This window comes from Saccostrea cucullata, unplaced genomic scaffold, assembly GCF_032062105.1.
Source record: "Saccostrea cucullata isolate Sc308-1 unplaced genomic scaffold, CSIRO_AGI_Scuc_v1 ctg317, whole genome shotgun sequence".
In the NCBI taxonomy this organism is placed as follows: Eukaryota; Metazoa; Mollusca; class Bivalvia; order Ostreida; family Ostreidae; genus Saccostrea; species Saccostrea cuccullata.
This window is the reverse complement of record NW_026933753.1, coordinates 21,320-133,847: the sequence shown is the minus strand read 5'-3', so window position 1 is coordinate 133,847 and position 112,528 is coordinate 21,320. Positions and strand designations below refer to the sequence as shown.

Sequence of the window (112,528 nt, the reverse complement as noted above, 5' to 3'; positions counted from 1 at the left end):
ACGGTACACCAAAATTTTGGCGTAACATGAAGTAACATGGCAGCTCATCTTGTTCATCCCTGGATAATGATATTTCAAGCATATTTTTTTTTTTGCTTTTTGACTTTTAAGTAATACTAGTATTAAATACATGAAATTTATTTTTGAAGAAAAGAATATCGAGACACTGTTGTTTTAATTTGAAAAATTTAACAAGACCTTGGGTCATGTTAATATATTTTTCCAATTGTCTTTTCTTAGAACAAAAACTTTCAGCATGAAAGAAGGGGTCATGTACTGTACGAACCATTTTAGGAACTCTTTTCCAGGAAAGGAAATGATGAAGGATTCGGACGTCAACAACACAAAAAGCGCTGGCAAGGCGACCAACCAAACGGTGAAAACAAACTGTTCAAGAGGCCACTGCTTGAACTTGAAATATTCAATATTTAATCTTTTCAATACTGGACTCTTTTCTGCTTTTCCCTAGTTAATATTCTTAGGTATGCGATGCGGTCAAAAGGCCTCTTCATATATATTGGTGTGTACCATGCTTAGAAAAATTGGATTGAATTTTTTTTTTAGCTTGCCTTAATTGAAGTTGAATGGGGGCAGTTTCAAAATATGGATAATTTTTTGTGGTTTTACACACAATTATATGCTTAAACTACATAAAAACAATGGAATTGATAGAATAAAAAAAACTAAATGGTGAAATATTTTGCTTTTCACATATTTTATCCAATATAATATTCCTTATTTAAAAATGAAAGGTCTTGGTAGCTTTTCATTAGAGAAGTGGACAGAAGAGAAGTGGATGTAGGCGAATTACCCAACGTCCATTGATGACCTGGCATACTATAAAATCTAAACAGTGATTCCTTAATTCGATATTCAAATATGTACCCTAAATACAACAGGACATGAGTAGGGTACACACTATACGGCATGATCGTCTTCATTAACGTATAAAATCATCTCGTGGGAGTTAATACAGATAGATCGTGGTTAGTGAGTTTCCTTCGATCGATCTCCAATTACGACTCGGAAATAATGCAGCCTGACTGATTTGGGTCGCATTCTTTATTTTTTTCTCCTTCAGAAATCAAAACAACAAAAGATTAAGGTTCACAAATTCTCTACTCGCTCATGAAAATTTTCATTGAACGTTTATTTGATTTTCCAAATGAGACTTGACTTTACATGTATACATACAAAATGCTAGCAATTTCAGCATACCTTGCTGGGCGTCGGTAATCAGCCTTTAAACTCATAGGAGTTTTATCTAGTAGTGATATTTTATCCCAGTAAGAGTAACCTTTCTTACTGGGGTTTCAGTAGACCTTAATCTGTAACTTAAAGTTAGATCCATTTTGTTTCCTAGACTTTCAATTCTCTGCAGATATTTATACTGGCTCTTTGTATATAATGTCCCCCGCCGTGAGTGGGAGATATTAATTTCGGTCTACCTGTCCGTCCGTCTGTCCAACTGTATTTTTGTCTGTCAGTTTCGTTTCCATGCGATATTTCGAGAAACTTTTGAGCTTTTGCAATGAAATTTTACAAAACTCCCTATGATTGATTTTAAGGTCAAAGTTCAAGGCCCGCGTGATATCTCGAGAAGCCCGTTAGGTTTGTAGAGAAATTTTACACCATATGTCCCTATGACCCAAGGGAGACCCCTATTTGAGGTCAAGGTTGAAAATTCATACATTCTGTCTGTGTGTAAATCTTTCATTTCCAGGCGATATCTCTAGAAGCTTTTGCAATTTTTGCAATTAAATCTTAAATCAAACTCCCCATGACACCTCATGTTTTATTCCGAGGTCGACATGGGTTTTCATAGATGTCTTTTGAATTAAAAAAAACTAACAAAATCTTTTTGGATCGACATGCTCACTTAAGACTTGTGTCTCCGTAAACGAACTTACATGTAGTAAGATGTTTTTATGCCCCCGTAAACGAAGTTTCGGGGGTATATAGTTTTTGTCGTGTCCGTCCGTCCGTCCGTCTGTCTCTCTGTCTGTCTGTTTCTCCGCAAAAACTTTAACCTTGCTCATAAATTTTGATTTAGAGGAACTATGACTCATATTTTACATGTGTATTCCTTGTGACAAGACCTTTCATTGGGTACCAACAATTTTGACCTTTTGACCTTGACCTTTGAGTTTGACCCCCTTTTACACAAAAATTCCAAACTTTTACTTTGGCCATATCTTTTGAACAGTAGATACCAGGACTTTTAAACTTCACACATGTATTTTTTGTGGCAAGACCTTTCATTGAGTACCAACAACTTTGACCTTTTGACATAGACTTTGGAGATTTCAAATCTATACTTATGAAAAAAACTTTAACCTTGACCATAACTTTTGGAAGTTAAGGGCTAGGGCTTTCATACTTCACCTGTGTAATCCTTGTGAGAAGACGCTTTATTGGATATAAGAACTTTGACCCTTAGACCTTGACCTTGGAGTTTGACCTACTTTTAAAATACAACCTTGACCATGATTTTTTAAGGGGTAGGACTAGGGCTGTAATACTTCATATATTTAATCCTTGTGACAAGGCCTTTCATTTGATATCAAAAACATTGACCCTTTGACCTTGACCTTGGAGTTTGAGCCATTTTTACACAAAAAATCCAAACTTTTACTTTGACCCTAATTTTTAAACTGTAGATACTAAGAATTTCATATTTCAAATATCAATTCCTTGTGGCAAGACCTTTCATTGGATGTCAACACTTTTGATCCTTTGAACCTTGACCTTGGAATTTGACCTACTTTTAACAAACTTTAACCTTGACTATAACTTTTGAAAGGTAAGGGTCAGGGCTTTCATACTTCCCATATGCAATCTTTAAGACAAGGCCTTTCTTTAGAAATTAACAACGTTGACCCTTTGACCTTGACCCCGGTGTTTGTCCTACCTTTAAAAACGTAAACCTTGGTCATAACCTTTGAACAGGTGGTGCTAGGGTTTTATATTTCACATTTGTTTTTCTTGTGAAAAGGCCGTACTTAAGGTACCAATATATTTGATCTGCACCTGAGAAAGCTTAACCTTCGCTATGTTGCCATACGGGGGCATCAGTGTTTTACAAACACATCTTGTTTTTTTCAGTGGCTGTGATCCTTATTTCCTTTTTATGCATTACATTTCCAAAATATTTTTAAAAAACTAAAATGCACATTACAATCTATAACAGTCAATGGAAAACCTATGGCTACATTCTGTTCACGAGTTTAAGCATCAGAAAGTAAGACTGACATGATTACACACGTATTCATTTTAGCCATTTTCCCTATCTTTTATGATAAGTGCATCATTGCACTATATATAGTAACAATCGGGACTTTTGAAAGCGTGATCAACACTCGTAAAATAGAGAGTGATATATGTGTGAGTATTGTTAGAAAGGGAAATGACGTCATTAAGTCAGAGACATACAGTGTAGGTTTTCCCTCCAACAAATTAGACCCTCACACGCAACTACCAAGAATACATGGTTTCATTATATCCCCGCTTGAAAAAGCGGGAGGGTATATAGTAATCGGTATGTCCGTCCGTCCGTCTGTCTGTTATGCTTTGGGGTACCCATCTCTTATCCGCAACTCCTCATACCACTGAATGAAATTTGATGAAACTTTCACAGAAGCTTTATTACATATTGCCATCGTGACCTCCTATTTCACTTTTTGATCTGACACATATTTTGGATTTCCCACAACAAAACATGGACACTCCCGTTATATTCATATGGGAGACGGGGGTATCATTTAGTAAGGTCATTGCTCACAATACCTCTAGTTTATTTAGAAAAGCCAAACAAGTATCTAAAGCTTATACACAAGTTATAAATTAAGTCCCTTCATTTAAGCAAAACCTGGTGACATGCCTCCTCCAACGGGTTTGTGAAAAAATGCCTCACTTGGCACAACTTCCATTTACCCCAAGCGATTTTTACGTCGACTTATTGTCGTGTACAGACAAATGATTAGAGCACGGAACGTCTAATTTAGTTGTTTTTTTTTTCACAAGATCCACGGAGTAATGCGCAGCGAGGATCGATTGTCGACAAATTTCTCCCATACAACATTTATTTCATGTCACGAACATGGGGCCATCACAGATTTTCCAGTGGTTCAACAAGTGCCGCGACTCTGGTTTGACAAACCGTTTTCAAGAAGGAAATAAATTCCGTTAATATCCGCACAGGATTAATTCACAGCCCCATCAAAGGACAAGTAGCCGATTCTATATATCGGTTGGTAATCGGTCAAAGCCCGTTTTTTACTGAACCTTAAGGAACAAGGTTCTGTCTTTTTATCTCTAACTAATCATTCCAATAATAAGAGATAAAATGACAATTTTTATTTTTGTGCTGGCAATCACAGAAAACGGCGCAAAAACTTATCCTCGTGCGATAATGTTGCAAAACGTGACATTTAATGTCAGTACAGAGGTGTTTGTTGCGTGAGCACTTTTTCCCCTCAGACCAATGTGCGTATTATTATGTGAAGTGCATTATTGTTTTTGTTAAGGCGAACATTAATCGGACAATTCACGTGACCTAGAGAAGAAAATGCACGGACCAATAGGGACAAAAAGGTGGTGGGTGGGATGAGGGGGGGTATGAAGGGTGATCCCACCCGCTAAGTCAGATTTGTTTTCATGATTGAGTGTACTTTGGTGGGTGTTGTTAAAATAAACAAAAATTTAGATTTTTCCCCATACTTGTTGACGGGATGGGAAAATTCTGAAACAAAAAGGATAAAAAAAATATCGTGTACTGGAATGTAAAAAAAAAACGTCTTGAGTAGGGCCTTTTTATGGTGGCTTATTTATGCCATCCACATAATTTTTTGTCAACATAACATATCATGTCATGTCAAGTCAAGATAACTATCTCGTCAAATGAAAAATTAAAAAATTCACCACATTTTGTTGCATTTGTTAAATTATCTCTTTTATTTTGACCATCGGGATAATATATTGACTAAAAAAAAAAAACCTGAAAGTTTTGAGTACACTGTGATATGTTATGTTGACAAAAAATTATGTGGATGGCATAAATATGCCACCATACCATTTTTAGCCAGTCTGTCGGGAGAGTGTTATTAATCTACCAGAGAAAGAGATTGTTTCCTTGTATAACATTCTTAATTCCCTTGATCGATCTTTCAGTTTCGGGGAAATATTTTTAATGGGTTAATGTTTATTTGATATTTAAATTTCTTATACTGCAGTGGTTACCTCTATTACAAAGTAATGAAAAAATGCATTTAATCTGACGGTACACCCAGGGTTGTCTTTTTTTAATTTTCACTATATTTCTCTTGGGGGGGGTTATAATGTTCAAATCTACAAAAAAGAAGTATTGGTTCTTAGTTTGAAGTTTCATTCAGAATTTCATTCATTCTCAGGAGTATTCAGTTTAAGTTTTCTTTTAGAGAATGACCTTGTACGGTATTTTTTTAATATTGTACAAGGTCATTCTCTGAACGTAAGAAAAGATCCAGTTGAACATATGAACATAAAAGATCCAGTCTGCTCTCACAGAACGATATATGAACGTGATTGACTGGGAAATTTTATGTTTTCGAGAAATTATACAATGTAGGCTCTTACAATTTTTAAAATTAAAGTTGGAGGCGGGGGAGGGGAGGGGGTATCGGTCCACACTTAAGACGCCTGTGGTGTTAATTAATGATGTCTGAGGGATTTTTAAGTTATTATTAACAAATTAAAAAATCATGAATTGACTCAAATAAACCAAAGAAAAGTATATAAATATTAGTGTAAATATATGTAAAGTAGAACTAAAAGTCATACCATATATATGATGGTAATGATCTAAAATCGTACATCTTCACACATTTATATCACAGGCACTTAATTCGGAAATAAACTTTTAACCCTTAGTATAATAATAACATTATACTTTGGATTAAAAACACTAAACTTTGTGTTAACTTTTTTTTCTGAAACAAGTGCCTGTGATTGATATACTGAAAAAAAATAGTGTGGCTTATGTGCAGTGCAAATAGTTTTAATTAATTGGTTAATTAATACAGTTAGATAACAACCTGCAGCTCAATACAGGTGTAAAATGTGGAGCATTAACCTAAATGTAAAAGTTGTCAAAAGTGTGCATGATGCATGATTGTACTGGTTGTATAGACAAGTCGGTCATAAGATCTAGAAAGTGTCAATTTTATACATGTCTTACATAGACTACAAATTAAAGGGGTCTTTTAGTACACACCTGTATTTTTTTTTTATTTAGGTGGAGTAAGTGGTTGGTAAGGGTGTTCTGAGGTTTTTTTTTTTCAAAGCATGAAATCTACGATAAATTGGCCAGTACATCTACCTATATTCTTATACACTGTAAACTCCCCCTCCCATGTTGTGGTCTTCATAATCACCTGCATGAACACCACCTGCATTTTTTTGCTACGAGTTTCTAACTTTAAACCTATTATGTTTTTTTTTCTTTTTTTGTTTATATTTTGTATAATTATTCTTCTTTTTCTATCCATTTGTTAAATTATACTTTTTCTATTCATTTGTTTTACTCTCTCTCTCTTCCTCTCTCTCTCTCTGAATTCATTCTAAATATGTACCAATTAATAATCTAAGCTTCATACATTTTTTTCAGTGTTTACATGTACTTGTAATTGTACCTTGACCTATGGAGAGAACGATCATAGGCATTTATGCCTGCTGTTCAATCCATTTCTTAATGAATAAAATATATTTTAAAATAAACTAACTTTAAACCATAGAAATGTATGGAATATCGATCTATTGCATTCTTAAACAAATCTTATATGCGGAAGTTCATACGTGGCGAGATATTGATTAAAAAAATTCTAATAATTCTATTTATAGTTACAAAGTGGGCAGCATTTCTTTCATTTTTTTCATTTAAAGTTTGTAATCGAAGGATATGTACACATACATTTAAAAAAAAAAAAATCGAAACGTATTTAGCGTATATGGAAAATGGCTGAATTAATTATTATTAAGAGAGAACCTGATCAAAAACTCATAAAGGTAGACTCACTTAGCTCAAAATAGGCAAGCATTTAGAAAAATGCAAAGAAACCATTAAAAATTCAAAAGACTGTAATTCATACACACATGCAGCTCAGTATCTGCAAAGAATTTAGAGAAAAAAGTGCGGAAAACCAATACAAGTGGGACAGACAGACAGACGGAGTGATTACTGGATATACACGTACTGGGGTAAATTAAATTATTTTGCGCCTTAGTCTGACTATTTGTTCATTTTGCATTAGGAGTAAAAATATGCCACCCCCCCCCCCCTCTTTAAGTAAATTTTGTTCGTCGTAAATAATATTTACGCGCTCCTTAAGAAAAATAAAGAAAACCTCTTCAATAGGCCTAGTTAGTCTATTTCTCTCAAAAATAAATAAATAAATTTTAAAAATTGGTTACTATTTTTATATATAAATGCATGTCAGTATCAGTACGTGAAAAAAATAATACGATGCTACTGTTTTGTAGATACATGTATGTATAGAAAAAAAATGTGTGAAAAAAGGTTATTTGTCCAGGTAGAATAATTACTTCATTCCTACAGTCATTATCATGGTTGAGATATAGAAAAAGGGTGATAATGCTAATGTGGAAAAAATACGAAACATACGAAACGTTTCATATAGCATTATTTTTCTCAATTATTTATTCTATTTCATCAAAGCATTCTTTTTCCTTAATTTCTTTTTTCCTTTTTTCAATACATAATTGGAAATAACAACATGTAAATTGAAATAATTAAATAAAATTCTTTTTTTGAAAATAGAATTTTGCCGAAATATCATAGAATACTAAAAAGAAAACGTATCGACTATATGTGCTCGTGCCCCCGAATGAAAAAAGTCTGATGACTTTTTTCTCAATGAATTTAAGGAATTTTTAGTACATGTAGTTGATAATGCCATCATACTGTATGCCCCCCCCCCCCTAAAAAAAACTAAATTGCTTCCTACGGGCTTGAACTAGTAGATGCATGCGGACATTTACCATCTTTTTTTTTGGCAAATTATTCTTTTGGAGATCTATATATACCACTGTTTTATTTCATAGAATCACGCGGTTAAAAAAAATAATAATAGAACTTTGACGATCCCATGTGAATTTATACAGGGAAAAATTCAAATTACACAAACTAGTCTACAGTTTTGGTATCGATTTTATTCTAAATCGGCAAAACTGTAAATGCCCATTGATTTCTACGCTTATGAATTGAGTTCCAGCCGATAAATTAAGATTTTACATTGATAAAAAAAAAGAATGTTGTGCAGACTGGCAGGAAAAAAAGATTCCTAACTCTTGACTGTGACGTAAGAGCGGGTACCTGTTTTGGGGAAAACGTGACGTATCGCCTTGTGTACACATAACGACCACGCAGAGTGATAAGTCAATCGATTGAGATTCCACTTTACGACAATTTCGATTTGTGACGTCATGGATGCTGGGATGAATATTCAATACCGAGTCTGCCATTTTGGATCCATAATAGGAAAAAGCGAGTTGACCATATTGTAAAATTCTTCACCCTTTTCACGACCTTTTCGGGTTCCTGGACTGATCATAACCATGAGAGAGTGATGAGGACCGAACTGTGGGGAATTTGGGGGATCGTCTTGGGCCTAATTTTGCCCGGGAACAGCTTTAGTTACGGCTATCCCCAAGATTCAGTGTATCCATTAGGAACTGTTGGTATGTATGTCATATTAAGCAGTGATTTATTTTATCTGATATATAAACCATAAAGCCGAGTGATGCGCCAGTAAGGTGTATTTTTTATTTGAGATAAGGGTGTTCTTGATCGCGCACCTGTTGAGTGAAGATAATCGGGGAAAATGTCAAAAGACCCTGCAGTATGTTGTACCAATATTGACATGATGAAGCCATATTTAAGTAAAATTCTTCTGTTTGTAAAAGAAATATGTGCACAATACAGAGGAAAGAATAGGGAAATGTTTGAAATTACATTAAAAATGTTCAAATACAGCAAGAATTTCTGAAATAATTTCATTTATGCCAGTATATAATCATTATACTGTTGTACATATATGAAATACAATTATATGCCATTATTATGGTATTCACTTAAACTTAATTGTTCAAAAACCATAGCTAATTGTTGTTGCATGACTATGATTAGATTCTATTGAATAAAATTTAAGGAAATAAAATTCTGAGAAATGATTATTGATATTAATGTAATGAATGGATATTATAGTGCCTCATTTGCTTCTCAGAGTCTAAATTCTCTTCTATACCCCTAATATATTGACCCATTTTTACACACACACACACAAAAAAAAAAAATAAATTCAAACTTAATTTAATATAGTTTGGCTTTTGAATTGAAAATTATTTTCAATTGAAATGGAAAAGCATTAGAGTGTAACAGGAAAGGAGAAAATGCATGGCTGGACCGGTCGATGGGACCCCTGTATCTCTAGTCAGGTGCTCTACCAACTGAGCTATCCAGGCCGATATCCACGGCCCAAACCATTACATTTCTCCCTCCTTAAATGGTCTTCGCCCTCGAAGACACAACCCAAGTTCTTATTAGCCCCTGGCAGGACTTTCACCTGCAATTCCAGGGGTGGTCAACGGCACCAAATCTGTAACAGGAAAGGAGAAAATGCATGGCTGGACCGGGAATCGAACCCGAGACCCCTGTATCACTAGTCAGGTGCTCTACCAACTGAGCTATCCAGGCCGATATCCACAGCCCTAACCATTACAAGAGTCACAATTGTCAGTCATTAAAAGGTGTGTGAATGAAAGCCTGCAATTTTTTGTTTCAACTTTTTGGGGGAAAATGGATAAATTTTGATGAAAAATACAAAAAAAGCATATAACTGTACAAAGAAAGAAGATTTGATGAAAGAGAATTCTGAAAGATTGGAGAGAACTGAGAAAAGCACCCCTCTCCATACACTTATTCATAAGGACAAAACACTACTTAGATCAAATTCATAATAATTTTTACAACCTGGTTCTGCAAAGGTGACATGTATACCACGGCCATTTTAAATCTCAAAAATCTAGCTGTCCAATAACCCACTTTTAATAAATGGCCTTTAGCTATTTTATATGATGATTGCTTCCATTGGAGACAAATCAATGAAAAATTAATTGATGAAACACCATTTGGTCCCACACAGACTGGTTAGTTCTATCATCTATAGATGTATCTCTCTGGTTGTTGGAGACAGTAATTCAGATGGAATCTGTGTTCTACCAAGGTCCATTGATCTTTGTACAGTTTGAAGTTATAATTTCAATCCTTGTTTTTTTCTCTTGATCATATATGGACAGTTTAAATATTTTGCCCTGGTCCATTGGATGAGCCCCCCCCTCCCTAAAACCGAGGTCCTGTGTAACCTTGAAGTTGGAACAAAATAACTACTGAACTCTTCAGTAGCTCTTTGGTCTGAAAAAAGGGGGATTAACCACCAGAAAACTACATTGCCATCGATAAAAATAAATACATGTATATTTATTGCCCACAAAAGAATGCACTATTTCTTGATTTGAATGATTTCATTTCAGTGTACAGTTAAACTTGAATATCTCAGGTATCTTGAACAATATCTTGAAGAAGTTGAATATCAAGGATTTTTCCCAAGCGAATTGGCAGTCTAGCCATTGATTCTTTTTGCTTGAATTGTTAACCTGGTTATTTTGAATCATCAGTTACCTCAAAAAGTTTGTAATCTAAATGGTCCCTTCAAGTTCACATCCTGACAATGCCAGGCCTAGGGTAGCTTTAATTTGATTGGTGCTTCTCAGTGAGGGAAGGAAGCCCTAAAATATTTAATGAAATATGCCAGGGGTCCACCGGCAACATGTTGACTCAGGACCCCTGGCATTGTGACGAAGTTCAATGTGGAGAAGAGTCCTTCAGATATCGATCAGACAGTATAAACTTAGGTACCTTGTGAAAGAAAGTGGTGGCACGAAAAAAATCCCTCACTGCTCCAAGTCCCTAAAGTGCCAAGACCAGGGTAGAAGGTATAAATTTTCAGCCCTCCACATACTAATGGCACATGTACATTGGCTTCTTGATTTGAGAGAAAAATTCTCAAAGGGAGTTTTATATAAACATGATAAACAAACTAACAGATTTCAAGAAAGTTGTAGTGTGGGAAATGTATTGATGAGGTTTTTCTCTTCTTGCAATACTATTCCATTTGATAATCAATAACTTTGCTGTTCAAAATCTTTATAATTCAGGCATGAAATAGGGTTTAATTGAACACACTGGGAATTTGGAACACTATGAATCAAAGATCTGAGCTTCTAGGAAAACTTTTTGCCATCATTGCCTTAAATGTACAGAGTTATTGAGATCAAAAGCACTTCTGGAATTTTGGAACACTATGAATCAAAGATCTGAGCTTCTAGGAAAACTTGTTGCCATCATTGCCTTAAATGTACAGAGTTATTGAGATCAAAAGCACTTCTGGAATTTTGGAACACTGTGAATCAAAGATCTGAGCTTCTAGGCCTTAAATGTACAGAGTTATTGAGGTCAAAAGCACTTCTGGAATTTTGGAACACTGTGAATCAAAGATCTGAGCTTCTAGGAAAACTTTTTGCCATCATTGCCTTAAATGTCAGGGCTCTCGATTCTCTAAATCTGGGGCTGATATTCGGTCCCGTTCCCAATGCAAAAAAGGTACCTTTTTTCCCAAAAGAAAGGTGTAAATTTCCCAATTTCCATAGCAAAATATTAATTAAAAAATAAAAGTCCATGAAACTTAATCGCAAAAAAAAAAAAAAAACAACAAACAAAACACATTTGCAAATGAAAGTGAAACCGTACCACTATTTTATTAGTTCGCACCAAATGCATTCGTAAACTGGTTCGGGGAACCAGGTTATTGTTAGCTCACCTGAGCCGAAGGCTCAAGTGAGCTTTTCTGATCACATTTTGTCCGGCGTCCGTCTGTCCGTCTGTCTGTCCGTCTGTCCGTCTAGCTGTCTGTCAGTCTGTCTGTCTGTAAACTTTTCACATTTTCGACTTCTTCTCAAGAACCGCTGGGCCAATTTCAACCAAACTTGCCACAAAGTATCCTTGGGTGAAGGGGATTCAAGTTTGTTCAAATGAAGGGCCACGCCCTCATTCAAGGGGAGATGTTGGGAATTAATGAAAATTTGGTTGCATGTTTTAAAAATCTTCTTCTCAAGAACCACTGTGCCAGGAAAGATGAAACTTATGGGGTAACATCCTCAGGTAGTGTAGATTTAAGTTTGTTCAAATCATGACCCCCGGGGGTAGGGCGGGGCCAAAATGGCCGACCAAAGTTTTACATAGAAATATATAGGAAAATTCTTTAAAAATCTTCTTCTCAAGAACCACTGTGCCAGGAAAGATGAAACTTATGGGGTAACATCCTCAGGTAGTGTAGATTGAAGTTTGTTCAAATCATGACCCCCAGGGGTAGGGCGGGGCCAAAATGGCCGACCAAAGTTTTACATAGAAATATATAGGAAAATTCTTTAAAAATCTTCTCCTCAAGAACCACTGTGCCAGGAAAGATGAAACTTATGGGGTAACATCCTCAGGTAGTGTAGATTGAAGTTTGTTCAAATCATGACCCCCAGGGGTAGGGCGGGGCCAAAATGGCCGATCAAAGTTTTACATAGAAATATATAGGAAAATTCTTTAAAAATCTTCTTCTCAAGAATGACAGAGCCATAATTCATCAAATTTATATGGAAGCATCCTCAGGTAGTGAAGATTCAAGTTTGTTCAAATCATGACCCCCGGGGGTAGGGCGGGGCCAAAATGGCCGACCAAAGTTTTACATAGAAATATATAGGAAAATTCTTTAAAAATTTTCTTCTCAAGAATGACAGAGCCATAATTCATCAAATTTATATGGAAGCATCCTTAGGTAGTGAAGATTCAAGTTTGTTCAAATCATGACCCCCGGGGGTAGGGCGGGGCCAAAATGGCCGACCAAAGTTTTACATAGAAATATATAGGAAAATTCTTTAAAAATTTTCTTCTCAAGAATGACAGAGCCATAATTCATCAAATTTATATGGAAGCATCCTCAGGTAGTGAAGATTCAAGTTTGTTCAAATCATGACCCCCGGGGGTAGGGCGGGGCCAAAATGGCCGACCAAAGTTTTACATAGAAATATATAGGAAAATTCTTTAAAAATTTTCTTCTCAAGAATGACAGAGCCATAATTCATCAAATTTATATGGAAGCATCCTTAGGTAGTGAAGATTCAAGTTTGTTCAAATCATGACCCCCGGGGGTAGGGCGGGGCCAAAATGGCCGACCAAAGTTTTACATAGAAATATATAGGAAAATTCTTTAAAAATCTTCTTCTCAAGAATGACAGAGCCATAATTCATCAAATTTATATGGAAGCATCCTCAGGTAGTGAAGATTCAAGTTTGTTCAAATCATGACCCCCGGGGGTAGGGCGGGGCCAAAATGGCCGACCAAAGTTTTACATAGAAATATATAGGAAAATTCTTTAAAAATCTTCTTCTCAAGAATGACAAAGCCATGATTCATCAAATTTATATGGAAGTATCCTCAGGTAGTGAAGATTCAAGTTTGTTCAAATCATGACCCCCGGGGGTAGGGCGGGGCCAAAATGGCCGACCAAAGTTTTACATAGAAATTAATGGGAAAATTCTTTAAAAGTCTTCTCAAGAATGACAAAGCCATTATTCATCATATTTATATGGAAGCATCTTCAGGTAGTGTAGATTCAAATTTGTTCAAATCATGACCCCAGGGGGTAGGGCAGGGCCAAAATGGCCGACCAAAGTTTTACATAGAAATATATGGGAAAATTCTTTGAAGAATAGCAAATCCATGATTGATCATGGAATTACTTTTGAATTTTAACTTTTCAGTAATAAACCAATTTCTACTTTTTCTAAGCTACAGTACTCAGGTGAGCGATGTGGCCCATGGGCCTCTTGTTTTTACAAAAATGTGTACTAACTTTGAGTGCAGAGTATCTTGTCATATAGTTTCGACAAAAAACATCATTTTGGTTTCAAAAAGAGACATTTCATTTAAACATTAGTAAGCTGCACCTAGAAACAATCTCACGCTTCGGCAAGTTCAGTCTCGCGCTGTATTGGTAAGCAAAGTTGTCCATGTGATCGAGGAAATTCGGGACTATGTGACTGGCGACTGCATGTCACCTAGAAGACATAACCGTAATCATCAACAATCAAAGATAGTAATGACAAAGCTAATGTACTTTCATAAATACTATAGCCTACGTATCCATGTTTGTTCTGTTTAACTGTTTATTCAAAACCAGAGTTAAATTGATGACAAAATGCTAGAAAAGCGAAATTTGAGGATTTTTAAAAATGAATTTTGGTTAATATCCAACTTTTTCCAAAATGACGATAATTTTCCCAATTTGAACGGCCCCGGCCCCAGTCCCAAAAAGTGGTGTGAGAGCCCTGAATGTACAGAGTTATTGAATTTTCAGGGAATTTTCAGGGGTCCGTTTTTTATGCAATGCTCACAGATTGGTGTTTGTAGATTGTTTTGGGATCCATAGAGACACTGTTTGTTCATGATCTTCACCTTTTACATATACAGGTGTATGCTTTCTGAGCCCTGTATTGTCCTATTTTGCTGAATGTGGGGTGACTGGTCGTCAGGGGATGCTCACTCCTCCATGGCATCTGATCCCACCTCTGATGTTTTGGAGGTCCGTATTTGCTCTGCTCCTAATTTGTATTGTTTTATGGACTTTTGATCTTGAATACTGTTTGTTATCTCCATATGTTTCATTCCATTTTCGTAAACTATCTTTGTACCCAAGTCACCTGACAAGTCTTCCTATTCTTTGAGAATACATCAGTAACATAGTTTTCTTATTCTTTGAGAATACATCAGTAACGTACAGTTTTCGCACATGTTGGAATTAAAAGAATGCAAATGAACACTACGCCAAACAAAAAGTCTGTTTTTCAAGAGAAGATATCTGAAGGAGGATTGATACTGTAAACCTGTCACTAACAGAGGACCTTAAGTATGTTCAGCGGCTGTTGTCACAGGCATGAGAAGAAAACATGACTGTCAGTCCAATAAAATGGTCATAATAAAGGTTTAGAAGGCAGTCTCATTGATGCAGTCTCCACAGTGAAAAATAATGAATTTTTTTCTTTTTATTTTGATAAAATGAAAGGAATGTTTTCAAAACATTCCAATACAACACAGTTCTCTGTTCACTTAATATTTGTACAGAAGTTACAAACAATTTGTAGCTTTAAATTCTCCTTGTATTCTTGAGCTGAAATTATATGTGATATCTCTCCATATGTTTGAGGAACTATATTTCACTATCAAAAATGTTCCTTGATATAACTACCTGTCATTTGGCAGCAGCCAAGCCCAGGGAGCCTACCTAAGTAAACCCCAATGAAACATATGGAGATAACAAATTGTATTCAAGCTCAAAAGTCCATAAAACAATACAAAATAGGAGCAGAGCAAACATGGACCTCTAAAACATCAGAGGTGGAATCAGGTGCCATGGAGGAGTGAGCATCAAGAATGTTCCTTGATTTAAATATTAACAACTGTCATTTGGCAGCAGCCAAGCCCAGGGAGCCTAAAAACCCAAGAGTAGGTCAAAGCCAAGAAAATCAAGGCTCCCGAGAAGACAAATGACAGACAAGATGGAGTCTTAAGGTTACAGGCAGACAGTGTACTTCAGTAAAAAGCCCTGGTCCAAACAATTCTAGTAAACATTTACCAAGAAACAACCAGGTACTTCCAGTAAGCAAAAATCTGGCCCACACACTTTGAAACTTGAGACAGGAAAACCTTCCAAACAATAGTTATTGGATTAAAATTGAAATGTGGAGGTCTAGAACAGGAAACCAGGAAACAGGTCTTTACACAAGTAGCAGGAATCCAGAAATGATCTTTAAAACAGGAAACAACGAGCAATCCATTATTGAGCATGAAATAAGAAACTGGTCAGAACACCTGAAGCAAGCTTCAACCAAGAAATCATGCAGTCCAATACAATTCCAGTATGCTTCAACCAAGAAACCAGTCCATTGACCAACACAATTCCAGTATGCTTCAACCAAGAAACCAGTCTATTGACCTGCAACACAATTCCAGTATGCTTCAACCAAGAAACCAGTCTATTGACCAACACAATTCCAGTATGCTTCAACCAAGAAACCAGTCTATTGACCAACACAATTCCAGTATGCTTCAACCATGAAACCAGTCCATTGACCAACACAATTCCAGTATGCTTCAACCAAGAAACCAGTCTATTGACCTGCAACACAATTCCAGTATGCTTCAACCAAGAAACCAGTCTATTGACCAACACAATTCCAGTATGCTTCAACCAAGAAACCAGTCTATTGACCAACACAATTCCAGTATGCTTCAACCAAGAAACTAGTCTATTGACCAATACGATTCTAGTATGCTTCAACCAAGAAACCAGTCCAGCACAATTCCAGTATGCCTAAATCAAGAAACCAGTTCGAAACAGTGATGCCACGCTCCTACTAGCACTAGCTAGTGGGTTAACCCTTTAGCTCACTCGGTAGAGTGTTGGATTTTAAATCTGAGGGTTGTAGGTTCAGTCCACAGTGTGTATATACCCCTAACTAATTGGTCATAGTAGGAAACCAGTCAGAACATTCTGAGTATTGAACCTGAGCTAAGAAACTGGTTCAAACACTTCTAGAAACCAGTTCGAACTCTGGATTCTGTTGGATTTTAAACCTGAGGGTTGTAGGTTCAATCCACAGTGTGTATACCCCTAGCTAATTGGTCATAGTAGGAAACCAGTCAGAAAATTCTGAGTATTGAGCATGAGCTAAGAAACTGGTTCAAACACTTCCAGTGAGCTTGAACCCAGAAACCAGTTCGAACTCTTGCTGTAAGCATGAACTAGTAACCAGTCCAACCTGACCTGAATTCAGCATAAATTGAGAAAAGTTCAAAGCAGTTCAGACACTATTAGCAATCTAGATGATATACCAAATTATTAAGAGGTTCTTAAGAAAAATATTTAAAGGCAAATTATAGTTGGTTTCGTGGAATATGCCCAAATATTGTTTTCTGTGAAAATGCATTCCTTAAGGAAGCAATTAAGTTTAGTTCGGGAATAACCAAAACAAAACATTTTCTGTTTTGGGGGGGGCACAACCAAAAGTCTAAAGCATGTAAAGTTAGAATGGAAACATTTGATGGGATAGATCTTTTGATAAATGCTTGATCCTTTCATCTATTCTTTTATAGCTACTGAAGTAAATGGTTGACAACTGTGCTCCTAAATACTAAAATAAAATTCTCCATAGCTAGGCTAAATCTATGACTTTTCTCAGAACGTTGAAAGCTATTGATCTTCAGAGAGAATGATTGAAGAGCGTAAGAGTATTCACACTTTTAATTGATGCTAATGAATGCCCAATGTGTCGCGATGCTTTGAATCTCAATAAAAACAATTCCCTGGCTAGCTATCAATGAATCATAAGCTCATTTCTCTCCGAAACATAAGAGGAGCAAGAAAAGTAGACTATAACAAAGAAAAATCAATCGCCTGGAACATCATAACTCCATATTTAATGCATCATTCTATATCTAAACATGACGGTGATTTATGCTTTGCTATAAGGATTTACATGCAGCATAGCTGCGGGCTGAGATAGTTTATCAAGTATAAAATTTTTAATGGTACTTAGATCATAACGGTACTTTGATCTCGCAAAACTTTCCCTTATAACCAAGGTAGACATCAATTTACTTGATAAAAAAAGTTAAAGCTCTCTTTATCTTTCATTTTGCATTTTGGATTATGTATTGATAATGTCAGTCTATCCTTAAAATGTGACCATGAATTTCGTAGTTCATCATTAAAATTATTTGAGTGGGTGGTCAACTAATAGGTCTGGAGATTTTCCGTCTATGGAAGTTAAGTTGGAATGGATTGGGAATCTATTCAGGAATTCATTCTTAAACAAACACAACTTTCAAGATCTTCTAAAAGAAAAGTTAGTGGCTTTGAAATGTTACACTTTGACGTTCAGGTAAATTGCTATCAGAATACCTTTGTACTTCTAATCATAGTTGGAGTGGATACAAGGTGTGTCAAAATCAGGATTTTTTGGTTATAAGTTGTCATGGTAATATGTTGTATTTTTTTATACTGGAGGAGTTGTGGATAAGAGATGGGTACCCTTCAATATTATAGATAGAATGGTCATGTCCATGATTTGCTTTGGGAAATCCAAAATAAGTGTTAGAACAAAAAGTAAAATAGGACATGCACATTGGCACTATATATAACAAAGATTCCATGAAAGTCTCATTAAAGAACTATATTCAGTATATTGCATACCTTTGCCCCCACAAAAGTCAAATTTTGAAAAATCCTTAAAATGTGTTGAATTGTATAATTTGTGTAAAAAATATAAATTAACAAAACATATTATAGTTTCAAAGTAGGTTATTGACAATTTTTGTTTTTATACATCACAAACTAGTCGGAATTTGCATTATTTTTTAGGAAAAGGACAAAATGGACCAAATTCCAGCAATTTTAGCTATAGAATTTATAGAGCGCAGATCTGCTCAGGAACAATATTTGCATATTTAATTGATATTATCATTCTACACAATATATCAAAATATTGAGCCTGAGCAGACCTGTGCTCGGTGATTTTTACATAAAATATCGACGCAATATTTGCATTTTTCTATAGAAATCATGGAAATTTTAAATTTACGTCATTTTCCTGACGTCATTTCAAACATATGACCTCATTGCTAATGAAAATATTCAGTGCTTTGAAGTCAGCATGTTTCCCCCTGTTTTAGAACATAATTAAATATTACTCCATCAAAGTTTGATTTTGGGGGCAAATATTGGTTATTACCGAATAAAGTTCTTTCATTCAGTGGAATATGAGGAGTTGCGAATAAAAGATGGGTACCCCAAAGCGTAACAGACGGGTGTACAGACGGATGGATGTACAGAAGGACAGACAGACATCTTGATCACTATATACCCTTCAACTTTTCAGGGGGGGGGGTGTATTATAAAATGAACAGTAAGAGTGAGAATTATAATTATAAAAAGTGTGAATCATTTTATGTTGTAAGTACTAGCTGTTTGTTTGGGTATTGTCCATGTTTTTATAATTGTTACTACGATCTAAGCATAAGCGATGTGTTGCTGTATAATGGCGGATTCCTCAGATTGCCTGTCAACAGGATGGGAACGTGAATTATGAAAAATGGCTCCATTTCCTGACTTGTCAGAGACACATTATGTTGACCTCAATCATGCCATCATGTATCAGACATAATTGTAACAAAACATGCCTTCCACTCGTTTTAGTCCTTAGAGTGTCTAAAGAAACCAATCGGCTGAAGTTGTCTATTACATTGCTTAAAGACTCGGGGGGGTTTTCTCAGAAGTAAAATTTCCAGGAACACGATTCACAGACACATTAATTTGCATGCAGATCAGAATATCCCGTACGGTTCACACACTGACGTATTTAATTGGTCTAGGAGGGAAGGTTCTACTACTAGATGTGACTGCTTGACAGTCACAGAGATTGGAGCCCTGATTTTTTAGACTTGAATCTTATTGATGGTTCCATTGGGAATGAGAATAGAAGAATGTAAATGGCACTTGTTGTTTAACTGGCATGTAGGATATAGATTGTTTAAGACTTTTCCCCATGATTTCCTGCTTCAAGACTTTGTAATTAGTATTGAGAAATGTTTTGTTTGCATTGTTGTAAAATGTTTTTCAGGTCGACTTTGTGAAATCCTTGGATATAAATGGTTTGACTCTGTGGGGGCAGAATAAAGTAACTAATAATGCCCTGAGGTCGTGGGACTTTTCTTTTATATATCCTTTTGCATTAATTTTCTTGTAAACAAAATGTGCTCAATTTTCAAAAATTCGCCCCTCCACTTTATTTGTTACATGTAGTGTAGTTTGGTTGAAAAAGGAAGTTGGTTATATATACCTACAACCCCATCCATCTTAACCTATCTATCACCACCACCACAAAATAGGATTTTCTTTTGTTTCTTTCTTTTTGTTTTTTGCTTATGTCAATATTTACTCAGGTAAGTTATAGTTTTTCTGGCTGGACCTTCATTTCAAACACAATACTTTATAGCTATATATAGGTGTCTTTTAAGATTGGATGGCCTGGGTTCCCACATAATCCTCTCTTTCAGAACATGGTCAGTGACATTATTACAGGATTTGTACACAGGATATTGTACAACTATTGGTTATTTAGTATGTCTCTGTACTCCAGAATGATCAAGAGGGAACTAGTAGTAGATAGGAGACAAGGACATACAAGGTCAACATTAATTCCCACACTAATTCTGTGTCCATAACCAGATTAAAGAGTCAAGGAACTTGGTGGTTTCTCCATCTCTGTTGTTGCAGATGTCTTTTGTGAAGGGGTTATTGTACCCTTGTTTGTCTCGCAAGCTGTATGGCTTAATTTGCTGTGATAACTCCTTCAGTAACACGTTTCTGACATGTTATTACAGCATATAGTACATGTGCAGTTCCAAAAAATGGCCAACCATATTCAAGTCCATCAAGCCAAGACATCATTTTTCTCACATCATTGCCTGATTCATTCTTTGTGACAATTAATGTGTATAGCTAGCCTATGGTAACTGAATGACTAAGAGGATTGGCAGCCAGGCAATGTATTCAAACATTTGGGGCACCTAAAAATTAGCTTACAGAAACCAAATTATATTGAAAGAGAAATTTTGATGTCAGTCTACCAGTGTGTTGTTCAAATTGAAAATTAGCAACAGTAGATATTATCACCTGGCAGAAAACACTGATTCGGCAATCTATACAGTCTGTATTGCAAAGTGACCCCTTCTCAGGAGACTGACTGCATCAGCAGCATTTAATTCTTCAATTAATTTAAGTTAGTGAGTTCAATTAATGAATGAATGCCTTATGAAAGAAATAGTCAGTTAGAGGGCAGTTTTTTTTCCTCCAGTTTCCTGCTGAAATGGTTTGGGATGTGGATATTGGCCTGTTTAACTCAGTCGGTAGAGCACCTGACTTAGTGATGCAGGGGTCCTGGGTTTGATTCCTGGTCAATTAAGCCATACATTTTATCCTTTCTTATTACAGTTCTATCCTGATTATGTTCTCCTTGCTCATTTTCTCTTTCTAATGGTCTTCCTATGAGGGAAATCTGACTCTACAAAATACTGAAGCAATAATAGTACACAGTGATAGTACATTAGTAGACTATATAAGACAAAAGTATGCTGATTTTTGCCTGATTTATCATCACCAATGAAAACCATTCCCTTTTTTGTTTTAGTTTTTTTGTGTTTGTGCAAGGATCAACTGTCTTGTAAATTTAGCATTGCCAAAGGTGCCAAAATTAATAATAAAATGACTTATTTATGTAGCTTAATTTTTCTATGCACTCAATTTGTTTTCCTTCCATTCAAGCAAAAACATTGTAGCCGCTTGACCATAATGACAGTGGCAGTGTGAGAGGGGTATCAATTTATGTCATAATAACAATTAAGCCTTGTCTCCTGAAAGCTTGTAAATCAATCAAATGTTGAAATTGATCAACAGTAGTCCGAGTCACATCAGCGTTTGGAATGGATGGGTTTTCTGGCTGGGATTTCCAATTGTTCGTCATATTTTGTGCTATTATTGGGTCTCTGCAGAGAGATTGATTATGGTACCGAGATGTGGCAGTGAAGTTGTGTTATAGGCTCCTAAAGGGAATAGATCAGGAAACCACTTATCTCCTCGGAAACTGCCACAGATTTTGATTCAATCATTTTGGCCTTTGAATGTATAGTATGGAACTATGGCTTTCAAGACTGAATATATAATCACAGAAATAAATCAAAGGACACAAACATAACCCACAGCCCAGAAAAATACAGCCAGATAATAAAAAATCAATGAATTAATTTGTCTATGATTTATAATTAGCTTAAGAAAATAATTTAACTGACACCATTTGCAAATTAAATTTGTGAAATTGCAATATCAATGTATGTTTTGGTTATGTTTTCCTACTGACCTACATGTGATATACTCTTTTTTATCATGATAAGCAAACACAAGAATAATTTAAATTAATTTCATACCAAAAAATTTGATATACAGAATATATTTCCATGTGCACCTCCTATTTTAGGAACATATTTTGGGGACAGGAAAACATGTTTTTCACCAGTTATAACCATATGGGAGGGGGGGGGCTGTAGCTCATTGTGATTAAAATTATCTAGCCGAATCGTATATCAAAAGTCTGCCAAAATTTTCAGATTTTCAAATGAAAAATGAAACTTGTTTATTATCCAATTTTATTAAAATGGAAAATGATTCATTTAGCATAAAAAATTTCTTCTCAAGAACCACTGGGCCAGTAAAGCTGAAACTTATGTGGAAGCATCCTGGGGTACTTAAAGTAAAATCATGACCCCCGAAGGGCATCAATCAAAAGATTATATATGAAAAATCTTAAAATTTTTTTCAAAATGGGCCATTTTTTGAAGCATCCTGTAAAATTTGATATTAAATATTTTTACAAAGTATATAGGAAAAATCTTTGAAAATCTTCTTCTCAAGAACCACTGGGCCAGAAAAGCTGAAACTTATGTGGAAGCATCCTGGTATAGTGTAGATTCTAATTGTTCAAATAATGACCCCCGGGGGAGCGGTTAAAGTTTTATATAGAAATATATAGGGAAAATCTTTTAAAATCTTCTTCTCAGATGTGGATTTGTGAATTTGCATATGTATTCTAAATTGTTTTTATGTTTTATATAGAAATATATAGTCTTTGAAAATCTTCTTCTCAGGAACCACTGGGCCAAAAAAGATGAAAAATTTGTGCCTATGGAAGGATCATGGGGTTGTGTATTTTAAAAATGTCTAAATTATGATCAGTGGGGTTGGGTGGGGATGCATTATGTATAACAAGGGGGAAATCTGGTAAAGAACAGAATGGTGGAGGCATTATGGATGTGGAGGCAATATATAAAGCAGTATGTATGAGGCATTTAGTTTGTATTATATCATAAGATTAATGAGGAAGTGGTATTTGAAAGCATTCAATCGTTAAGAGGAAATAAATTAAAATACAATAAAATACAATTTTAATTAATAAACATGCCTGATGTATTTATGCCCCTGGTGAAGTAATTTTCATTCCTGAAGGGGTAAAATGAATTAAGTCTATAATGAATCATGAAATGTTCTTTGGAACTTCACTTTATATGCATGTTTTATTGTATTGCCTATGGTTGAAGAAATAGGTATCAAATATTTATGAAATATGAAGATAAACTGTAATCAAACTCAAAAGTCCATTCAAACAATATTAATCAGGAACACTGACTAAAGTAGGATCAGGTGCCATGGAGGAGTGAGCATGCCCTATTTACAGATGTCATTTGTTGCTTTCTAGCAAGCTTGATATGGGATGCCAGCTTTGATTGACTTCAAGTTTATTATGCTTCATTCAAATCCACAAATAGAAATTTTGAGAATTCTATGACAAACTGTACATGCAGTCACATGCATGTAACATTATTCTTGTGGTACCCGTGGTCAAGTGGGTTGCTCATATAATGCCGAGAGTAATATTACAAATTATTATAGGACTTTATATGTTTTTAAATGATGATTTTTTAAAGCAATATGACCTGCAACCTTGATGTCGGAATTTTTTGTTGCAAAATTGTAAATAACTATTTCAATTAACGAAAAAAATATCGTTTAATAAACTTCTGTTGTTTATATTTGCATTGAAAGAACTATTAATAAGCTTTGATTGAATCAAAATTACATTATTGTCGTCATGTGCAAAATTGATTTCCTATATAAATTAAACTGTATATTGGATTGTTTATAGGCCTTTCAACTGCCGCTAGGGTTCGCTGTTATGATATTTTAGAAACTTGTTTAGAGCAGGTCCGAGGTATCTAACTGTATACACACAAGTCAGTTTTTAGCATTTTCCATGTGTTTCTTTGCTTTCAGTAGAATGCAGTGGTTTTAAAATTTAACACCAATGTTAAACTTATTTACTGTATAGTTGCGGACATTGTTTAACTACATATCATTAAAATTTTTAATTAAAATAAAAAGTGAAATCTACCCTCCTTCTTAGTTCTAACATGATTAAATTTTTATACTCGGTTGTTCCCCTTCATGCTTAGTAACACAAATAAGATGATCAATTGTTGTAGTTACTTGTAAATGTATACGAGGGTTGATCCAAAAGTTCGTGGAATTTCTTAATATTTCATTCATTTATAAGTGAAATTGGTTGAAAATTACAAATGAGAATAAAGACACTTATTGAATATTTTAGATTAAAAAATATTTTAAATATTTTTGATAGTAACTCTATGGCAGTTGCCATAGAAATGGATGTTTGGAAATGCGGGGGAGAGATCAACGTGTTTAATATCATTTCAATTCTTAATACTTGAAATGAGAATTAAACCGATCTTCGTGTTATAGAAAACGAAAATTATGTCATTATTACGATTGCTTGATCTTTTATAAACCTTTGTGTGTGTATTTTACTGATTTTACTGGATATTTTGTTTATTAGTTAATAATTTATTGTTCATCTTAGGTTGTTAGATGACGTCAAATTTCGGTCAAGTCATAAGTTTTGTGAAAATCCCGGGATCGCTCTATCTTAAATGCGTTTATTATTGACATAGATAATTTTTCCATGAATAAAAAAATAGAACCTTCATGGACGTTGATTTTTTAGGCTCTGTTTTAAGTGTTGTCCCCCTTGATAAATTGAAAGCGTTAGGTTGCCTGTTTACATTACTACTGAAATCCAACATCATATGGAAAGATGGGGGGTATTTTGAAATATGAGTAAAAAATGAAGATAAATTGGTGCGAGAGCATACCCAGGCTTTTGTTGGGAAAAAAAAATGGAGAAAAGGGCAGCATTTTGAAGAATTACGTGTTGGAATTTGACATTAGGGCGAAATGATTTTATTAAAAAGAATAGTTTACAACCATTCATTTTCAGAAAGCTCTTGTGACCTTATTGGTAATTGGAAAGTGGTGAAATTTTCCAGTATTAATTGTTGCATTATGACTCTATTTTATAAATATGCCTATTGTTTGCTTTTGTCAAATCATTCTCTTATATGTATATAGTAAATAAAAAAACATGTAATTTTTTAAAAAAAAGAGAGTTTAGAACTCTTTATTTTTGACCCTGTTATTTCAGATAATAATAAATATAAAGTGTACATAACAATACCAATGCTCAGCCTATATGTCATATAAACGATAACTCATAAAACCAAGTTAACACACTGTTTGTCCTTAAAACACAAGATCGTAAAAGTCAATTATGAATTATTAAATTTTTTAATGATTTAATCAAAAGTATGCATACGTCATTATCTTTTTTGATATTTTCATGTACCTATAAATCATTACAAATAGTGAATTTTAAAGGCCTATTATATAGGCTTTATTTTAGTCTAATTGATCATAAACGTTTATATTTAACACATTTTAACAGCAAAATAAAATTTTCAAAAAAATGAGCTCATATTGCTTTAAATAGTTTTAATTCTAAATATTTAGAATTCAGGTCCAAAAAGACGTACAGCTGTTGCTTTTAGGAACTCCTAATATCATTTTATTTTGAGATAATTATGAATAAATACATTAATATTTTTTTATTATCTGTGACAGGTTGCCTGTTTACAAACCAGTTATGTGGGATAGAAGAGGTCTGCATAGATGGTAAGTCTTATTTCGTATTTTATTAAAAAGAATAGTTTAAATGAATCATTAGATTTGTCACTTAATAATTATTGGTCTCTTGCCTTCTCTTTTTAAAGTAAATAATGATTTTTTTTTTAATTTGGACCTCTTTATTTGCTAGATTTTGATAAATATAATAGCTAATCAGATCTACATATAACCACCAGGTTGATGCGTGTTTGATTGATATTCGTGTTGTGATAACTTCAATGAATATGCGTAATAAATTACATATTCATTACTAATAGTCAATTTTACATAAATGGGAAGTCTCGATCTGATATAACTGGAAAAAATCTCTGTTTCAGTAGAACTTGCTTTGCTTAAGGTTTCAGAGTGTGGGTTGTCAATAACAATTGCATAATTGTTCTAAACTGTCAGTATGTATATAACAAAGACCTATGTTTCAAATTAATTAAATTACATAATTTTATGCCTTGTTTACATGGTCAGGAGAATTTTATTCGAATTAAATGCAAGTTTCTGCAAATTAAATTATAACCGCGTGTTCATACAGAGAATTTAATGGAAATTAGATACAAATTATTTAATTTACTGCGAATTTAATAACTTAGCATTGATACAGCTCCATGTAAACACTAAGCGAACTTAATTCCAATTAAATTTGGAGGAATGCGTAAGGCCAGAATTAAGTCACAGGCCACATATTGGTGGTCAGAATATGTACTTAGTAATTTGCTATTTTTGAGTGGAAAACAAAAGAAAATTATGTTAATCACTAAACTGTGTACAGACACTATGACATTTAATGTCCATTCAGTGATCAAATGCATCTTCTCAATTTGCACAATGTGACATGATTCACAAATGACATCAAATGACTGCAGTCTTACTGAATAACCTTATTGTAGAAAAAAAATTAATTTGCACTAGTTTAAAAATACTTTGCATTAGCTGTTCTGTGAACGCAATTTAATTCGCATTAATTCAATTTGCATTATTTTAATTGTGCACTAATTTACTGCATGGGAATTAAACTTTCCGTGGGAACAGGGCATTACAGTCCTAGTTTGTTTCTCTCCCCTTGGATCCTGGACGATATGATAAAATTTGTCTTGAATTTAGTGTTTGGAGGAGGAAATCATTAAAAATGGTGCATTGCTGTTTATTGATACAAAATTGGTTACCATGGCAATTTTATTGTTGTCAGGGTTTTATGAGAAGGAACAAAAAGTTTTAATGATCCTGATGCAGCAAGTATAATTATGTCTGCAAACAGAATAACAAAGTAATGCCTGATCATGGTGCACTGTTGGAATCTGACGGTTGGTGTCGGGAACTGAATTAAAAATTACTGGGTATTCTATTTAATGAATTCTCAGAGAGACAACCTGCAGTTCCATCTCAACAGGTAAAGCCTATAAGTAAGACTGATGAGTCATCGATAATTTAGAAATCTTGCAATTACCGGTAAATATTTCCACGCAGCCACATGCATCAGAGAGAAGATGGACTTATCTTTTTTTGATATTATTGGGATAGGAATGTTACATGTAATTGTCATATATAATGCTTATATTTTCGGCTCATTATGAGTGGCAATTAAACCATATATAGGAATGACAACCTAAATTTATAAATAATGTCACTTTTTACCAGGAGATAACTGTTACAGTCTCAACGATTAACTTGATCTGTATCAAAAGTTATTTCCCTTTTTACATACTGAGGCACATAGCAAAATGTCACCGTTGCATAAAAATTGTGAATTCTTTTGTCATAGCAATGTATCCTTAGTATAATTGTGTTATGAATAACTAGAAGTAATGTGCATATACAGTTTCATTAATTTTTTTTACAATATAGCCTAAAAGCTAAGGTTTAAAAAGTATAGTTCTGAATGAAGAAATTTTCAATTTGTAAACTTTATCTTGAATTTGTTCTTGTCCAATCAAAATACATGGAATCAATAAATAAAATTAAGATTGGAATTATACAGAAAAAAATACGGAAATAATTGTCTTTTAAATTGTATGGTAGTATGGGCATGAATGCTGCAGCTGTAATTGCTGAAAGAATACATACATAATCATTATACAAATTTTGCTTGCAATGCTTGCAACCATTTTGCCATACCATTATATGTCTCTGCTAAATTAAATTTTTTAGCAAATTGAAAATAAGCAAGAGGCCCATGGGCTACATTGCTCACCTGAGCACATTGGCTAGGAAATAAAAGCAGAAATCACTTCAGTATTTAGAAGTTTACATGGGGGAGGGGGGTGTCTGAAATTTTAAACTACCAACTACCTGATGATGCTTCCATACAACAAATGCCTTTGCTGTTTTTGAGCAGATGATTTTTTTCCTATTTATTCATTTGACCCCCCCCCCTCCCATTGTGGCCCAGCCCTACCCCTGGGAGCCCTCATTTGAAACAGTATGACTTTGTACTACCTGAGGATGCCTCCATATCAATATAATTAAACATGGCTTTTCTGTTCTTGGGAAAGAAAATTTCCTTGATATTTCTAGGCAAAACTTTAATCCCCAATTGTGGCCCACCCTCACCCAGCCCCTACTTCCCGATCATGACTTGAACAAACTTGAATCAACACTACCTGAGGATGCTTACATCAAGATATGACCAATCATGGCCTTGTGGTTCTTAAAAAAACTTTTTTTTAGAGTTTTAAAAATTTTTCCGATGTATTCATTCAAATGTAAAACTTTAATCGTCCATTGTGGACTCGCCCTACCCCTGGGGGTCATGATTTGAACAAACTTGATTCTACTGGTACACTACCTGAGGATGTTTTCACATACTTTAGTTTCATCTTTCCTCGCCTAGTGGTTCTTGAGAAGAAGATTCAAAGATTTTTCCTATATATTCCTATGTAAATCTTTGATCGTCAGTTGTGTCCCCACCCTATCCCCAGGGCAATAATGATTTGAACAAAATTGAATCTACACTACCTGAGGATGCTTCCATATAAGTTTCATCTTTACTGGCACAGTGGTTCTGGAGAAGAAGATTTTAAAAGATTTTTCCTATATATTCATTCCTATGTAAAACTTTGATAGTCAATTGTGGCCCCACCCTACCCCCGGGGGTCATGGTTTGAACATACTTGAACCTACACTTCCTGAGGATGCTTCCATATGAGTTTCATCTTTCCTGGCCCAGTGGTTCTTGAGAAAATTTTTTAAAGATTTTTCATATATATTCCTATGTAAACCTGTGATTGGCCATTGTGGCCCCGCCCTACCCCAGGGGTCATGGTTTGAACAAAATTAAATCTACACTACCTGAGGATGCTTCCACATGAGTTTCATCTTTCCTGGCCCAATGGTTCTGGAGAAGAAGATTTTTAAAAGATGCCATTAATTTTTCATTAATTCATAATTATCTCCCCTTGGAAGAGGGCTTGGCCCTTCATTTGAACAAACTTGAATCCCTTTCACCTGATGATACTTTGTGGCAAGTTTGGTTGTAATTGGCCCAGTGGTTCTTGAGAAGGAGATGAAAATGTGAAAAGTTTACGACGACGATGACAACGACTACAACACTCGGACAGACAACGGACAAATTCTGATCAGAAAAGCCAACTTGAGCCTTCGGCTTAGGTGAGCTACAAAATGTTGGAAATTGTATACCTAGTGTCTAAATATAATCCCAGTTCAGTGAAATAATTTAAATCATTAAATTTAATCATGCAGGCTTCACTTGAAACTTTTTATGTGTATTTTTCATTCAAAAATATTCTGAACCTTTCACAACAGCATGAATAAAGAGTGATAAAGGATAATAAAAAAATCAATAACTGCTTTTGTTAGTTAACACACCAGAGTTACTTTTCTTGGAACCCTCGATGGATTCTCACACCTGCTCGCAAGCATCAGGTGCTCGTTTTAAAATCTAATTATTTCCAAGTAAGAAAACAATTGGAACTGATTTTTATATCTTCTATATCTGATAGCTGTGATTGAATTCTTCTACTGGAAAATTTTCTGCCCTTTGCATAATTTAGTAATGTTTTCTACATTCATATATGTGCCTATATTTCTTCTTCAAGGTTATCTAAAGGAAAAAAATGTGCTTGACTAGTTCTCTGTCATTGAAAGCTGAGGGGACAACTACTGTATACAGGTTATTTTGGCCCTGCTTTATTTCCATCCTTTCAATCTTGCAAACAATTTTTCTCTGTCTTAAATTTGCACAGTCACACTTTTGTTCAAGAAATTATACTGTATTCTTTGAATTCGCCCCGTTTTAAATTTGGCCAACCGACATAAGGGCAAAAGAGGTGAAAATAAAATGGGGGCAAAAATTTCCCTGTATTCATTACATAGGACTCCTCCTCATCTGTCTGTCTGTCTGTCTGTTCCTATTACATTTCTGCAATTTTCCCTGCTGTTTATATACAGATCAAGTTTGTATTTCATTCCACTGAATGTTTTTATTTGATGGCATTAAGTCCTTTTGAATTTTTAAAGGCCCTTTCACAATTGGCGCACGAGCAGAAGCGACAAAATATTCGTGCGACCGAATAATTTTGTCTAGGATCGTAAATTGTTGCCAAAATAATCGCATATGAAAAAAGTGTTCATACGAAATGCGCACGATTTAAAGCGACTGTTGTGCATTAGTTCTTGCGATATATCTTGCGTCTATTTGCAACTGTTGTAGAATGAAAGCGAGTGTTGTAAGATAATGCGATAGGATTGCACGACCGATCAGGTAATCGGACGATTGAATGTGCGACAATACGATTGGACGTGTGGTGCTCGTGCGCTCATGCATTCCATAGTATGAATGTTCGTGCGAGTCAGAGGGCCGGGTATATATACCACCCGTTTCCGAGGCTCTTCAGTTGATATAGTTAAGATGCTTATAATTATACATGGTATATATACCTGTTGCAAAGAATGGCAATTGAACGTGATAAATCAAGCAATGATAGTAAAACGTTGCAAGATTACATGAGACATGTTGAATAACAGTCTCATGGTCGCAAAACACACGCAAAGACAGCTGCGATTCATCTTAGGATCTTTAAAAATCGTACATCACTCTTACGAGTACATAAAACGTTGTAAGACGTTCGCACTAACTTTCGTGCGTCGAATTGCGATAATTTGGATCGCATTTGGTCGCGTCTGAATAGTGTGCATGTTGACTATTTTGAAGAGACTTGATGCGACCACTGAAACACATGCAATGAATGCGAGACATCGCGCAACGTATGCGAGACCTCGTGCGAAGCTAAAATTTTCCGATCACAAAGTGTTGTAAAGTGCTCGTGCGCCAATTGTGAAAGGGCCTTAAGGGAACCAGATTTTCTGTACTTTTCCCCTAAAAATGCCTGCAGTTTAAATTAATATTGAGCTGATTTTTTGTATGTAAATCTATAATGAGTCATAGATCAAGTTTGCTTTTTGTTCGCCCTCATTGATTTTTTGATAGAATTATGGCCTTTTTAATTTTTTTTAGAAGAACCAGCTAGGTTACCCATGTATAAAATTGATATCAGTTATTTAGAGGATTAGTCTTATAATAACTAAATTGTACTCTATTTTTAATTTGAGATCGAGTTTTTCATATTTTGAATTTTCATATATCATATATGCAAAACTCTCTTGAGTTCACTAAGACAAAACATTCTAGAACTGGAAATTGGAGGTTTTAGTCTTTCATCTTTAATCCTCTGATGTCAAAGATTTGCCCGACATTAGCAAAGCTTCAGAAACCTTCAGGAAGTAGCACAAATGCCCCAAGCTTACAAGCACTTCCATCACCCGGATTTCACTCCATCAAATTATTTCTCTCAAATCCCAAAATCAATAAGAGATTTCCATTTTTAAACATTGGAAAAATGTTATGACACTGTCTTCTACCGTGGACCTGTCTTGATCTCGAGAAAGAAAATTGAAATTGAATAATTTGCAGAAGCCAGACTTTGTATCTTAAGAGGGCTGAAAGATGAATGCTAATTGGCAAAGAGTATATCTGATTTCTAGTTTCATGAGGGTTTTTTCTACAGTCCTGTTAATTGGAAACCTAGGAAATGAGATTTTAGCGATGGATAATTTTTGGGACTTTTGGATATTAAGAACACTATACGTAGTATAGATCTGAATTAACAAAGCTTCTGTTCCTATCAGATTACACTAAGTTGATAATAGGAGTGATGAAGGTGATCCATAACTGTTGCCAAGAATTCACTCAGAGAGAATTCTGTACAAGAACAGTTACGACTCTGAAATCACTAATTTTTGTGGGGGCTAAGGTTGGAGGGTTGTTTAATTTTTGTTGTTTATTAAGGTATGAAGACACTCGTGAATTCATGTCCACCATGAAATGTAAAACGTAACATACAAAACTACTCAACAATTCTTTTTCCACAAAATTAAATCCCATCTGAACCATGAGTTTTTCCTCAAACCATGAAAATTTGCCCCCATGAAAATAATGTGATTTTACAGTATATTTAAAGACACATTTTTTGGCCATAGATCAGTTTGAAATCTGTCCATGACTACTACTTCTTGTAACCATGGTAACAGATGAAAGATTTTATACAGAAATACAAAAATTTAATACTTTGAGTTGGTAGGAAGAAATTTTTTGAGTAAAAGAAGGCAGCAAAACTTTTCGAAAGTTGGGTTACAGTATACAGTAAAATTCGGTTATAACGAAGTCACAGGGACCAATAAAATTACTTCGCTATATCCGTTATTTGTTATATCCGTATAAGGAATTCGTTAAATTTATATAGCTGGGGATGTAAAATAACTTTGCTATATCCATAAATTCGCTATATCCATGTTCGTACTAAACGAGTTTTGCTGTATGTTCATGATGTTAGCTTAAAGAATGGAGGGTTTTCCTAAAATTTAAGTTACATTATTATCATTTTGTATTATCTATATTGTTTAAAAATTTGATTTTAGAATAGCTTAAACTGAAACAAAGGATCAAGGATATTCTGTAGGAGCTAGCTAGTTAAGGTCTTCTGTCTTCAGCGGAAGACCTTATTGTTTTTCTTAGGTTTCTTTTCCACTATTTAATTTTATTATTATTGTTTTTTTTTCTTACCGATTTTGTACACACAGGAATGAAACTTTCAGCTTACTAAAAAATCTAGATATATTTTTTTTTATTTTGATGACGTCACTTCCGGTTCGGAGTTTTCTGCGATTTAGTGATTTTTAGAGGGTCACTTTGTCCGGCAGTTTTCAAAAAGCACTTCACACAGAAGCTATATGCTTAGAGCAACCTTTGGAGAAGTGCACTAAGTATATCACAACTACCAGAAGTACGAAGCGCCGACGCTTGCTATGGCCCGAAAATAGTCCTATCAAGAATTTCATTTTATTTTCATAACTTTTTACCTAGAAATATTTTGTTAAAGCATGTAGAACAAAAAAGGTGTATAATTTCAAGATCTTTCAAATGACATCTCGAAAATAGGGTTGGCCCCTTAAATTGAAATTTTCCTTTATATCTCAAAAAGTCTTGATAATTTGTGATACGTCAAAGAAGCAAAGTTGTTCAGAATGTCAAGCTTAATTGATTAAAGTCGTCAAAATATATTCCGCAAACTTCCGGAAGTAAAAAAACGATTTTTGCCGTTCTTGACAAGTTTTTTGGTAACATATGCCTCTGGGACCTTGAAAATTAATTTCCCGTTTATTCCGTTGACAGAAAATGGCTTAAAAATTAACATGAATTTAGAGGAATCAAACCATTTTTGGACGTTATTTCTCATTTTTGCTAAAAATGAAAGCCACTTCCGGTCAAACATGACGGAAGACCTACTCGTTGCTTTGCAATGAGCTTTGCTCTAGTTTAACTTAAATTCAGTCTTCCAATGCTATCACACAGGAACAGCTTACTATGATTCAGTGTAGCTGGACATTAATATATGTCAATTTATTCAAATGTATTCCTAAGAGTCATATATAAAACTTTGTTTTCCCTTTCATAGAAATGTTGCACACCCATTGGTTTATATGCAACATTAAAAAGAAAGCACTATAACTCTTCTTCATGTTGATGTTTAAAATGTAACATTGGGACTTTGTCTGTTTTACATTGATATATATGCAAGGCCCTGTCATGGATAAAATGAACCTGTATAGCACCTTCTTTCATTATGACTGTGGATATCTTTGTTTTAACAGATTAAACTTAATATTTAATAACATGTGAAGAAAACTTGCTCAATAATGTAGGATGTGAATCCACAAAGTGTTTTGTGAATTGAATCTAGTACCACTGTGAGGTCATCACTTTACACAGTGTGTAGTAAAATGCTTTACAGATCAATTTCTGTATCATTTTAAATTCACTGACAAAATTTCTATTTCTGTATGACAGATCTGCTGTTTGGTAACTGCCAGAGATTGGACAGGAGCCAGGACCTCCATCAGTATCGCCTCAATGAGGAGGCGCTGTCTGCCCTGGAGGAGCACATCCTCCACCTGATCACCTCGGGCTACACCTGGAGGGACCCCTACACCCAGTGTGTCCTCCAAAACGCCCTCCTGGCCAGCCGTAGGCAGGTGCCCTTCAAGCGTTACGTGTGCAAGCTCGCCTCGAATGAGGACAGGGTTAGTGGTGAGATGGGCAGGTACCTCGAGCAGATCTTTCAGGACTACTACGACTCCTACAAGCCATCTGCGATTCCTCCGGAAGAGAAGCGAGATGATGACGTCATTCACGTCCATAAATATTTCGAGAAGGAGCCAGGGGAGGAGAAGGGATTCTCTGATAACTATAGTTACGAGGACAAAGTGAACCTCCTCGAGGACTTAAAATTTCTTGGTGCTGACAACATAAGCTTAAAAGATATCCAGGCGCTGCAGTATTATTTAGAGTCCATTAGAAATAGTGAAGATGGAGGGAAGGGATTATATGGGGATTATTATGTACCAGATGTACAGAGAAAAGAGCAAGGGTACGATAATAATGGAGGGGAGTGGGTGGAGAAAGAGCACCTGCCTCAGGGAGCCTCCTCACAGTGGACCTCAGCAAGTCAAGGTAAAATATCAAAACAACAAATTAGAAATGCATGACCTCAATTTAAAGTTACACATTTTGTGTTTTACATTGAAATTAGAATCTTTGAATTGTCTTTGATGAGAGTCTTTGGACTATAAAGATATCTTTGCAGATGACCAAGCAGTTTATCCTTTTGATGCAGAAAAAGAAGAAATTCTGAATAAATTGAAATCAGGTAAATATACTTATCATTTTGCATTTTTTAATTGATAAGGCATTGATCCATATTCATGCATTGAAATGGTTCAATGTAAAAAAAGTAAAAAATCATAGTCTTTTCTTGCATTGAAAGTGTTCAAGGATTTCTTCATTGCTGTGCATGTGTCTCTTGTTTTTTATAGGTGAGATTTCAACCAGTGCTCTCTCTGATGAAGAAATCACAGATCTGATAAACTATATCAATGAAAGACTACCCCCAGACAGCAAAAACAAAGCAACAAATGATCTTCACTTAAGTAACAGTGATGATGATTGGTCAAAATCCAGACCAATGGGAGAAGGCCTTATTGGATCTGAGGACCAAATGGGGAATTGGGCTGGTTGGTATTACATCTAGATTTTGGACAAATGATATATATTTAAAGAAAAATATTCTCTTTAATTGATTCCTCCTGATGACTTTGATTACATCGATAGTTTAGATGTACTGTTGTACTCTTTGATATCTGGAAAGCTGATATCCCTAGCAGTGATTGGGAAGGCCGAAAAGGTCATTGGGACTATGGCGCAACTGTCAACATTTTTAATGGGCCATTTTGAAAATGGTATATTGCACTAAACTACGTCAAAATTTGGATTGAGCACCATATCCTACCCTACAAAGGAATGTAGTAATGTACCTAATCTAGATGCTTCGTTATACCGAAAGCAGTTTTTGAAAGGCTTCCACCAATGAGATTTGTTGTTTTAAAATTGGCTGCATTTAAAACGAAAGTAAAACGAGGAAGAAAGTCGTACTTAAATTGATTCCAAAAAAGATCGATAAAAATTGAATGCATAATGAAATGATTCCAAAAAAGATAGATAAAAATTGAATGCACACCTTGGTGCAAACATTGATTGATTTAAAGCGCCATTTTTCGCTTTATTGCGACTATGGCGCAAGCCCTTCCCAATCTCTGCCCTAGTACCATGGATATGTCAAAGTGATTTGGAAACCCAACCCCTTATTCTTTAAGTATTTTACCTTTGATATCTGAAATCTCCGGATATCTCAAATTTAGGAAAATCCCTGGTAACTTTATTTCCCATACATGAACTAAACTTGTAACAAAATATTGTGGAAAATCCCTTTATTTGCCATACCTGAACTAAACAAACAGTCTGAGAATGTTGTGGAAAATCCCTAAATACCTGAACGTTAAACTAACAGAATGGTGTCGAAAATCCCTATAGCAACTTTGTTATCATGACTAAACTAAATGAATGTTGTGGAAAATCCCTAAATACCTGAACTAAACTAAATGAATGTTGTGGAAAAGCCCAGAATACCTGAACTAAACTAGCAGATAATGTACATGTATAAGAGTGCTGCTAGACATACTTTACAATGCAGTCGGGTATCTAATTTTTAATTTTGAGAAAACACTTTGGGCAGACAATTTTTTAAAATCTTTGATTATACTATTGCTGAATGATGGATATATTTGTTATAGAACAGACTGAATTGACATTTAGGTCAGGATGTCGTCATTTGATGGCGTCATTGGCCTTGACCCAATTTTTTTCTATAAAATATTTTTATACAATTGTATAACGTAAAGCACATGGCGGGGATGGTCAGGTCACAAATCTGCAGTCAATGGAAGCTTGGGAGATTATATATTAAGTATACTGAGTACTTCTGAACCAAAATCATTAATTAAGGCCATGCATCTTAAAAAATATAAAATTGAGTTGGTAGGTAGAAAATTTTTTTTATTCAAAAAAACTTCTGAATATGATGTTATAATAGATTTTTATGAGATGAGAAAAATTCTAAATGAATAAAAAAAATTGTTTTATGGCGAGGTTGAAAAAGTTATGAGTCTGGGCGTTTTATGTCGGTCGGTCGGTCGGAAGAGGGCAAACAATTTTTTGAAAGGGCCTAATTTGAAAGATTAATCGAAAGACGAATTATAAATAGCTATAAACTGTAAAAAATAAGGATTTTGTCCAGTAATGGATAGTCATGCACCCCTAAATATACAGTTGAATTGTAGTAACTCGAACATTGATAACTTTGATAACTTAAAATACTATGGACATTTTGGAAGTCCCCAACCAAAGTATTTAGTATAATCCTCAAAATTTTTAATCCTAGCTTCGATAATTATCATTTAAAAGTTTTTCTTCTAGGTCCCTTATGCTACAGTTAATGAGATTTTACTGTATACAGTAAAACAATTTTAAGATTATAGTGAACCCTCTTAGGCCAGATAAAATTAATCTTTAGATTCTCATCCCCGCCCGCCCCTCTCAAACCAAAAACGTTTTTTATTTTTTATTTTTGGGTGTTTATAAAGGCATTTTCATGTATTTTTATTCAGTAAGAATTTGGGTTAAGTTTAAGAGTTATCTCCCGTCTGTATTAAAAGTCGCGTGTCGCTATTTATAGCAAAAGAGCCATGTGAAGAATGGAGAAAAATCGGCAATAAAAGCAGTTTAAATATGTAAGGAAAAGATTATTTGTCAGTATAGAGAAGGCAGAGAAATAATAATAGCATAAACACATCTAGATACCATCACTGGCATGAGCAAGTTTTTTAAAGATTTTTTAAAACTATAAAGTATAATAAAAATGGACATGGAAAATGACACCTGGTCAAGTTTTAACGATCTCCAATATTTACTGTGTGTTATTTTGATTTGATAAAAAAAATAAAACATCATAGGCAGACTTTAGAGAATGCTTAGTGCTAAGAAAATATTAAATCTTAAAACTGTTCAGGCCTAGGTTTTTTCGGTAGGATATTTTATTAGAATATTTCATAGATTTTGTAAATATGACCTATTTTATTGTCGAAAATGTCAAGTCTCAAGAACGATCCAATTTTTGAGGAAGGTGGAAATATAAGATATTTTACAGAAAACAGAGGGATTTGTAGGTAAAACTAAAGGGTATAATAAGGAAAAGGCCGATTAGAAGTCATGCATACAAAATTTATTGGTATCAGAACCCCACCTCATTTAATTTTTGTTTTGCGGGTGCCGTATATGTGTACTTGATAATTTGTTAATTAACAATAAATATCTAATAATTTAAGCAAGAATTTTTTTTTAATATTTAAAAGAATATGAAAAAAAAAATCTACCGTATTCATATTGGCATTAACATAATAAAAATATGTGTACAAGAAATCCATGTTTTGTTGATACTTACAATTTAAGAATTATAAAAAGTAAAAAATAAAATCAATTTTTTAGCAAATTAGGATGAGAATCTAAAGATTAATTTTACCTGGCCTTATTATGAATTTAGGCTTACAGCCAAGTGATTTTTATTCCCCTTGACTTTATTATATATTGTAAACTTGACAGATATAACGAATTATATGACGAAGCAGAATTGTCCATCTCTGTGCATGATTTACTGTTTGAAGGTCTAAGAGTTGTACCAGTTACTGTAATTTCCATCAGATGAGGAATGTCTTTGATGTAGACAAAAAGCATTCCATCCCCCACCTGTGTCCATCTGCTTTCTAGCTATATTTATAGATTGCTTTGTTTGAATTCAAGGAAAATGTGAACCCTTTGATCTCTTCTCGTTATTTTTTTCTTTTTAATCAGTGATGGTCATTGTTTTACTGTTTATATAAGCAGGTAGAATGATTGACTGAAAAAAACACCTGAACCAAAGACCAGGTTGGATTCTTCTTTCTTTGGTTGTTATTATGGAAATTAATGTCGCAGCTATTGCAGAAAAAATATGTTATTGTAATTTTTTTCTGCAATAGCTTTGGCGTTTATTTCCATACTAACAACCATAGAAAGACATTTTATACACATTTATATCTGTATAAATAATCATTTAAAAGTAGGATAAAAAAGATTAATTTTTGTCTTATTAATACATGTATGTACGTCTTAGTACGTTTCATTGATGGAACAGCCACTCATCAAGAAATCTGTATAGGTGATATGCCTATAGTCTTGTTCATGAACTGATAAATGGCAATGGTTTTCTTAAGAAATAAAGGAGAAAATATTCAGTGGATACAGTAACACACCCAGAAAATGCAAAAATGTGTACACTGTATATGCAAGTGACTGTTATTTTACCAGCATATGTTATTTCAAGAAAAAGTTTGAAAAACTAAAATATTTGTATCATTTCAAAAACAAAAGTTCAGACAGGAATATATGTAGGAAAAAATATCTTTAAAAATCTTCTTCATGAGGAGTCCTGTTTTTATAGTCTTAACATCTTCAGGTAGTTAGTTTCAAGTTTATTCAAATCAGGGTAATTGATGACTGTGTTTCTGACTCTGTTATATATATCTAATATATGCTTGTATACATTGCTTGCAGAGGATCATGAGATGGACGGAGGAAATGAAGATATAAATAGGAAGATGGATGATACCAAGGAAGAAAATGGAAGCTTGGAGACCGATGGGACAGAAGAGGAAGATACTAAAGGTATCAAAAGAAGATATTGATTCAAACAATTTTTTCAATTTTCCTGAAAACAAGCCTTTTTGTCGCAAGGCAGTATTTCTTTTTGTTTTTTTGCATTCATTTACTATGCTGAGATGAGCTTCTCTTAAACAGTTATGTCGTGGTTCCTATTTATTTTTTTTCAAGGGACAAAAAAAATGTCTCCAGCAGCAAGCTTATGATGAATTTCACTTCTTAGCAATTTTTTGTGAAAATTGATTTGGAAGGAAATTGCTTTATACTGGTAGCTTGTGCAGAGAATCGTACTTTTACATTTTTTTTTTACAAAGCTGATAATTACTGTCACTCTTTGGCGTGTTTTCTTTCTAAGTTTATAATGCAGATTAAAGGAACTGGTACACAAATTCAATTTCATTTATAGTTAGTTCTCATCTTCATTTATAGACAAGGGCTACCGATCCTGTACTCTCGTCACAAACCCTTGGCCCATCCTACTATCAGATTCAGGATTTTTTTTATCAAGTTGCAATAGGAATTATATTGTTTTTCACTTATTTTTCAGGAGCTTGCTCTCTGTTCTTCAGGACATTAATTGATATTTAAAACTCATAAAATAAATAAGCAGAATATTCCAAAAATCACAATGACCATTCACATTTTGTTGCACTAAGCAAAATTTTTTTTCATAATTTATAACAGATGTGCTATAACTTAACACAGGATAAAAATTATTCAGGTAAAAATAATAATAAACTAATTCTTATTCATAAAATAAGTAAAACAATTATTAATGACAAATTGGAACCATTGTCTCTAAAAGTTTCTGTTCATAGATCTCAAGTGTTTAGAATTTTTCAGAAACATCAACTCTCCCAATTTCCGTATATACTCGCCCATAAGTCATTTTTTTTTAAGTTAATCTTGGGCCAAATCTGTTTGCCTGACTTATAGGCAAGTTGTAAAAAGAATGTATGTAATAGTATCAGTCCCTCTACTATTTGGTTAAACAATACAACCAACTTATATGCGGACTGACTTATAGGCGAGTATATACAGTGTCAATGATATATCTTGCTTTCAAAAAATTAATTCCATTCAACTGAAAACAGTCACGAAAATCCAAGATATGGGGGGATCAGCTTACATTTATTTCTCTTGATTTATTACAATAGATCCAGTTTTCCGAGAGTACAGGTGGAACCTTTCTAATTATTTTAATCTAACCATTGATGACTTGGCTACCACACTTATTGCTTCAAGCAAGGGTGGGATTAATCAATGGGTTTAAAATTTCATCTTTCCTTGATTTTTATTGTAGATTTTTCTATCTTCATAGTTCTTCATAGTTTGCGTTGCTAAAATTGCTTTTCAGTACATGTACCTATATTCTATCTCTACATAATTGAAATTCTTAAACCCCACAATCAAAGATTCCGGGTGATACAGTTTTTCGTCTATCTGTCTGTCTGTCTAGCTGTCTGTCTACCTGTGAATTATGCACAGTCCCAAAAGTTAATAGATGTACCAAGGTTTAATTTCCACAAAAAGAGTGATTTATTTATCTATGTATAAGGCCATAATAAAAACATTCCTAGATTTTCATCCCCACCTGCCCCAATTTTTGTTTACCCCGCCTCGATTTTTTTATTTATGTTTTCTTCATCTGAATTCTAATCGGGATCTGTAATCAATTACCATTCAATTTTCGTTTTAAATCCTACAAATGTCGGCTTGATATTGACAGCTGAAAAGATGGTAAGTGCTGTTATATATATTAAACAAGGGTCATTGGTTGTGAAAGATTGGTGATGATGTGAAGTAAGAGATAAATGGACCTCTACTATGACTTTTATTCGGGTATTATAGATAAATCTACACCGATTGACCAGGGCAATAAAAAAATCTGCAAAATGGTAAAAAAGAAAAAAATATGAAATAAAAGCCGCCCGCCCGCCTTGATTTTTCAAAAAATTTAGATGAGAATCTAGGAATTTTTTTATTATGGCCTTAATGTTTTCAGGAGGAGATAATGTGAGCATTGTGGCCTATGGGCCCCTTACTATTGACAAAGTTCTAAACTTAGAATATATTTCTGAATGAACTTCAGAAAAGAAGAATGTGGAGACGATGATGGGACTGGTGACCAGGATGGGCGCCACTAGCACCACCAGCACCACTGGCACCACCAGCACCACCCAGAACACCAAGAAACCCATACAGACAGACATCTACTGGATACAGATGGGTGGCAAGTAAGTAACACAGAACACAAAGGAACCCATACAGACAGACCTATACTGGATACAGATGGGTGGCAAGTAAGTAACACAGAACACAAAGGAACCCATACAGACAGACGTGTACTGGATACAGATGGATGACAAGTAAGTAACACAGAACACAAAGGAACCCATACAGACCGACGTATACTGGATACAGATGGGTGAAAGTAAGTAACACAGAACACAAAGAAACCCATACAGACAGACCTATACTGGATACAGATGGGTGAAAAGTAAGTAATACAGAACACAAAGAAACCCATACAGACAGACGTGTACTGGATACAGATGGGTGACAAGTAAGTAACACAGAACACAAAGAAACCCATACAGACAGACGTATACTGGATACAGATGGATGACAAGTAAGTAACACAGAACACAGAGAAACCCATACAGACAGACGTATACTGGATACAGATGGATGACAAGTAAGTAACACAGAACACAAAGAAACCCATACAGACAAATGTGTACTGGATACAGATAACATGGACTGACGTATACTGGATACAGATGGGTGGCAAGTAAGTAACACAGAACACAAAGAAACCCACACAGACAGACATATACTGGATACAGATGGGTGGCAAGTAAGTAACACAGAACACAAAGAAACCCATACAGACAGACATATACTGGATACAGATGGATGGCAAGTAAGTAACACAGAACACAAAGAAACCCATACAGACAGACGTGTACTGGATACAGATGGGTGACAAGTAAGTAACACAGAACACAAAGAAACCCATACAGACAGACGTCTACTGGATACAGATGGATGGCAAGTAACACAGAACACAAAGAAACCCATACAGACTGACGTGTACTGGATACAGATGGATGACAAGTAAGTAACACAGAACACAAAGAAAACCGTACAGACTGACGTGTACTGGATACAGATGAGTGACAAGTAAGTAACACAGAACACAAAGAAACCCATACAGACAGACGTATACTGGATACAGATGGGTGACAAGTAAGTAACACAGAACACAAAGAAACCCATACAGACTGACGTGTACTGGATACAGATGGATGGCAAGTAAGTAACACAGAACACAAAGAAACCCATACAGACTGACGTGTACTGGATACAGATGGATGGCAAGTAAGTAACACAGAACACAAAGAAACCCATACAGACAGACGTGTACTGGATACAGATGGGTGACAAGTAAGTAACACAGAACACAAAGAAACCCATACAGACAGACGTCTACTGGATACAGATGGATGGCAAGTAACACAGAACACAAAGAAACCCACACAGACAGACATATACTGGATACAGACAGACGTGTACTGGATACAGATGGATGGCAAGTAAGTAACACAGAACACAAAGAAACCCATACAGACTGACGTGTACTGGATACAGATGGATGGCAAGTAACACAGAACACAAAGAAACCCACACAGACAGACGTGTACTGGATACAGACAGACATGTACTGGATACAGATGGGTGACAAGCAAGTAACACAGAACACAAAGAAACCCATACAGACAGACGTGTACTGGATACAGATGGGTGGCAAGTAAGTAACACAGAACACAAAGAAACCCATACAGACAGACGTCTACTGGATACAGATGGATGACAAGTAAGTAACACAGAACACAAAGAAACCCATACAGACAGACATATACTGGATACAGATGGGTGACAAGTAAGTAACACAGAACACAAAGAAACCCACACAGACAGACGTGTACTGGATACAGATGAGTGACAAGTAAGTAACACAGAACACAAAGAAACCCATACAGACTGACGTGTACTGGATACAGATGGGTGACAAGTAAGTAACACAGAACACAAAGAAACCCATACAGACAGACATATACTGGATACAGATGGGTGGCAAACAAGTAACACAGAACACAAAGAAACCCATACAGACAGACATATACTGGATACAGATGGGTGGCAAGTAAGTAACACAGAACACAAAGAAACCCGTACAGACAGACGTATACTGGATACAGATGAGTGACAAGTAAGTAACACAGAACACAAAGGAACCCATACAGACAGACGTATACTGGATACAGATGGGTGGCAAGTAAGTAACACAGAACACAAAGAAACCCATATAGACAGACATATACTGGATACAGATGAGTGACAAGTAAGTAACACAGAACACAAAGAAACCCATACAGACAAACGTGTACTGGATACAGTGTACACAGAACACAAAGAAACCCATATAGACAGACATATACTGGATACAGATGGGTGGCAAGTAAGTAACAGCTTCCTGTATAGAATACAGGAGATTGGCAAATAATCATGATTTTACTATGTTCGCGATTTATCATTTGCCCGCCAAAGTAAACCCACCGTGGATGCTATTAGTTTTTAAATGCTTATTCGAAATTTTGAATAAATTTCTTGCAGCGTGAAATTAAAATCATTGCAATTGGTACTTGAAATTTTAACACCATGAAAATAAAATTACTTAAAGTATGTCTTATTGAGAGCATTTAAAATTTTACAGGTCCATAATGTGACCTTGATTTTTATAAAGCTTAAGTTAGCTTTTCCTGATCTCTTTTTGTCTGGAATTTGACAATCTCATTTCACAATCTGGTTCATTGTCAGTCTGTAAACTTTGTCTTTATCTTTAAGCCATTGTCAGCAAATTTTAACACAGAGCATCCTTGAGAAAGGAGATTTAAAACCTTTCAAAGGAGAGGTCATGTCCCTTCCTCCAAGTTGAGATAATCAAGAGCAAAAACGGGACGGAGTTATTAAAAAGTCTTCTCATGAACCAATGTACTGGCTCAGAAAAGATGAAACTTTCATGAAATAGTCTGGATTTGTATTATTTTGTTACAAATAGCTCTTGACAACAGCTTGGGCCAATATGGGTGAAGAAAAATTCACACAGGAATATATAGGATTTGTATTATTTTGTTACAAATAGCTCTTGACAACAGCTTGGGCCAATATGGGTGAAGAAAAATTCACACAGGAATATATAAGATTTTTTTAAAAACAAAAGTGCTCTTCACTAGATCAACAAGGCATTGTTTATATTAATTTAGAAATAAGTGTAATGACGCACAAAAATCAGATATGTAAAAATCAGATTTGCCAGAGTTGCAGTGTAAAGAAGAGCTGAGTAGGTCAGAGCCAAGAAACCGGTGATGCTCAGCTTGGTGAGCTTTAAGGCCTATGGGCCTATTGTTATATAAAGCATAGACTTTGAGTGCTCTCATTTATATTGCAACAAGTAGTCTCTCAACTAGTTTAATTTGCTTTAATTTTTTTGTTAAATGTAAGTAGGCTGAAATAAGTTCACAAAGAACACATAATTAACATAATCTGGAGAGATTAACTTGGAGGAAATTTAAAACTAATAAAATTAAATAAAAGAAATAAAAAAACTCAGGTAAGGTGCTCACAGACAGAAATGGTTTAATCATCTATCTACCCGATCGACTGGAATGAAAACATTAATTTGTCACAAAATTGTCTTCTTAGAACTACACTATCCAAATTAATTATTTCTAGGCTTGGTACTATCGCAAAAGGTTTCAGGTGATTTCCTTGAAGTGATTCTTGAGCAGGTCTAATAATTGATGCTAAGGACATGATTAAATTTTTTTTCTCTCAGACAAAGGTTTCTGTACTCAGTATATATAGAAAGAACTCGACTTAGATCCAGACTTTTTGTACCTATGAAGCATTATTGTGTTTTGAAATTAAAATACATTTGGGCCTTGATTATAAAGCAGTTTTTAATCATCTTTAGAAACTGGATCTAACCCAAATGATAAAGAATTTCTTAAGGACATACGATACAAACAAAAGAATTGATGTCTGGATTGGTGTATATTTTTGCAAATGATGCAAATGGAACATTTCTAAAACGTCAAGAATTTGTAAACCTTCTATGGTGTTCAAAATCTTACTTTATCTAGATGATTTGACAGCAAAAAAAGATTTAAATGATCTCTGTTCATACCCAAGTAACTAAATTATCCTACACACTCCGATAAACTTTTATAAATCTTACATCAAGAGATACTCACTACATGTCCCAGAATATTTGTTTAGTATTTGCCTTTGTTTAATATATTTGTTGAGGGGAGCTGTGCGGTCTATGTACTCTATGAATACCTAGTATGTTATCTCCAAAATAAATTCTGATTTTGTGGATTAATCAGATTATTACCATAATTAAGAAGTAGTACCTTATTTTTGTTTTGTTTCCAGATTAAATGGAGAGCAGGCTGAGACAATTCTGAAGATGATCAATGAAGCATTAGAAGAGGAGCAGGCCAACATCAAAATCATCAAAGCTGAGTAGGTCATTTGTCTGGGATTTGTGAGGGGTAGGGAGTTGGGGGGGGGGTGCAAATCAACACCAAAATCATCAAGGCTGAGTATGTCCTTTGTCTGGGATTGGTGGTGGTGGTGGTGGGGGGGGGGGGCTTAGGGGAAGGGTGCAAATGTAAGGGTCATTTAATTGTTTACCTATAAAATTTCTTAGAAAATGAATGGATCTATGGGAAGTTGTTGTTAAGAAAAGATGAAATTTAGCTATAAGCTTCGTGAACTATGCCCCTGTGGGTGGATTGAGGTAAAATTGGAATCAAAGTTTTACAAGAAATATAAAAGAAAAATATTCTCAATATCCACTGGACCAGAAACTATGAAAGTTATGTGAACTGAACACATTCTGAGTTTGTGTAGATTTCAAGTCATTCTTGTGTAGGCAGAATAAGAATTGTGATCATGGTTTATCATAATATTCTAATTAAGAAATAAAATGACCGAGTTTCCCGAGACATCATTTCTAGAAAATAAATAATTTCTTTTGTATTATATTATTTAGTAAATTTATGATTAAGATGGTTAATAATTAAGAATTTTTATTATCATTTTGCAGGAGAGATGAAGAAAATGGCCGTCTGACATTGAAAATCAACACCACTGACCCAAATGTTCCATTTAAGACCACCATTGGTAAGTCTTCCAAAGGGCATCGTTAGTACATTTTACAAATGGTATAGGTCACAATTGGTACATCTTTCAAAGGCTAAAGGCCAGACAGAAAATTCTTTAGCAAGATTTTCTAAGAGTTCTATATATTTTGCTTTGATGTATTTGCGTCATTGATTGAGTTTGGAAAAGGAATGGAAATAATGGAAACGTCAGCTGTATATGTTTTTCAGGTAAATTAAAATTCAGTAGGCACAAGACACCTGAGTTTGACTAATTTATATAAACAGATATGTCACGTTAAACCATTGGGATCAGGTGTGAATATGCATTAAAATTGTCAGAATATCCCACACATTTGAAAAGAATTGCCTGAAATCGAAATATTTATCGTGTAACCTCTTTGATGAATGACTACTTTCTTCGGCTGATGTTTCTGATTTCTGATGTTAGTTTTTCATGTACAGTGAAAGTTACCTAATCAGGCACCTGTACAATCCATCACACTGTGAATTCTGACGTTAAATTTCTCTCCCTTTTTTCTATTTTTCATGTGTTTAACACTGTAAAATCCATCACACTGTGAATTCTGACGTTATAAATTTTTTTCCCTTTTTTCTATTTTTCATGTGTTTAACACTGTACAATCCGTCACCCTGTGTATTCTGACAGAGAATTCCTCTCCCAGTGCATGTTGGATTAGACGGATTTCACCGTTTATCTTTTTTTTGGAAATTTTTCAAGGGGTTTTCTAAAGAATTTTTATCTGATTTCTATGCAACTTTAAAACAAGTTTAATAGCTCTCATGTATAAGACATGTATGTTATATTTCATAAACAAAATAAATGGATTAAGATTCTCCTACTTGCCTATTCACCAGAGGTGCAGAGAGGGACAATCATTTAATTTTCTTGTGTAATTCACTATAATTGATACATAATTTAATTAGCACAGATATATTTTCTGTAATTTTTGAGAGAAGGAGAGAGAGAAGGGGGGGGGGAGATGTATACAAAAAGATATTCTTTTTTTAAAGGCATGGATATAAATGATTACAAACAACTTGTTGGCCTTTTGATTTTGAGATCAGATTCAAGTCTTGAAATTTTTACAATACCAGAATAACACAATACCAGAATGACACAATACCAGAATAACCCAATACCAGCATAACACAATACTAGAATAACACAATACCAGCATAACACAATACTAGAATAACACAATACCAGCATAACACAATAACAGAATAACACACTAACAGAATAACACAACAGAATAACACAATACCAGAATAACACAATACCAGAATAACACAATACCAGAATAACACAATACCAGAATACAAAATACCAGCATAACACAATTACTAGAATAACACAATACATAACAAACACAAACGTGACGTCATAATAACACAGTAAAAGCGTGATGAAGCATTTAGCAGAGAAAACCATTTATACTACAGATAAAACGTAAATGCTACATCAATACCCTTTTAGCATAACACAATAACACAGGTATGCCAGCATAAAAGACTATGTAACTAATAATACTAGAATAACACAATACCAGCATAACACAATACCAGCATAACACAGTAACAGAATGTCAGAATAACACAGTACCAGAATATCAGAATAACACAATACCAGCATAACACAATACCAGCATAACACAATACCAGCATAACACAATACCAGCATAACACAGTAACAGCAAAACACAATAACAGCAAAACACAATACCAGAATATCATAATACCAGAAAAACACAATACTAGAATAACACAATACCAGAATAACACAATAACAGAATAACACAATACCAGAATAACACAATAACAGCATAACACAATACCAGAATAACACAATACCAGAATGACACAAAACCAGAATAACACAATACCAGAACAGAATAACACAATACCAGAATAACACAATAACAGAATAACACAATACCAGAATAACAGAATAACACAATACCAGAATAACACAATACTAGAATAACACAATACCAGAATAACACAGTACCAGAATAACACAATACCAGAATACCAGAATAACACAATACCAGAATAACACAATACCAGAATAACACAATACCAGAATAACACAATACCAGAATAACACAATACCAGAATAACACAATACTAGAATAACACAATACCAGCATAACACAATACCAGCATAACACAATAACAGAATAACACAATTCCAGAATAACACAATTCCAGAATAACACAATACCAGAATAACACAATTCCAGAATAACACAGTACCAGAATGTCACAATAACACAATACCAGAGTAACACAATTCCAGAATAACACAGTACCAGCATAACACAATACCGGCATAACATAATAGCAGAATAACACAGTACCAGAATGTCACAATAACACAATACCAGAATAACACAATACTAGAATAACACAATACCAGAATAACACAGTAACAGAATAACACAATACCAGAATGTCAAAATACCAGAATGACACAATACCAGCATAACACAGTAACAGAATGTCAGAATAACACAGTACTGTACCAGAATGTCAGAAGAACACAGTACAGAATAACACAATACCAGCATAACACAATAACTTCAAGCATTTATAGAATCAAAACTTGATAATGATGTTTTAAAAAATAAGTTTATACATGGACAGAAGAAGGAGAAAATGTTTCCCTGGCTGCATAAAATGGGAAACAAATTCTAAAAGTCATGATTCAAATAAAAATAAGCTCTCCATAATTTTAAAGCCATTTGCTTCCAATGGGCTTTGATATTTAAATCATAATATATAATTCACATATCTTTAAACATGAAGAAAATAAATTTGACACCATGATATGTAGAAGATTTTGTCTGCTTTTAGATAAACATAAATTTTTTTGTGTTATTTAATTCTGTTACCAAGTAACACATCACATCAAATCAAGTAACGCCTTTTTTTCACACTGCATGATGGGCATTACTTAAAACCTTCTGGATCAGCTGTTTATGTGTGTTAATTTAGCCGTAATTAGATCCATGAAAAACCTGCAACATGGAAATACAGGCAAAAATTTCTCATTTAGTAATCTCATCTCTGCCAAAGCTCTAATTATCGCCCATCGCAGCTTTGGTCGTCTCTTTAGACAGTCAATAACTAATGAACACCTTGATGGAATTGAGAGAGATGGAGAGAGCTAGACTAAGACTTGGCAGCTTCTTTGTGGTATGACAATCAGCTCACCATTTAAATGACAAAATGTGTTTCTTCTAATTTACTTTTACATTTTCCTTTCGTTGCTACAAAGAGTGAGGTAAATTTGTTTATAGAAATAAAAGCCATTAATGCTGTGCTGCAACAAGCTTTTCTTTCCGTGTGGGGAGACTTTTTAGAATGTACGTGTTGGACTGGGCAAAGTTTGTTACGGCTTAACAATAGTTATTATTACATGTATTAGGGATGGCAAATTGCTAATTGGTTAACTTCAAGACGTTCCGACCGATTAACCGGTTACTCGTATCTAGATGTTCATTTTGACATTTCTTCATTATATACACAAGAAGGCTATAAAAGACCTTATAATTTTCATTCTGTTAATTATCTTGATCAGGATATTTTATGTGCATAAGAGTATATTTTATTTTAATTTCAATATACAAGAAAAAAAAAACATGAATCTTGCCTGAGAATCAGACACGGATAAATTTCCAACGCAGACGTAAAAGAAGTTAATTCTGCATTGTCACCATAATCAAAACTCTGTCTGAACTCTCACTTTATTAACACTGTTTTTTCCTAATATAACATAATTTAATAGATAACGGCAAAATATAGACATACTAATTTAAAGTGCTGAATGGTAATGTGTTTACTAACATTAAAAAATTACAGGCAGGGCAGTCGGGGTAATGCCGTGATGTTTTAAAAAACAGCAGTTAACACTTTACAAACTGACCCCGTGATATTAATCAGGAGAACTGTAAATACTTCCAAATTATTTAATTACAAGATATGTAAAAACACTAAATGGACTTAAAGCAGTGGTTTCCTGTCTGAAAAGTGAATTTTAAGAAAATATGTTCAAATTTACATATATTTTTATATTTTTTCCAACTAACCGATTACGGATTTTCTAACCAATTAATCGATTAACCGGTTAAGAATTGCCACCCCTAATTATTATATGAATAGCAATAAGCTTTTTGAATAATACGAGGAGTGATCAAAAAGTTCGCAAACTAATTGAATAACTTCCATACAAGAAACAATATTTGGTTTTAATATTGATTATATTTTAAATTAATCCTCCCCGATTTTAATGCACATCAACCACCGTTCTGCGCATGCGCGAATCACGTGATATTGGCGGTCACGTGACCCCCTCTGTAGCGTTCTGTCACAAAAGTTAAAAGATTTTTCCGAGTTTTATATTTCTTTCCATGTGAGTTAATTTGTATGACAAGAACAGTTAATTTGTCAGAAATGGTCATATCTCGGCAACAGAATGGATGGATAATAACATCCTTTCCAAAAATAAGCATGGCGACCATTAAAACACAAATCTTCTGTCTCAGGAGAGACCTTTATTCAAGGTGGATATATAGAGAATGGGTCCTTTTTATCATTATGTTTAAAATCTAATTTAAAGTAAACGATATCTTAGGTATTTAATACTTATATCATTGTTCAAATATTCAACTATATTTCAAAGTGCTAATTGGAGGTCTTTGATAGCAAATTGTTTAATTAAAAATACATATCTTTTCAAACTTGCTTTCACTGGGCAAGATGACAAGTATCATTTTTAACCATCAGCCTTCCTTCACTAAAACGATTCATCCAATCATTAATTGAATTTATAGGAACTCATTTATCTCAATAAACTGTGTACAAATTATTATATGATACTGTAGAGGGATTTCTAAGATATTACAATAAATTGTACAGTCATTTGGTGAATGAGTTCGACTGAGACAACCATTTTTCGTCACAAGTGACCTAAATAGTGACGACATTTTCACATTGTGACGTCACAAACAAGGATCGAGAGAAACTTTATTCAGCATATGCTATTTATAAAAACAAGGAGAGAAACTTTATTCAGCATATGCTATTTATGGACCTTGTGTATGGCTATGTGTGTACCGAATTTCATTCTAATCTGAATTGTGGTTTTGTAGATATAGAGATAGTTTGCGAACTTTTTGATCACCCCTCGTAGATGTACATTTTCTGACATATATCTTTAATATACCAAACCTATTTCATGCACTTTCTTTATCTATATATGGTGTGCAGGGGGTTCACGCTATTAACAATTCAACTAGTGGGTGTCGTCACCAATAGAAAGCATATCCACATCAATGATTTTAACGATTTTAGGATTCATTATGATTATTTTAGATGTTAATTACATGTTAATTATTCCTTACTACACTAAGTGTGGGATGCATGACTCAGTAATAGTGAGAATCTCAGGAATATGTGAAATGTTAAGAAAAAATTAATATAACCTTTAAATAATATCAAAATCATGATTGTGTGTAATATCAGAGGAATGGAAACATGATTTATCATAAAGTGAGTGCTAGAAAGTGATTAAAACTTGCCATAGATCAAGTACTGTTTTTTTTTCTGGCAACATTTTGAGATGCAGCTAGCTAGGAATGTCAAACTGAGAAATGACACACAAACGTGGCAATGCTAGCTCCGAATCTCATTTATTCCCTTTTATTTCCAATTTTCTTTGGAGAGAAATCATTTGGGATAAATGATACAGCAGCAGAGCTATGTCTTGTCAGTTTTTCCTGCGACAGTTTCACTGGAAGGGCAGTCAGGGCTGTGTGCAATCATGTAATCGCTAATGAGAAGTTATTTTATCACTTGTTTTGTGCACTTCGCTCAAATTTGCCAAGATAATCGCAGGACCACGGGCACTTCCTGTCATCCGCGACAAGTGGGAGTTCGGAGAGATTCCCTTCACGGCAACTTCCTGTGCATTTTCGACAGTCTATTTTATTCTCCACAAGAAACACGTTATTCTCCTGCGCCACTCATTATTTCTGCCAATAGGGCCTCGAGCTACACAGAGAAAATGAACGCTGAAAAATTTCCCAGAATAAGAGAGAAAAAACTCTGTCAAATGTTCCTGCGCTCTCTCTAAATGACAACTTTTTGCCAATATTTTTTTTTGTCTCTAACAATGTTCTGATGTTAGAGGGCTTGTTTCATATTACAGACAGGCAGATATAGAAGGCTAATGTTATGAGATTCTGTCTATGTAGATCTATAAGTATGACTGTTCTCAGATGTCATCTCCATGCAGTAAGAGAGCTGACAAATGTCTATAATTTCATAGCTTCTCTCTAATTAAAGTGTTCAAAAGTCATTGTTGAGAAGCATTATTAATATAATTATAACTGGTAGATGCATTAATATGAACATTGCAAAATTCTTATTACTTTTGAGAATCAGGGGCTTGTTTTACAAAAGAACTTACGACTAAGACCAAAAACTTCAGATTGTTTTAAAATTTTGCAAAATTGATAATTCTCTTTGAAATTGGTTGTGTAAATATTTCTTACCACTTTTTTAAAAAAATGTTTCAAATAATTTTTTGATTTAATGTTAATTAAAAAGTTATATGAAGAATTAAATTTGGTCTTAAGTCATAAGTCCTTTTGTGAAACGGGCCTCAAGACTTTACTTTCAATACTTCATTAAGGACAGATTTTTTAAAAATCTTGAAACGAACTACTAAATTCTAGTTTATGGAAGTCAAACAAATAAGCTAATTAAGTCAAATCATTTAAAATTTCATACAAAGGTTTACAATGGTTTCCTTAAAAGTTAGTAAAGATCTACATGTATATGGATGGCTGAGCAAAAAGGTAGAATTTTGAAAGATAACATTTTCATGAAGGATCAGCGCATGCACTCCACACCAGTAATTTGGGATTCCTTTTTTGGTAGCTTCTGTTGTTTTGTGTGTTACTTCTCTTAATTCGTCAAAGAATTTGTCACTTTAGAATCTGATTTGATTATATCAAATTGAAATTATGCTTTATGTAACATTTATAATACATATACCCACATATAATACGATAGTAGATGTAGATAAATAAGCCAATCCTTTACAAAGATTTCTACAAAAGGAAAAAAAAATTAAAAAAAAGCTCTACTGAATACTAGTTGACAGTTATGAAGCCTAATTGAGAAGTCTGGCAGACAATATTGAAGTCTAAGTGTTGTTCACTGCCGTTATATTTTCATTACGGAGAACAAACTTTTTCCTGATGAAACCCCTCGGATCCTGTCTTTGAAGAAAGAAGCGTCATTATAAAGATTTTCTGGTATCTTTTGATGTCCTTAATGAAAGCCATGGAACGTCCAGACCAAGAGTTTTTAATGGAAAAAAATTACTATTCTTAAGACCAAACCACTGCATTGTTAGACATATCCTTCAATGTCGAGAAATATAAAGTCACGTTTTGCGGTGAGAGTTCTCTCATGATCTGCCATCAGAAGTGCTATCTTAAGAAAGTCATTTCTTACGGTTCTAAGATCTATATATTATGACGTTCATATACATTTCTCATATGCCTGATTATAATTTGAACTGAAAAAAATTTAGATTCTGTGGCATCTTTTTGAGAAAAAAAATCTTTCAATTTTAACTTTCCTCAAAAAACACTGAAGAACGTGTTCTATTTGTGCTGAATTTGTCTTTCTGTTGGCAATTTGTCAGATTTATTTCTTCAGCTGGTAGTCCTATACAAGAAGACAATACAAGGATCTTATAAAATTCCAGTATTGATGAACAAGATGTCTTACCATGGTTACTGAAAATGAAAAAAAAAAAAAAAAATTCCTCTTTTTATTCATTATTGCTCCCTGCTTTATTCTAATTTGTCTGCCTGTCTGTCTGTCACAAAAATATTAACCTTGGTCAAAACTTTTGAATGAGAAGAGATAAGACTTTCATATTTCACATGTACATTACCAATGACAAGACCTTTCCTGCAGCAAATATACTATGATTTCTTACCATGGGACCTTGAAGTTTAACCTAATTTTAAAAAATTTTAACATTACTTTAAATTGGTCATAACTTTTGAAAGAGAAAGGATAAGGCTTTCATTATAAAGATGTATATTACCTGTGACAAGGCCTTTCTGAATGTACTATGATGTTTTGACTCTGTGACCGTAACCTTGAAGTTTGACCTACTTTTCAAAAATATTATCTTTCCTTTTAACTTTTAGAGAGATAGGTCTTTCTAATATTTGACATGTGCATTACATAAAACGATGTTTCCAAGCATGCTGTATAATTTTTAACCCCTTGACTTTGATCTTGAACTGATGTTTGTTTCATTCTTGTCAGAGATTTTTGATATGGACTCCTTTAGGTATCTTACAACTTTCCTTTTTAGTTCAGATATCTATTTCATGGATTCATTTCATTGGTGCAGTTAAACAAATCATTTTTAGCTCACCCAAGCATCCGTCTGTCTAAAGTTTTCACATTTTCAATTCAAGAACCACTGGACCAATTTTATCCACACTTGGTACAAAGCATTCCATAGGAGAAGGGGAGTTAAAACCAATAAATTGAAGGGCCAAATCCCCTTAGAAGGAGAGATATAATCACAAAGCATTTTGATCCATGGGCCTCTGCATGTTTCTATATTCATTGCTGTGTATCAAGGAGACCAAAAAAAAGCCCTCCTCTTCTCACAAGCATTATTAATTTCAGTCAATGATGAGATTTTGAAGTCACACTAAGGGTAAAATTGGTAAATAATTGATGGGAAAAGGGGCACCTTGCCACCTTACCCCCAGGGCTGTGATGGGGTGAAAAAATTCCCATTGGGAATCAATAATTGGAGTAATATTTTTTTTTCTATAGGAGCTATTCATATGCATGCCCTGATAATATTATGTCTGTCCATATATTATTAGGACCCCCCTTTAATTTCAGAATTGCAAATAATATTGTATTAGTTATATACCCAACTAGCTGTGTATCTGTAATTCAAAAACATTCCTTGAAAGTTCTTTGTTAAATTGATGAAGGTAAATGTATAATTGATTCTAAATGTTTTTTTTTTTTTAAATTATATTTAGCTTATATGAGAGGGGTATTTAATTATTAATTAATAAAATAATATGATTTGAAAAACTGTATCAGATCCAGTAGATACTAGGTACCGATCATCAGATCAAACTCAAGGTTTTACATCTCATCTTGATCTGATGACCCTAACCTGTCAACTCTAGGTGAAGCTCTTTGGATCAAGTTACCTTTGTAATAATATGATATGTGTCGAATGATAAAACACTTAATTAATTGCTTTTTGGATGGTTTCATGTTTCAGGTTATGATATTTTTTATGTGTAATCTTTTTTTTTTTGATAAGAATGAAGTTATTTTGTATTTTGTTCATCACTTGTAAAACAGAGAGAGAGAAAGGGAGAGAGAGAGAGAGAGAATTGATTTTTCGAATTCTTCTAGAGCTTTATTTGCAACAAGGGAAAACTTGACATGCAAAAATTGTCACCAAAGCGATTGCACAATATCAGACACTTGAAGATTTTTGTTAATGTTGCTACATTGCACAACATCTTCATTCTGCAGCCACGACTTTTTTATCCGAGAAATTTTATTATTTGGATGTCATTGATGGACTTTGTTTTCGTTTCTTTTTGCCACTCATACTCAGGGGAACGATTTTCATCACAGAGCTAATCAAATTTATAAGCAATTATTGACAACTCTTTGAAAAAATTGTTATTTTATCAAAATTATTTGAGACAATGCTCAAAGTATGTATGCAGCAAAAGGTGCTATATTTGTGCCATGTAATTGTATGAGCAATTGTGATTCATAAATCCTATTTCCATTTATGATACACTTCAACTTTTGTTAGATTAAGATATTAAAAATCACTTCACTGAAAGCATGAATTCATTGAGAGTTTGATATAATTTTTTTTACTGTATATTAACATTATTTCTGGTCCACCAGAAAAAAGTTTTGTATACAGTGGCCTTGCTTTCACTCCTTCTATTCTTGTTCTTATTGGGGGAAGGCAATCCTCAGGCTCTAGGGCCATCAAGCTGAAATGAGCTCAATTTTGATCTCGTCTCACTTTTTCAAAAGGGATTAATAGTGGAAAAGTGAGACTGAGATTAAAAGTGAGCTCATCTAAGTTCATCTATGGTCCCGGAGCCGTGAATGGGAAGGGGGCTACAGTTAAGTAGAAAAAGAATGAAGGGAAACAATCTAGGGAAGCAGGGGCAATAACTCTGATGAATTCTTCAGATATATTCAAAGTACACATCAGGAACAGGTGAATTGTTACTTACTTAAACCGTACAATTTGCTGATCTCTCTGATAATGACATTTCTTTGCTTGATTACAGAGAACATAAAGGATAAGGTGAATAAGAAGTTGGGACTGGCCATAGAAGATGTTGGTATGGGGAGCCATGATGTAAGTACATAGTATATATACAAATTACTCTGGTGGGATACTTTCTTAGTGACTGTCTGCATCATCATATAAACAATCTGAAAGTGTCAGGTCTGTTTTACTCTATGGAAACAATAATACATATGATCAAAGTCATACTTGTGTATAACAATGCCTACTTGGAAAAATCTTTTAAAATCTTGAGAATCGCAAAGCCAATTGATTCTTCATATTTTAAGATAAAGAGCATCCTCTGGTAATGTAGATCTAAGTTATCAATTTCATAGTACAGTAATATCAAACAAAAAAATCATGTTTCATTGTTTGCATGCCTTTAATGGAGATCTGTGTTGTATGGAAATTCTAGGAAGAAGGGGTTGTATTTTCTTTTCTGATTAGGTTTGTTGTTAGATTAATATGTCAAAAAAGAGGCATTATAGTCTTTGATGGGAAGTTACTGTCCTAATCCAAAATTAATTAAATCACACTTTGAAGTGATGATGGATCTGAGTGTATAAATCCATAGTGAAGGCCAGAAAAGATAAAGATTACATCCTAGAGAAATATTTTGAAGCATCAAATTCAAGAAACAGCATTCATAACTATGTCTGTGCTTTTCGAATTAATTTACAGAAGAGAAGATTGTTCGCTTTTTTTTTTTTCATGTTTATATTGAAAAATATTTGATGTGAAAGAATGTGCTTATATAAGATTTTAAAAAAGCCAGTATTGTTTCTTAAAATTTACTGCAGATGTCGATCTTTGCCAAAGAGAGAATATTTCTCTTTAACTCGTAAATTTTCTAAAAGATTTGTAGGAAATGACAAAGAAAGAACAAACCTACTTGGCTTCATTTTATTTCCCTGATGATCATGAAATCAGAACGTGATGAAAATGACTTGCAATATTTTTCTTTAAATTCCAGAAGAAAAGATGCATCAAATGAATTTTAATTAAAAAAAAATTAATTTGAAAAAAGAAAAAAAAATGCACATTTGATAAAAAAAGTTCGATTTAAATTGCTGTTTGTGAATGCCCTGAGTAAGACAGCGGATATTAGATATCAATAATTTTTTAAGAAATATGTGTTAGGATTGGTGAAGAATGAACAATGAACAGCCGTAAGCTAAAGTAATGAAATATTATCAGGAAGTTGTTTGCAGGTTTATAAACTGGATTGAATACATGGTAAATAAGGCACCTGGCCTAATCATTTTAAAGAAATATATGAAATGAAAATTAATAATATGAACAAATTCTGTATTTAATTGGTAAACATGGTACTTATATTGCCAATAATTGAGATCATTTTCAGAGGAAACATCAAAGATTGAATGGGTGAAAATGGCACCTGAAATTTTTTTTTTGTCAGAAATGTAGACCAGACTGGAATGAAAATTGGTCACCTGCATGATCTTAATTAAATCCTGAAATTCAAGAATTATTATAGATGTATTTTAATGAAAAAAAAAAGTGTTATCAGGGAAAAAAAATTGGTGATGCAAAGAGCTGAATCCTTAATTAAAAATTAATTTTTAGATCACATGGGTTGGTTAGTACTCATTTTAGTTCTACTTTGTGCTTTGATCACACAAGGCCTAGCTGCACTGGGGACCTCGATCCTAGCTCTCTGCTGACAGTTCCTGCCCCCAGTCCACCCCAAGGTGACCCAGTGCCATTTATTTTTTGTTTAAACCCAGTTCATAATCTTTTTAACAATTTCGTCTTCTCTAGGGATGTGCGATTTTATCGGTATACCGGTATATCGTGATTTTTTATTGCGTGACCCAGGTATTTAAGCCATAAAGTCCAGAAATTATTTTTATTTGTTCAATCTTTCAAATTACAATTACAGAAAGTCAAAAAAAATGTTGTATAAGGTGAAAAACAGCCTATTATCTTGATTAATTTTATGCACATAAAATTTCAAAAAATTGAAATTTTGTTTTTCTAGCATATTTTTAAGAAAAATAATGACTGTTCATTTAAAATAAATGTTAAATTTGCTTGTAGAAATATCATGATATTATCGTGATATTTTGGGAAAAAAATTGTGATATATCGCGATACGAAATTTTTCGCAATACCCATCCCTAGTCTTCTCTTGAACCATTGAACCAATTTCAACCAAATTTGATATGCACACATCTATGGGGAAATAAGAACATCAAATTTTGAATTTTAAAATCCCTGTAGTCCTATGGACTGAGAGGTTGGGACAGAGTCTTAAAAATAAATTAATGTAATCATGAAAATTTTTCTTTACATTTGGATGGTAATCAACAGGCATGCATGCAGATGTTAATTAGGAATGAGCTTTCTATCAAAATTAAGATTAAAAAATAGCATGAGAAAGTCATAATACTCAGGTTTCTGTTAAGGCCCATGGGCCTCTTGTTGAGAATGGTATTCCAATTATTTAAAAGTTGAAATGATTGATTGATTGTATATTGTTTATCACCGAGTCAGCAATATTTCATTGATCCATATTTTTGGGAATTTTTTTAGTTGAAATGGGAATTGGTTCCATGTTTAAATTTAAACCTAATGAAGAGTATTATTTTAAAACATGCTATAAATAAAAATATATATGCAAATGTAAAAGTTGAACATGTTGAATGCATTGAAATAGATGTTAAAAACCTTTATGAGTTCATGAATTAATTGTGAAATGTCAGTGTGCAATCCATTTAACACAACATTACAACCTTCAATGGTGGGCCTGGTAGATAAAGCATTGATTGCACTTCCCTAGAATAGAAAAAGAGAGGTGAGATTTTCTTATGTGTGAAAACATTGGACATTGTGGTGATGTAGAATCTAGTGTGGGAGCTTGCAGTCTCCTGGTGATGTGGTGTGTCACACTGTTGTTAAATCATGCCCCCCTCATTATGACGCCTCGAAGCCTACTCTATCACACCGTACAACATGTAATGGCCTACGTTGGTAATTGTTTTATATGTACGAAGCTCAGAGCAAGACTGAATGAACATGCAGGGTAATGGCCTGGCTTGCTAGCTTTGAGATTTGGTATCACTGTGAATCATCTTCGTCCATTGAGGGCGTATTATAAGTGATTCGAGCATAAGTCATTTACTCATCTTTACTATGAATATTTTAAAATTTTTAGATCAAATGTCTAATGTGGTAAACCAAAGTTTAAGTAAAATACAACTCAAGATAACTGCTGACTAAAGCCATCATTGCAGTTTGTTAAATTGTGTCATACTTAACCATCATTGCAGTTTGTTGAATTGTGTCATACTTAACCATCATTGCAGTTTGTTGAATTGTGTCATACTTAACCATCATTGCAGTTTGTTAAATTGTGTCATGCTTATAACCATTGTTGCAGTTTGTTAAATTGTGGTGTACCTCATATTTTATATGTTTTTAAGCATTATAGAAAAGGAGTGGGCCTGGGGGCACAAATCATTCATTAAGGATCAAACTATAAACTCCAAGTTCGATACAGCAACCCAAAACTCTAAATCGGACAGATTCAATCAGCGATACACTCTCAGTAATGGAGACTTTGCATCAAGTGTAAATAGATAGGATTTCATTATTAATTAGAAGTATAAGTCCCTTGTCAAAATGCTGGGTGTTTTCCTAATGTCGTTAAATGTTAAATTTAAGTACCGAATTACGATGGAAAACTCCTCGGAAGGAGAGATGGTAGATGAAAGAAGCGGACATGACAGCGTAGTCATTATCGCTGATGAAGAGTCCGAAAACGGGGTAGACATTTCCTTTGTGAGCGATTCTCCGTAATCAGTGAGGAGATAGCGATTTTTTTAATTGGAATTCCTTCCCACTCATTTGATTCATTATGTTTTAGTCTACCATATATCGCAGGAAGCATTGAGATTTATTTTCTAGAGTTTTATCACAATTATTCTGAAGCAAGCACAGTAATACATGTACCTTCAAATTAAGTCTATATAAGGGCAGGTTGTCTTGATTTTGTTTCTCCGACAAAGAGATCTTTATGTTAATTAATTTTGTATATGTGTTACTTAATGACGGTTCTGGTACACATTTTCAGGTGCACGTGAGCCTAAATCACGTTACAACTAAGTGACGTTATATAAGTATGGGATAGGAAATGATCGCCTGTACCTGCTGGTTTGTAAAGAAAATGATTTCCTCTGAATTTATAGCTAGCGTAACTCTGCTTCTACTTTCCAATGATTAATGTATTCTTTTTCCCATGATTATGCCCATACTTTGTAAAAAAACAAAAAAACATTTATATAATGCCGTAATGTACGGAAGTATTCTAAGTGTCCACCTAGTATATAGATTGAAGTATAGTCTCAGAATTCCTTCTGGTCTGGATCCTGAAATTAAGATTTATTATCAGCGTACATTAGGTTATTTGATCAAGATATAATTACTCCTCCAGTGGTTGTTAACCCTAACATTAAAGACTAATACAAAATGTAGACTAACGAAGATAGATCGTGACCTAAAACTATATGTGTATTCATGTCCCAGTCTACAAGCATATTTAATTTTTAAAATGGCCGAATTATTATAAAAATTTTTAAAAAAAAAATGGTTGCCAAACTACAGGAAATAAATTTTCAATTTTCCTAAAGTAAAAGTTTAAAAAAGCACCAAAAAAGAAAACACAGAATTCCTTAATCATGTTACTAGCATAAGCGTACATTTAAGTTGTAGGTGCAAACAAGCTTAAATCTGACTTCTGACAGCATCCATCTAACATTAGTATAATCTAACATTAGTATCAATATACTGAGATTTTTTTCCCCATGAAATATCAGAATTAGGTGTTGAAAAAAGTCACTGTAGATGTGTGAATGTTATTAAAGGTGATCATTTTTTAAGCGCTATGATTCAAACCCTGTAAAAGGTGAAGAGACTTTAAGATTCAAGGATGCGGTTATAGACTGAGATAGTCAATCTAGACATGCTCCGTAGCAGTGACAAAGAAGTTACAGTGGAATCTCCCCCGGTGCTAAAAACCCTGTCTTCTATAGGCCTTTGATGAATTTGTAGGGACATTTGAATTTAGTTGCCATGCCAACAGCCTGTCATCACCGGCACTAGTGCAATCAATATTATGATAATTCGTGTAAAATCAGCGAGTCAATTTGAATCTGTGTTCATTTTCACACAGGCTCTGTAGCTCTCCAGGTAGAGAGAGAGAAAAAATCTCAGATTTCTGAATAATCTCTCCAGTGATGAGAGCTCTAGCCTTCGTCCATATTGGGTTCAATATTGGGCTGCAGGTTCTGGCAGGGGAAGGCTATTTACCATGCTGCATCTTTTATACCTGACTTGAATTTCTTCAATGGAGCATACATGAAGTGAAATTTTTAGCCCATTTTTGAAGGTAAGTGAAAGATTTTAAAGTGAGAGATGCTGAATTATTCATTAGAGTTTATTAGTTCAAAAGTGGGGATAAAAATGGCTAAATAAGGCATTATTGAAATTTGCAGAAATCTTCCATTGACTATTGTGTAACTTGGTGTGCACAGTCATATAATCATGTACAATGGTCAGGTTCCTAGGGTTATCAGACATTGAAAAGCAGGTCCCATATTCCTAATTAAGGCAATGGAGAGGTTATGGAGGTCCTTTACAACTTCTAAATATTTTCATAAAGTCCTGTATAATTGCATTGTTTTATGTGCAGTTTTCCTAGAATGTTAATAGAGAGGTGACTAAGATCTATAAATGTTACATTAATGCACAATACATGTATTAGGACAGAGCTTGAGATATGAAGTTATAGACATTGATTTTTGCCTTCTTTTTCCTGCATTGGTTCTGTCAATCATGGAGTTGCCTTATAGAATTATGAGGGCTTTATGATATCTTTCTTTGGATGAATTTATTCGCTTTTATTGCATTTCATTTCTGGGGGATATTTTACAATGAGTTTTATTTTTTATGGTCCTCATATTGCATTTTTTCAGGTGAATGGAATGTTTGAAATTAAATTTGTGGACTGTTGTACAATATTGATTGATAAATAATTGAGTTTGATTTTTTGAGAGTTAATTCAAAAAATGAATATTGTTTTTTACAAGGAATGATATAAATGTTTATAGCTGGCTTAAATTAAAATTGTAAAATCGTTTACAATATTGATCGATCAATTAAGTTTTAAATACTAATATCTGAGAGTTTATTGATTCTGTGCTTGATTAATGTAAACAAAACATCATGAACGAATATTCATCATCATTACATTGTAATTAAGCAAGGGTTTTGTTTGGATAATTGCTTTTTAGCTGGCTAATAATTTTTTAAACTCCATTTGTTAAAAAAAGTTTCAAAGTGAAAATGCCATTCACATATTTATTGTAAATTTCAATTTGTAAAAAAAGTACAATTCCATGTATTTTTAATTGCATATACATGTACTCACTAAATTTGAGAAATGTATTATATAGAGTAATTTTGGAAGTATGGCCTTTTTCTTCCAGTGATAACCAGTGTTCAGACATATAAAATCCATTTCTCTGTTAAATTTCGATATGGTTTTGATTTAATTTAGTATATAAATTGTTCAATGCACAACTTCACTTTTAGTAGGATGTAGGGAAAAAAGAGTTATTGAAAAGGCTATAAAAACATACAATTTTTTCAAATACATATACAATAAAGAAATATTCTTTTGATATATAAAAAAGTACCGGTAGTTTTCATTTTTTGGGTACTTTATACAGGGAAATTTTCACCCTTGTTTTATTTCCGCCCCTCGAATCTATACTCGCATGTAGGTGATTTTAAAAAATTTAAATAACACAGTATGATTTCTTAAAGGAAGTTGTGACTGGGTGTAAAAAAAAAAAAACTGTATGAAGATATACATTTTATTTCTATGCAATAAACATATATTCTTTTAATATACAAAAATAGTAGTACTTTTTTTGGAAGTTTAAATTTTGCTACAGGTTGTTGTTGACTATTTATTTATCTCTGCGAGAAAAGGAGCTTTTTTTCTGCCATGAAATTGTCCTTGTTTTGTTGTGTCTGGTTACATCTGGTGTTTAAACCTTCCCATTGGTCAGATGGTAGCCAGTTTATATGATGATGACATTAATTACTATACGTCAATTAACACCTGACAAAAGATCAACATTTACACAACTCACACTAACAAGCAGGGATCACGAACATTAATTAACATTCAAATAAGTGGTGATTACTTCACAACGGAAAATAATACAGAGATGTGTCATAATCAATAAATATAGGGTTGACTTTTCTCTTATCAGTCTGTGTATCTTTAATGAATGGAAATGGAATCTAAAAAAAAATATGGCTCATGGGTTTTTTTCCTCGCCCCAGCAATCCACATATTCACCAAAATCAGTCAGCCATGATGAAACAAGCCTCTGAAATCGGGGAACAAATCCTTGGTGATAATGATTACATAATGGTCCCCAGTACAAGTGACATGCCGTTTATTGTGGTAGTTACTTCCCCTTGGCTGCTGATCAAAGTCGGGGTGTTTTATTGATTAGCTTCACGGAACAGTTGCGGATTAATTAGTCTTCTTTTGATAAACTGTACGCAGCCTTGGGTCAGTCGTTGTATTGATTCTGAAATCATTCACAACCCCACGGCCAAAAAAAAAAATTTCAAGTGAAATCAGCGACACTGCAATGCATTAGATGTTATATAGCACGTGTCTTGAGATTTCGTCATAAAGTGTCTGCATGGCAGACAGTAGATTGAATTTATTTGGCTTCTAGGAGTTTCGAGTTCAATAATTAGCCTCTACAGATTTAATGTTCTCTAGTCTTATACTGCAAGGCGCTCTGAGATTCATGTTATATCAGAGAGGGCACTCCGATATCTAAATTACAAGAATTTACTGACAGCTTTCTAATCGCAATCGGAATTGAGAGAAAAATTAAAAAATTAAGAAATATAATGAAAGCATTTTTAATTTATGAAAATATCTCGCAAAAGATTTCTTGAACTTTATATTTCAGATTTTTTAAAAATGTATTAAATAACATGCAAAAGAAATGGAAACTTCCTCTATTTACATAGAATAGAGCATTAATTTTGTTTTATCCTCAGATTAACTTTGTAGTACTTGTATGAACATGTTCTGTATAACAATAAACTTTCACAATTTTAACCATGAGCTTTAATGGATTTCTGTAAAACAGTGTTTGATGATATTCTACACTTCGACTGTTAGTGTCATCGTTAGATTATTTTTACCGGATTATGGTAGCTTGCTTTACTATAACTGTAACTTTTATGTGTTAAAAAAAATCTAAAGATTAAGTGACATCATGGATATATAAGTGTAAGATTGTGATCAACAGGTACTGTGAAATCATCACATTTCATAATGGTTCAATATTCATGGAATTTGTGGATACCCTGCATCCATGTCCCTGGTGAATTAACAATTGTGGTTCTTAAAAAGCCATTTTCCCTATTGTAGATATGTTAAATTAGCAAAAAGTACAAGAATTTGTGTCCCCTCATACCTATAAATTTTCAGCAAATTTCCACAAGATTTGACTGACCCACTATTAATTTTGTTGATTCCACAGTAATATTCATTAAATGTACATTGGAACTGGTAGGTATCGTGAACACAGATAATTTCAAATACTGTTGAATATGTTCAAGTGGCTTTAGAAGTCCAAAATCACTTTCTTTTCTACGTGTTTTAAACAAAAAATATGTAATAAAATAATCTCTAGGACATTTTAAAACCATGCACACAAAATGAAATTATATACTTTGTTAAATTAAAACCATATCTTCCTTATAATTATCTTCACTATAATGGTGTGTAATGAAGTACCGTGGCTGCATGCTTTTTTTTGCCATTTTTTTTTTTATCAAAACCCAAATCTCTTAGGAAATTAATATTTTTTCATGACCAGTAATATATTGACTGCATTTAGTATTATTAAGCGCACTAATTTGATGCCCTTAGAACATATTATTTCTAATAACGTAGATGTGTGAAAAATAAATCTACTATTAGACTAGTTTATTACATACAGCATCTCTCATTCTAATGATGTGAAATAAAGGAGGGAGATTTGATATATCTCCAATTATTATTGTTTCTGGTTTCAATAAAGAAATATATATGGCCAGGGGACATAATATCTTAACAGATTGGTGGTTATAAAAATCAGAAAAAGATTCATTTGTATTGAATAGCAGCCATTCATTTTCTTTATTTTTTTCTATATATATGGATGTAATGATGAATGACAGAAATATATTAAAAGACATTTTATTCTCAATTCATCACCTATATCTTTTTTTTTTAATCTTGGGCTACATAAATTTAATTCTCTGGTTCTCAGGCATTTTCTCCAAAACAGGTGCGGGGAGGAAATATTTTTTAGTTATCATTTTATTTGCGATGAAGTAGATGTCAGGGAGGTATTTTTATAATACCCAAATTTTCTATACAATGATGATAAAATTTTGTTCAAGATATACTTTCCATTTCTGATCAATAGGTCTGCATTATTACCCTTGCTTATCAACGGTTGAAAATCGTAGGCATTATCTTTAAATGTATTTTAAAACAAAGTAGCTAAGTTCTCTTTGAAAAAGGCTTGCGGAAGTGATATTCTCATGACTGATGTGTGCGGGCCTGAGAACTGTAATTTCAATTTTATGTAGCCTTACCTAAAATTTATATCCATAATTCTGAAAACATCATATATACCAGATAGAGCTAGAGGAAAAATTTAGGATATTCCCAAAAAAGGATTGAGGCCATGCAAAAAAAAAAAAAAAAAAAAGATTAAGACAAAAGAAATCCAATATATTTGTGCACAGAATCTATAAAAGGTTCTTGACAAAGCTTAATTAAATGTAGATTACCAAGAAAATTCAAAGACAGGCCTCCAATCAATATCTACTGCTTAACACCGGGGTTTTAGTTTCCTATCGTTAAACTTGAAGAACAGGATCCTGTGTCAGCTCTGATGACGAAGATCACTGAAGTTTTAAGCTCTTTTGAATAATTAAACCAATTCAACTGTGGACAGATTTGCATATGTGACAAAGACTCTGAAACAATTTGTGGCCACCAAGATTCAAAATCCGATTATTGTTTTTATTATTCCTGAAGACATTATTTCTCCAACTTGGAATCAATATGAAAAAAAAAGAATTTCAGCTTGGAGCACTGAATTCTCTCCCTGGTTTAAAGCTGTCTTTAGCAATATATAATGCTTTGATGCTTCTGAGCCTTATATTGCGGGATTATCGTCATTTCGTGTCATGGGATTTTTCCCTCAGGGGGCATTTTAATGAAACATTGGCTGGTGTTGCACTCCCATGGTTGACGTCGGTAAAGAAAATTGTGACACAATACAGTGTATGTAACGAACATTATGTTACTGTCAAAAAAAGTATTTATGTAAATCTACTGCTTCTTTATAACTCTCATAAGTTGACGCTAGATGATACTGACTTTTCCAGCAAAGGTGATAATGCAATTATTTATCCATGCACTTTGGTGTAAAATTACATTTCATTTTTTTCATGGATAGTTAAATTTTCGAGGTTTGAGGTAGAAATATTGGTTTTTAATGATTCAAGGTAGGAGAAGTGTTGAGTAGTAAAGCATATGAAAAATGTCCATTTCAAGGTGGTCATGAATTTGAGAGTCTCTCCATACCTCAAAAATAAAAAGAAATTAAACCTCCAAGAAAATTAGTGATTTCATGGAAGTTAACATAATTAATCCTTAATTATTTTTTCTATGATTTTCTTTTAGGTTTAGACTATATAGATACATATTGAGTCATTGACAATTAAAAATTAAAATTTGAATGCTTTGATTATAAATAGGAGTACGTGTTACAAATACACCTGAGAAGAACTAATAGCTAAAGCTATTGATCCGGGAAAACAACAATTTTTTGGTCTGAATAAAATATTGCTTTTTGAAATTTTGAGTAAAATATGGAAAATTAAAATTGATGTCCGCTTTATATCATTTTCAAGGTTTCCTGATCAGAGTTGTAATTGTGGCACAGTATAATCACAATTTATTTATTTCATTGAGTGTTAGCATCAGCTATGCCTCAAAAATTATCTTGAAATTATTCTCCACATGGAATGACATATGAGACAGTGTACATTACACTTCAGGAAACCTTAAGTTGTGTGTGTTTTCTCTGTTGTAGAAGACCTATAAGTTTTCGATGTTTTTTCTGTTGTAGAACCCCGTCAGTCTGCGCGTCTCTGATGACAGGTACATCGTACTCAGCTTTGTCCTGTGTGGATGTATCGCCGGCATTCTCCTGGCTTCTGTCATCATATTTCTCATACGGAGGAACTCCAAATCGAAAAAGAAGTTGGCACAGCTGTCGGGAACTACAGGGGAGGGAAATGAACCTTCTCAGGACTATCAGGTGAGTTAGTGACCAGGGTGTTCATAAAGTAAGTTAATGACCAGGTTGTTCAGATAGGGAGTTAGTAGCCAAGTTGCTCAGATAGTGAGTTATGACAAGGTTGTTCAGATAGTGAGTTAGTGACAAGGTTGTTCAGATAGTGAGTTATGACAAGGTTGTTCAGATAGGGAGTTATGACAAGGTTGTTCAGATAGTGAATTATGACAAGGTTGTTCAGATAGTGAGTTATGACAAGGTTGTTCAGATAGTGAGTTAGTGACAAGGTTGTTAAGATAGTGAGTTATGACAAGGTTGTTCAGATAGTGAGTTATGACAAGGTTGTTCAGATAGTGAGTTATGACAAGGTTGTTCAGATAGTGAGTTATGAAAAGGTTGTTCAGTTAGGTAGTTAGTGACAAGGTTGTTCAGATAGTGAGTTATGACAAGGTTGTTCAGATAGGGAGTTATGACAAGGGGTGCGTATCATTACCGCTACATTTTCAAAATTTTCATTACCGCTACATAGTCATTACCGCTACAAAAAACCTTACATTACCGCTACATAAAAAAGTATACATTACCGCTACATTGCCTCTTTCATTCGCTAGCCACTTATGCATGTACAGTACAGTCTATACATGCATAAGACCTGTTTCCCCTAATTAAAATCAATTTTGTTTCATAAAACACAAAAAATTAAAATCAAGCACTGTTCATATATAGACAAGATTCTAATTAGTTTTGTCAAATGCCCAATCTAATACCAATAATTTGCCGAGGTCTATTTTGCAGCTGCTTTTGCAACTCTTTTCAACGCATCTCCACAATTTTGAGTTTTTGAAAGTTTATTTTTCTCTAAATTTATAACCATCGACAAGTAAGCCGGCATTCCCTCGATTTGTAACAAACTTCTCAAAGGGGGCCATAATGTTCAGATGACGCTAGATAATTAAATTTCGACTGCAGAGTTATTTATATATAATTTTATATACTCATTCTGATTAGATAGTGAGTGAATTCTGTTTATTAGAACTCATATACCGAACCATACCTAGTTAAATCGATATGTAGCGGTAATGAGTTGTTTTTGGCTGATTCAATATGTAGCGGTAATGAGCTGTTTTTGGCCGGAAAAATGTAGCGGTAATGATCGGTCGAAAATCTGAAAAAATGTAGCGGTAATGAGTTGAAATTTTTGGCAATGTAGCGGTAATGTTGACCTCCCATGACAAGGTTGTTCAGGTAGTTAGTTAGTGAACAGGTTGTTCAAACATTGAGTTAATGACAATGTTCACAAGTGTTGAAGACCAAACAAAGTACTGGTCAGATAATGATAAAGGAAACTTGAACCATGTGGTTGGAAACTTGATAGTCAGTGGTGCATGAGAAATTAGAAAGGGAAATAAATAGGGAAAGATTAACCAGATGGTAGGAACAAAGAAAAGTTGGAAACTAGAAGGGGGGCTAAAGAAACAATGGAAAAACGAAATGGGTGGGGCTAAGAAGAAATAGAGAAAACCAGATGAGTGGGGCAAAAAAGAAATGGAAAACCCAGATGGATGGGGTGAGAAAAAGAAGGAAAAGCCAGAGGGATGGGACAAAGAAGAAATGGAAAAATCAAATGGGTTGGAGCTTGAAGAAATAAAAAGAAACTAGATGGGTGGAGCAAGGAGGAAATAAAAAAAAACCCAGATTGGTGTGGCAAACAAGATAAAACAGAAACCTAGAAATATTTGGAACTCATGCTTATAAAATTTTTGAGATGTGTAAGCAAGATACATGTATTGAGGCATAATAATTATACATAGAAATTAATTTTTTTTTAAAGAAATGGATTTAGTTGAGACAACAAGAGAATGTAATAAAGAATTTTATTTACTGTGCAGTGTTTGGAAAAAAGTGTAACGTGTATTTTCTTATGGTCATTCCTTCTTGGAAATATCAAGTGAAAGTCTACCTTAATTTTCTTGATATATTTGTCTCTATCTCTATATATATATTGGGCAATTATTTAGCCTTCATCAGCACACCCTTAAAGTCAATGGAAGTCAATACATTTGCTTGATGGTCAACTCACACATTTAGCAGTAACAAAAAAATCCATTTAGTTCCCATGGGAATCTCCACAGTAAATTGGCGACAAGACTGGATTGGACTTCCAGTCGCACTTCAGCGACGATCAACCGTGATGAATGTGTCTGCATTTTCCATCAAACTTAGGGGGAGAGAATTTCTGCTCGCCTTCATGCAGGATTATTTGGCTGCATCCCAGAGCATCTCAGATATGAAAGTGCTATTATCGTACTCCATATTGACAATTTCAGATATTTAAATTGCAGACATTAAGGACATTTATACACCTGAAGCTCTCCATAGGCTATAACTTTTATTTTTAGATGGATGCCTAGGTTGTGTTTCACTCATGGTGTAATTAGCTCACCTGAGCCGAAGGCTCAAGTGAGCTTTTCTGATCAAAATTTGTCCGTTGTCTGTCGTTGTCGTTGTAGTCGTTGTAGTCGTTGTTGTCGTTGTTGTCGTTGTTGTCGTCGTAAACTTTTCACATTTTCATCTTCTTCTCAAGAACCACTGGGCCATTTTCAAACAAAGTATCCTTGTAAAGGGGATTTAGCAGTTAAGAATTAATGGCATTTTTAACAATCTTCTTCTCCAGAACCGCTGGGCCAGGAAAGATTATGTGGAATCATGTAGTTTTTTGACCCCCGGGGCAAAAAATGGCCGAGTTTTACATAGGAATATATAGGAAAAATCTTTGAAAATCTTGAAATCTTAATATAACTTTGTTCAAAAATACTAAAGGCAACATTATACTTTTACATAGGAATATATAGGAAAAATCTTTAAAAATCTTCTTCTCCTGAACCAGTGGGCCAGGAAAGATGAATCTCATGTGGAATCATCCTCAGGTAGTGTAATTTTTAAACCAGTGGGCCAGGAAAGATAAACTCATGTGGAATTCTCTCACTATAAACATAGAAAAATAAAGATGGGCCAGGAAAGATTGTACATATTCAGGAAAGTTAATTTTTAATATATAGGAAAAATTTCTTCTTCTCCAAATAAGGAAAGATGAAACTCATGTGGAATCATCCTCAGGTAGTGTAGATTCAAGTTTGTTCAAATCATGACCCCCGACAAGGGTAAAATGGCCAACCCAAGTTTTACATAGGAATATATAGGAAAAATCTTTAAAAATATTCTTCTCCAGAACCAGTGGGCCAGGAAAGATGAAACTCATGTGGAATCATCCTCAGGTAGTGTAGATTCAAGTTTGTTCAAATCATGAACCCCGGGGCAAGGGTGGGGCCAAAATGGCACAAGTTTTACATAGGAATATATAGGAAATATCCTTCTCAATTATGGGCCAGGAAAGATGAAACTCATGTGGAATAGGTATGTAGATTCAAGCACTGGGGCTAGAAATTTTTACAATATATAGGGAAACCTTTTAAAATCTTCTTTTCAAGTACTTCAAAGCTATGATTAGTGATATTTATATGGAATCATAGTAAGTGTAGATTCTAGTTTGTTCAAATGATGAACGCCTGGATAGACCTGTGCTCATACGCTGTGGCCCCTGGGCCTCTTGTTAAAGTATTTAGCAGCTAGTTTAACAATTTCGTTCAAATTATTTTGTAGTTTTTTGAAAAAAGAAGACTCCAGAAATCCTTGAAATCTTAATATAACTAAATACTAAAGGCAACATTATACTTTTAAGTAAAGATCAATTTTTAAAAATATTCTCTCACTATAAACATGATAAAGATGGTTGTACATATTCAGGAAAGTTAATTTAATTTTTCTAAATAAGGAAGCATCTTTTTTTTTCTTTTTTACGACATACAACATGACGGCAAAACTTAATCCACAATAGAAACACATTGTTACAATATCTATTTATATAGCACTGCAGAAATTAATATAAGGCTATCTAAATTTAATTCTCTGGTTCTCAGGCCAATTTTCTCCAAAACAGATGCGGGAGGGCGGCATTTTATTTTTCATTTTATTGGTAATAAAGTAGATGAGGGAGGTATTTTTTTTTAATTTTAAATTCTGAATTTTCTTTAACATAAAGATAATTTTTTAATCACCGATATACTTTCCATTTCTGGTCAAAATTTCTGCTATATCCATTGCTTAACAGCGTGTAAACATCGTAGGCAATGTCCTCGAATGTATTTCAAACGAAGTAGCCAAAATCTCATTGTAAATGGCTACCGGAAGTATATTTGAATACTAAACTACGAGAAATTTTTTTTCTCGGTGTAATACCAACTTTTTATTTTATCAAAAATACAATAAAATCGGCAATGCGGCTACCTCAAAACGGATGCGCGCGGGTCTGAGAACCAAGATTTCAATTTTATATGGCCTAAAGCAGCCAATAACTGCAGCTATAGACCTATACATTATGTCTTTATGAGCAAGTATAAATATCTCTATAATTGCATCACATGGTGGCGGAAAATGTTCCAATCAATATAACCAAAATCGGAATTAAAAACAGCAAGATAAGAGAGCAGCAGGATTTGATAATCTACTGTTAGATACAGATTAATATATTAAAGAAATGGTGTAGACTCTCACTGGAGTTGTGATAATCAGCAGCAATGTCTTATGGGTAATCAGCAATGTCTTATGGGTAATCAGCAATGTCTTATGGGTAATCAGCATAGTATGACTACAATGAAGACACAATCTAGTTCTTATAATTGTCAAAGCGATTAGAAGGCAATGTTAGAAATTTTAATTTTATCACCTTAGGTTACCAGGGTGTCCAAATATTTCTGAGTAGTTTCCTTCTTTTATTACAAATGTATTAAATATGCCATACGATTGTTTCTGTTCAATCTTCAAGGAACTAGAGGGTTAACATTGTTTTCTTTTGGAGTGTGATTTAAGTATTTGTAGTGAGTTTACAGTCCTGCTTTTGGAATGTGATTAAAAAAATCTGCTGTGAGTTAACGGTTCTGACGTGTGATTATTTTACAGGATCTCTGCCGTCAGAGGATGCAAGGCAAGTCATCAGAGAAGCCAGAACCGCTTCACGCGGCGTCACGGATTGGGAGCATGTCCGGAGAGCAGGTCCGCAGTCCATCCAGTCGGAGCAGCACCTCCTCATGGTAAATAGATAAGTAACGCAAGTTTCAAGAATGTAACTCTCCTATGATAGAGGTGCAAAAAGTATACATATCAGCATGGAAGTGGGGCAAGTTGATGATATATACAAAAGTGCATAAATCTGATGAAATTATCCAATATGTTTAACTGTCCCACCCGCCGCAGCTTAGCGGAAACAAAATGCCCCTCTGTTATGAAAGAGCACACCAAGGGAGGTAATCTTGAAATTTGTGCATTGTCAGTTCTCTCCAAGTTCATGATAAATAATTCATCAGGTCTTGAATAATGTGTTAAATTATAATAATAGAGAACCCTCAAATAAATGCTGCTTTTGTTACAACCATTATTCTGCATCTGATAAATTTTATATTCATTATAAGCTGGATTAATTTTCATTGAGTTCTTAAACAGATTATGCTAATAATGTTTTGTACTGTGTAAAAAAAATATTGCAAATGTGAAATCCGACTAAAATTAGGAGATGCCAACATGCCTTAATATCTGGAAGAATGGTGCCATTGGCTGACTATAAAAGTTCTATAAATGTTGGTCTCTAGGTAAAATTACTACATAATGAGTCATGCATGTTGGATCTATTAGGCATTGTTCTTCCGATGCGATGCAGTGCGAGGGCCCCGGTATAGACTCGGTGTCTGTCTTTGGGTAATAATCATTATCACGTGCTGTTAGTTCTATTGTGTTTTCTTGTTCCGTGACACTAGTGAGGTGAAAACGATGAAGTTGAATTTTTTACATGGTGGCCATGCAGCCTGACATTGCATTAGGTTTCAAGGTTGACAGTTTTTCTGTCAGATCATGATTTCCTGGACTAAAAAAAATCATGGAAAAAAAAAATTTAATTGTATTTAAGAATGTTTATTTTAATAAGGACATAATTAGGACTTCTGAATCAGCTGATACTGGCATTCATAAAAATTGTTTAAGTTCTGTTTTGAAATGGCTTCTCCTGAGATATATGTTTGTGTTTGACAAATTGATTGAAGTTTACCATTGGGCTAGCAGAGTGGCTGTAGCCATTTTATTTAAGCCTGTTCCTCATTTAGTCAGAGATAATGGAATACTGCTGTCTCAGCATTTAATGGCGTCCTCACTTCCGTCCCCCATTAGTTAAGTCACAGTATCTGCCATGATTAAAGCGCCGCGTTAACGGGCTTCCACCATAAAAAAGAGATCCCGGTGCCAATTAATGCTCGCCGATTTCGGCCTTATTTGTCATCCAACGGCTGAACCTGCTCACTCGCCGGGATGACAAATCGCTTCTTACTTATAAGACTGTTTCATCTTTAATTCTGTTTTATTGCTGAAAATCTGTCAATTCAGAGAAATCTTTAATGGGAGCAGTCTCATAAAGTTCCCTCTCACTTGTACATTCAGTGGTGGTGTATCCTTTGGGAATTATTTCAGACATTAGTTTGTCAATTCATATCAGGTAGAAACACACTGTGAAGAAATAAACTAATGTTTATGTGACAGTCATATATAAATGGGACACTGAGACAGATTATCTCTTTCTTTCTGGAGAAGTTAATAATGACCAGGATAAGTTTTGATTTTGGTCGAGTTTTGAGTTGTGTTTTGATCAAGGAGTAACGGGATAGTGTCGTGTTAGAGGAAATGTTTGCACCTTTGATCAATGGAATTTTTAAATTTTTGGAGCTGAGCTCAAATGCCATACTAGTGAGCATTAATGCAGTCGAAGATTTTGTCAATGCTTCCTCAAAAAAAAAAACCCTCAGTGTTACAACCAGTTTTATTAAAAATCTAAAAAAAAATTGACCTCTTTTCTGTATTTTTCCATTTCTTAGTATATACCACTTACCATCCCGAAGCAGCAAAGATGTAGTCCCTATAATTACCATGTTTAGACATTGACAACAAGAATTATATTAATTTCATTAGATGCATGATATTGATTTAAGAGTAAGAGACATATAATCAAGCAAACATTAAGAAAATCTTGGTGTAGAGTTTCAGAAGAAATGTGACGCACGTTTATAGTCATAATGACTTGTCAGCCCTCTTTATTTTACGTGCGTGACGTCCAGATCAGGTGTATTTTTACAAAAACAGAAGACTCTTTGGACAACCTGGTATTTTTGTGAAAAATTATCTCCCATTAATTTCAGAAACTTGAAATAAAGTAAATATATACCACTCATATATGATTCTAAAATATTTTCTTTAGAATGCAAGTTGGTGAATCTGTTTGAAAAATGATAAATCTATATTATTTATATATTTGCACCAGAGGAAAGTTTTCAAATCACAAAAGAAATTAAATTACACTGGCTTTCTTTGAAAGTGATGTACATGTATTAGGGCTAAGACAATGCTTATTAAATGCAATTGGAATAGTTCTAAAATATGCATTGTACATCATTTTGAAAGGACTGCATGAGCACAGCATACATTTTGATTTGTCATTTTGTTTCTATATAGTCATAGAATGTTAAAATAAATGAAGAATTATGTTAACACATTGGAAGGAATCAGCATCAGGGGTGTTATTTTTGTTGCAGCATTTGGTCCTAGATGACAAGATGCCATCTAGTTCTGTACAGTAAATACGTCCCTGTTCAGTAATCCGTCAGAATTTCTGATCCCCCGGGACTCGTACATTGCGATCATTGCCTTACTGACAATCCGAATTATGTTTGGTGAATGAAGTGAACAAAAATTAAATGCTGTTTTATGTTGTTATTTGGTTCTACTTTTGAGGAAGGGTTCTCATGGGAAAGAATTGAAAGGTCAGGTAGAGCAAGGTGAAAACAAAAAGGGAGACATGACCATCAAAGAGCGGAGAGGAATACCTGTCCTGGGGAACATAAAACTTAGACAAACTCACTTCTGATCTCAGCTTCTTCACTTTTTCCAAAAATTAATAGTCGAAAAGTGAGACAGCTAGATCAGAATTATTCTTGTCTAAATTTTATGGCCCACAGGCCAGATTTTGGCTTTATTGAACTAATTAAGAGTCTCTGTATTGTCAATAAGCTGTTAAATTTCTCACAATCAATTATTCTATTTGCAAGCAAAGTCTTTCACAAACAGTTATTATAGTTTTACTGTATATTTAAGATTATACATTGAATGTAAAGGTTCTGTTTGCTACAAGAAAGTTTTCAGCATGAGGATTTATTGCCTTTGTTGTTAATTGTTTTAGGAGTGAAGAGCCAGTTACCTCAAACATGGACATCTCTACTGGACACATCGTGTTGGTATGTCTGTCTGTGTGTGTAGTACAAAAATGTTATATATCATTAGAACCTTGTGTCATACTGAATTAATAAGCTTCAATATGTAAAGTTTTTAGCATAATGTTACATTGAGTGCAGTAAACTGTGACAAGCTGACATGAATATAATGGCAAATTTCGCAAATATACAGTTGAACTTTTGCATTTCAAACATCCATATCTCAAATACAAAGGATATGTCAAAGTCATTTGCAAGATCCAACCATTAAATATTCCTTCATGTATGTTCTGACTTTATCCTCAATATCTGGAATACTTGGATATCTCGAAAAAATTTTTTCTCTGTTTCATCAAGTTTGAGATAATGAGGTTTGACTGCATATGTTATCACTTATTTAAATCCAACCTATCTATTAAACTATTTTAATTCTAAAAAAAAAAAAAAACTACAAGCACCTGTTGTGTTTCAGTCGTACATGGAGGATCACCTGAAGAATAAGGACCGGCTGGACAGAGAGTGGGAGGGGCTGTGTAGCTACGAGGCCGACCCCTCCAGTACCGACGTGGCCAACGACCCCGCCAACATCCGCAAAAACCGCTACAGTGACACTGTGCCCTGTAAGTCGAAAACAAGTATAATCAAACAAGTTATCTCAGGTATCAAACAAAAACCGCTGCAGTGACACCGTGCCCTGTAAGTCTAAAACAAGTATAAGATATCAAACAAATGATCTCAGTCATCAAACAAGTTGAATGATGAACTAAAAAATCTATTTTAATTTGGTTGCGTAAAAGATTTTATTAATATTCATTTGATATACAATGTAGTATTGTTAAAGTACTTATACATATACATGTATATCTCAAAGAGAGGAAGGTATTGTGCCACTATTGGGCATTGTAAGGTAGATTATCAGATCTTTCCTTCTGAAGAGTGGTGAAAGAGCATAAACTTGCCATCAGAAATAAAACCATTACTCCCCTCGCTCTGGTAGAACTTGCAGAAGTCATGACTTTCTGTATCATTTTCTCCCTCGGGAGGAAAAGTACACACTATAAGAGCTCTAGCATGGAACCCTATATCTTGCGATTTGGGAAGATAGAAGCCATTTCGATTTTGCCATTGCATTTTATCAATTCTCTTACCCATTTCATGTGGGAGATCTTGACAGAAAAATGATGGATCTCGTCGAGTGTTGCCGTTCTTTTCGATCCGTGCTGAATGTTGACTGAACATTGTCAGCTTGGGGAGAGATTTGTATGGTGGGGGTAGGATTACCATTACACGATACCCAGTCAGCAGTTATGGTCCATTACTTGTTATTTGTCGTACGGCGAACATGGGATATGATCGGTACACAGTTTGCAGTTATTATATGGATAATTCAGAATATATGTTTTTTCACCATTTAATCAGGACATCTGTTTTTGTGATGGCTTTTCTCCTAATGCAGTCCTTATTAATGAGGTTATATCACATTACTTGGTTGTCGATAGCTGATAGGAACTTTGTTGACTTGTTCATTTTTTGCAACCCATTTCTGAATTAAGTTATGAGTACCAGGATCTGCATGAAGTGCTGATGAAATTCTGTTTGAAGTATTTTAATTTCTAGACTAAAGCTAAATTAATATCAGGATTATTTTTTTTATATCACATAAATGGAATTGAATTTGACAGCACGCTGTTTGTCAATATATTCAAATCTTTCACTAGGATTTCTTTATATAATGTTAAATAATGAGTTAATGCAGTTAAAGTTCTACACATATATTATTGAAAACTTGCTGTTTTGCGAAAATAAACTAAATCTAGCTTCCATGAAATAAATGGAAACAGGAGAATTTTTTCATTACAGATAGTGTTAACTGAAAAATTAAATGAGAATATCGAGTAGCAACAATTAAATGGTTCACGGAAGTAAAATAAAAATTTAACATTAAGATGTAAAAGTCGATGTCTGGAGCATCCTGTTTGGAGCATTCTATTCGTGATGACAGAAGCCTGGCAATAATACGCTGGCAGTTTTATGCTCGGATGATTCAGAACCGACAAGTATAAAATTACGGAATTAAATTGCATGCTCACGAGTGGAAGTCGGAATAATACAACTGAGCTGGCATTAAACACGCCAATTCTCAGTCGATAGGGCCGAGCAGAAGCAATAGTATTTTGTCAGACAAAATTGAAATTGGTCTTGTCTGTCACGACAGGGCCGCCAACACTACAGGGTTGTTTTCTATGGGAAGGACAAGCACACTGCTGGCTCTGTTATTCCCCGTCTCTCTGTTATATGGTTCTCTAGTTTATCATCTTCTGGTGGCTTTTTTCAAAGAAAAATCAATAGCCTGGCTTCTGTGAGTAATCACTGCATTGGATGTGCATCTTCAGAATCTGTTTCTGCCAAGCCCCTGGTTAAGAGACATGTAATTTTATTTCTATGTCAGGCTCTCCTAAAGAAGACATATGACATAAAATTCTTCTCATTCCTGGCAAAGCCAAAGGTCTGACGTCGCGCTGTTTATATGCTTGTAACCTTTAATTAAGATGTTCATTGTTAGTGTATCAAGAGGGAAAAATAGCATATCTTCAGTATTAATGGATGTATTCAGTCTGGGTTATCATTTTGTCTGCAAGTACCTAATGATTTTAATGTTTATGATAGCAGATATTGCTTGTTAAAGTTCATCATGTACTTTAGCAAGGTTTACTAATAAGTCTACAAATACATATACCCTGTACTCTGCCTTAGTCCATTGGGAGGCCTGTTCATTTTGTACTTTGTCCAGGCACTGTAATACACAATAACATACACTCTTGAACTGTAGTCCATGGGGAGGCATTGTACTTGAGCTAGGCACTCTAATACGCAATAACATACACTCTTGGACTCTGCTTTAAGTAAATCACAAAATAAAGTCGTTGCAAATAAAAATTGGTTTACAGTAATCTTAACCTAGCTTGTTCCATTTGGATTGTGTGGATCCAAGCTTGCTCTATTTAGGTTTTGTGGATCTAATCTTGACCTAGCTTGCTGTATTTTGGCTGTGTGGATTTAATCTTGATCTAGCTTTCTCTATTCTGGTTGCATAGATTTAATCTTGACCGATCTTGTTCTCTTTGGTTGTGTGGATCTAATCTTGACCTAGCTTGTTCTCTTTGGTTGTGTGAATATGACTGCATTGATAATGCATTTCTCTTGACCTATTCTACCTTGACCAGGTTTTATTTGGTCAGTGTGGATGTCAAAAGGACTGACTTGTGTGATGGTTGTGTGGACTAAAACCTAATATTGTTGTGTGGATCTAGCTTTTGTATTTTGGTTGTGTGGACTAAAACTTCTCCTGGTTGCAGAAATGAAATTTGGGTTGTGTGGAAAGATGCTCTTGTTTTTTATTTGGGATGACCATTCACGTGTGGTTTTGTCCACTAACAGTAATGCATCTAGTTCAGACTACATCAACGCTAGCACAATCGTAAGTAAGATTTAATACAGTAATACATCAAGTTCAGAATACATCAACGCTAGCACAATCGTAAGTATGATAATACTTCCAGTGAAACTCATTTATATAGAACTCAATTACAAGACTACATAAATGTCAGTACAATTGTAAGTTACATAATACAGTAAAACTTGGTCATAAAAAAAACTCACGAATTCAAATTCAGTCCTATGTTACAATATAATACAGTAAAACTCAGTTATGAAGTACTCCTTTAGAAGGAAATCTCCATTATAAGGACCTTTCACAATTTTCCATACAAGGATATGAATGTCAGTTATGAGCAAAGAAATGTTGATAACCCTGACACTTTCCTGTAATTGAGTTTTACCGTAGAGTAGTGTGTAGTCCCTATAAAACTTTTTTCACACTGGAAGTATTGAAAACATTCATTGACACATTTGAAACCTGCTAAAATGACAAAATGCACCTGTTAGTAAAAATAGATGGAGAAATCGGTATGCAATAATACTTACATTTAATTAAGTCAGAGCAAGTAAAGATTTTTTGAAGTGAAATTCATACTTGTATTAAATTTATTGGAAATATGACCAGGTTATCAAAAGGTGGACTCGTGGAGTCAGATCTTAAGATTTTTATTTTGCAGTATGAAATGGGTTTAAACCATCAGCCATTGTAAAAATTGTATAATATTGAATTTTGGGGGACACTCATATTATTGACGTGCAGATTAATTGACATCACGACATGCAGATAATTGACAGATATATTGCCGTATTGATTGTAGTAACATTACTGTTAAACGACCACCCAAATCAGACGTATTTCAGATCGGATGACAAAATGTCAATACGAGATCATTACCCGGAATCAGGGTCAAGACAATCATGACATTAAATGATACGCCATTCACAGGTCGACAAATGCCCATAACTTCATCAGAACGTCCAAATTAACGACAAAAATTGACCAGAAATAATGCGTTATTTAATGGGGTATAATTGAAGGCATACATTAGGTACAAGTTGTTGAGAAGGGATGGCGATAGTTTCTTGATTGTATCATGGTATCGTTTCTTGATGGAATGAAAGCGATTATTATTGGTCTTAAAGAAACAAAAAACCTGCTGAAATATCTTGGTAAAGATATTATTGAAGGAACTGATAAATATATCTTGAGTTTATGCTTTGTCAACCATTCCTGCTTGCAGGGACTGTTATTTTGTTAGCCTGTAACATTGAAATTTCACAGACTTAATTGTTAAAGTTTACAGCAAATGAATAAATTGAGCTTGAGTTAAGGTTAAAGTCTACAGCCAATGAATGAATAGAGCTTGAGTTAAAGTTAAAGTGTCTACAGCCAATGAATACATTGTGTTTAGGTTATGGTACTAAATGACTGTTATTTTTTTCCACAGACGGATCATGACCCGAGGAATCCAGCCTACATAGCCACCCAGGGTCCCCTGCCCCACACAGTGGCCGACTTCTGGCAGGTAATCACAATCTACTGTATAATGTTAGAATCAAATCATCTCCAATGTTAATCAAACCACCCTGTCCCACACAGTGGCTGACTTCTGGCAGGTAATGACAGGTTAAAGAACTTCACAATATACTGACTATAATGACTATAATGATAGAATCACAATCTTCTCCAACTTGTCAAAACTTAGTTTGAAGTCAAGTTTAGAATCACGAAGATCCCAGACTTACGAGGGGTGATCAAAAAGTTCGCGAACTTATATCTACAAAACCACAATTCAGATTTCATTTCGGTACACACATAGCCATACACAAGGTGTATAAATAGCATATTCAAAAAGTTTTTCTCTTTGTTTCACAGTGTGAAAAGTCACTATGTAGGTCACCTGTGACGAAAAATGGTTGTCTGTTCAAAAACGACTGTACAATTTTTGTATATCTTAGAAATCCCTCTAATGTCATATAATAATTTGTAGACAGTTTATTGAGATAAATGAGTTCCTATAAATTTAATTAATGATTGGTATCGTTTTAGTGAAGGAAGGCTGATGGTTAAAAATGACACGGATATAGTGAAAGCAAGTTTGAAAAGATATGTATTTTTATTAAGCAATTTGCTATCAAAGACCTCCAATTAACAAATCTTTGTAAAATTTTAGTTGAATATTATAACGAATTTATGGATATAGCGAACTGATTTTGATACCTAAAATATCATAAAATTTAACATCTTAAACGACTTTAAAGATTATGAAAAAAAATGAGAAAATTAACTTTATTTCCTTTTAGCATTTGTATATAAAATCTCTCCAAGAAAACCTTAGTTTTGTGTTTTAATGGTCGTTATCGAATTATCGCCATTATTTTTTTCGCAAAGGATTTCCCAAGAACGTTTTTCCTGCTATATAAAATTCTCTTTTTACCCAAATTCTGTATCGCGCCAGTTTTCATCCATTTTTAAGTGTCATTTCTGACAATGTGGTCATGAACTGTTCTTGTCATAAAAATTAACTCACATGGAAAAAAATATAAATATTTAAATAAACAATAAAAATCTGTTATAACTTTTGTGTTTAATAAAAATCATTTAGTCACGGCTTCGCCGCTGTGGCATTAAGGGTCCCCATCAAAGTACACTGATATAACGATATATCATGATCTCTGATTTAAACTTAAAAAAATAATTATACGCATGCTTTCATTAACAATGTTGCTATAAACAATGTGCATTAAAATCAGAGAGGATTAATTTAAAACATAATCAACATTGAAAACAAATATTGTTTCTTTTTGTTTTGGCAAAATGGAAGTTATTCAAATTTAGAAATATGTTTTTATATACATGTACTTTTTAAGATCACCCACTAAATGGTATTTCAAGTGAGTAAATTTCATTTTCCTAAAAGTTGTAAATTCAATATCGCCAAAGATGTATGTTTCTAAATTACAAAAGGTGGCGGTTTAATTGTATAGGCAAAATATTTGATAGTAAAACTTGAAAAATGCATTTTTTATAATGTTTAAACGAATTCGTTAATGTCCTAGGCCAAGCTAGGTCAGAGATAAATAGATGCCTACATATATTCAAAGGTTCAAATGTCATAGGTGAAGGTCAGTGATTAAAAGTTATAAGAATATGACTCTTACTTCCAAGGTTAATTTTTCATAGGTCAAGGTGAACAATAGATGCCTTTAAAATCTAGTGTCTAAATGTTGTATGTCCAAGTTAGCAACAAGAAATAGATTATCAATTCCAAGGTTAAAATGTGGCATTTCAATGTCAGTATTCAATGTCTCGAATCCAGTTTATATAGAGATTAAAAAATCATTTTATTCCTTATTCACAGTGACGAAATGTGGGACCCTGTTTGTTATTTAATTGTGTTCTTTACAAGGAATTACAATGCAAAGAAATGTTCTAATTTATGGCCTGACATTGTCTTGTTTGTAAATCAGAATATAATTATATTATTTTTAACATTAAGATTTAATAAAGCAGCTTTACTAATCTAGATAAGAAAGCAAATCTATTTTTGAAAAATTATAATATGAATGGGAAAAAACTTTGCACCATTTCAAGTTTCATAAAACTCATTATATTTTAAAATGAATTTTAAAAAGTAAAGAAGTAAATAAAAGTCTTCATTATAAACAGACATTGAATATTCCCATTAAAGGACACTATTCACATCATTCAGATTTATCCAAATTATGTAGGTCAGAATGTTGTTATATAATATCCATAAAGGATGTCAGACCATTTCTTTTGTAATTTTCTTCTGTTAATGAAGGGTTTGATATATCATGTAAGGAAAATGAAATGTTTTTTATGTAGGGTATTAAGTGCAGTTTATTACAAGGTTTCCTTAATAGTGTAGGCTTAGAAAATCTTAATGAGTCAAGATGTTTCCAGAAAAGAGTTTGATTTCATTAGTTGCAAAATTCCTGAAATGAAATGCAGCATTAAGTTCATTCAAGGTTCATCCCAAGTACACCAAAAGTAATGAGTCCACCCTATATGAGTGGACTTTTGTCTAATTGGTCAAGCATTATATTATATTTATATTATAAATGATTGTTCTATGTTTTGTTTATAGATTCAATAAATAAGGAATAACTGTCTAATTTTTTTATTTCATGATTCTTGCGTGATAATTTGCATAAAGGCGTTTATGCATAAAATTATCATGCAAGCCAATCGATTGATCATCGTCATGAAAAAAAAATCTGACAGTTATTCCTTATATTTACATGCTATTGATCCCGCCTATCCACGTGCTACAAGCCCTGCTTCTTGTCTCTATTTGTCCCGCCCTGCTCGTGATTTTTTAAACCGCGCCTATTGTTGAACCAGTAGACTTATGTAGAAATAAAGTATTTTAACTATTTTTAATTTTATCTCGGACAAAGACATTGGAAATGTAAAATTTAAATATCATGTATGCAGATTTTAGATATTTTTCGTAATTTTTTTTTAGATGGTTTGGGAGCAGGGTAGCATTGTCATTGTGATTTTGACGTTACTTACAATTAATTTCTGTTTTATTGTAGATGGTATGGGAGCAGGGTAGTGTCGTCATTGTGATGTTGACGTGACTTGCAATTGATTTCTATTTTATTGTACTAGATGGTTTGGGAGCAGGGTAGTGTCGTTATTGTGATGTTGACGTGACTTACAATTAATTTCTGTTTTTTATTTTAGATGGTTTGGGAGCAGGGCAGTGTCGTTATTGTGATTTTGACATGACTTACAATTAATTTCTATTTTATTTAGATGGTTTGGGAGCAGGGTAGGGTTGTTATTGTGATCCTGACATGACTGACAATTAATTTCTATTTTTTATTTAGATGGTTTGGGAGCAGGGCAGTGTCGTTATTGTGATGTTGACGCGACTGACGGAGAACGGGGAGGCCATGTGTTACCGTTATTGGCCGGAGGAAGGAAGTGACTTGTATCATATCTATGAAGTAAGTGGCATTCTCTTTAATATTTGTTTAAAACTCGTGCATATCCCGAAAGGCCCTTCTTTAATAAAAAAAAAAATTCCAGAGGAGATTTAATGAATTGTACTGGCATTTTGCTGGGTGGGCCCTTTAGAACTGACCTTTTAATTGCCAAAATATTTAAAAACTTATTAAAACTTTTAGAAGAGATGGATTGGTTTTATTGTTTAATGCAAATAAAGTGACAACTCTTATGTTTTTTCTTATAAAACATTTGGGGTTTTATTTGGAGGCCCTGGAATTCTCTGTTCTTTGAAAACAAAGGTAAAATTGATTACTGCTCTTTCTTGTAAAAAAAAAAATGAAGTGCATGTAAGAACCATTACCTGCGTATGTATTGGGATTCTATATCATGGGCATGTAATTTTTCTGATGGGACCTAATGCTTCTTGTTTGAAGGAGCACAAATCTTAAACATGTCTTTATTTAGTTAAAAATGACCATACAACATAACTATTATGATTTCTTTGTGTTTTTATTGCATTGAAATGTTAATGTCAGGAATTTAAGCATCTTAAGCTATCCCACCCCACCACCTTTGCTTTTCTTTGGCATTCAGACATACTAATGCAATGAACACAGCTTAAGTTTTCTTTCTCTTTTTACTAGGTTCATCTGGTGTCAGAACATATATGGTGTGATGACTATTTAGTTAGAAGCTTTTTCTTTCTCTTTTTACTAGGTTCATCTGGTGTCAGAACATATATGGTGTGATGACTATTTAGTTAGAAGCTTTTTCTTTCTCTTTTTACTAGGTTCATCTGGTGTCAGAACATATATGGTGTGATGACTATTTAGTTAGAAGCTTTTTCTTTCTCTTTTTACTAGGTTCATCTGGTGTCAGAACATATATGGTGTGATGACTATTTAGTTAGAAGCTTTTTCTTTCTCTTGTTGCTAGGTTCATCTGGTGTCAGAACATATATGGTGTGATGACTATTTAGTTAGAAGTGTGTTCTTTCTCTTGCTGCTAGGTTCATCTGGTGTCAGAACATATATGGTGTGATGACTATTTAGTTAGAAGCTTTTTCTTTCTCTTTTTACTAGGTTCATCTGGTGTCAGAACATATATGGTGTGATGACTATTTAGTTAGAAGCTTTTACCTGAAGAACTTACAGACCAATGAGACTCGGACGGTCACACAGTTCCACTACCTGACCTGGCCCGACCTGGGGGTTCCCAAGTCCATCAAAGCTCTGCTTGATTTCAGAAGGTAAGGCAATTTATATATTGATTCATAAAAATAACCTATTCCTCTAGCATCTAAACAAGACCTAAACTAAATAATCCTTACGCCCCACAATGTTGAATAGTGGGTAAAACAAATTTTTCTCATTTGTAAGGAAAACTCTTTTAAAAATATGATAGATTTTGAATCATAAAACCTAAAAACTCCAACAGGTATTTTAGATATATGAAAGAAATGAAAAAAAGCCTTATTAAGATTACTACTAAGAATTTTCCTTTAAAAGATTAAAGAAATTCAATACTGTAAACATCCATATTATTTCGCTCACTGAAAATGTAACAAAACATTCCTCATCATCTGTTAAACATAACCATAAATTAGAGCACTTGGAGTTCTGCTTCTACACGGTTTATAAAGTGCTTAAATATGAATACTGCTAGAATAGATGTGTTTACCATTCTCTGAATGCTCTCAAATGTCACACCTTCAAAAATACCTGAAAATGGGGAGCAGTCCCACCAACTTCTCTTCAACACCCCCACCCACCACCACAAATCCAAATTGATATCGGGCTATGTTTATGGAACTAAAATTCAAAGTATACCTTTATGCAATTTTTATTCAAAAGCAACATCAGTGCTTAAATTTCCAAAAGAAAGGATCAAAAACATATTTAAGAATGTTTATAAAATGAATATTTTTTTTTTTCTAAATTTATCTGTGTTGTATAATAGTCATTTGTTGTTGCCTGTTGCTTTTGTGAATGAAATCAAAATGGTTTCTAAAGTGTTTTATTACAAATCTTAGACAGAAATCAAGTTTTTCCAATCTTGCTTTTGGTGTCAATCTACCTTTTTTTCTAATATAAACCCTTAAATAGAGTCTACTCCATTTTATTGATGTAGTAAAAAAAAAATTGTTAAGAGCTGTGGCTTGCTTTTGTCGTAGAAGGCCTAGTGCCACATAGCTAGCCAGCGCTACATAACCCTCTCAATTCCTGTGACAGCTTTTGTGGTTTAGCAATTGTTGAGTCCACAAATTGCATAGTCACAAAAGTGATCAAGGGTTTGACCGTGCCACTAATCACTCAGCATATTCACCACAACCCATAAGTAGAGGGATGTCTTAGTCACTAAAATGAACTGGAATGTATAATCTTGCCACTAATTCTACTCACCCAAAAAATCAAAAGTAGAGCAAGACACATTGATTTTGTGTTACTATACAAAAGGAAGACATCCAGTCAGTGCTTTGTAGCTGTCCTATTTGCTGTAAAAGAAGACGAATAGCTTTGCTATGAAACATTTGCTGTAGGCTGCTGCATGCCTTGAAGAGGGTGGTCCGTTCTATCCACAAGAACTGACAAACAGTTGCTTGATTGGGCTGCTGAATCTTAATGAAGATACCACTCTAAAACCTTCACTTCATTTACAACCATGCCAGTCCGTGGAATGCTTGTAGGATTGGTTGTGTGGGCACCAGCAAAATACAGATGAATCAGCTGAAACCACTTTGGAAATGGGAAACAGATGTCAAACATCACTTATGTACAGAAGTCAACTGAAAACCTCATCCATCCAGACCCTACGTCCACTTCCTGTAAATAACTGAACTGTCATCATTATTCTTAAAGTGTTCAACTAGAGACTGCAATACTGGGGAGATAATGATGCATTCTTGGCCCTTTTTTTTACTGGACTTTATTTCTAAATAGATATTGTGATGTGTATTTGTCTAGACATTATTTGAGGAGCAGTCTTTAACAACATGATCAGAGGAACCACTGGATTATGGATGTTGTTATGGTGTACTTTGTAATATGTATAGAAACTAAAGTGAATGCTGAGTCTTGTGTTTTATTTGTATTGATGTTGTGCCATTTTGCAACTGCATTGCATCCACTAAATAGAAATCTAATCATATAGTGACAATATGCGCAATCCCATCCATAAAAAGACTCCACTGTTGTAAACAAAATCGAGACACAAAGAAATATGTTCTATACGATATTGTAAGATGTTGACAATATGGATTGACCGTTCAGATAAAGTTGTAAATGTACTATTGAATGTGATAGTCAAAAATAAGGTGAAACAAAAGTTAAAGAAATTAATGTTGTTTTTCTTTCTACAGGAAGGTGAACAAGTCCTACAGGGGGAGATCTTGTCCTATTGTTGTACACTGCAGGTTAGTCTCTTATTATTGTATTTTTTTTGGGGGGGGTGCAATTGGGGAAGGGGGTTAAAAAGGAGGGGGATTGCATGTAAATGTATACAGGTGTTTATTTTAATCACTCTGAAATGTTCAATTTGATAAAAAAAAAAAAATCACTTCCTGTAGCTAAGCAAATTGTAAAAAAAAAAAAATAAAGCAAATAAAAATAAAAAAAGGAAATGAAAGTTTTACTAGAATAATAATGTTTTAATTGCTTTTATTGTTAATTTTCTTGCTCTGCTTTATCTTTGAAGAATATTTTGACTATAAATGACCTGTACATTTCTTAATTGACATTATAAATCATTCAGCTTTTACTTTTACTTTCAGTGATGGTTGTGGAAGAACAGGAACGTATACTCTTATTGACATGGTTCTGAACCGCATGGCAAAAGGTAATTGTCAGGTAACATCAGGTTCTGAACCGCATGGCTAAAGGTAAGTCTCAGGTAACATCAGGTTCTGAACCGCATGGCAAAAGGTAATTGTTAGGTAACATCAGGTTCTGTACCGCATGGCAAAAGGTAATTGTCAGGTAACATCAGGTTCTGAATGGCATGGCAAAAGGTGAGTCTCAGGTGACATCAGGTTCTGTACAGCATGGCAAAAGGTAAGTGTCAGGTGACATCAGGTTCTGAATGGCATGGCAAAAGGTGAGTGTCAGGTAACATCAGGTTCTGAACCGCATGGCAAAAGGTGAGTCTCAGGTGACATCAGGTTCTGAACCGCATGGCAAAAGGTGAGTCTCAGATGACATCAGGTTCTGAATGGCATTGCAAAAGGTAAGTGTCAGGTGACATCAGGTTCTGAAGCAAAAGGTAAGTGTCAGGTGACATCAGATTCTGAACCGCATGGCAAAAGGTGAGTGTCAGGTGACATCAGGTTCTGAACCGCATGGCAAAAGGTGAGTGTCAGGTGACATCAGGTTCTGAACCGCATGGCAAAAGGTGAGTCTCAGGTGACATCAGGTTCTGAATGGCATTGCAAAAGGTAATTGTCAGGTAACATCAGGTTCTGAACCGCATGACAAAAGGTAATTTTCAGGTAACATCAGGGTCTGAACCGCATGGCTAAAGGTAATTGTCAGGTAACATCAGGTTCTGAACCGCATGGCAAAAGGTGAGTCTCAGGTAACATCAGGTTCTGAACCGCATGGCAAAAGGTAAGTCTCAGGTAACATCAGGTTCTGAACCGCATGGCAAAAGGTGAGTCTCAGGTGACATCAGGTTCTGAACCGCATGGCAAAAGGTAAGTGTCAGGTAACATCAGGTTCTGAACCGCATGGCAAAAGGTTATTGTCAGGTAACATCAGGTTCTGAACCGCATGGCAAAAGGTAATTGTCAGGTAACATCAGGTTCTGAACCGCATGGCAAAAGGTAAGTGTCAGGTAACATCAGGTTCTGAACCACATGGCTAAAAATGAGTCTCAGGTAACATCAGGTTCTGAACCACATGGCAAAAGGTGAGTGTCAGGTAACATCAGGTTCTGAACCGCATGGCAAAAGGTGAGTGTCAGGTGACATCAGATTCTGAACCACATGGCTAAAGGTAAGTCTCAGGTAACATCAGATTCTGAACCGCAAAAGGTGTACATTAGCTGAGATGCCCTTCTGAACCTTTAAGTCTTGGCAAAATGTGAGTATCAAATATGACTTCTCAACCTCAAGACAGACAGTATATTGAAATAATCAGGTCCTGAAGTTCTATATTGGGATTATGTAATGGCAAAAGGTGAGTTTCATATAACATCAGTTTTTTGTGGCAGAATTGTGAATTTCAGGAGCACATATTCTGAACAACATTGCAAAAGGTTGTTTTCAGGTGACAACAGGTTCTTTATGGCTTTAAAGTAATTTTAGGAACTAAATCTTTGATATAACCTGAAATGCAAAGTATATGATAATCATTGGTTGTGGAATACATCTCTAATTTTAAAATGTTTACCTAAAGTTTTTTTTTTTTTTTGAAAAACAAAGTATTCAATGTCATTTTTTATATATTTCAAAATAATGGTATCATAGTTATGCTTTGATGCTTTTGTAAATTAAACAATGTGACTTTAAAATATTTCAAGTCAAATTTCAATATATTTAATTTTAATATTATTTATTGAAACAGGAGCCAAGGAAATAGACATAGCAGCCACACTGGAACACATCAGGGATCAGAGGAAAAACATGGTGAAAACTAAGGTAGGAAAGACAACTCCAGCTCGGGGAGAAATTAATTATTTTAAGCTAAAGTATTGGTTAATGGAAATAAAAAAATATAAAAGCTGATAAAAAATATCAGAAATAAAACAACAATTCCTTGTCTATACTTGAGATGGTGAAATTCATGGTCTTTTAGTCCAGGATGCAAACCTTAGAGTTGGTTTCTTACATAAAATATTAGGTACAGCAAACCATTTACTAAGATAGGACATTTCATTTCTTAAGAATGAGACTCCAGAGTGGGGTTAGCTATTTGATAAAGTATTTAAAATAAAAGAACTATGGAATCTTCCTCTTTTCATACAGAATTTTGTTGGTATAATGTTGGGCATGATTTTGATGAGCAGCTACATAAATTTTTTTATGAAAATTTAGACAGAATTTTGTTGGTATAATGTTGGGCATGATTTTGATGAGCAGCTACATAAATTTTTTTATGAAAATTTAGAATTTTTAATTCCTTGTGTATTTTTTTTTTTTACGTATTGCAATTTACTTGTAAAAATCTGGCTCATTTTTGTTAATTAAGCATACTTATGCATGAAGGGAAGTAAGCTATGGTTCAACCTATAGGTATAGTTATGGATTTATCAGTGTTATATTGATTGTTGACTGACTTTTTCAGGAACAGTTCCAGTTTGCTCTGGCTGCAGTTGCAGAGGAAGTTCACGCTATACTGAAGGCGCTACCGCAGTAATGTCCCCTTACATCACCAGATGGGGCTCTCTAGTCACTCAGCTCATCTCCATGGAAATAGTCATCTTAGTGTCCCTGTTACTGTTATAGATAGTCTCATGTCCATCACCTGGAATTATCAATGATGTCAAAAGTATATACATAAAAATATATCTATATATATTATACCCCCAGTGTGAAGTCGACACACATTATATTTTTTTTGTTGTGGTCTCAACTTAATTGCTCTAAACAATCACATTTTGATGAGATTTTATGCAGGGATGAACCTTAGGTGTATGTGGGAAAAAAACTTTACAATGGTTGAAGAAGAATTGTGTTTCTGAAAGAAGAAGTTTGTTTTGTTTTATTTTAACATTTTTTTTGTTCTTCTGAAGATAAAATTTGCAATTCTGAAATGTTTTACAATCTGTTACGGATTTTCAAAACCACTTTCAAGAAAATACTTTTAATGCTTGTAATGATTTTGAAAAGAATATTTTACCAGTCTAGCTTTAGTGAATTTATTGGGTTTCAGGGCATTTACAAACAGAGAATTTCATGGAAATTGAGGAGAATAAAATTCCTCAATAAAAACATTATACTTTCTAGATTACTCAATGTCATAAGGAAAATTTAATATATTTCCAGCTGGATTCAGTTTTCCCACCTATCTTTTTCCTGTTAGTGCCCATTTTATTTTTGATCTACAATGTGCTATATTAAAATGTCATGTCTCTCAATAGGTGATATACTTTGATATATCTATTTATAAATCTCTATATATTTGTTAAGTTTGAAGATTTTATATGTTTTCTATTTATAATTATGACATTGTTGTGGCTCAACCTCTTGTTTGTAACTAATTATAAACAATGATGAAAATAAAATTTAAAATGTTTATTATGGTGAAAATTATTTTTGTGATGTTGATTCTTAAAATTGTGATCAAATTTTGCTTTAAAGTTGAAGTTTAAGAGTAAAATTTCAGGACAGAGTTGCAAAAATGCTTTTTTGCTGACAATTGTTATTTTCCTGTTAAACATTGGCTTTAGCTGAAAAAAATTAAATTAACTTTTTTTGCAACTGGGTCCTATGATTGTTTATTATCTTGTGCAATAGAGTTACTTAAGAAGATGTGTTCAACATTTTACTTTAATATTTATATTTATACCACTTTTTCACATTGGCAAAATATGGACACCTTCTAAGGGAAGAAATTAACTGTAGAGGAGTACCTCCTGTACTTTGATTATGATACACATAAATTTTATTCCTCACAAGTTTATGAAAAAAATAACAAATCATGATTATGTAAGATTAAAAAATTATGCAATCTTGAAAAAAGAAAACAATGCAAGAATTCTGTAAAATTGAATTTTATATAAAAAAAAATTTATAGACTCTTGTTCATTCTTTAATATTTGTAGATATATTTTGATAAAACTTAAACACAAGGCTTTTTTCTTTTTCTTTTTTTTTTTTTGAATATGTATTGGCAATCCAGTGAAAGCTGTTTTGGAGAGAACACTGTAGTATTTCATATCCCACCTCAATTTTACTTGTGTAACTTTTGTTATTGATATTTGTTATGTAGCTACCCTTTTGTATTTGAAGTATTTTTTCCCAATATTTTTTACATGCTCTTTGAATTATTTTTCAATGATGATTAAAGCAATGGAATTGCTGTTATGTAAAATTCTATCTGTCATTTTCTTTGTTGTCTGTTACGGATTTTAGGAAGGATTAAAAAAATTGAGTTTGTGAATTTAAATATTAATTTTTATCTTCATGAAAAGAAACAAATTTAAATGATGTAGTTTATGGGTAAAAACAGTGATTTTGATGAGTGAACATTATTTTTTTAAGCAAAATTAGTTTTTCTTATACATGTAATGTGACTTGTCGATTTTTCTTCTGTTTTTTAGGTATATAAAAATAGTTAAATTTTGACCAAGACTTCTAAAAAAGAAAATTAACTTTATAAATGATGGAAGTAATCTTGCAGAGCAAATAAGGTACTGACTTTAGAGCCTTTTTACCATTCCTGATATTTTTTTCTGACGTACACTCTTAATTTGTGCATTACCTCTGTAACTTTGTATTAATGTAGTGTACTAAACGTAAAAATAAAGTGTTGATGCAATATTGACTTAAAGGTGTTTTACAGAGTTTGATTGAATTACGGGGTATAAAACGAAGCCTGAGTAGCCTCTCAGTGTTGATAGGCAGCTTCAAGTCTATACAATCGTTAAAATCATTTTAACTTGAACTCCCAACCTGAAAAATGGAAGCATGGTGCTTTTGATCAACAAAGACTAAAACAAAATCTTGAATAATCTTTGCTTTATGGGATATTAAACAGGTTGCCTTATAAAGGGGCACTGTACAGTTTGTTGTAAGACATGATCTCCCTAGACTATACATAGATATTAATGACAATGAGAAACTCCAGCTTCTTTATAATATCAACTTCCGAGTGATTATTTTTAGGATCAGTGATTTTAAACGATGTGATTTTTTAATGTTTTCAAATGTTAATATTTAAAATCTAAGGTACAATGCAAATGGCAGTTTTAATAGGGTTATTTCATGCTTTCCATAACAACTTTTTAGAGACAATTCACGTCCATTTTTCCCTTCATTGATAAATATACTAGTATATTATTTCTGCAATGATGGTTTTTCACTAAAAGTACAGAATTAGCAGGTGTATTTTCTTTAAATAGGCAAATTTTTCTCAAAAAATATTTTTTTTATATATTTGTTTTCAAGTGATGCATTTTATCTGTAAATCAATGATATATTGTATTTTCATAATCTGAAGTTCTTACTTTATATCTCACATAGATTTTAAGCTTTTGTAAACATGAATTTTTGAACATCTTGACCTTTGGCAAAACGTTATTATGAATCGTGAGGAATATCGTATATACTCGCCTATAAGTCGGTATTTTGGGAGTTCAACTTTAGTCCAAAAGTCTATATCCGACTTATAGGCGAGTCATAAAAAGACATAATGTTTTTCTTGACACTGAAGCGTAGTTTTCTATAAACATTTTCAACAGTTATCTTTGAACAAAGTCTGGATATATGATATCATTTATGTATTGAAAGATTATACAAAAAGTATAAGTTTTCATATACATGTATTTTATAATTTTTTTCCATCTAAAAAGGGTATTATTTATTTTTTATGATTTAAAGTCAAATATGGACTTTTATGGCTATTTCCCAAAATATTAATTGAAATCAGATTAAAACAGACCATTTATTAGAAACTGTCACATGACTGTCATAAGACAAAAAGCTCCACCGACTTATAAGCGGGTCAATGGCAAATCCCTGCAAAATAACCCCAAAAAATACAACCGACCTATAGGCGGACCGACTTATAGGCAAGTATATACGGTAGTTGATGAAAGTGCATAGAACTCGTACGGGTTGATGTTTTACTTTTTTTTTTTTTTTGAGAGAAAAAATTGTTAATTTAAACATTTAAAATATATTATTTGGAGTTTTTGTGGATCAACATCTGATTTAAACCATTCTAGTGTTCATCTGAAGTTTGTTCTTAACAGTAGTTAATTTGTAAGGAGAAAAGACGGGGTTTTAGCAGAGCATTTTGATTTACCCGGCAAAATAGCTTTGGGAGGACTTTAATGAAATTCTCTCAAATTACAATTATAAGAGTGAGCTTTTCAAACAAAAACGATTGACTGTTACATTGTTTAACCATATAAAGGTAGACTTTTCCTTTTTTTCTTTCAACATCTCTATAAATTATTTCCATTGTTTTATAACAAATTTGCATGATGCTCTTTTGAAATAAAGATAGACGGAATAATAATCAACTAAATTTAGAATTGTTTAGTTTATACATGAAATTTTTATTTTCAAGTTTGCATTTAGAATTGGGTTTGCTTTGATCATTTTTGTGTGTAATCTTTAAAATCATTGATCCGAAAGTAGAAAAGAAAATATATACGAAGTGGAATAATTATCAGAAAAATATTAACATAAATGGGTGATTAAAAAAGTGGAATAAAGAAATTTAGATATATAATAATTGGTACTGGTTATTTTTCTCCTGCATTTCGGCTGATTAACTCTTGTAAGGTAAGAAATTTTTTTAAATATATAAACTTATGCTTGAAATTAAATAATGGACCACATGTACTAGGACTGACTTTTTCATATGGTTTTATATGAATTCTACTACCAATGAATTCGACTACTGTGAATTGATTTAGCTATGCGTTGATTAGTCCATATAACTTGTTCAATTTGACGCACATTAAAAAAATAATTTTCTATTAAAACAATATCAAAAAATTGAAGAGTCCGATGCATAAACTTGCACTAAAAAATGAACGTTATAATTAGCACTCTATATTTTCATTTATTTTGTGGATTCGATATATTCTAGTGAACTAGTGAACTTGAAATAAAAGACACCAAATAGTCTGACACATTTGTCTCATATTTGGATGTTTTACTAACTAAAGACGATCAAAGGCCAACAACTAAATTTCATGACAAACGCGAAAAATTTTAAGTTGTAACACGTCATTTGATTGGATAAAAGATTTAGTTTATATCGTTTATATAACATAAGTTGCCTACGTCACAATGAGTTGCATCAAATACGTTTTACTTTGCTTTACGTTACTTTAAAAAAAAGCTCAATTTGAAGCCATTTTTGGAGGTAATTGTCTTAATTTCCATACTGAGATTAAATGATACATGTAAGGAATGAACCTTGCTATCACCTGCCTATGGGGTTTTGTGTCCAGTCTTATTCGATACCATATGGCTTGCTCTGCGTGTGATTAATTTGAAAACGAGACAGGTTACTCAACATAAGTTACGAGGATTTCAACAACCTCGTTTAACATCAACATTTTGTTAATACTATGGCCGTTCTTTATCTATTTTTTGCCTACAAATCGTAAGTAGTTAAGCCTTTATTTTCATCTGGATCTTTTGATCTTGATCAATTCTTTTGGCCGAACAATAAGATGAATATTCAATTATAACTAGGAAAATATATTTAAAATTTTAATTATAATTTAACACGCCTAAGTTCTAATGTTTAGCTCTTCCATTTCCTACATGCACTCTCATTTTATCACATTTCTGTTATATATATTTCATAAATAATTGATGCAAAAGTATCTTCAAAGAAAATTAATGATTGTTTAATTAAAATAGAATATCAAAGGGGGAAACAACATTGAATATACATGCACTTGGTATTTGAAACTTTTGATTTTACCCGTCGCAAGAAAAAGTTTGAATTATTAAGAGTCAAAAGCAGCAAACATCGAGCATTGATTGGAAATTCAAAGTTTTATTTTTTCATAAGCTTTTGGTATGTAAAAGATTTTAAAATGAACATGAATACTGTTTGTAAGTGAAGGTCATAAGACAACTTCACCACATAAGCATATTTGTGTGAAGTTTGAAACCTTCAATGTCTCTTCATTTGAATAATACGAAAGATAATGAAACGGACATGCATAAAACATTAATTTTTACATTTTTTCTATCACTTTTTGTGACTTTAAACTTGCAAAATTGATCTTTAGGTGACTTCAAGATATAATCCTGAGTCAAATTTAATCTATCTGCCATGGATCAATTTCTCAATCACAAGTTATGGCCCTGAAACGATTTCGCCGAGAGACAAATACGTAGATGGGCGAACAGACGAGCAAGATAATTGCTGGAAAGAGCTCTCTCTCTTATACATGCATTCCATGATTTTATCATATATATGTATTTTTATGGATCTTATCTTATTAGGAAAGATAAAGTTACTTAAAATACAGAATAACAGATTTTCAACCTTGACAAAAATGGTATGCCTAACAGCCTTCGATTTGGAAAGAATTAAAAGCGCACAGAAATATAGTACTAAAACAGGGTCTTTTTCAGGATGACTGCAGCAAGCTTTCCCGGGGAAGTGTTGGTGGTTGCGGGAATTCTGATCATTTTCTACTGTTTGGTTTTAATTGTTTGGATTCTGGTCAACAAATACCCATGTACCAGGAATAGTACATAAAGACTGCAAGACTCGATAAAAAAACCTAGACTTTTTTGTGTAGACCTCTTTTTTCACTTTATTTAAAAAATATGTTGTATAAAGGTAGAGCCATCTATTTATTTTTAATGAACATATTTCCTCCTTCGCTTGCTATGAAATATTTTTTGGGGGAGAAGAAAATGACTGAGGCATATGGATTTTAAACCATTGACATGTTCTCTGATGTATATAAATAGAAAATATTCTGCACTATTTTAATAAACATTCCAAAAATGATGTTTTTTTTCTGACGTCGTCATACACTGTAAGGAGTGAGTTATATGACTACTTACTTTTTTATTTCTCATATACATATTGTATTGTCTACGGATTTTTCCCGATCAAGAAAAGGAGCATAAGGCGGAGGTGACCGGTCAGTAGGTGTTACTCCTTCATGGCACCTGATCACACGACTTGTTATCTACTAACAAAATTTACTTTCATTCCTACATTGAACAGAAATATCCCCTTGAACTCAAAAGAAAGATGCTCAAAAATTCATAGTAGCAAAATAAATCAGAGGCATAACAAACACGGACCTAAAAAAACAGCAGGCATAGAATCAGGTCACATGTAGGAGTAAATATCCCCTGTCGACCGGTCACACAATTTTTTAAAGTGCGTTATCATGCAGGAAGACAGAAATACAGTATTCTGATTATTCACTAACTTTTTCATACTTGAAACGAGATTGTTGAAATCCTTGTTTTATAAACTTATTTCCCGATCATGACAAGGAGCACGCGGCGAGTGTGGCCGATCGGCATGGGATGCTCACTCCTCCATGGCACCGATCCAACCTCTGATATTTTGGAGGTCTGTGTTTGCTCTGCTCCTGTTTTGTATTGTTTTATGGATTTTTGATCTTGAACACTGTTGGTTATCTTCATATGTCTCATTGTCAAAAGCTTTCCTTGTTTTAGCCGTTAATTATTCGAACATAGAGCATGCTCTTGCACATCAAATCAACTGGAAGACATAACTCGTAATGCAGGTGATATAATGGCATACACCTACATATATGAGGGAAGTTGTTTTCTACTAACTGAGGACGGAATAGATGAAATAATCAGGTTTATCATTAAGTTTTGTCATCATTGAGGTTACCATAAATGTCTTTTGTAAAATTCAAAATATGAAACAGACGTGTCAAACTCTCGCGAAGTAAGGACTTGATCCTTACGAATCCCACCATGGGACGTGGAAACCGGTCCTGCTGATACCATATAAACCGAGGTCCCGTGTCGCAGTAGGTGCAGACACGAACAAATTCCCTTGATGCTCAATAGCCCTGAGTGTCGAGAATATATAGAACAACATTTGCAGCTTTCCACCGGCAATTGGTGGCGTCTCCATATGTATACTTTCTATATAAAATTCTCGAGAGGGACGTTAAAAGACATACAAACAGTGAAACATACAAAACGAATCAACTTAGGAATAAAAATGAATTATATCGCTTTTTTTTTTTTTTAGATAAAACTCATCGATACATGCATATCGAAACGTTGAATTGTCACATCAAGAGTCTTTTTTTGAATGAATTATGATTCTTAATAATAATTAAATGTCTGCCAATGACAGGAGCAAATTTGGAATTTCAACAGGTTGCTGAAAAACTTGATCTCCAGAAACTTAAGAGATATTGTCAACAGTATAATATCAACTTCGGAGTAATTTTTTTTCTGTATTCAGAAGTTTATTTAAGTAAAACCTTTTACATTCCAAGCAACTGCCTTCAGTGAAGCTAGTTTTTTTGCCAAACAACAACAACAGAAGTTTGTGATTCCATAAATGTCATTGATAAAATCAAATTTATAAAAAAAAATTACTGGGAGGCCAAAAACCAAAAATTTCCTGTAATAAATATAATTGGTAAAACAGACCAAAATGAGTACATATTGCATAATTACAAGAAACATAATACTCTGAAGTTCGCCTCCCAGAAGTAGATGATAAAAAAAAGCAAAAAAGACGGCCAAATTACTGCAAACAACAAACACATACAATATATATCAGTAAATTACAAAGAAGGTACGTAACACAGTTGGATTGCATTGAAATTTTTAAATGGAGTAAAGAAAAGGGTTCGCTTAACGTTTTCTGGTACCTGCAATATATCTTTGTAAAAATATATTTTAGCCAGTGGCTATGTTTTTGAAGTATTGTTATCCAATATAGGTTTATTTTAATTTTTTTTCAGGAAATATCCCAATATAAATACATGTATATTTTTAGATGTATCTATAGCATAGACCTTTAGAAAGACATAATGTCTATTTTTGTTCAAATTTATGGGATCTTACTTCGTAAATTAATTTTTTTTAGATATACATGTATACACGTATAAGAGATGAAAATTGAAAAACATAGAAATAAAGTTAAAAAAAAAACTAAATTATTAATTCAACTTGAACCTACCAGTAAAACAAACTGAATAATTTTTTTAAGATGAGACACATGTTTTAAAAACAAATTGATTTTATTTTCAGCTAAGGAAGTTTAATAATCGAAGTTGCATAATTGATTTTAATTCCCATTAGAATCTCACATCTGATTGTCATTTAGAAACCCTTTTTATTGCACCAAAGAAAGTCTTTAAATTCAATTGCAATCTTTTAAAAGTGACAAGTCTGTTTCTCTCTGTTGGAGCGGTTCCTTTCGTATTATTGTACATCTATCTTCTTCCTTTTTAAAACCATCGAAAGACTCTGGAGGAACAAATTGAGGTCTTCATATACTTGACACTAAGCAAACTGAAGTTCCTTCATTTTCAGTTAAGGTAAGATAAAATTTATTATTTGAACTCTCAAAAATAGTGTTCTGCTGAGAAAATATGAAATATACAATATTCTGGAAATAATTACCTAATTAAAACTGTAAATTCTACATGGTACATGAAAAACCAGAGCACTACTTTCAAAATTAAATGAATTTTAAACTAACACTTAATTTAAATGTTCTAGATTTAAGTATAAGAATTTTAACTTTTAGAAAATAATTTATAATAATTAAAAAGAAAATTGAAATGCATTATTCAAAAAATATTGATAAAATATAGATTATTTTGAGATTTATAGATAATTATGACTATACTTGTAAATCTGAAGATTTAATCAACATCAACAGCTTAAAAACTTAAATATTTTCACCTTAATACACAACCATGCCCACGATAAATTAAACTTAAGTCTTTTTGATATCATTAACAGCTGCTTTTTCAATAAAAATGAAATTCGTAAATTTACTTACCTTGTCAATGGTCATTTGCAAAATTATTTTGTTAAAAAACATTCTGATTTTACACATAAGTATTCAGAAGTTGATATAAAAAAAAATGATTGAGTTTCTGATCGACAATTTCTATATAAGTGGTTTTTGGAGACAAGGTCTTCCGACAATATATTGGAAATGTCATGGGTACCACTTGTGCCCCGTTATTAACAGACTTATTGTTGTATTCATATGAATCAGAATTTGTCCAAAATAAACGTGAAAATAAGAAAACACTTGCTATGGCCTTGAACTCGACATTTCGATATATTGACGACGTATTGTCAATTAACAATGGTTATTTCTATTCTTATGTCGATTCGATATATCCCGGTGAGCTTGAGATGAAAGATACCACAGAGTCTGAAACATCTGTTTCATATTCAAATATTTTACTAGAAAAAGACGTTAATGGTAATCTAACATTAATTCATTCATTCATTCATTCATTCATTCATACTTTATTTCCCTCATTAGAGGATTGGCTCTACATTGTATGATAAATGAAATGATTTTAACTTTTCAATCGTCAACTTCCCTTACTTATACGGCAATACTAGTATACTAGTACATTTGTGCCTTCATCATGGAACACGGTGGGTGTGACCGATCGGCAAGGAATGTTAACTCTTCTCTGGCACCTGATCCCCCCTCTGATGTTTTGGAGGTCCGTGTTTGCTCTGCTCCTGTTTTGTATTGTTTTACGGACTTTTGATCTTGAATACTGTTCGTTATCTCCATATGTTTTATTCCAGATTGAATACTGTTCGTTATCTCCATATGTTTTATTCCAGATTGAATACTGTTCGTTATCTCCATATCTTTTATTCCAGATTGAATACTGTTCGTTATCTCCATATCTTTTATTCCAGATTGAATACTGTTCGTTATCTCCATATCTTTTAATCCAGATTGAATACTGTTCGTTATCTCCATATCTTTTATTCCATAATACATATATATTATTATAACAGATTGATCCGAAGGGTACTGTTCGTTATCTCCATATCTTTTATTCCAGATTGAATACTGTTATATTTATTATATACCCATATCCTTTATTCCAGATTGAATACTGTTCGTTATCTCCATATCTTTTATTCCAGATTGAATACTGTTCGTTATCTCCATATCTTTTATTCCAGATTGAATACTGTTCGTTATCTCCATATCTTTTATTCCAGATTGAATACTGTTCGTTATCTCCATATCTTTTAATCCAGATTGAATACTGTTCGTTATCTCCATATCTTTTAATCCAGATTGAATACTGTTCGTTATCTCCATATCTTTTAATCCAGATTGAATACTGTTCGTTATCTCCATATCTTTTATTCCAGATTGAATACTGTTCGTTATCTCCATATCTTTTATTCCAGATTGAATACTGTTCGTTATCTCTCTTTTATTCCAGATTGAATACTGTTCGTTATCTCCATATCTTTTATTCCAGATTGAATACTGTTCGTTATCTCCATATCTTTTATTCCAGATTGAATACTGTTCGTTATCTCCCTTTTATTCCAGATTGAATACTGTTCGTTATCTCCCTTTTATTCCAGATTGAATACTGTTCGTTATCTCCCTTTTATTCCAGATTGAATACTGTTCGTTATCTCCATATCTTTTATTCCAGATTGGATACTGTTCGTTATCTCCCTTTTATTCCAGATTGAATACTGTTCGTTATCTCCCTTTTATTCCAGATGTCGACCTTGAACAACAAGGAACAAATGGCTATAGGTCTCGGTCTCGGGGTTGTGTTTTCTGTTGGAATAGTAGCCATACTGGTCTTGGTAATTAAATGTTTCTGTTCTGAAGACAGCTGTACCAAGACACCATTCCTTAACAGAGCTTACAGAGTGGAGGATATTGATAATCCCAAGAAAATCACTCACAAACCAAACAGGCCTAGTCGCATTGTACGCATGGACATGATGTTTTAAACGGAGTTGTCTCTGTTTCCATTACCAAAGGAAGGAAAAAACAAGAATTGAAGTGATTTTCTTTTCACCGATATTTTTTCTTTCAAGGAAAATGTATAATCTTGTTATTAACCTATTGCAGTTATTTCAGAGAGAGAGAGAGAGAGAGAGAGAGAGAGAGAGAGAGAGAGAGAGAGAGAGAGAGAGAGAGAGAGAGAGAGAGAGAGAGAGAGATGTTGCATACTATAGAAAATACAAGATAATCAGTTTATGTTTCAAATGCTAATTCATGTTGTACTTTTCTGATTAAAGTAATAGTTTAAATTAATGTATAATTTACTTTTAAAACATTTTGTCATGTAACCCTTTGTGTTTTTAGTACATTGTATAGCATAATAGATTTGGTTATTTAAAACATGTACATTAAGTCACCTGTAACCGTACATTAATTTGAAAAACTCTAAATTCGTAACTTAATCGACAGCTTTTTGTCACCCTAGTGCATAATTAAAGGTAACTTAATGTTCATGCAAGTTTTAAATGTTGAAAACGAAATGTAAACTATTTTCTGAACTTAATTAGTAATGCAAATAGGCAATTTTTTTTTATTTAATAAGAAAATTATGCATAAATATCAAACATTAATACATGTATATAAAATGTTCAACAGTACATCGTCTTGGGAAATGACAAATCCAATGCAAAAAAGACACATAATATGTAATATCTTGATGCATAATAATTTTACAACAACTACGTCCAGAAGTTTCTGTTTTAATAAACAAACGTCTATCCTCTTCACAACATTTGTACTTGAAAGCGGGACGTGGTAGATCCATTCAATAAATATATCCAACAATGAAGATATATCTCACTAGATGCACTGCAGGTGGAATCATTTCTGGGACAGGGGTCACAAAATTTTATCTTTTTCATACACTTGCCATCATCTGAATCCCCACTATTTCCATAAATTATTTCATTTACTCTCTGCTGGTGTTCAGTGTTGGTTCAAACTGTTATAGATTTGTGGCCCGTTTTTCTCTGTTATTGGCTGTTCCTCAATCTCAGCTTTATACAAGCAGGTCGCCGCTGTTGTTCTCAAAGAATATTTCGTATAGTGTTCCTTAAATCCTGTAGGTGATTGTTTATAAAGATTTGAGATATTTTTGTCAAAACGTGAACACCAACATCAAAATCTGCATATCTACAGGCTTCTGCTTGTGCCTACCTACTTTAGAGTATATACCACCCTTTGGCCTGTATTTGAAAGAAATATGTACATGTCTCTCTCTCCTTCCGATGAGGACATCTTCACTCATGAAGCTTTACATGGGAAGTAGTCAGAAATCAAGTGAGCTATCATTTAAATCTTAAAGCCGCTTCACCCGAAACAGGCACATAGTATCTTAAACAAGAAAAGTATGTCATTACATAGGTAATATATAAAAATTAATTATAAGATTGATTTAATAGTTTATTACAACAATCCGTACATGGAAAACATAGACCAAAAACCTTGTTGACAAACAGCAGTTCCTGACTGGAAGTTAAGATCTGTTTTGAATTCACCTTTGAAAAAAATACTTTTATCGGTTATATCTAATTATGAAGAGAATTCAAACCCGAGTGTTTTTTTTCCATTAATAGAATCCTAAGTCATGATATATCTTTTAAAAATTAAGAAATTAACTGAATATAATCCATAGTAATTTTTATATTAATATGCATATTTACAGAATAAAGGATAATCAGATATTTTTTTAAAAGATTTTTTAAAAAGGGAGTTTAGTAACGAGTGCTAGAATATTGCCCGTGTACACTTTGTTGTGGAAAAAATGCTCGGATTTGTTCTTCATAAGTTATACATGTAAGCGATAAATTTAATATTTTTCGAAGGTGATTTCACGCAATATAAACAAAGAATTATTTTTTGTGTGACCTAACAAAAATTGTTTTTTTAACTTTTGAATTTTGATATCTTTAAAAAGAAAAAGACTTTGGGGATAATTTGACAAAAGTTGAAATAATTTATGGACAATTATTTTTCAAGAAGAAAAACGAATATATTTTTTTTAGCGATTAGAATCGGCTTTAATTTATCTGACACTTTCTATTAAGTTAAACAATACAGCTATATTTTCATCCCTTTTGTTTTCACCCTACTCTTTGGACAATCAAGTGTGATATGTAATCATAGCAAAAACGTTACATAAAGGAGAAAGTCCGAAAACTGTCCATTCTGTGAGAGCAAGAACTGTTAGACTCCCCGAATTTCGAAGGGCCGAGAATATTTTTTTTTCTCTCACAGAATGGGCAGTTTGATGACTTTCTCCTACATGTACTTAAAACATTTTCTCTATTGTTAACTTAATAAACTGTCCCAGGTGAAGGTTACATTTTTGCTTTCGAGTATGCGATAATTTCTGACCCCTTAACCTTGACCTTCATGTTTGGCCTAACTTTAAAAAGAATCAACTTTGGTGATAACTTTTGAATGACATATGATAGGGCGTTCATATTTGGCATAATATGTAATAAATAATGACATCTCACCCACAAAGACCTAGGGACCACAATTTTTTGAATTTCCTTGTTTTTCTACATTATGTCTTAGAATGTGATTTTCACCTGTGTAATAACCCTTTTATTACAATTTTTTATTGTTTGTTTCTTGCATACTGAATTTGAAGCATTAATGTTACATTATTTGAAAAGTCGTGTACAATTTATGGTGCCTTCATTAAAATCAACTCCCATCAGTACTTTCGGTACTTTGATTTCTAACGTCGCTTAATCTCATTGAGACGTCACGTTATATAAATCTGTGTGAATAATTGATAACGTTCTGCTATTATCTTGATTAGAATTTAAATGATGTCTCTTGAATGATTTCGTTTTTTAACATCTAAAACAGAAATTTATGCAGAACCATGTGTATAAAATCAAGTCTAAAAAACCAATACCTGATTATATAATATTTCCCCCTCTTTATGTCTCGAGGGTGTGTCATTTCTTTTATTGTCATATATATATACCTCACTCTACAGTTTTAAAATTTGTCCCTTCAAAATTTGACTTTTTATTAAAATGCGATATGTATATGATATAAATTATATTGCCTTAAACATTTTTTTAAAATTTAAGACTGTAGTTTACGCGTAGGCTAGCATTTCTTGCATAACAGAAAACCTTTATTTCTGATTTTTTTTTAGTTCTGAAAATGGTGATGAATGCAGTGTACATGTAATTAGCATTTTAAAGAACGACATGGAAACCATTTCAAATATCAATCACATACATTTGTTATACCCTTATAAATATCATTCTATATATTTATTACTTATAAAAAGTCCAACAAAAGAACTGTTTATTACGTCGGTCTAACAATTTCACTATTGACCGGTCTTACATAAGAATTGTTAGACCGCAACGTCACTCGTCTGTTACGTCACAATAATTAATTAATCATCGTGAAATATCGGCGACGTGAAAATAGCCGAAGTTAAGAGCTACAAGAGTTGTTGCTAACAGCTAGGTAGGGAAGAAGGAAGAGTATATTTTGTGATAAATAATTTTTGTGATACAATAGATATATAATTGATTTTTTTCTTTCTCAGCTTGATGATTTATATTTACTGAAGAAGCCATAATTTTCCATACAAAATAATTGATAATATAGCGTGTAATGATTAAATTGATCACTCTCAAGTGAGCAGTGAAGGGTATAATAAAACAGTTATAGACTGGGATTCGGGCAACATATGATTTGTTGGACCTGAAGGTGAAAATGTTGCCCTTGGCCTGCGGCCTCGGGCAACATTTTCACCTTCAGGTCCAACAAATCATATGTTGCCCTCATACCCAGTCAATAACTGTATAATATAATGCATACATATTCGCAGTTTAGAAGCCACTCAAAAGTTACAGTTTTTTTTCAGATTTACATTTGAATTAAGATAAGTTTTTTTTAATTAAAACAGTATTTGCTTTTTAATTTGGATTTGAAAGTCATATAGTTTTCCAATACCTACTTCAGATAAAAATATAAATGAAAAAAAAATATATGTTTTCTCTACGTCATGTCACGAGATACTAATTTTCAATTTTTATGTCACTTGGAAATACCTGAAATGATTGGTCAGACTTATGAAAAAGATGAAGATCAGAGGACGATAAGGTGAGGATAAATTAATTAATGTCAAGTAACTTAAAGATATTTTCATATGATGATTTCTATAAATTAAGAGGAAAATCCAGAAAAAAAAAAGAAATAAGATTTTTTTTCATTTAAAAATTGACGTTGTTTTAATTCTTTTGGGATCCGATTCAATTTTTTTTTTCAATTTCTCTTTTCAGATAAGTCTTTCATATCGATGGCAGTCTCATTAACGATAGAATTCAATGTTCTGATATTGATCACTCATTATCAAATATAAAGAATCCCACAAATTAAAGTTGATCGTAAGATTTGATTGTATTATTTGTGATTTTATCTGCAGGTTAATATTTACACGAAATACCTTCAGTTCTTATCACATAGATAAAACATTAAATCAACCTGAGTGGGGTTACAGGCACGGATCAAGTTTTTGACAAGCAAAGGTAAACAACCTGCTCAAACCTGAAAGAAATCTTTTTCGTTGGAAATGAGGAACTTGCAGCAGCTGCAGACATTGCTATAAGCTTGCTGCAATGACGTCAAAGAAACCATGGCGACCTATAGTCCTATACAAAGTCTTTGAGTTGCAGCACATTTGCGGTAAGTATGCAGCAAGCTTGCAGCAAAACAATTACAATGAAAACGAGGCTTGCTGCAAGTATGCAACAAATATAGGGTTTTCCAAATATGGTGTAACCTTACCGCAAACAATTATGTTGGAACATTTCTGCCTACAAGAAACAAGTTCGCAGAAAGCCTTTGTATTGATTTAATCTGTTAACTATAGAGAAAATCTACCACATTTGTTTAAATGATGTCAGTACAGGTATCTGAATTTTTAAAAGAATCTCTTTATGTTTAAGACAAAGTCGATGTTCCCGCACAATTCTTAATTAAAATGTTGATTAAAATGTTTTTTTGATGATTTTTTGCGTTCACTATATTCACTTAATTCCTTCAGTTCTTATCACATAGATAATACATTAAATTAACTTGAGTGGAAATTTGCAGGCACGGATCAAGTTTTTGACAAGCAAAGGCAAACATCCTGCTCAAACCTGAAAGAAATCTTTTTCGTTGGGAATGAGGAACTTGCTGCAGCAGCAGCCATTGATATAAGCTTGCTGCAATGACGTCAAAGAAACCATGGCAAAGCCAATGTTCCCACACAGTTTTGCGAATTTGCTGCAAGCTTGTAGCAATATGATTTTTGTTGCGGGATTTGTCCATTTTATAGCAACATCTAAAATATCTTTAGAAATTACTTCAACAAAGGGACAATGCCTTTGTAAATTGAACAATGATGGATATGTTTATGTCATGTCGTATATAAGTTTTCTTCTTTGGCTCTGAGTATATTTGCATTCTAGCAGACTATCCAATTTCTCTTTCACTAATGAAATTTCAAAAAAGCTACTCTTTGCAGATAAAAAATTCCATGAAATATGGGGAGGGGATCCAAAACCGATCTAAAATCAGTAACACATGACATATACTTACACGGATTATTATATGTATATGCAAATTTCAGTCTCCAGTCAAAAATTAATTTTTTAAACTTCCTTGTCAACTTTGATGATCCTTGTTGATTTTTTCTTACACACATTAATATAACTTTATTCATACAAGTATCATTTATAGTCGTCACACACATACACACGTACATGACAAAATGGATTAAACCTGGGGTTAAAATGACTGGTTATCTCACTGATTATCCGGTGCGTCTTGAGCTGTCTGACAAGAACAGGCTTCCGTAGATTACACAGAGCTGGATGTGGTCGGTAAGTACCTAATGTTTTAATTTCCTTCACATCAGCTGATCATTGAAAACTTGTGTACACTGTGCTGAAATTTTTGTCTTTTAACTGTAGACTAATTTTGTTTTGTTTTCACTAATAGTTTTATTTACAGAGAAAATTGTAAATATACGCCTACCACACTAGTGTTACTATCTTACTAACCCTGATAAGTATCTTGTACTATCACGGGATTTCATATAATCAGTACAGAGGCATTAAATGATAGTGTTTATTTTGAAGGCAATAATATAGAATGAAAATTGTCCATTTTCTCTATGTGACGAGAGTCCCTGTGTCGAAACTGTATTCGATACACTGTATACCCTAAAGATACATCGTGTTCATTTAACCGGAACTGGAAGCCGGAACAGTGTGTATTCAATTTCCTTTCTGTATATTGCTTTGTTGAATGAGCATCGAAAATCTATATATAGCATATATGGCTATAGTTAAAAGGACCTTTAAAACTAATGTTTGTTTCATTTGCGAATATTTGGTTGAGTAACTATTCAATATACATTTACTTAATGTGTATTATAGCCCCTTAACCTTTATATATTGTCCCTTTTCACGTTTCTTATTTTTTTTGTACACATGTAATAAACTCCGGTTTTAAAAAGCTACCCTGGATCTAGAGTTGTTCAAATTAAATTTTTCAGGTATACTGATCAAAAACCTGCATAGTGAAAAAACTTGCTGTATGTTAATATTAAAATTATTTAAAATTCCTATACTGTTTCCTTTAACAAAATTAGCGGAGAAACGTAAATATAAACTCATATTTTATATGCGTTAACCAATAACAGTAACATTTGTCTTCGCTAGCGCTGTAGATATTCTAAAGGAATAGCTTCTGCTGAATGATTATTATTCTTGTAAAACTGTTAATTGGTGAAATAATCCAGATCCCCCTCTGTCTTCATTATAATATTGAATTCATACCGAAATATATTGAAAACAAAGTAAAATCCTCAATCATGATAGTCATACGTGTATCTTTACCTTTGAATTTTTAAAGCCAACATACTAGCTTTATCTTTTTTCCAGGGTATGCAAAACCTTTGAATTACCAGTGAAGAGAACCCGCGCCTTTATTTAATCGAGTATGAAAAATAAAGCTCGCCAAAGAAATTCAAAAATAAGCGGAGACAAAAATGGAATCAATAAAAATACCAAAGAAAACAGAGACACTCACATAGTAAAAGAAAACGCCTGTAAAAATGGGATAAGCTTAGAACTGTATGTATTCCGGACATTGTTTGCTGTATTCACGATTGGTTTACTTGTATATGGGTTGTATATTTTGAACAGTTCAAAGAACAATGACAGTGTAAGCACAAGCGATACTCATAAAATTAAAAGTGAAGACAGTTTTGTTGAGTTAGAATCTGAAGACTCTGATGAAGCCGTACGAACGAATGCGGAAAAACCTAAAGAGGAACACTCCGAACAAAACGGAAATGGGAAGGATCCTTCAGTGCATACAATACCGCCCGTACAGAAGGAAGTGAAAACTGCACCGTCCAAAGTTTCACAAAGTCAGTCATCGACAACGAACCAAAATAGCCAAACGTCCACTAAAACTACGAAAAAGCAATCTAAGAAGAAGGAAAATGGAGTTAAGGATTTAAAAACAGAGGCGGAAAACTTCAAACCAACGTATCTGAAGAAGATGACCCCGAAAAAAATATTCGCCGACGGCCGGCGGCTTCCGCCTGTGGAGTTATTACCACAGAAACCAAACAACAGCAGTGTCAGGTACCGCTAATCGAACACTCCTTTATATCACAACAGCAGTGTTAGGTACAGTTAATCAAATACTCCTTTATATCACAACAGCAGAAAACTCACAAATACTGTATACAGGGAAATTCTCGCCCCGTTTTTTGCCCGCTTTTGTTCTATTCAATGTAAGACGAATTTCAAACTGGGCAAAATTGTTTGAAAGTGTAAAAGGGCAACAACAAAAAAAAAAATCAATAAAAACACCGTATACATGTACAGTAACCAAAAGATAAAAAATATCTTTTTAATACAAAGCATATAAATCATCATTTAAATCTTGACCAGTACAAATAGAAAAATAATCAAAAAGTACTCATCATTCCCTCTGTTTTGGCTTTAGGGTATTTCTTTACGACGAATTTTTATCTGAACAAGAATGTGATGGACTGATGAAAGCCCACGATAGTCATGTAAAGGAATCCTCCAAAATAAATCCCCTGATTTGCTTTGACACCATAGAAACACTGAGAAAACATCTCAAGGCCGCCCACAAAAGGGTCAAGGTCACTCCTGCTGATTTTATACCAGGTGAGCTAAATTTTTGTCTGTCCAAGCATTTTTCGTTTGTCGAATAAGGTTGTGAAACCCCTGCAGCTATGACTTAAATAATGAAGGATACAAATGTGCTTTTTGAAGCGTCTTTTATTAACCCTAATCAACCTTCGTTTTCATAGCAATGACAATAATATTTGAATGTTTTGTGAACGACCACTTTTTAGGATTTTTATTACTGTAAAATTTCATTAAGGTTTACTAAGCAATCAATGAGAATTCATACGAACATGATTATAGATGGACTTTTTAGGGTGACATGATTACAAATCATAAACTCATCATAAAATCATGATCATGAATTTTTTCACAACTTAAGTTATTGATATACCTATTCAACTGCTAGTTGTTGAATTTTCAGGTACCTTTTGTGTCAATGAAACATTTTCTAGACAGCTCTCTGGATGGTTAAAGTCTAACTGGAGCTATAGTACAGCATTTTATCCGGGCGAAAGTAGATTCTCGAAGGTTTTTGAATATCGAGTCAAAGAAGCGACGCAACTCTTACCAGAAAATGGCGGGAAATTTCAAATTACAAGTTATCCAGAAGGAATAGGTACATTGTTATCCTAAACGATGATATTATTCTATTATTCTGATCTTATTTGAATTCTATTTATTAATTAAAATTATTTCCCTACTCAGCATAGTTTTATAGTAATTTTTTTCATTTGAATCATTGTCGTAAATAGAATTGTAAAGCCCTCGAAAATGCACTTACCTTTCTTAGAAGTAATCGTAGAACTTAGTAAAAGTTTTACACTGCCTTCTTTCGTTTAATAAAATCAACAATACTTTTCTTATGCCAAAGATAAGAATATAAAGGTTCAGTCACTCTGTGAATCTTATTCCTTTGCTGTCCCAACATTGAAGGATACAAGACTCATACGGATTGTGTGGAGGATAACGTGGATGAGAGAGACAGAATGGCTACCATACTGGTCTACCTTCAGGACGTGGAGGATGGGGGCGAAACGAAATTCCCAGGTACAAGTTAATAAAGAAAGACAATTATTTACTATATATTCTGTGTGCTATTGTTAGGGTTTAATTTTTCTTCCGTTTTTAATACACAAACGTTACATTTTTGTTGAAAAAGTGTGTACAAGAAAAAAATCCCAGAGAAACGGATGATATCGGTTCGAAACTCACAATCGTTTTATAAACATAAAGCACATTAGTAAAATGGTGTCCTCTACAAAAATTTGAATTTTTCAATTAAAATTTGTA

At 33.6% G+C, this 112,528-nt stretch overlaps 2 protein-coding genes across 2 annotated transcripts in view; both read left to right on the top strand.

Annotated features, from left to right (window-relative positions):
* The first annotated feature begins 8,354 nt into the window (after window positions 1-8,354).
* On the top strand, window positions 8,355-93,863 carry LOC134239250 (receptor-type tyrosine-protein phosphatase N2-like). Its single transcript, XM_062721412.1, has 22 exons — window positions 8,355-8,733; window positions 25,801-25,851; window positions 34,217-34,879; window positions 35,013-35,075; window positions 35,242-35,439; window positions 39,410-39,520; window positions 41,607-41,751; window positions 46,019-46,108; window positions 46,695-46,771; window positions 57,174-57,244; window positions 68,434-68,625; window positions 73,618-73,748; window positions 76,931-76,985; window positions 77,434-77,581; window positions 80,366-80,439; window positions 81,848-81,925; window positions 85,263-85,382; window positions 86,466-86,632; window positions 88,742-88,795; window positions 89,153-89,217; window positions 90,942-91,015; window positions 91,662-93,863. The coding sequence occupies exons 1-22, from the start codon at window positions 8,622-8,624 to the stop codon at window positions 91,731-91,733; spliced, it is 2,811 nt and encodes a 936-aa protein (XP_062577396.1). The 5' UTR covers window positions 8,355-8,621; the 3' UTR covers window positions 91,734-93,863.
* A 15,445-nt stretch (window positions 93,864-109,308) lies between these two features.
* The window catches only part of LOC134239248 (prolyl 4-hydroxylase subunit alpha-1-like), a 4,074-nt gene continuing 854 nt past the window's right edge, over window positions 109,309-112,528 (top strand). Inside the window, exons 1-5 of the mRNA XM_062721411.1 lie at window positions 109,309-109,331; window positions 110,009-110,719; window positions 111,087-111,274; window positions 111,660-111,854; window positions 112,172-112,285. Coding sequence (XP_062577395.1) covers window positions 110,067-110,719; window positions 111,087-111,274; window positions 111,660-111,854; window positions 112,172-112,285 — 1,150 coding nt within the window. The 5' untranslated portion in view covers window positions 109,309-109,331; window positions 110,009-110,066. The remainder of the gene's footprint in view (window positions 109,332-110,008; window positions 110,720-111,086; window positions 111,275-111,659; window positions 111,855-112,171; window positions 112,286-112,528) is intronic.

Excerpts from the sequence above, each read along its gene's own strand:
- LOC134239250 (XM_062721412.1), top strand. The coding sequence starts at position 8,622 with ATGAGGACCGAACTGTGGGGAATTTGGGGGATCGTCTTGGGCCTAATT. Across the intron at positions 41,752-46,018 it reads TGGATACAGATGGGTGGCAA|ATTAAATGGAGAGCAGGCTG; the intron begins GTAAGTAACACA and ends TTTTGTTTCCAG. Across the intron at positions 81,926-85,262 it reads CAGTGGCCGACTTCTGGCAG|ATGGTTTGGGAGCAGGGCAG; the intron begins GTAATCACAATC and ends TTTTTTATTTAG.